Source organism: Dermacentor silvarum, chromosome 3 (assembly GCF_013339745.2).
Source record: "Dermacentor silvarum isolate Dsil-2018 chromosome 3, BIME_Dsil_1.4, whole genome shotgun sequence".
Lineage (NCBI taxonomy): Eukaryota > Metazoa > Arthropoda > Arachnida > Ixodida > Ixodidae > Dermacentor > Dermacentor silvarum.
Window position 1 is genome coordinate 146,849,961 of NC_051156.1, and position 144,179 is coordinate 146,994,139.

The window sequence follows — 144,179 nt, forward strand, 5'->3', positions numbered from 1 at the left end:
CTGCACCTCTGCAATGCCAAAAAGGCCACTCTTACCTGTGAAAGGAGGCCTGGTAAGCCAGAAAAGACTCTAAAGAACAAAACGTGAGTGGCGACACTTCCTTGAAGTTCCTGCACCAGCTTGCCATGACGTGGATTCTGACAGCGTCTGCTAGGGCCTAGCGAACATTTTATCAGTAAAGATGTACTACATTGCATCCTAAAAGAGCCAAAGACTGAACTTGGCAAGCTTTGAAAACGTTTACTGCGCTGCAATGGCCCAAATGCAAGAAAATGTTTGTAAATCCACAATGTTAAAGTGGCATGTTGGTTACTGGGGTTACGGTGCAAAATTTGGAAAACGGAAGTTTGGATTTTCTCTTACAGCAATCAATGCCTTATTGTGAACTTAATGAGCACAAAGTTTTGAAGGAATGCTTTATATAAACTGATTCAGTGCATTTCTCGGTATAGCGTGCACCTAAATAAGTGCCCGAGTGCATCTGCATTTTGCCACTCCCCCCCCCCCCCCCCATCAACATGTTGCCAACGCAGCCGGGGATTGAACCCAAGACCTTGTGTGCACAGTGGCAGAATACCATAGCTGCTGTGACAAGTCGTAAACTTTTGACACTGACAGTACACAGGTTCATTCCACCCCAACTGCAATGTGGCCACTGCAAGCAGGATTTGATACCATGACCTTGTGCTGGGCATCAGAATGGCAAAGACCACTGCTGAATGAAGCAAGAGGAGTAATGCCTCCTGCATGTAAAGGTACTGAACCATAAGAACTGTGTGCCGAACAGGGTGGAATGATTAACAGTGGTCGGACGAGGAATGTCACTGGAGCCCGACAAGGTGACTTGCCTTCGTCAGGGCTAATATGCTTGCTGCTCCGACAAAGACAAGTCCTGTTGTCGAAACATTGGCCCAGCGACGTGTTTTCTTCTAAGTACTGTCGATCACTTCGAGCCTGCATTTTCCAGGGAACTTCTGTGTTGAATGGGGTGAAATGTACGTAGTTCGAATTTGACACTAGTCATTGCTAAAAATATCACATTTTAAACTACTAGTTTTCACGTTCCGCAACTGCACATCGAGTTATCAGAGATGTCATATTGGAAGGCTCGGGATTGATTTTGACCCCCTGTGGTTTCTTAATGTGCACCTCAGGGTGCACGAGTGTTTTTGCATTTCGCCTCAATCGGAACTGGCCGCTGTGGCCAGGACTGAACCCGCGACAACGTGGTCGGCAGCACGCCATAGCGACTGAGCTACTACAGCGAGTCTTGTCAACAAGCAAATCACACAAACATACATATAACATTACAATATGTTTTATAGTCTGTAAAATTTGCAAAACAAGCACTTGCAGATGCAGTAGTGTGGTTCACATGACAGAAACCTCCCCCCCCACACAAAAAAGAAAACAAAACGCCACCTTTGGAGACCAAAAATTTAAAAGGCGCTACAATGCCATAACCTATAGGCTTAAAATGAGAGGTACACACACCTCGACCAATTCCTTCAAGAATTTGTCTATGAAAGCGTAAAACGAGCGCCATCCATATCAGTAAAATTTATCTTTTCACAATCTCTTTAGACTGATTAAGTGCCCAAGCCTGCCCTTTCAGAGTTATTCAGCATGCAGACCTAAAATGTCGCAGGGGCAATCTGCAGTCACAGCGTCGAATCAAAATTATGTCGCCGTATCAAAATTATGTCGCCGCATTGACAGCTTGCCGGTTTGTCTTCACACCTTTGTTGGTACATTGCTGACAATGGGCTTGGGGCGAGACCGAAAGATGACCTTCTTTGTGACAACACCACGGACAAGGTACTCCTTTGTGGTGTTCTTTGGTTCCACTTCTCCGGCAGACTTTTCAATCACGAGAAAGGGTTTCTCCACATCCTGCTCTTTGCCGTACAAGATGTGGTGGCCAACAAGCAGTATCGGAACGCCCTGAAACGTAGAGAACATTTGCATAAATTTCAAAAGGTTTGGCATTCTTACATGCTTGTTACGGTAACAGTTGCAGGAGAGCCTAAATAAGGTACTTTTTATTAAAAAGGCACTGAAACCCTTTTTGGACATGGCAAGAAAGTTTCCGCGATTTGTAACAACGCTGCCGTGAACATGTGAGCTGCATGCAGCAGGGAACCTACAATCTTACATAATATGTAGATTGCTTACTCTCCCTTAATGCTTTTGAACCACTCTTTTTACAGTATAGCTGTTATGGGCCCAGCCACCTAGTTTGGATGTCTGCCAGTGCCACCGGTGTCTCTTGCAGGAACCCCAGAATTTTATAAAGCAGTCTCAAGCCACTCCGAAATAATACTGCACCTGCACAATAACTGTGCCTGACGTCTCAAGTGCTCGTTAAAGCGGTTGGCTGATGCCACACTCTGCAGCTTATCAACAAAACAACGATAAGGCAAAAGAACATAAATGAAGCCAGTGGGCAAGAAGCCAAAGACAGGTTAGGAAAAGGGAGAGAGCCATGTCTCTCCGCTACACCACCAGGGAGTGTCACCTACACAAGTGAAAACAACTCGGACTTGAGGCGTCAATGACTAAAGTCTACTACACTATTTTTTTATTCTCACAAAGAGATTGCTCACGTGCACCTGCAAATGTTTACTCCGACCGATACTGCACCAAACAGTGCAAGATTACTGTACATCCATCTAAACATCCAGCCATCTACCATAAAATTCCGAGCAAGCGCCCCCTCCAAGGTGAAAGATAAAGAATAGTTGGGTGCGGGCCCTTCCTCGGTCGCGGACAAAATTCGAGTTGGCAGCAAAACAGTCGTGACAAAAAACATAAACAAAAAATACAGCACAGCCTTCCTTTGACTCAAAAGCTGTATCTAACTTGCATTCACTGCTTTTATTCTGTGTCATCGCTCTTAAATCCATCGAATGACTCCTCTGAAGTCGACCTAAAAGTTAGGTCCATGCACTCAGCCTCATGGGGCCCATGATCTTCTGGCTGTACAGCACCAACAGCAGTGCACGGCATTGGCGAACCAAGGGAATTCCCTTGGTTCGCCGATGCCACTTCGCAACCTTAAAGGGGTTTTTCTTTCTTTCTTTTTTGATTCTCTAGGAATGCGTAATACCTGGCTGTCACATTTTCGTACATGCTGGTAACACCAAAGCTCCGCTTACCAAATGCACATCGGCAACCGACACCTCTCATAAGCAACGCATCTGACGAAAATGGCGACTGACAAAAGCTGTGCAAAAAGATACCTCGCCATGGTGGGGCCACTATCGGGCCACAGCAGAAGCCTCAGCTAAACAATTAATTACACCGTTTTCTGAAATTTAATAAAAAGTTGAAAATGAAGAAAAAAAAAAAGTCGGCAAGAAGGCGACGTCAACGTAGTAGATGTCGTGCGCTCGGTCGGTTAGATGGGTTACCTGCGCTTGTTGCCTGCCTGCGTTGTGTTCGGGGTGCATATTCCGGGGTATCAGTCTGACTTCGATTTGAGGGATAGTTATCCACGGTAGAGGATTGATGGGAAGAGGTGGGAGACGTGAAGTGTCGTATCCCAACATACGCAGGATGAGGTGCTCAGACAGAGATGCTAAAACTCTTGGTGGGCTTGGACCTTTGCATCCAAGGTGTTGTGCAGGGTTTCGCGTTCAATGTAACAGCTGCAGGCATACCTGGGAACAACCACCTCAATACGGTGACATCTCCGTAAAAAAGCCTCGAGCCGTTTGATCTGGGTGCATGTAAGTGCAATGTATAGCAGGCCATAGAGGACCAAGAGTAAATTGCTGCTTCAGCAAATTTGCGGAGTTTGTGTTCACGCAGGCCTGTGTGGCGCTTGCTGACGTGTCATCATGTGTATGACTTGATTGGCCTGATGAAGAATGCGCCATAGCCATTCCGCACTACGTCCATTCTCTTGCCATAGGAATCCGAGGATGAAAACACATTTACTGCACGGGATAGGTTGGCTGGTCATAGTCAAGGTGATGTGGGCGCGATCAGCCGCTGCTTTGCATGTAGAGGAATTCAGTACGATGACGTACTCCGATTTTTCCGGGGAGCATGTGAGGCCTAGTTGGTGTATGTAGGCGTCGACAATAGAGAGGTTTAGCTTGTCTGGTAATTGGGTAAACAGGGGTGGACCGGGCGTGTTGGCGGAACCATAAACGTGAGCGGCCTGTGTGGTGCTGCCACCTGGTGGCGCAGACCTCAAACAGTCAAAAACAGCTAATATTTCAGTAACCAAGTGTATTATACTTCGCTGCTGGTGTAAATTTTTGGGAGCAACACGATTACGCCACTGCTGAAAATTTACACCAGCAGCGAAGTAGAATACACTTGGTTACTGCAATATTATTTGTTTTTGTTGGTTTAATCTCTGCGCCACTAGTGGCAGCACCATACAAGGCCCCTCACATTTACGGTTCCGCCACCAATGCCCGGTCCGCTAGCGTTTACCCGATTACTGGACAAGCTAAACCTCTCTAATGTCTAAGCCAGTTTGAAGTGTGGCTTCCTGTTCGCCTGGGTTTCCGGTGGCACCCCAAAGTGTGACGTCATCAGCATATACTGCATGGCATTAACCTGCAACGGGGTTGAGCTTTATGGGGAGGTCCTTCATTACCAAGTTGAAGAGAGTCGGTGACAGAATGGACCCTTGTGGCGTGCCTTGGTTTATAGGGAAGCACATGGATGGCTGAGTGACCGGGCCCAACAAGCGTACTTGCCTGCCGTTGAGGAAGCCGCAGATGTAGCGAACCATGCTTTCTCCGGGTTTGGTGGCTGCTAGGTTGTCAATGATGGCTTGGTGCAAGACATTATCGAAGGCACGTTTGATATCCACACCTACAATTGTCCGGAGTTGTGCCAAGCTAGGTTGATCATAGACATCTGTGGTAATTTGCAGGCAGAGGCGTACCAACTATTTCTCGAGTGGGGGGGGGCAAACCGCAGATATGACTCTCCCCATATATATATATATATATATATATATATTACTCTTATAATAAGTGAAAAAGCCTGGAAATGCATCTGTCAGGTATTTTTATTTGTAACAATAAACCTATTTCGCAAACACATGGTGAACCATCGAGGCCCGAAGAATTATTTGAATTTGCATGTATTTCTTGTCGCTATAAAATCTATATGTGATGCAGGGACAAAGGGCATTGAGTGCCCAGAGGTCCTGATCCAACCCAGTAGCAGCAGTGCAGCTTACAAAAAAATGCCCATTTGATGCTGTCAAGTTTACTAATTAAACAAAGAATTTTACTTGGTGTTTAAGTCTACAGCATAAATGTATTGCTAGTTAAGGTAATCGTACTGTCGAGGTTAAAGAGAACGAAGTACAACCAACATAAATTACTCTCAATACTAAAAAGAAAAATACGGCAGAGGTGTGCAACTTGGTGAATTACCACCCGATTTTTAGTGAAGCTGTTGTTTTTTTTTTTTTTTTTTTTGAACAGTTGCACTAAACGTTTCAGTTTCCTGTAATTACATCGTATACTTTGAAAAGTTACCCGTATATTAGTGTTCCGTTTTAAACCTGATCCCCGTGTAATGCTTTGAAGCACTTCTTGCTGGAAATTTTTTTTAAAATGTCGCAGTTTCACCCGAAAGGCGAAGCATCAATTGCGACAACAAATTAGTAGAGAGATATACGGAGCGAGGATAGTAGTTTTATCAGCTGTATAAACTTGGACATGCAGCAGCACCGGCAACGCGCAGAACTGTTGTAGACGCCGTCTGCGTTTTGCCGCGTTTGCACCGAACGCGCGCGGCGTTGGTGACAGTTGCCGGTGCCTCTGGGGGCGGCTCGAAGGTTTTCTACGAGATCAGAATGGGACACTCGTCGAGCTGCGTTGGACATCTTACCCACATTCTCGCCTCGCAACATTTTTATATAAATACGCATTTGGTGCCGCAGCTAAACGTCGCCTCCCCTCCCTCCCGTCCCCCACGGCCTTTCGCACAACGGAAGAAGTCGCGTTTGCTCTCTATATAGGGTGATTGTAAAGGAGGAAACAGACGCTTGATTCTGCAGCCCTTCAGGGAGAACGGCGCCGAACGCACGTTTGCTCTCCGACGTGCGTTTGCTCCCCGTGAAAGCGCGTGTCCATCGCACCCTTTCACTCGCACATACAGCGTCTTGAGCGCGGCAACGATTTCATCGCCTGGTGTCATACGGAACCTCACGGCGACGGCGACGCCGACGGCAGAAATCCGCTTTGGAGTGTCCATATAATTGCTATCGCAATAAAAAGCAGTAATTCATCAATACACATCTTACTTCGTCAGAAAATTTCATTATCCCCAGATATAAACAAGATGCCTAGTTTAGCTCACCGAGGACACCGGAGAAGCAACCTATACGCATCCCGTATGTTGCACGGGAACAAATGGAAAAACGAGGGTTTAGTAATTATCTGCAACACTTGCATTTAAAGCAGGAAAGTGAGATTTTCGCAACGCATTGCGCTTTAAATTCTCCCTATTTTCATGGAATTTCAAGTCCATATCTCATGCAATTGTTTTAGGAGTCGGCGAAAGCGGTGGTATAGCACCCTGGAACACTTCAATATGTAACTTTCTACAAAGGCTTGCAATGAACCTACACAGAAAAAAACATTTATCGCTCGTCACTCAGGATATTGTTTCGTACTTCGAATAAATATTAACACTTTGCCCAGCATAGTTTACTGAGGATACCGGGATCAACAACTAAATGACTAAATGCCGTGTATAAAACATAAAAACTGGGGGAAAGCGAGTATTCAGTAGCGGTTTTTCAAGCATACGTAAGCAACCACCGCAGTTCGAATTTTCGGAACACGTCACAATAAGGTGGTCTTCATTTTTCAAAATATAAAATCTCTGCTGTTCTTGCTCCTGCCGGGGAACAAGTAGTAGGGTAGCGCTTATTCAGAAACGGCCTGAAAATGAAATCAATAAAAGCAGAAGTGACACAGGCCTTTAGAAAAAAATCTGTAAAGTGTTCTATTGGCACTGAAATTGCTCTGCACGTTCGACCGAGGTCACTTTCACGACCATATCACCCCGCAGACCCTGATGTAATGTCCCGTTCTGGGACCTTTGAGGTATCATGAATAAATGAACTTGCATATAAAACCCTAATCCCTCCTGAACTAGAACCACCAGGTTAATATAATTAATTCCCGTGAATCGGTTCAGAACCGTGCTGCCAGGTTCATTCTTTCTGACTACTCCTATAATACAAGTGTCTCAGCCATAAAATCCCGGTTGTGACTTCCCTCGCTCACCTCCCGCCGCAAAAGTGCTCGTCTTTTTTAAATTTTTTAGGTTCTCTTATTCGCTGCCCACGGGAAACCAAATCATCATTCCAGCGTAACGTTTCTCCCGCCATACGCATCCTAATGCTGTGTATCTACCACGCGCCCATTCCACGACTCTTTTTTTCTGCACACAGCCCGAGAATGGAATGCCCTTCCTTCTGACATCGCCCTCATCACCGACATTTCCCTTCTCAAAACTCATATTGAAGGCCATCTTTCAAGTTACGCCACCTAACCTGTCCCGCCATTTATCTACGTGCCCACCCCTCATGTAATCTCCCGTTCTGGGACCTTTGAGGTATCATGAATAAATGAATAAGTAAATAAATATATGATAAGTCGTGGTTACACAAAGAAATTCGGGAGTTAGACCTGTAAGTGGTTCGATTAGATTTTTGATGGTGATAAAATATATATTTATACTTCAACACTACGTAAACTATTTCTGGACGGAGATTCAACAGTTCCAGCATTTGATAATCCAAACATTTCATGCAGTAAGGCACACCCATCGTTGGGCGCGGCTGATTAAAATACTTTATCTGGACCTCTACCCTCGCCCGAAGGTTAAATATATCAAGCCCATTGTTTTGTTTTTTCAAGTATGGTTAGGCGGTAATTTGTAACTGCGGGAACTGTCCAGCGGCAGGACTTTTGCGCAATGCAAGCGTGTATGGAGAATCTCGCGCGTCGCCCGCTACAGCGCGTCACGAGGAGGCACAATACTCGCTGCCCAAACCGGGGATACGTAGTAAAGAAAAGCATTATTAACGTGGTGACTCCATTAAGAAATAAAATTTAGCTTCAGCTGTAGTTTTTGTTGGACTTTCAAGTGTATAGCCAAAAGTGCCCGCTTTCGAAAGTGGGGGGGCAAATGGCATACTTTGCCCCCCCACTTTTGACAGTGGGGGGGCAAGTGCCCCCCCTGCCCCCCCGGTAAATACGCCTATGTTTGCAGGGCCATGTCTTGCACACGTGCCTGCGGAAACTGATGAGTGTGTCTCGGAGATGGCCGTGGCCCTCAAGGTGCCATTCTAGCCTCGTCAGGGCCATCTTTCCCATCAATTTTCCCACGCACGATGTGAGGGATATCGGTAAAAAGTTTTTAAGTGTGTTGGAGGGCTTGCCAAGTTTGGGGAGGAAAATAACTAAAGCTTCTTTCCATCGAAACCAACCGTCGGACCTAAGTTGGTCCCATGGTTGGTTTCGAACCCTGTTACCTCAGCACAGCAGCACGATGTGCTACCCATTCGACCACAGACTACCCAGTGACCCAGGTAGGTGGGAAAACAAACATACACAGATACATAGCTGCCGGAAAATGCAAGAAGCACCCTCACTAAGAAGGCTAATGCATTAACAGGTCACTTAAGTTCCTCCGATACTTAACAGAATTGAACCCACATCACAAGGGTTGCTAAGGACAGCGACCCGACACATTAGCAGGCTGCGCACCCCAAGTGCACTGGATACGTGCAGCTTTTCAAAGAATACTTTCAAGCCATCGCTTTAGTGAGCTGCACCATCAATGCATTTGGTATGTGCCTGCTCTTCAATGAACCTCTCGCCAACTTGAGTCACAGAGTATGTGCCAATGGGTGTGTGGCAAACAAGGGAACCATTCTCAGAGTTCGCAGGCACCAGCGCGCTACGCTTCTCGTTTTAGAGGTCATGCACTGACTTCTCGGCAGTGCCACTAGATTGTGCAGCATGTCCAGAAAGAAGCGCAAGAGGGGAGCCCAGTTGCCACATGATGCGTTTCTCGGCGTTTGCACACACTGGCACCCCAAGCATTTCGGTGGCCAAGCACAGGCTTCGAGGTGGTGGTGCTAGTTGGTGCCGAGTATTTTTAGGATGCTGGAGAAGATGGAATAACAGTAGATTTAATCAAAGATGGAGGAGATATCATGCTTGAAAAGATTGCGGCCCTTTATACGCAATGCCTCACAACTTCATGTGTACCAGAGAGCGGGAAGAATGCCAACATTATTCTAATCCATAAGAAGGGAGACGTTAAAGAACTGAAGAATTATAGACCCATTAGCTTGCTTTCAGTATTGTATAAAATATTCACCAGGATAATTTCCAATAGAATCAGGGCAACACTTGACTTCAGCCAACCAAGAGAACAGGCTGGCTTCAGGAAGGGATATTCTACGATGGATCATATCCATGTCATAAATCAGGTAATCGAGAAATCTGCGAAGTACAATCAACCTCTCTACATGGCTTTCATAGATTATGAAAAGGCATTTGATTCAGTAGAGATACCAGCAGTCATAGAGGCATTGCGGAATCAAGGAATACAGGAGGCATACGTGAATATCTTAGCAAACATCTACAAGGATTATACAGCTACCTTGGTTCTCCACAAGAAAAGTAGAAAGTTACCTATCAAGAAAGGGGTCAGGCAAGGAGACACAATCTCTCCAATGCTATTCACTGCATGCTTAGAAGAAGTATTCAAGCTCTTAGACTGGGAAGGCTTAGGAGTGAGGATCAACGGCGAATATCTCAGCAACCTTTGGTTTGCAGATGACATTGTCCTATTCAGCAACAATGGAGACGAATTACAACAAATGATTGAGGACCTTAATCGAGAAAGTGTAAGAATTGGGTTGAAGATGAATATGCAGAAGACAAAGATAATGTTCAATAGCCTGGCAAGGGAACAAGAATTCAGGATTGCCAGTCAGCCTCTAGAGTCTGTAAAGGAGTACGTTTATCTAGGTCAATTACTCACAGGGGACCCTGATCCTGACAAAGAAATTTACAGAAGAATAAAATTGGGTTGGAGTGCATACGGCAGGCATTACCAAATCCTGACTAGAAGCTTACCACTGTCGTTGAAAAGAAAAGTGTACAATCATTGCATTCTACCGGTGCTAACATATGGGGCAGAAACTTGGAGGTTAACAAAGAAGCTCGAGAACAAGTTAAGGACCGCACAAAGAGCGATGGAACGAAAAATCTTAGGACTCACGTTAAGAGACGGGAAGAGAGCGGTGTGGATCAGAGAACAAACGGGGATAGCCGATATTCTAGTTGACATTAGGCGGAAGAAATGGAGCTGGGCAGGCCATGTAATGCGTAGGATGGATAACCGGTGGACCATTAGGGTTACAGAATGGATACCAAGAGAAGGGAAGCGCAGTCGAGGTCGGCAGAAAACCAGATGGGATGATGAAGTTAGGAAATTTGCAGGCGCAAGTTGGAATACGCTAGCGCAAGACAGGGGTAATTGGAGATCGCAGGGAGAGGCCTTCGTCCTGCAGTGGACAAAATATAGGCTGATGATGATGATGATGATTCTTCGGATATTCCGCCTGCAAGTTGGAATCAGCTAGTGCAAGACAGGGGTAATTGGAGATTGCAGGGAGAGGCCTTCGTCCTGCAGTGGACATAAATACAGGCTGATGATGATGATTCTTAGGGAAGAACAAAACATTCCTGCTGCACTACACGCCTCATACATAACTTGATTAGATGACGGCAATGCGTTGTGTCTCCATATTGATTCAATGCTAACGCATTACTATCGACAGTCATCGTGAGATCAGTTCTGCCGCAGTTTTTTGGCTTTCTCATGTTGACAATGATAATTGTCAACGTGACAATTATGTTGACAACTATGCCACAAACCTACACTTGGTGCCAGGCCACCTCAATGTATGTACGTGAGTGTTTTTGCATTCTACGACAGTCGAAGTACAGCAACAGGAATTTGGAATCAATTATGCAGCATTGCACTCAGCAGCGGAATGCCGCAATCACTCGGCCACTGAAGCGGGGGGCCGCCTAGAATGTCTGGAATCAATAGAATTCACATCGCTGCTTGCCTTACTCTTCTCTGCACTACAGCAAAGCACATACTTTCAAGTCAAAGAAATACTGTTCTGTGAAACTACGAAACATTAAATCATTGTCCTCAATATAAGAAAACACATCCCATACTTGGGTTAGCTGTGCTCACGTATTTTGGATCCACTCGAAAACTCGTGTGGGGAAGAAACATGCCGAGGCCCTATGCTATCCTGTTTTGTCAACCTAGTTTTTGAAATCCCACTCACATGCAGAAGAGTCTATATCAGCCACATGTTCGCATCAATGTGCGAGCATGCACTTATCAGCTGACAGTAAGGAATAAAGCCAAGAGCCATTTACTAACAAATTGCTTATCCCACACATGTAAGCCCGTTCTTTCTATCATTGAAATTTTTAGTAGGAATAACGACATGTTTGCATGTTAATAAATTAAAGTTAGCGATCACAGTTGCACCAACAATATTTCTGTTATACTGCACACCAATGAAAACTTGTTCTTTTTCAATAAAAATACATTGAATAGGCTGTTCTGACAAAGTTTTCATGTCACACATCTGATGATTCGGTCACTATGAGCATAGAGCATTCTGCACACTTTGCCAGTTTCCTTAAATGCGAATATAGTTTAGTTTGCAAGTAGTGCCTCTCCTGTGGGTTTCTGTCCTTTTACGGCTTGGTCTAGGTTTGCATTATTCATTCTTTTGCCAATATCAATCGACTAGCCAAGCAACACATATTACTGAACACGCCATACTGCTTTGGTGTAATGAAGGTCACCAATGTATTCGCCAGGACTCCCTTCGTCATTTGTCATCAAGTCTCCCTGGAGCTCAACAATACGCCATTCCGGAATGTTCGACTTGTTAGCAGCACCAGATGCTCCTGGCCTACATGGATAATGAAGAAGGGTACCATGTTATCATTGTGAAATCGCATTCAGCGCTCATCTCTACAATCAGGGCAAAGCTCTATTCAGCAATGACAAGAACAAAGGACAGGGGCACGGACAATGGAAACGCACAGGTCATTGTGCATTTGTTAGTGTGGCACATTTTCAGAGCAACTGAGTCATTTGGTGTTTACATCACCCCTTGGACAAAACTTAACAAAGGCCTTCAGTTGTGGATCATGTTAACTGGAAAGGCAAAGGATGCGAGTTAGTTTTTCCAGTAAAGTTCTCTCTGGCAAAGTTATTTCAGGTCCTTCCAGAAGGTCAAGAAAATTAGCGCAAGAAAGTGTTCACTTTGATGAATGTCTTAACTCTGTATTGCAGCAAGATTGGTAGTCTAATTGGTTTATGTTCATCACGCGTGAAGGATTTCGACAAGCACAAAAGCTGACACACACAAAGAGGGGTATGAAACAAAAAGGACAGGTCAGTGTTTAATGCTCAATGCATTATTTTTGCTATATTGAGTTCAATGCCTCAAAATTTTGAATTCAGCACGGCAAACTCAATGCATAGTTTATAGTAGCGTTTTTGGTACACTGGAGCGTGTTTTCAGTTGTGAATAGCGTAGCAAGCCTATTACCCATTAATTAGTCTGGTAATTCAGCTTCCACTCAAATAACATTAGCTGGGGCTTTCATCGTTTTTCTTTTGCACGAAAGTACTCTCCATGGCCAGAAATAAAGGTGTTGTTACAAAGTTCTTTGATGTGGAACTAACTGTGTTTGGGCTTCGTGCGGTTAAAGCAAGTCTACGGTGCAACGAAATGCGTAATGTTATCACAATCAATGACTTGTGTAGCTGCCTGGGTCTCTAAAATTCGTGCGAGTCAAAACGGGCGGGTGGGGGGGAGGGTGCTCAAGATAACCGCGTCGTACAAACGTGCTGTGTTTGCAGTAAACGGTAGTACACTGTGGTATGCACTAAAATGTATGTCTGAATGTGTCCGCACGTAAAATTCTGCACGCGATCGCCGAGACCGGTGGGTTGCAGCACTGCTGGATGCGTGTAACCGCACGAATGTCGTACATGATAAGGCGAATGTAAACAGAGCGAACAATTTTTGGCGCTCTATATAGCGGCCAGAACATCGAGATACAATCGTGAGAAACAATAACTCTTTTTTTTTTTTTCGATTGAGAGTAAGAATAAGCACGAAGTACTCACAATTTTACAAACAACTGCACCATAGCGGACGTTCCTGCTATTTAAGCAACCTCTCTCAAACCTTGTATACGAAGAAAGGTGATTATATACGGCATTTGGGCTTGATTACACAGCGTAAAATCGTTACAACGACAACACGAAACGCGGCAAAAAAAGTTTGCCGCGGGAACAGCCTCAGTGCTTCAGCTGGCTTTCATTCGCCCGCCTATTTGCCATGATGATGATAGCAAGTAAAAAAAAAGCTCATTTTAGTTTGTCCTTTAAATCAACCGATTTTATTTTTTTTTTCTGAAATAACTTCTCGCAAATATTTCGCTATCTCATTGTTGTGCATTTTGTCTTTCAAGAACGCGGCACTTTTTTCAAAAAAAAAAGGACGCAATTTTTGTTTTATTCGAATGTAGGCCTCGTCGAAACTGCTTCCTTCTGTTATCACGCATGCCAGCTGCGGACTTGCGCAAAGCAGTCAATCGCAATCGGAGAGCCCGACAGCATTTTGCGCCGTTTCTGAATGATTTAATGCTTCCTTCTGTCTAACGTTACTAGTTCATAGTAATGTCATGTTGGTTCTTTCACTGTCACAGCGAGTTAAACCAAAGTACGACCGCGCTGCACGAAAATAATTGCACACCATATTTGATGCTTATCTTGTCCCCAAACATAAATACATGATGCGCTCAGATGCTCTCCTGCCAGAAACGATGTGTCACGCTGATGCGCGCATGCTTGTGACCTAAAAGTACCGGGAGTGCAGCGTTAAAAAAAAAAAAAAAAAAAAAAAAAAAAAAAAAAAAAGGCCAGAAATCTTACTTCATCTTTTGCAGTCTAAATCACTAGCCCTCTAGAGAATTTGTGAATACTATATACTATATTCATTTCCAAAGCCTTAATTGTTCTGGTGTTCGTTACACACCTCCAGAGATTTTCAATTTGTTCCTTTCCGATGTGCAAGAAAACCTCACTATAACATAAGAAAACAGGCTCCCAACGGAAGATATATTAAACTCGACGCATATGGTAAATTTTCATTTTTCAACAGTCATTCAATATATTACCACAGAACTGTTTATGGCTGCTGGTGCTAATATAATGGTGCCAAACTATGATGTATTTAGATCTTCTGCACTGTTTTAAGAATCACTAGACTTCTTCGTTGAAACAGCTGATGTAATATTGTGTTCAAAACGAGTTGCACTACAGTATGCACCCACCGCTTTTTCTTTCACTAAGAAAAAAAAATTCGCGGGTCCCATGCACATGTGGGAATCAGTAATAAGCATGCAATTGCTTTCTTTGATGTTTACTGAAATTTCCTCACTCCACTTTTCTTTTTTCACTTCTGTGTAGCTCAATACACTTACACTGGTCTGATTTTGTTCGCTTATTATTTTCTTCTCCACGCTCGGCTGTCTTCTGTTGCCAACTTCCTCACTTCTCTGTAGCAGTAGACTATATGTCAATTTTCTGTTACCGACTTGTTCTTCTCTTATTGCCCCTTGTTTTGCTTGTTTTCATGCACCTACCTTGTGGCATTCATTGGCAAAGAATGTTTACATACACATGGCACATGCCCAGTCGCACATAGCCAGTGACCCAAGTTGTCTATTCGGGCACATACCCAGTGAGTGACCCAAGCTGTATACTTGGCAAGACAGCAGCAGCTATCACTCATCAAGTGGGGGAAGAGGTGAAGGAAGCCTTGCTTTAAAATAACAGGTGCAATTTTTTTTTCTTGTATCGGAACATAACTTAGTTCAATTTTAATGTATTTGCATTAGGGTACTTAATGCACTTTTCTGGGGCCATGTATGTATGTGTGTATGTATGATGTATGTACACCCGTTAGCAAAAGTATACGGACCACACGGTCGCTGAAAAAAAACTGAATGTCTTCGTAATTAACAAGCATAAACTGGAATTGACAAGTGCACTGAAAAGTTCGCAATGCCAACTTTGGACTGCAATCCTCAATTTCAAGTTGCGTTCAAAGGCAGAGGGAAAAATCAGCTTTATCGCGCAACCCCTGGTCCGTATACTTTTGCTCACGGGTGTACATATGGTATGTATGTAGTACATATGTATGTATGTTTAACAAAACGTCATTTTATGCATTGAAGCTCAAAAGTAACGTTAACTCCAATGCATTTCTTCACAAAGTTCAGGAATTAATATCTCGAAACTGGTGTCATCCTGAGAATTCGTTCCAAGTGGATCCGCCTTGTGAACTCCACGGCTAGAATTTGTAAATTGCAATATGGGCCATAAGGTAATTAGTTGAAAGCTTAATTAGTGAATTTTGGTCAATTAGTCGATTATGCATATAAATTTTTTGTGCAAGTAATGTCCGCCTCTTCGACTAGACCAGCTCATGAACTCAAATTGTGCTATCTGCCAAAGGCAACTTTAAATATTTTTGAAAGTGCTCGCTGGAACACCCGATTACATATCTTTCTGATGTACTAGATCTTGGCGCTAATTACAGGAGAGTAACTAAAAACCATGCATTGAAGCAATCTTCCAGAAGACATACAAACCATAGAAATCAATGCGATGACACTGCAGCACTTATTGAGTGCCTTGTCAAATTTAGAGACCCCAATAAATAATAATAAATAAATAAGAAAGAAATAAAAACAGACCAGGCTGCATGGGCAGCGCAACAGCATGAACAAAACTATAAAATAATTTATTGGATGATGTGTGCCTGTGCCTATTTATGGTGCGGCAGTTTCGAGCTGCGGTTGCTTGTCCTTTAGTGATTGCAGGTAGCGCATGCGGATCCACACAGACTGGCACATCTTCATCAGTTTGGGATCCCGCAGACCCTCCTTGGATGTGGCAAAATGGTACTGTTGCCTGCATTTATAAAGGAAAGGGAAAGAGGGAAAGGTTTCACTTCAGAAAAGGCAGAGGAGATCAACCTTAAAAGCATTTCTTTCTATCAAAGGGACAGAGCACTTGCTCGCTTGTCTGTTGCGTGTGAGAGGCGGGCTTCGGTGCGTCACCTGGCGGTGGTCACTGCGTGGAAGACAGTGCGCCTAGGAGCGTGCATGGCCTAATAGACATGTAGATCTCTGTGCATTGCTTTTAACAAGCGATAATGATGGTAAGCGCTAACATTCTGTTGGGTGTTTGTGTAGCCTGGAGACCCTGCATCATTGTGCTGCAACACAATGGAATCACGTGCGGGCTGATAGCTTGCAGAATTTGTCGCGAAAGTAGGCATGCCACTTGGTCAAGCGCATATCTGTTTAGACGAAGGCACTTATCAATGTCACCACTCGGAAAACACAATCCACGCAGATCTGCACGTCTATTAGGCTGGACACGCTCCTGAGTGCACTATCTCGAACCCAGCACCTGTTGCCCGCACACACTGAAGTGGGCTGCACGCATGCTCTACGTAGCAGTGAACCACACTATACTAGTACAAGCACTTGTGCTGCCACTTCTGCAGTGCTTCTTGAGCGACAACAGTCCAAGGGGCATTATGGCGATGCAGAGAGCTCTCATTGGAAAGTTCAATAGCCAAGCTGCTTTGTGCTGTGGAAAGAGAAACAGCAAGCAAGAAAGCAAGCAAGCAAAAATACAAATAGAACAATGAGACATTCTGCTTTTGAAAGCGAAAAGGATGTAGCTGAGGGAAGACCACTTTTCCTCTGCTTGTATAGTAGTAGCATTTCAAGATGAGTTTGTCATTTACATCGTGTTGATGCCATATTACGATGTGTAGAGACTGCTCATTCACTGATGTTACCTCTGACGAGTGTTTCAGATTTAGTATTCATCACACGAAGAATGTAGCTACACGCACAAAGCAATGTGTGTCTTCACTGTCGTGCATATCACTCCAGTGGTTGCAATTTTTTCATGCTCTTGTCCCCACAAAGCATGCACAAGGTGATGCATCTTATTATCACATCTGCCTTTCCACTGTGATGCATAGCATTCCAATACTTGCAGCGCTGACCACTAGTAATACTCTGCCAAGAAAGTGCAAAGTGACACATTTAAGTACCTTGTTGCATGTGCAGTGAGCTGCTTTACAAGATCCTGCTATACTGTAATTTCAACAAAACTGCAGTGGTTAGAACACCTGTCTCAAAACCAAAAACACAGGCGTTGAAACACTGCTTAGAGACGAGAATTATTTCATGCTCAGTGTCATTTTGGGATGACAAACAGACTAACCAATGCAGCATTCGAAGGAGGGCACTAACACGAATATTTGTCTGTTCAGGGTGTCTACCAAGTTGACATTTTCAGATTCCCTGAGTTTTCCAGGTTTTCCCTGAGTGATTTTGCTAAATTCCCTGAGTGAAACGAAATTTTCTTTTACATCAAGACGGGCTGACACCATGTTGCCTGATGCTGTCACTCTTTAGTAAGCATGTTAAAATAAATGTCGCAGTTTCACCCGAAAGGCGAAGCATCAATTGCGATAGCAAATTAGTAGAGAGCTATATGGAGTAAGGATAGTAGTTTTATCAGCTGTATAAACTTGGACATGCAGCAGCACCACCAACGCGCAGAACTGTTGTCGATGCCGTTGGCGTTTTGCCCGCATTCGCACCGAACGCGCACGGCGTTGGTGACTGTTGCCGGTGCCTCTGGGGGCGGCTCGGAGGTTTTCGACGAGATCAGAACGGGACACTCGTCGAGCAGCGTCCGAAGTCTTTACCACCTTCTCGCCTCACACCATTTTAATATAAATATGCATTTGGTGCCGCAGCTAAACGTCGCCTCCCCTCCCTCCATTACCGCAACTTTCATTCCCTTTCAATAAAATTACAGCTAATTTTTTAGGGATGGTCGAATAGTGGATTTGAGGTTCGAAGCGAATAGTGATTTGGTGGAATAATTTCGAATCAAATAGTTTGATAGTATATATCACATATTACAGTAAAACCTAGTTATTTCGAATTTCACGGGATTGAAAAAAAAAAATGTCCGAATTATCAGGGTATCCAGAAAACAATAAGCAAATCCTTTCACTATTTTGCACAAAAGCAGTGCACAAGCTGCAATTCTCGTCATCTCGTGACTGATTGGCTCTCACAGCGGCGATCGAGGCCTCGCGACTTCCTTCGCAGCATGGCCGCGGCGTGCGCCATCATTTGCGACAGGCTTTACACTACCGCGCGCACATCCCGATTATTTTTTCGCCAGTAAGCTGACCGCCAACAGATCGCACGTCCATCACGATATAGCCGGTGCTCTTCATCCTCGACAGAGCGCGGCCGCTATCGACATGATTATGAACGGCGACTTTGCGGTGCTTAAGGCACGAGGCCGACTCGTGAAGCGGGTCAGAACGAAACTACCTTTAGCTGCAACAATTGCGGACGAAATCGCGGTCGCTATCCATACGATCATGGATGGTCACTATGCAGCTTTTTAGGCACGCGGCCGACGTGCGTATTGAGTCGAAACGAAACTACTTTTTGCCGAAACCGCTGCGGAAGAAACCGCAGCAGCTATCGACGTGATCATGGATGGCGACTATGAAATCCCGCGGCCAACGCAATAAAGGCACAAATAGGCACTAAGCGTTCCGTCGTTGCTGTCATTCACGTATGATTTCCGCTGCTGACTATGGTGATGCGGACTCTGCCGCTTCGTTTCGGTTGTGCGCTAGCGCCGTTTCTGCTCTTCTGCGTTGCACATTTCAGGCGCTTTAATCCAAAAATGTATAGCCTTCAAGATTTACGGTTGATGTATGGCAGCCATGATGTGAAGCATAGCCTCCGAGATGTGTACCGGCCATCCGTGGCTTTTGGCTGCCTATTCGGGAGCACCGAATAATTCGGAAAATATCGAATACCTGAATTCGAATCGAAGCAAATAACGAATATAGAACTATTCGATCAAATATTCGACAATACCGTATATTTGCCCATCCCTACTAATTTTCCCTGATAGAGGCACAAGTTCCCTGAGTTTTTCCAGAATATTCAAAATCCCTGAGAATTCCCTGTTTTCCCAGTTGGTAGACACCCTGTCTGCTACCGGTTATCAGTATTAAATGAGCAGCATCATCATCAGCCTATATTTATGTCCACTGCAAGACGAAGGCCTCTCCCTGCGATCTCCAATTACCCCTGTCTTGCGCTAGCGTATTCCAACTTGCGCCTGCGAATTTCCTAACCTCATCATCCCACCTGACTTTCTGCCGTCCTCGACTGCGCTTCCCTTCTCTTGGTATCCATTCTGTAACCCTAATGGTCCACCGGTTATCCATCCTACGTATTACATGGCCTGCCCAGCTCCATTTCTTCCGCTTAATGTCAACTAGAATATCGTCTACCCCCGTTTGTTCTCTGATCCACACCGCTCTCTTCCTGTCTCTTAACGTTACTCCTAAGATTTTTCGTTCCATTGCTCTTTGTGCGGTCCTTAACTTGTTCTCGAGCTTCTTTGTTAACCTCCAAGTTTCTGCCCCGTATGTTAGCACCGGTAGAATGCAATGATTGTACACTTTTCTTTTCAACGACAGTGGTAAGCTCCCAGTCAGGATTTGGCAATGCCTGCCGTATGCACTCCAACCCAATTTTATTCTGTAAATTTCTTTCTCATGATCAGGGTCCCCTGTGAGTAATTGACCTAGATAAACATATTCCTTTACAGATTCTAGAGGCTGACGGGCGATCCTGAATTCTTGTTCCCTTGCCAGGCTATTGAACATTATCTTTGTCTTCTGCATATTCATCTTCAACCCAATTCTTGCACTTTCTCGATGAGCAGCATAATTAGTGACAAATGCACAGAGGCAACAGACAAAGCACACATTGAGCATGACTGCACAAAGCTTGGAGGGTAGACCCATGCTTTTTAAGAAGTTGAGTAAAGGCTGATAGCCCCAAAACAAGATTTACAGTCCTTCTGAGTGCCCAGAATAACTATTATGACAATGGGTCATTGTCGATTTGCGTAAGGGCAGCAGCCAGCGTCCACAGTGAGGGCAAGCACATACTATGCATGGCATAATGATTCATAGTTTCAGCAATGTGGTGCAACTAAAAAGATGGGTTGCATCATGCAGAAAAAAAAAAAAGAAGGTATGGACAAGAGGTATTGGGTTCGAACAAAAACCACGTCTATTCTGGCTATGTCAGCAGGTGCCACAAATGTGGCGCATCACGAGTGCCATCCTGCACAAATCAAGCCTGCAGGTTTCTACCACGATGACAAATATAGACGCCGCAACTACTGCGCTGCTGCTACAGAAGAGGAAGCAATATGGAATGACAAGAAAAGGCAGCATGACGTAAGGGTGAAATTTTAGGAACAGCTATTAATGAGAGCCAATCAACCAAACCTGGAGCATAATGAGCATTTCCACAGAAGCCTCACTGTCAATGTGCAACCAACAGCTTGAGAAACAAAGCAATATTAAACAATGCCACAGGAGAGGGATACACAGTAGCAACAGCACTATGTATAGCGACTTCAGCAGCAGCCAGCGTCCACAGTGAGGGCAAGCACATACTATGCATAGCATAATGATTCCTAGTTTCAGCAATGTGGTGCAACTAGTGGTGGTGATTCTTGAGCATCACTTTTGGGGTTGCTATCCCTTTCACAAGATATTGCGTGACTCGGCACCAGACGCGTCGATGCATACGGTCGACAGTGTTCCTGGCACTGTGTAAAGACTGAGAGCATGCCCCGAGTGACGAGTCGCACGAAATTTCGCAGAAGGGATCGCGTAACTGATAGTGATGGCCCGAGAATGCCGTCCCAGATGTGATCATACAACCAGCCCCTTCATCCCATCAACCCTTCTGTGGCGAGTTCTTCAAAGCCTCACCTGATTAGCCTGCGGCAGGAGCGGAAGTAGCCCCTCTGCAGCAAACTCATGGCCAAGTAGATGTGACACCGGCACATGGTCACCGGGTCACCGATACGCAGAGCCAGCTTCAGCTGCTTCACCGAGACCAGTGCCGCTGCCTCAGCCTGCACAAAAGTGGCAGTCAGTGGAACACAGTACCGACAACACAAAAGTCATCCGTTCAAGCTCCAAAACATGGAAATGGCATTGCCGTACCTGCCAACCTGTGAACTTTATAATTTGTAAAATGTACGGGCAGGACACCAAGGAGGAAATACCATGCATTTTTTTAAAGCCGGCCGTGAGCGCACGCCTTATGAGAGATACACACGCTCTATTAATGATGATCTACCTTTGGACGCAGCACGCAGGCAACAGCAAACATGGAACAGCAAATACTGACACGCAACACATTATTTTCAGGCCGCAGTGATTTTTTTGGTGACTTGCTGTTCTTAATTCTGCCAGCTCCAGGAACTTGTCTCTATAAACTTGCTGGAAAGAACTAATACCTTTGTTGCGTGCTTTCACCAAAGGTGAAACTTCCAACTTTGAACAGAAGGTTTAGACACCGACGAGCAAGAGTTTTTCTCACAGAATTTATTTTGTAAAACTTGACAGAACTTTTGTAAAATTGTAAAAAAAGCCTGAATTCGTAAACCTCACAGAAAACTCGGGAGAGCTGGCAGGTAGGCATTGCTGACAGAGCTCTACACACTCACCCAAATGTCTTCATTTAGGTAGCATGTACATTTATAGTGGCATCATGCGCAAGCCACTTGAGATGCAGCTATCATTAGGGCAGGTTTAAAGATGACAGCTGAAAAATTCATATTCATTCTGATAAAATGTTAATGAGAAAAGCTGACACACTGCTCAATGTATCTTTTTATGAAAAATGCCTAGGCCAACTCTCGTGTGATTGTACTTCAGCTCCTTTTCACTATAATAATAAAGGGATGTTGAAAATGCGTTTGAATTTTGATCTTCGTGCATTTCTAATTTCTTTCAAGAGTGCTTTCAGTTCAGCTGTGCTGGCTCCAGGCATTCAATGTGGTGTTACATGCTCCGAATGCACTGATAGTTTCATCGCTCGGGCCCATAGAAATAAATTTTACGCTCTTCCGGCTAATCTGTTGGTTTGCTCATGCTCAAATATACTACATAGAGTGTGGCATATGGCAGCGTGTTTGATACCAAAATCAAGCGCAGCCCTTCGCTTGTTTCAAGCAAGCACAACAGTACATTTCCCCGAGTGGTGACAGTTGCCATCATCCCAGTTAATTCTGGAGCAAACAGGCAGGTGCCACACTAAAACTATTTATCAAGCAATGCAGACTACCAAATACTACAACTGTGCAAACAGTAAGGGCAAGGGTAACAAGCTGGGCTGGTTGGTTGTGGTTCAAACTGAACTCGGATGAGTCAGCAGTAAGGAGAGCCCCTTTATACCTGCCTAGACCCAAGTTCTGCAAAATTCCATGCACTGAAGCGAAGCAATGCCACGCTGCAGCACAGGCCACATCCTCAGGCAAGCACTTTTCAGGGTATCACTTTCCCTGCTCAAGGTTTCCTAATTAGCAAAATGGCCACGATGACAGCAAACATGGCCAGTAAATGCTTTATGTCACGAGCTCCACCTCCTTTTCTTCCTTTTCTGCTGTGCCATGCACTTTCAGTTGCAGATTTGCACACTCTGCGTCGGATGATTTGCCAAAGTCACGTGCCATATTTGGTGACGTTGCAGGCACTGCATCTGACGCAGATGCGTTTATGTGCCCCAACTCTGACTCTTCAGCAAGAAGCAGGGCTAGTTTGAGAGAAAGGGCACATAGGCTTTTTTTTTAAATTTCTTCTGTAGTTGCACCGTGCAATGGTACGATACTTTGCAGACACGATCAGCAGTGCGCAATCTACAAACCACTTTTGTCTGCTTGCAATCACAAAACATGGTGAGTAGCCATTCAAATAGGCTCTCATCCCACTCATGATTATCGTTAGTAAACACAAACTGTGGTTAAAGCATAGAGCTGTGACTGTCTCCGGCAAGTTTTGCAGTTATATTCAGTGCACAGAGCTCAGGTGGGGCGACGTGAAGATGGCCTCCCCTTCTTTTCAAAGAAAGGGCCCCACCTCGTCATTTGTTGAACCGCCGACTGATGTCAGGTGGCAGCTGCCCGTGGATACCAGCCACTGAGCAGCCATTTTCGACCACAAATAAATTGCTCGCATGAGTTCAAGCAATGCATGCCCTTCCAGGTTTTCTATGAAATGGGAAAGTGACAGCGGTTTAATGCTCCTTGCCCATCCTGCCTCTGCTCTTTCATAGCTCTTGAGCAGCGTTGTCAGTGGCCCACCTCAAGATGTCGCCTTGCAGTGCACAGCGGGAGAAGACAAAGAAAGAAAGAAGCGAGGCATTGCTAAAGGCTCTGCACCAGCTAAGGGGAACTGATGAGTTGAGGGAGAAAGTAAACAATGTGCTCTCACTATCTTCGTCATATTAGGCCCTTTTTCTACCATCTATGTAGCAGGCACGGGTGACGACAGTCGGGCGAGCTATCTGATTGGCTGCCCATGTTGTGTCATGAATAATTTTTTCAGCTTTATGGTGAACAAATGTTCATAATAGTTGGAATGTTGGTTAACTTGTTTCCATAAAAAAAAACGAGTAACAGAAAGAGAAGACACAATGACAATTTATCACTACAGTGAAGCACTTCTGGCACACAGCAAGTGTCCTCTACTTGCGTTACAACGTGCTCCATGCTGATGCGAGCTACACATTCGGTGTTGGTTTCAAGGTTTCTTTTTGCAAGGACCATGAATCAGCCTTGTTGCATTGTGGGCTGCAAATCTGGCGTTTGGCGACATGTCGAGCTGCGACATTGTGCCCCTCTGCAAGGCAACAGGCGAGCAGAGTGGCTGTAGCGCATCAGACTGTAGGTATCAGATTGGTGCCAGGATCTACGCATTTGCGGCTGGCACTTTACGCTGGAGGATTACTTCTACAATAGAGGGTTCTAGCGTGTCCACTATTCCAGTAAATGCAGGTGGACTGGCCGTTTTGACAGATGGACGGAGGCGCAAACGTGAGCGGTCTGCAGGGTGCAGCCAGCTAGTGTTGTAGAGCTTAATCTGATAAACATGAAACAAATATACCAGTAGCTGCACCATGCAGGCTACTCAGGTTTACACCTCTGCCCATTCGTCAAAACACCCAGCTTGCCTGCATTTACCAAAACACTGGACACGCCTGGCACTGCGACAGAATGCTCACTGCTTGGATAGCTCTCGCTGGGCATTGACGGCCAAGCAGCTAGCAGAGAGGTTGGAGAGGCTTCGCGTGCTGGTTCCAAGACATCCGAAGTAGATGACATGACGTCACATCATGACGCAGAGCCAGTGAAGGCGGAGCTTAGCCCTGATGGCTCGGCAAACAAGTTGAGGCGGAAAAGCATGGCTAGGGAGGAGGGTAATTTGTAATCGTCTGTAGCTCTCTTAATATGAGACGCTTCACTTAAATTGTGGTGTGAATGTTTTACTGTAGCTGTACCCCATGCATTTGCAACACTGCTCCAAACTGTTTCAGGGCCCCTTAGTTCTTTTGGTGCAGTAGAAAATTTGTACTATCTCCAATTCTTTTATATCACAGTTAAACCTTACAGCGACCTGACAATCCAAACAGGTGATGAAATGAAGTGCGTTTTGTGTGGTCAATAGGTGGTGTCCAAATCAATCATCATCATAACTTATTTACCCTTCAAAACCTATTGTAATGTACATAATTTTGTACATTATAGTGCTACTATAACTGTAATACAGTAGATTTGCATTGATTCGCCTCCGGTTAATTCGATTTTTTCGGTGAATTCGATATAAGCCAAAAGTCCTGGTAGGCGCCCATACACTTCTATGGCCGTTATTTCGATCTCAAAATTACCTATTGCCAGATAATTCAAACTTGACTGGTCAGCTACCACACAATATTACACATCACATCATCACAGTTATCTGATGAAGCATACCAAGAATGGAAAGGGGTGACTGTCACAGCACATAGTACCTGTTTCTTAATTATACAGGCGTGCATGCGCCATCTCCGGTCACAGTGAGAGCACCTAGACGCTAAATAAGCATACTAGCAGTCATTCAGAGCTGTTCCTGACGTTCCTGTGCCAATTTGGGCCCTCGTTTCGCCCACCATGTGCTGTCTCGAATATGAGACTGTTAACGGGGCCTAGTACACGTTCCTTAATTATACGCGCACACACGCACTGTGCACCAAGAAGCGGAGAAAAACCATCTGTGTTTTGGGAAAGCTCGTGAAAAGGAAGGTGGGAAGATGAAAAACTCCGAACGTCGAGGGGATGTTTAGGCCCAACAAAAGAGGGAGGGTCTATCTAAAAGTCTGAAAGCCTACTAGTAAACTTATTAGGCATCTCGGTGCTCACACTGTGACGGTGCATGTGTAAATTAAGGAACACGTGCTATGTCCCGTAACAATGGCACCTTTCCCCCCGCTTGGTATGCTTCACTGCATAACACAGCTGTTTTGTGGCAAAGATAATTTTAAAGAGAAATAATGCCAAGTGAATCAACGCTGTTTTTTCTGTCTTTTGTCTAATTCGACCCACTGGAAAATTCGACCAGTTTCGTCGGTCCCGCCCGGTGGAATTAAAGGAAGTCGGCTGTTATACCCTAATAAACTACAATAATACCCCACAATGTAACATACCATAGTATCGAACATAATATATCACAATACATAAGAGAAATACTGGTGCATAAAAACGAGCCACAAAGCGAGAAGCACGCTTGTACGCAAACAGTTATGAAATGAAATAGGCTGTAACCATGTCTTTGAACTTTTTGGGGCTTTGCACATTGACAACATACTCAGGCAGCCAATTACTTTTGTGAATAATGTGTCAGTAGTGTTTGGTAAGAAGGATTGGTCAAAAGCTTTACTTGATCAACGAAGTTGTCGTAAACTATAACAGTTGAAAAGACGGCTGGAAGTACGACTAGGAGGAAGGAAAAGTCCACAATGAATATCCGGGAAATTGTAGTTTGTAGAAAAGAGAAAAACGATTGATCCTGCATTGCATAAACAGAGATGGAAGACCAAAAAGGATGACCCCCAGCGACTGCTCCCTCGGAGTAACAGGAACCAACGTTGAAGGCCATGCTTTTGTGTATTGCTAAGGTTCACATACACACCATGGACACCATGTTTCGGATACCACCTATGCACGTGGTATGTGTAGGTCATGTTTTCGTATGTGCATCTCTGGCTGGTTTTCGACGAGTGCGACAATCGTGGGCACTATGCGCTGTCCGAAGAATCTAGAAGCTGTTGCTCACTTCCAGGGGAAGACATTGCACACGATGGTTTCTGCTTGAGCACTCACACAGTGGTGGGCATGCAGCCTCTGGACGCGGCATGTGCGTGTTTTCGGAATGTTTTGATGCAGTCAACACAGCGGTGGCACCGCGCTTATTGATGTCACACAAGCCATGCCAAAATGCCGGTCACTGTTGGTGTGAGGGGCTTAGAGGCAGCAATCTAAATTAAAATCTTGCATTAAAATGTGCACTGAGAGCCCAGTTTTTTCTGTGTTTAACCATACTGGTCATCTTACTGCGAGTTAAAATAATAAACTGAGAATTGTTGGACAACCTTGTCATGGCCCCTTAGAGGGTCCCTGAAAAGGTTTGGACAAATTTTGTAGACGCGTAGGGTACAGCTACAGTAAAACATTAGCACCACAATTTAAGTGAAGCGTCTCAAATCAAGAGAGCTACAGACGATTACAAGTTACACTCCTCCTTAGCCATGCTTCTTCTCAACTCGTTCTCCAAGTAATCGGGGCTAAGCTCTGCCTTTACTGGCTCTGCGTCATGATGTGACATTGTGTAGTCTACTTCCGGTTGTCTTGGAGCTAGCACACAAAGCTTCTCAACCTCTTCTCTAGCCGCCTGGCCGCTGATCCACAGCAAGAGCTATCCAAGCAGTGTGCGTTGCGAGCGTTCTGTCGCAGCGCCAAGTGTGTCCGGTATTCCGGTAACCGCAGGCGAGCTGGGCGTTTTGACAGATGGGCGGAGGCGTAAACAAAAGCCCCTCCACTACTACTACCGCAGCCTCACCTACCTGCACGGTCCAGCCACCTGGTGACGCAGAGCTTAACCAGTCAAACAGAGCTAATATTGCAGTAATGAAGTGTAAAACATTTAAAAACAGGTTTTCACGATTGCACTCCTGCCAAAAATTTACACCAGCAGCAAAGTAGAATACACTTGTTTACTGCTATATTAGCTCTCTTATTGCCTGGTTGAGCTCTGTGACACCAGGTGGCCGCCCCGTGCAGGCCGTTCATGTTTGCACCTCCGCTCATACGGTAAAACATTCAGTCTGCTTGCGCTTGCATTTACCCAAATATTGGACATGCTAAAACTCTCTAATATGGTAGTAATCCTCCGGCATGAAGTCATGGCTGCAAACTCATAGATCCTGGTGCCTATCAGATACCGACAATCCGATGCACTGCAGCCACTCTGCTCGTCTGCTGCCTTGCAGAGGGACACGACGTCGCAGTTTGACATAACGGCGATCGCTAAGTTTGCAGCCTTCAACGCAACACGTGGTGATCGTGAAAAGGTCGAGACCAACACTGACCGCGCAGCTCGCATCAACACGGAGCACATTGTTACACAAGCAGATGACACTTGCTGTGTGCCGGAAGTGCTCGAGTGTGGTGATGTAGAAAGTAGAAAGTGGAATGCCTCACAGACCACTACCGTTTTTAAGACTTTTATGTACAACTGATGCAATCAGAAGGAACTGCCTTTTGCCGGCAGGACAAAAGTTTCATGTTACAGTTGAGAGCACTACATTCTTCTGTCATCTTACTAGAACATTGCGTGCGCAGTACGGTTGAACTTCATTATAACAAAGTCACATCCTGCCCGAAAATATCTTCATTATATCCGATACTTGTTAAAAGCATCTATCAGTTGTGTCAGTATTAGCAATGCACATTTTGGATTTACTTCGTTATATCAATGTCCATTATATCAAGGTATGACTGCATGTAAAAGCTGCGTTGATGCCTTTTCTAGGCACAACAAATGGTTTTTCCAACAACTTTTTGACATCAAGGTTAAAAGAATGTATGTATTTATTTACATGACTGAAATCCGGAACAGAAGACACTGACAGCCTGTTTGAACACATCAGGTGAATGTGCTCAGTTGCTTTTATAAAGGTCACTGTGCCTGCAACAAAATGTACAATTACAAGCAAAACAAAACTCACGAATTGGGAGCAGTAATCGCCAAGCGCGGAGAAAGCTCCACCAAGGGTTGACAACCAAGCCATAGTGTTTTCCAGTTCAACCTGTTCCACCACTAGGTGGATGATCTTGGCTTCCCTGAAAAGACGATACATAAAATGATCAGTTAGGGATAATCAATAAAACCCGAGAGCTTGCCTCATTTTTAATTATCTAAGAAGATGGTCGATGTCCTACAGTAGTGGGAGCACTAATGCTATTTCATCGCAGAACCATAATAATTGGGAGGTATAAGGCAGCCCTCCATATTTCAGCAACTGTGGCAACGAGGCAAACCAGATCATCCCACTGACAGCTGTCAATAACAATAATGAATGAATACTTTTACCATGCTCTGTTGCATGTTAAAGAGCCATATATATCTGCAGCATGTGTTGAACGGTTAGCTGCCAAAAACCATTATGCATTAAACTGAGAGTCACTACACATGTAGACTAGTGAAAATAAGCGGCCATTTTATGATGACACTAAAGGGCTCAAGACAAACAAACAAAGTGCTTGAACTACACCAGTGGTGGCCAGAAACTCCATGCGACTCTTCTTGTCTCTCTGAAACGACCCGTGGTTGGCTATCAAGTTCGGCGCTCGCCGTCTGTTCTGATGTAAATACACGTATGTTCTGGTAAGTTTAACCAAAGCAAGAATCTTTCATGAAGGTATGTATATGCTGTTCTAGGAAACTAGACTAATGTTCCTTAGTTAGGAAGACAAGTGCAAATATTATGCACTTAAGCAAGGATTTGAAATGCTTTTTGTGCTGCTTGTTATTAGTAAACAAGCAAAAATTATTTTCTTTGCTGCCCTTGCAATTAAGCCACTGCCATGCCTTTGTAAAAAACTATCCTTTGAAAATGGCTACTGGACTGCTGAAAATACGGACCCGAATACACTGTATCATTAATGTGAGAGCATTCTTACCCCACTTTAGTATCGGTATATTTTTAAAATTTCTAATCTCTATCGACTTGCTGCGAGTGTAGTTCACAGGTGCCCATTTAAATGTCAGACTGATAAAAGTGAGAAAGCACTCTCTTCTAGCTGACAACAAAACCTGAAAAAGACGCCTATGCAATCATGCCATAGTTCATTCAAAGTCAGATATGTTGAACTTTAATTATATGGTGCCAGCAGGGCAAAACTGGCTACAGTTAGGAGGCTGCGTTTAGTGAGAATTCCTTTGTTGCGTCCGAAGGTGCCGACGCTGTGGTCCGTGACAGCGCTTTGGCGTGTGGGTGTATCAACGCGATTAGCATTCCTGGCCTACTTCCATCACAACAGATTGTAAACAAATGTGTACAGAAATGCAATGTGTGGCTAAATGCTAATCACATTTTAACTTTAACAGTCATCATAAAATTGGTTTGACTGAATTTTTTTATTTTGGTGACAGATTAAGAGCACAAGAAAACACACACCCCCACACACACAAACACCCACGAAACAAACCCACACCCACGAAACAAACCCCATTTTCCAAGTGCTCATGTTAAAGGCAGGGCCTTTATTGGCTGTTTTGTGTGTGTGCCGAGAGGGTGAGAGGGAGAGAGTGAAGTTCAGAATATGCCTGTACGTGTGTGTGCTTTCTTGCGCTTTTAAGCTGTTACCAAGGTGGATTAATAACTAGCACAGCTACAAGTTCTTTTACTGAATTATTTATTGGCTTTAGAGCTAGCATTTTTACCAGTGATACCATACCTACTATGATCTCTACCAATCAAGTCTTTCCATCTTTATTTTTATAGACTTCCTGGGTATGACATGAACTGCAAATATTCAGTATGCCATGCACCATTACTTCACTTTTCCACGAATCCTTAATCTTCTGAGCAATAGACTGTGTGAAGCTTTCCCACCACAATGCTGGCAAATAAGTAATAATTGTACTGAAAACAGTGCCACCGTCATTCAGCAGCATAATAACAATGAGTACTGAGCAGATATTTATCAGCCTAAAAAAAAATTGGCAACAAAAAAATACATTGAGAACGAAGTCGAACAGCTGCTTTTGTCGGCTCCAGTTGGAGAAAGCGGGGAAAAAAAAAAAAAAAAAACAGCGCATAGAATGCTGCCGATTTTACCAGACCTCGTGCAATATTTGAGACAAAGTGTACCGTGAAGAACGTGTTTCTGAATAACCTAAACTAACCGCTGGTTTTATCGCACTGAAACAAGGCCGCCGGAGATGTGTTGTTAAGAAAATGATCTCCGACATAGGCTACATTATTTCCCACTTTTAGTTTCGTTATTTCCAGTTATGTTGGCGAAACCAATTTACGTGCATCACTAGCCTAAATTAAATTTACGCTAGAGAAGCGAAACGTTATGAAACGAAATCTAATAAACAAGGCTCATTGGCTTAAATAAAAAAGTACCCACCAAGACATGTCTATCACAGGCTTCCACGGTACAAGTTGCACAACAACACTCAGAGTCACCGGGTAACTTGTCAAACGTTTCGTCCCCCGGCACTTACGACATTCTCTCCGAAATTTGTTAAGGCACAGCCTACGATAATTTTGAGATCTAGAAAGTTCGACGATCATACTCCAGAACAGTCGCTCGTCCAGTGCGGCAGAAACCTGTGCCTCGACGACTGAATCGGGGCTGGTACCAGTCGCTAAGCATGCGGCCGAGTCGGCAGTGTTTTCGCCCAAGCGAAGCGCATCGTCCAGTCTGAGCGACAGCCCGTCAACGGCGACGACCGAGCCTCGAGTAACGAGGAACTTGTCGCCACTCGACGCGAGGGACAACTCGACAGATCCCGGCGATTCGGTTTGGCTGCTCGATTCTTCCATGATCGACTAGAAATCAATTTCTACGTTGACTAGAAGCTGACAGTGCATAATTTTGATGTACTGGTCGCACGGTGACGTCCGCGACCGTGGAGACAAGCCGGCTACATAACCTTCTTCGAATACATGGACGGCGCCATTGCTGTTGTGCCAAGGTTGCCTCATTACTATTTCTTTCGGCCGATACTTCGCAGGAATGATCGTTCTTGCGCTTTTTACCATGCGGTGTCTTTACCATCGACTACGGCGTCTTTGGCATGTCACTATGGCTCGCAGAAGTTCTGTCGGATATATATGAAAATATTGTAAAGCGTGATACAAATCGGTAGTCTCTGATAGTGGGATATAATTATGTTATTTTTGTACAATTAAAAAAAATTAGTGTATATGCCCGGATAATAGGTTGTACATAATAAAAACCTACAAGAGAAATACTAAATAAAAGAAAAGAAAGGACAGCCAAAAACAAAACAAAAATAAATCATATTACCTCTCCCTGGTTGTAACAGCATTTCACTGTCACCTGTCTGACTGCTCGCTCGCATGGTAATCTAGTTATAGCAACATCTGCCTTTTTTTTTTTCTTTTACTTTGCGTTTCTTGTTTTAAAATACGAATTTTCTTTAGCATACCCACTGCCGCCCGATTCTTGGCCTATCCCCTTAGTGGATGCGAGCCATGACAAAGGTTCATCATCATGCACCTTCATCATCATCATCAATGAAATCCTCATCCGCGGGACATGCTAATCATGTCCCAATAATGTGCATCATTTGGAAGAAGAGTAGGATATGCGCCGGACATAGATCCTATGCGTAAGCGCGCCCCCAAAATATTGCATGTGTACCTATTTCGGCCCGCACTTTAATATTATTTTTCTTCCAGAGTATTTGCCTTTGAGTTTGGCCGTTTGAGAGAATTGTGTTTTCTCGTATGTTCAAATATTATAATACCAAGCTATGTAACTCATGACAGGAAGAGAGCGGTGTGGATCAGAGAACAAACGGGGGTAGCCGATATTCTAGCTGACATTAAGCGGAAGAAATGGAGCTGGGCAGGCCATGTAATGCATAGGACGGATAACCGGTGGACCATTAGGGTTAGAGAATGGATACCAAGAGAAGGGAAGCGCAGTCGAGGACGGCAGAAAACCAGGTGGGATGATGAAGTTAGGAAATTTGCAGGTGCAAGTTGGAATACGCTGGCGCAAGACAGGGGTAATTGGAGATCGCAGGGAGAGGCGTTCGTCCTGCAGTGGACATAAATATAGGCTGATGATGATGATGATGATGATGATGATGATGATGATGCAACTCATGCGTACCTCACACTCGCATATTTTTAACGCAGTTTGATTTCAAAATTGCAGTGGCTGAATATATGCAGCTTGTGCCTGGACGAAGGCCTAGAATCATGAGGTGTGTACAGCAGTTCCACTTAAGCGCGAACGTTCGGTCATACGTGTGCATGGGAGTGCGATGTATATGATCTTCCGGGGCAGGCGTTCTGCCCATTGCATTTAGTATGTCACGAAGCATCTAGCTGCACTGGTAAGGAGCAAAAGAAATTGGCAGACACACAATTAAGACTGCTTACGTGTGGGAATGCGAAAGTATCGAGTCCATTTGTTGAAATGTTTCTTTCCGCACGTTCCTTGTCCGCACAAGCTCTCGCCTGCGTTCATAACTGCGGCTCGGTAAAGCCCGTTTCACATGGTGCGATTTTGTAGTGCGTTTTTCACAGCTACGATTTCCGCAAATGCGAAATTCGCAATCTCGTTTCACATGGATCTACGGCAGCTGCGTTTTTCGCATACTCGTTAAGCATTCTGACTGGCGATCACGTATGAGCGAGCCGCCTCCTATTGGTTATCTGTTTCCACTGCTACAGTGGCTACCACCGCATCTGCGTTTTCGCAGAGAAGTTCGGCACGCACCCGCCGGGGTAGCTCAGTCAGCTAAGGCGTTGCGCTGCTGAGCACGAGGTCGCGGGATCGAATCCCGGCCGCGGCGGCCGCATTTCGATGGAGGCGAAATGCAAAAATGCCCGTGTGCTTGCGTTGTAGTGCACGTTAAAGAACCCCAGGTGGTCAAAATTAATCCGGAGCCCTCCACTACGGCGTGCCTCATAATCAGAACTGGTTTTGGCACGTAAAACCCCAGAATGAAGAAGATGAAGAAGTTCGGCACGCCGACCATCGAAAAATCGCACGCACGAAGAGTCCGGCGACCTATTTCCCGCAGCTGCGAATTCGCAAGTGCGAATTCACAGACAAAATCGCACCATGTGAAACGGGCTTTATGGCTAAATCCAAACGCACCATGTGTCTCAGTGTGCTCGCTTGCCCGTTAGTTAACTCGAAGGACCGCTCAGCGGCCTTCAATTGGACATTATTGCTTTTTATTTTATAGACTCAAGACATGGCGCCACCACCTCCCCATTGTCTGCGCCGTCACGTTCCCAATGACGCACACACTAGGCCACACCTCTAGTCAGCCAGATGGCTGCGACGTGACGTGTGCAATGACGCATGCACTAGGCACACCTTCAGTCAACTGTTGCGTCCCGAATCGGCAAGGCGTATTCTTTGGTCGTTTCCATCGAGGCAGCCGCTTTCATCAACGTCGCCCAGACGGCGACAGTGCCCCAACAGCGAACATGACAGGCAAACGGGGCCCCAAATCGCCAGTGCGCATTATTTGGGTGCTTTCCCCGAGGCAACCCCCTTCATCAGCGCCCGCCTACCTGGCGACGCGGCCCGACACCGGCTGTGACGCGATGACAAAGAAGCGCACTTAGAAGCGACCACAACCGCCACCCTTCGTGGAAGCGGGGACCAGCGCGAAGGCCACTCTCCCGACCCTGGCAACATGAGTGTCACGGAGAGCAAGAAACCAAGTCGACGACTGTCGTGGAAGGAATGCGAACTAGAGCTCTGCACGGGCCCGGGCCGGCCCGAAAGCCCGGGCCCGGCCCGGCCCGCGGGCCGGGCCGGGCCGTCCGAAGCGTTTTTTTGGCGGGCGTGGGCCGGGCCTGGGCTTAAAGCCACGGGCCCGGGCCGGGCTCGGGCTTGAGGCCGCGGGCCCGGGCCGGGCTCGGGCTTGAAGCCACGGGCCCGGGCCAGACTCGGGCCCGCTCATTAAAGGACCCAAGTAGGCCTTCGAACACACGCAACCGTTATGCATTCCATGGTTCAATGCATTCTGTGCCAAGCTGAAGTGACACGTGCAAAATGACTGCCATCATCAACATCAGCCTATATTTATGTCCACTGCAGGACGAAGGCCTCTCCCTGCGATTTCCCATTAACCCTGTCTTGCAATAGGTGATTCCAATTTGCGCCTGCGAATTTTCTAAGCCGGCAGTGCAAGCTACGCTATTTTTATTTTCCAGAAATAGAAACATTGTTTCCGCGTAAGAAAAATAAATTATACAAAGAACCACTCCTCAAACATTTCCATGTTACCGCTTTTGCGATTGCACTATTACCAGTGTCGATACTATTGCATTATTTTAGTGCTAAGGCCAGTTACATTTGTGCTTCAATGCATAAAACAGCGTTTTCCTCAAAAAGTTAACTGGAACGCCCATTCATTTCGTCGGACACATTGAAAATTAATATCTCGAAACTGGTTCAGTCCTGAGAATTCATTCCAAGTGGATACGCCTTGCGAACTCAGCGGCTATAATTCATAGATTGAAAGATGTGCCTTAAAATGAATAATTAAAAAGTAAATTAGCGTAATTATGTTAACTATTCAATTAGGCGTTTTGACCATCCATTAGGCCATCCATGTCAGAATTAGCTTGGAACTGCAAAAAACAATTATCCTCCTTAGAGCGTCGTCGCATTAATGCGAACACAAGAAATCCTGAGATATGGTCAATTCCATACTTCAGAACACTGTATAAGCATCAGTCGTTAAGACATAACCTACCATTAACTTTGAACAAATACAAAAATGTCGATAATTTCAGTAAGAAAGAACTCAGCCCATACGTTGGTAGCTTGTAATATATCTGATGGATTATTATTCTGCCTTCGTGTATGGCTCTGAGTATATAATGTACATCGTGTTTCGTTTTCTTAGCAAATGTTAATCTTGTAAAATTCAGTCTCATGCCATGTTGTATAGCTGGTGTTGCGTTGTTTTGTATAGCTAGTATTGCTATTGTATATTTTATATAGGCTGATGATGATGATGATTGCTATTGTAGTGTTGTTTAAAATGCATTCTGTTAAAACTTTTCCCAATTCTCTTAACTCGCGGTGACGGAAATATTCTTTGTCTTCCCGTTCATAGCTATTTCGTCCGTGAGGAATTCCAGCGACAGCTGGAAATATATGTGAATTATTGTACATGTGCGCACACTGTTTGCTGACGTACTATTGCCTTGCCAGGTGTTTTGGGTCACGTCAAGCTACGTATGTAGCTTTTAGTCCAAAATGACCTTCCAGCATGTAAATTGGAGAATAAATTGATTGATTTGATTGATTTCGTCGGACACTTTGAAAATTATTGTCTCGAAACTGGTTCAGTCCTGAAAATTCGTTCCAAGTGGAAACGCCTGCGAACTCAGCGGCTATAATTCGTAGGTTGAAATATGTGCCGTAAAATAATTAATAAAAAAGTTAATTTGCGTAATTATGGTAATTCTTCAATTAGGCGTTATGTTTTTTCGTGGAACTAATGACCGCCTCATCGAGTAGTTTAAATCAAGGATTATTATATAATTGTGCAATCTGCAACAGGCAATTTGTAAAGATTTCGTTCAGTTAAAATGAAACACCCTGTATATTTGCATACTAAATGACATCATAGAACCATATCGTACAAATCAAGGTAAGTGCATGGGCACCAGCGGAAAAATAGCAGCACAGGCAATGGGCCAGATTACTGATGTTCCCATGGGAGAAACAAAGATTTCGGCCTTTTATTGCTTATATACTGCAGCTGATTAAACCTCGAGAACGTGAGGCCGAAAGATACGGTACAATCTGTAAGTAAAAAAAAAAGATTTTTTTTATCTTACAGGCCGGGCCTGGTCATGCACACGCGGGCCCTAGCTAAGCTTAGTAATGAACGGCCGGGCCCGGGCCTGGCCCGGGCTCAATAGCACGGGCCCGGGTCGGGCCCGGGCTGGTCTCGGTCATGTACGCCCGGGCCCGGGCCGGGCTCGGGCTCTGTATTACGGGCCCGGGCTGGGCTCGGGCCTTGTAAAGCGGGCCTGGGCCGGGCTCGGGCCGAAAAATCCGGCCCATGCAGTGCTCTAATGCGAACCCCCTGTTTCCACGTCGCCTCATCCTTGCTTCGAAGGTTGGATATTAGAGGCGGAGTTCTGTGAACAATACGACCCCTCTGATTGGCCGCACCAAGATCATCAGATTCCCTAGTGGGGTCATCTAGGGAAGACTATTGTTTTATAAGCGGACACCTTGGGTGCAGAGGTGTGTCCTGACGTGTGCTGATGTGTGCTGAGGCATGTAGTGAGTCGACAGTCAAAGTGCTCCTACATGAAGTGGGCTTCCATATTTGGAGCCACTGTAAATATGTAGAATAAACCCAATTTCTTTCGCTCCTACTCCCGAACGTACTCATCCCTATGACTGGAGGATCGCCGGCCCAAACGCTACCCCGAGTCTCAACACAACCAAGACCGTGGAGCGCCGTGGCGTCGGCGATGTGTGCTTGTCTCGCACCCCGGAGGCCCATGCTCGATTCCTACCCACACCGAAATTTATGAAATTTGATTATCAAAGCCATTAATTTACTTTGTTTACAGGAACCTCCTTGAGAAATTTGACGTCAACACGATCATTTTTTTTCAGTTGTTTTTACTCTCGGCACCACCGGCCATTTTGGCACCATAATTAAGTCATGCTGCCGACTACGACGGATTTTCGCGTAATGGGGCATATAATGTTTTCGCATTATATTGTCACGTAGTAGTGACGGTAAATAAAACAGTCGCAAAACTGTGTATGACGAAACTGGTTGTTTATTGGGCGAACCTGTGCCCACAAAAGCAAGCTACACTCAAAGCACAACGATAGCGGCGAACACAGTCGGCGATCGTCGAAAATCTGATCAGCGGCAAAACGCGTCTGCTTATATACCTGAGTCATCGAAGGTTCCAGATTAATCCCTGATGCCCGCGGGTCTTCCAGAAAGTTCTAGACAATTCGCGTTGGTCATACAATCAGATAACATAAGCGTCGGTGAAAACAGGCAACGGAAAGAAGCATCGATAACGTTCTAGAAACTTCCTATACAGGCGCGTCCTGTGCCAAGCGATAACGTTTAACATTTGTTAGTCGGTAGAAAGCGGCCGCCGGTGAAAGATAAACATGTATACGTGTCAATACCCTCCCCTTAAAAAGCATCGTCCCGATGCTACGAACACGAAAGCGAAAACAAAACCACGCGTAATAACAAAAAAAAAAAAACAATAACAAAATAACAAAGTACCTAACGTCGTCAGCGGGCGTAGAAAGGCTTAAGACGCACCACATGGATGACTTCAGGTCGTGCCCGGCGCCGCTGTGATTGCGAAATGCCGTCTGGCACCACCTCATAGTCCGGTAATACGTCGGATTATCTTATATGGTCCGAAATAGCGACGCAACAGTTTCTCGCCAAGTCCTCGTCGGCGTATCGGAGTCCAGACCCAAACACGGTCGCCAGGCTGGTACTCGATGTAGCGTCGTCGAAGATTGTAGTGTCGGCTGTGGGTCCTCTGCTGGTTCTTGATGCGCAGGCGGGCGAGCTGTCGACCTTCTTCGGCACGCTGCAAATAAGTGGCAAGGTCGAGATTTTCTTCGTCAGCGACGTCCGGTAGCATGGCGTCAAGCGTCGTTGCGGGTTCCTTCCGTAGACCAGGTTGAACGGCGCCATGTTCGTCGTTTCTTGCACGGCCGTGTTGTATGCGAAGGTCACGTACGGAAGGATGGCATCCCACGTCTTGTGTTCGACGTCGACGTACATTGCAGCATGTCGGCGATGGTTTTATTTAGGCGCTCGGTGAGGCCATTCGTCTGCGGGCGGTAGGCGATGGTGCGGCGATGGCTTGTCTGGCTGCATCGCAGGATGGCTTCAGTTAGTTCTGCCTAAAGGCCGTGCCTCTGTCAGTGATGAGGACTTCTGGGGCACCGTGACGCAGGAGGATGTTCTCAACGAAGAATCGGGCTACCTCAGCGGCACTGCCTTTGCGGCAAGGCTTTTGTTTCGGCGTAGCGGGTGAGGTAGTCCGTAGCGACGACGATCCATTTATTCCCGGACGTCGACGTCGGAAAAGGCCCCAGTAAGTCCATCCCGATCTGCTGGAACGGTCGGCGAGGTGGCTCGATTGGCTGTAGAAGTCCGGCTGGTCTTGTCGGCTGTGTTTTGCGTCGCTGACAGTCTCGGCATGTCCTTACGTAATGGGCGACGTCGGCAGAGAGGCGAGGCCAGTAGTATTTTTCTTGTATCCTCGCGAGAGTGCGGGAAAAACCGAGATGTCCAGCCGTTGGGTCGTCATGGAGAGCTTGCAGAACCTCTGGACGCAATGCTGAGATATGACATGCGGATCCGTGCAATGCACACAGCATGTCCCCATAATGTTCCTCACGCACATGCAAGATACAGAAAGTGCCACCAAACGATTCTGCGAGGGACGCCTACTGAACGAATTGAGAACATGCGTATAACTCAGAAATCCACATTTTTGCAGTGGATTACTGGATGTCAATGTAGTCACACGTACACCCAGAATGACGCCCCACACCTCCCAGAACGACACCCCAATTTCCAGCGTAGTTTTTTTTCTTTTTTAAATGTTAATCTTTTTAGTTCGTCTTTGTGCTTCGTTAAGAAACGGCGTCGAACACGTTTTGTGAATCGCAAGGAACAAGTGGTTTACCGGATACCTCAATATTTCCCGCCGCAAGCAGTATATGTTAGTCAGACGAACCGTTGCATAAATTATAGATTAAGAGAACATTGAATTGTAATGTCAGGAAAGGAACTAGCATTTCCTTGTAGCACGGTGTGGTTACAAGAGAGAGAGTGAACTTTATTGAGAACCAGCAGTTTAGTCAGCAGTTTAGTCGGATTTTCGGCAGGGGCGTAATCGTGTTGCTGCCGAAAATTTACACCAGCAGCGAAGTAGAATACACTTGATTACTGCAATATTAGCTGTTTTTGTCTGCTTGAGCTCTGTGCCACCAGGTGGCAGCATCGTACATGCCGCCGAAAGAAATTAGAAGGGAAAATCTGTACGATAACACAAAGGGCAGTGCCTTGCTATTTGAGGCTCGAGCCGGTTGCCTAAGGACCAAAACATACCGGAGAAAATATTCGGAACTAGATGAGGCATGTGTATGCTGCAGTAAAGATCCAGAGACCACTCAGCACATCCTAATGGAATGCGACGGGATCCACCCAGCGAGAACCGGCTATCGCGGCTCAAAGTAGCGCACGCGAGGGAGAAAGGCAGGCAGGAAGCGCATGGTCTCGCGCGCGCGAGGTACGGGGGCGAGGCGACGGCGAGGGAGAGGAAGTGGGGGGGGGCGTTCTGCTCCGTCGGCTGCTGCTCACAGCGCGGCCGCGCGGGCGCCGCATCTCGTAAGCGATCTGCGGTGCGGGCGAAGTGCGCGCCCGCACGGGCCTCACCTTCAAAGCGATATGCGATGGGGACAAAGTGCATGCGCTGAGTGCCGGTAGCTTCGTATGCGCTGTGTTTTCGACGTTTAGTTCGCGTTGAAGCGAGACAAGAGAGCGCGAAGGCCAATTTGCCCGCTGCTGCTGGCGCGCATTCTCACTCCTGCGTTTTCACAGCGAGTTTCCGTGGTAATCGAGCGAGATGTGTTCATGTTTACCTGGGCACGCGTGACACCGTGCTTGTCTATTTAGATAGTAAGCGAATGTTTACAACTTTGCATGACCAATAAACTACTATCATTGCTTCGTCTAGCTCTCTACGAATTTGCACTTGCAATCGATGCTCCGCCTTTCGGGCGAAACGGCGACATTTTAAACATACTGCACAAAAACTTTTCAGACTTCGTATTCCTGAGCAGGACCTAGTAATCCCGGTCTACAAATGAGCGAATGTTTACATAAACAGTTCAAGTTTGGTCTTCACTTGAACGCCATTGCGCACTGCGTTTCGGGTTATCGCTAACATGGCAAAATTTGTAGCATTCTTTGTTCTGTCAGTTACATGAGTCAGGAACAAGTCCATGACGTACACAATGATGTACACAATAACAACGGGGACTGTAGAAGGAATACTGTGCGTGTACGCTTCAGATAGACTGGAGCTTGGAGGCGAGCATCCAGACAGTCAACATAGCAGTGTCGTAAATGTCGGAACACATGAAGCCTGCTAATACTCTTCCAGACTCGTCTTGGTGATGTAGCACATGTGCTCGTTTCCTAATTCCTCACAGTTTTTATTTCAATCACGATATCAGTTTCATATTTCTTGTGAATTTTGTGATCTAGGAAAGTGAAATTTCAGACCAACTTTATTATTTTTTCGTGGGCAATTCAATGCGGTTGCGTAGTGAGTTTTCTTTTTATTCGCCTGGGTTGCGAAGCAGTGATTGGTTGGAACCCAACTAATGTGAAGGAAAAAAAAACTATTAATCTGGAGCATTTCATAGTTATATTCAGAAGTATTAAATAATCTGCTTCACTGACCTGGTAGTAATGCCATCTTGAACCAAGGATGAATGGGTGGAAGAAATAAAAGGAGGCGTGCTGCTGATTGTTTATTTTGTCTTTTGGAGCATTCTCTCGAGGACTTTGTCATGAGGATGTCTGCGCAGTCATTGATAAATTTCTGTCGGAATCAGGACTATTTTCTTGCTAAATTCTTAAAAGGTTATGCTATTTTGCTATTGTTATAATCCTAATATAATTTCTCATTTGAATTTTTTTTAGATTTCACTGTCTTGTTAACTCATCTGATTGTTGACCAATCCCTCATAGGGGGTGTCAGCCATTCATAAAAACACGACAAACCGGTCGACCGACCAACCAATCTTTCTTTGTGTACTTAAAGGTGTATTATAAGTAAAAAAGGTATTTTATATTTTATGCTATCGTTATTGTGACCATCAATAGCATTTTGTGGACCGCAGTGAAATTATTACGCAAATTTTCTTTTTCGCAATATGGGCGACAATGACAGGGAGGAGTGCTGCTTGCTGGGTTGGCCATTAGGTATTTATAAGGCGTAATTTCAACCAAGAACGAAAAAAAAATAGTTTTCGGATGCTATCTTTAATGTAAAACACTAAAACCATTTTGTGAACTAGAAGAGTCAGCTCATAAGGAAACTTTTCTTCGCCACAAGTTAAATGCAGTTGCGGAGAAGTGGTAGAGCACCCGTTACAGAATTTGGAATTGTTAGTTCAAACCTTCGTAAATTCATGACATATTTTTTACAGCGAAGCTGTTAAGGGCTAGTTCTTCCAGGATCGTGTCCGCGTGTAGAAAAAAAAAACTACCATCATCAGTATTTCGGCTCCATGTGCGTGGTGGTTTGGTTACATGTGCGTGGTGGTTTCTCTCCAGTTGGGCCTTGGCACAGGTGTCAGAACGGATGACTAACATGACTGATAGGTCATGACATCAATTACATCACATGCTCGTCAGTTAAGTCACGATTAACGATAATAAAATCACGTGTGGCGTTTATCTGCATTGGATATGCGGGGATGAGCATGGGATATGCACCTATGCGCCATGTACAAGAAAGAAAGACAGAAAGGAAGGAAATAAATAAATAAATAAATAAAGAAATCACGTGTGGCTCACACCTACATTGAATATGTGGGTATTAGCCGCCGAGAGCAGGAGTGGGAGAGGTCGTCGGCGTCGCGGGCGAAAACAAGACGCCGGTGTCTATGTTTGTTGACGAACATGCCCAAGACGCTCAATATTCGCAACTCAAATGAACCGCAGGGGGCGCTGCGAAAACTGGCAGCGTCTGGCTACACTGTGCAACATGGCGGCTATACGGAGGTCCCCCCGTCGCCGCGACCGCTGTGTTGGATGTGCAGTACACTGTAGTTTGATGATTTTTGTGCAGTGTGATGCCAGTTTGCACTGTTTTGTGGAAGGAAAGCGCGTAGCTTACGCCGACCAAGTCGTTTTAGCCAATCTGAGAGAGGCACAGTGGGTAATGAGGCTGAAATGGTCGCACGGTGTGTGCAAACATCTGGCGTGACAGCGGACCCGCCCGAGATTCTGATGAAAATCACCGATGTATTCTTGAAACCATTGGTAGTGGAACCGAAGTACTCGTGCACGGTCGGAAAAGTACAAGTATACGGTTCTGCTGCTTTGATTCACTGTGAAGGCGCGGATAGATAGTCCGGCGTTTCAAGCGTGCGAGACAGCGGCCGGCGAAGTTGGATACGTCACGCTGGCCTCGCCAGGATTGCCGAAATCTTACAACCTGCTCAGTTTGGCACGTTTAACATGACCCGCAGCAGCGCACCGACTTGCTCGATCAGCTGTTGCCGCTGTACATGCGGATAAATGCGCAGCCGGCGCGCATGCACTTTCTCATTGTTGTTCGTTCGGTGAAGGCGTAAACTCTGCACGCTCTTTTCAGTCGAGAGAGCAAGCGAACCTAAAATCAAGCTTTGAATTTTCTCGCGAGCATGCTCTACGAATCTGTGGCGAACCTTTCCCGCTACTTTTGTGTTCCTGTTATCTATTTTACATTCAAGATTTGCGCAACGTGACTGCTGCTTCGCTTAGCTGTAGTTATTGCAGTAGTTGGCACATTGTTTCTCTCGTAGAGAACAAAACGATGAATAAGAAACCGAAAGATCTGCTTACTACAATAAAAACACATTTGCACACCATGTACAGGTATGGCTTGTGCCGCGTGGCCTGACCCATGACTGATTACTCATCCCCGCTTTCTACGAACATGTCGCTTATGGCTGCTGTGTAAACTAATGAAATAAAACAAATGTTTCTGTGTAAATTAATGTTAACTAAGCTACTGCATTATGAATCTAATTAATTGTCCATGTTATTCTATAATTGACGTATCCTGCACTTTAAGTGGCCAAAACTGTGTTCGCCTCTGAACTGCCAATTTCCTTCATACACTGATAAGGGATACAATTGCTTTGATAATTACTCACTTTCAGATAAGCGCATACTAATTTGCACTAGTTACACGGGTAGCATGTCCACGTCGCAATGAAGGCGTACCGCTATGCCACCCCATAGTTATTTTGCACGCTGGCACGTACATATTGTGCTTACATAGAACGATTTATTGACGTTACCCGGGAGTACCTGAAACTCCGATGTACCGATTTTCGCTGATGTACCATACGCGGTAGTTCCACGTTGTGCGCCGCATGTATCCGATATAAAAGCTTTAATCAAGGAAAGCTTGAGTACCGCGGCGACATTCGCATCATAAACTGCATTACCACGCCGGCTATCACATGAAACTGCATGTTGCAGCACGCATACGCTGAACGTTATCAAGATGGCAGTAACAACCTCACCGCAAACTTCCTGAAGTTCGCTGTAGCTCTTTACTACGAACGTAGTACCAGCAACAGGATCGCGTTCTCTTCACACAAATAACAAACCGACCCCCGCCTGAAAAGAAAAAAAAAGAAAACTTTCTCGAGCAAGATGTTGAGAACACAACTATTGCCGTTGTTGCAGCTTATGCTAAGATTCGAAATCCATGTGGCTCTTCGGCGCCGCAAAACTGCAAAACGCAGCATAATTCCACGGCCGTGCGGAGTTTCGTAGATGGTGGCTCCATCGTATCGTACTAGAAGCGCACCCGATCGCAGTACGAAGGCTACGGACGGAGCGTCTGCTCCGACGCTCCGACCTCCGTGTGAGGTTTCCGGCGCTCGCCGCTAGGTGTCGCATGAATTGCTGGAGTCGCGAATAGTCAATAATGATAAAATATGAATTCACTATAGTAATATTCACTACAGCAGATCCAGCATAGTAACAGCTTCGCTGGCTTCCATCTTCGCAGTATAGTGGAAGGGCTCTGAATTTTTTTTTCTGATTTTCGTTTCCGATGCTTCATGCGTTATGCTACAAGCAGCCCTGATATTAGAAAGAACCTTGATGTTACAACTAGGGTTACCCGGATACAGACTCTTACCTGCTTAGCACAGTAAAAACAATAAGGAGATGCTCTCGGGCGAAGAGTCAGCAATTGACTCTTCAATTCATGGTCATGCAACACATAAAAAGTTCACATTTATGAACAAGGACACTGAGTCCGCCGCAGCTCATTTCATCACAATCTTGACAACCTCGTTTACAGACCTGCTTTGTAAAACGATTACATGTAGGCGCAAGGAATTCACACGCGGACAACGACGACGATGTACAATGGGCATTTTGCGCAAGTTGAGCAATCGAAGAACGGGTATGCTAAGAAAATCCGTTTTGATGGTATATAAAATGTACGTTCGTCCGGTTTTAGAATTTGGCTGTGTTTTATTCTCAGGTGTTCCATCATACAAGCTTCGACCGCTAGTGTTATTAGAATGAGAGGCGCTACGTTTGTGCTTAGGCCTTCCAAAATACGTTGCAAATGCCGTATTATATCTGGAAGCGAGAATCCCACCAATTTTATGCCGATTTCACCTTCTGACCGTTCAGACTTTCTTACGACTATATGAATCACCATTAAGCCGTCGTCAAATAATTTTCATCTCCGATCCACAATTATTTTTTCCCGTTCATTGGCCCAGGTTTCACACACCACAGATTATATTTGTGGAAAAATTACTTGAACCACTAAATGTGCAAATTCGCGACGTGCTTCCTAACAATACACATTCAAATTACCTGGAGATCAGGTTCAATGACACATCCCAAAACACGCGAAACTACTACCTTACGGCATCTTAAACGCCATGTTACAAGACCACCTAAGCACCCTAGGAACAAATATTATCATTGCAACAGATGCATCACAGAGCGAGGAAAAGACTGGCATTGGGTTATTTTGTCCTGCACTCGACTGGTCTTTATCTTTAAGATTGCCCGACTTTGTGCCTATTTTTCTGGCCGAGTTTTTAGCAGTAATCTTAGCTTTACGTAAATTAGACCAAACGACAACAACATCTGCTATTCTTACTGACTCCCTTTCTGTATGCTCTTCCCTTACCGCCACTAATGATTCACCCATGCTAAAACTCCTTCATTTGCTAGTTCCTGACCATGTGCAATGTGTTCATTTGATTTGGGTACCTGGTTTGTTTTTTAATGAAACTGCCGATTCACTGGCAAAGACCTCACTTTCCGGCCCTGTTCTTCCTATTCTACCAGTGACAGCACACATCACGGCGGCTAGATTTCGGATGCGATCAATTAGAAAAGCCTTATCAAACCCAGTTCTGACTGCTTCTCCAAATTATAAGCACCTGACATTTCCCTGGCGTAGCAAATTCTGTAACACAAAGATGCTTGAGGTCTCTCTCACCAAATTACGTTACCGCATTCCCTCCCTAAATTTCTACTTACACAGGTCGGGTTTGGTTCCCTCCCCCTCTGCTCGTTTTGTAATGAGGAAGAGACGATACATCACTTTCTTCTATCTTGTCGCCGCTTTACTGCGGCAAGAAAACAATTGTTGGAAATACCTTTTCGAAGACTTGGCCTGGACTTAACAGAACCTAATATTTCTTCGTACGGGGCGTCCACTTTGGCATTCAGCCACAGGGACGCTTGCTTCGCTGTCCAAACATTTCTTACAGAATCCAAACAAATACCCTGCTAAATTCTATCTTTTTTGTACTTTTAAATTAATAATTACTCATTCGATATGACTTTCCTGATTTTACTTTAACATAAAATTCTACGCTATTCAATTCTAGTTCCATAAATATTTGGAAATTTATCCTCCATATCAATTTGGAATAATCCACCCATTTCTTGGCCAATCCACCACCGCGGGTAGGAGCCACATACGTGATAGGCAACAACAATAACAACAACAACAACACTCGTGGGAATGTTATGCAATGATAGCTACCACGGATTCGCCGTTCAAACTCGACCAGATAAGCACTTTGAATCTCCTGATCAAGCGTTGGCACTAATATCATTTTAGCGTATATCTTATTACAAATAACCCCAACCCCAAAGATGCCTTGAACTCTTTCGATGTTTACCTATCATGTATGTGTGTAGCTTGCAAACTAAGCACTTGACATGACCGGGAAAAATGAAATATAATGAAGTTGTTGGATTTGCCATTCCAAAGCAAGAAAGGTCTCTGTATAGACCCTGTAGGAGAAGGGGGCGGATTCAGATTAACATCCACCACATGTAATTTTTTAACCTAAGCAATTCTAAGCACGGGATTGGTGTTGCAGCAAATCAAGTACACCGGCACATTAGGTGTGTGCAGCAAATGAAAAGATGACGTGGAAAATGTTGGATCACGATGTATTCAAAGGCGTATTTCCCCTGTCGAGTATTTCCAATTATTGCGCCAGTTGCGCTGACAGTAACAAGCACTAAGTGTGCTGAGATGGCCACATTTGATGAACAAGGCCGTATTACAGCATTTGTACATGGTCTTTTGTTTTGACAGAAGACGGGAAGCAGAAAGACAGATAAGATAGCGATTGTATTCCAAAGGCACTAGAAAATGTGTCTGCACCGGAAAGGCTCTCGTAAGTTTCACCTCATATGTTGCCCACCTACGGTTACCAGTAACATAATAGTTTACATTACACCTCTCACTTCAAGAGATGTAAGCAAGCAAAGTCTGCCTTAAACACAGATGAGCATTGTCCTCGCGAAAGAAGATTAGTCCCAATGTAAGTGAGGCACCACAATATAATGACGATATGCGAAACTGTCTCCTAAGCGTCAAGACAAAGCTGGAAGCACCAGGGGCACCAGTGTTCACGTGGCAGATGCACCATGAAGAAGACATCGGTGTGTTTTCACCATCGGGGAATCGTTTGAGCACTTGTATGCCTTTGCGAAGTCTTCATTATACATCAGTGGTGCGTTGATCTGGGCACTCGCTGTTGCAGAGGAACTCCTTGGGCAGCGGTGGTGACTTCCAAAGACGTAAAAAAACTGCGCATCAGAGAGTTTCCACAAGCCCCAGGCGATCTTGGCGGCGTGCCAGCCGGTCGAGTTCAATGCACTCAGAACAGTAGACAACCCTAGTGCACTCAAAAGCGTGTTTTCAGCAACGGAATCGTCCACACCTTCGTTAAGATAAGTTTTCGCGAAGCAGTCTTTGAATTTATCGATGTTTGTTCGTGTTGTTGGTTTCAAGTTTATGTTGTAGAAAGTCATGGCCCATAGGCTTTCGGCCATTAACTGTCCGAGAACCGCCATGTTCGGCAATTTCGAGGTGGACGAGCCGGTATGGATGAAATTGTACATATTGGACAACAGCAAAAGATATCGTTCTTCTACGATCTGTACTTCTCGGTATTTGAACATTTTCTTCGCAGCCAAGATCGATAAACGTGCTCTCCTTAAATCGAGGTTATAACCGCGGCCATTCAGCAGGTTCTCTATGAAGTCTGACGTAGCAATTGGAACCGGTATTGAGGCTTTGTTCATAAATAGAGGTAGCAGCAGGCTCACGTTCTCGAGGACCGTCTTCAATTCATGGGCGTCTTCAGGTTCAAAAAAAGGACTAGTTTTGAATTGTTTGTAGGTGGCATCCTTTATGGTGGAAAATATACTTCTTGCTTGGGCATCTTTTTCGAGGCTGGTTAGAAGTTCCGCCTGAAACAAGCCCCATAGTCCCCCGAGTTTGGTTATGCTGTTCGTGCAGATTTCGAAGACGCGTGATGAGACATCGCCGGTCTGGACGTCGAATGCCCTGAGGCCGCTCACAACGGTGTGCCACAGAAGGTAAGCGGCTTTTGAGCTCGGATGTGCGTCGTCGTTGAAGAACTCGTAAAGGTGGTGAATAGTTCTGGCGCCTCGAACATTGATAAATTTCACACGATCCAACGCGAATCCATACGCATCTGCAGCGGCCTCAAGGCCCTCGATGTTCCAAACTTCGTGGCTGAAAGCTTCGCTGCTCTTGCTGACGTCATACGTTTTAGACAAACCTCTACCGTGATACATTGCGCACAGCGGTCCGGCCGTTCTAGTTACCTGCTCTGTTGTCGCAGCCATGTCTGTATTGCTATTTATAGTCTGCACCGTAGTTACGAGGTCATCCAGGACGCGATGGTCGAGAGGACATATGAGTGACGTTGCTAAAAACAATGTTTCCGCTCCATAGTAGGTGATGCGAAGGATTGATGAAAGAGAATACCTCAGCGACACGGCCGCGATGAACAGCATAGCATTCTGAGAGTCTGGTTTTCTCAGAAGGTCCGTCGTTCGTCGCAATAAAGCTCTCGCCAGGGATGAGGCCAATGACTCGTGCTTCAGAATGGCGTGTACGCACGTCTGGTAGTAGGTGTTGAGGAAGCGTCCTGCCTCGCGCATTGTCCCGCTTCCCGGCATCGCGCCCGTGATCATGGCTTCCCGGAGCTGGGCTCGCACGACGGTTTCCACCGAAACAGCATCGCTGATATCGCTTGAGCAGACGTAGGTGAAGAAATCTTTGCACGGGCTTATGCTTCCGTTGATGTACATGGCAATTTGAAAGGCCTCGTCTGGACAGCAGAACTGTGCGTCAGAAGGCTGCATGGTGTTTCTTCGGCGCTCATTCACGTAGACGACGGTGAAGGTGATTGCCGCAACGACGACCAGCGATACCGGTATGGCACAAGCCACGACGATCACACGCCGGGAAGGGGTAGGTGACGCTGAGCAAGGCACATTTGTCATGCCGGGGGCTTCAGGAGCGCTGGGTCCGGTCAGCGTCGTTGTCACCGGGCGTGGATTGGCGTCGTCCGCCATAGCCTTTCTTCTTCATCTACTTCGTCTCGCCGCGTGCGCTTCGAACGTGCCGGCGCAAGAGCGGTAATTGTGACGGTAGCTAGCGCCACCACTGAAAGACCAGATGGAACCCTAGAGGGCGCACTGAGCCAGAACGGGCTAGAGTCACTGGAAAAATTTTAGAGTATCGCATTTGTGTTCCGCGCGCCGCCGCCTGCCGCGGCCACCGGTTATTGGGGCATTCGTGTCACGTGACCTTTTGCCGCCATATCCCTTCCAAGACTCAACAACGGGCATTCGGCGCTGGGACGTGACAGGAAGAAGCTGCCATGTTGGCTGTCTGTACTGAGACAGCAACTTGGCAGTTACTGACATCTGCAGAAGTATTAGGTTATTAAGACGCCAGGTTACCTCTATTACTGTGTTGTGATGCATCGCCTTATGGCATTGGAGTTGTACTGGCACATCGGCTGCAGTCCGGAGAGGAGAAGCCTGTGGCGTTTGTATCAAGGCGATTGACAGCAGCTGAAAAAAACTACAGCCAGTTGGATAAGGAGGCGCTGGCAGTGGTGTTCGGTGTGCTAAAGTTCCACCAATTTGTGTGGGGGAGATCATTTGAAATTTTCACCAACCCCAAACCGTTACTGGGACTGTTCGGCCATGAGAGCCGCATACCCCTTCAAAGGTCGCCAAGAGTGCTGAGGTAGGCTCTGACATTGACCGGCTACACCTACAGATTACACTACAGACCAAGAGCGAGATTGGAAATGCAGACGCTTTGAGTCGACTGCCGCTTGCTAGGGCACCGCTGGAGGATTCCAGGATTCAGGATGTGTTCATGTTGGAAGGCGCATACCCAGTTGTCCTCTCAGCAGCTGTACTGGAGTCGGCAACCGATCAGGACCCAGTGTTAGCTCCCTTGCGTGTGGCATTGTGGTCTGGAGAACACTTGCCACCAGGGCAAGAGTGGCGGCCTTTTGCAAACCAAATGGAGGAATTCTCGGTGATGGAGGGCTGTGTGCTATGAGGGAGCTGGGTGGTTGTTTCAGTATCACTAAGAGCAGTAGTGTTGGACCTTTTGCATGAGAGCCATCCTGTAGTTGAGAAAATGAAGTTACTGGCCCGAAGTCATGTGTGGTGGCCCGGCATTGATGAGGACATTGCTACGAAGGTGGGCAGGTGCACGGTCTGCCAGGTGTATAGGAAAGCTCCCGAGGCAATACAGCAGGCGCCATGGCCGTTCCCTGAGCGAGCGTGGTCTCGTCTACACGTTGATTTTGGGGGGCCGTTTCAAGGTGTGTACTTCTTAGTACTCGTGGATGCATACTCTAAATAGGCGGAAGTGGTCCGAGTGGCGTCACCGTCGGCGGAGGCAACAATTGCATGCCTCCGCAACATCTTTGCTTGCCATGTATTACCAGACGTCATAGCGAGCGACAATGGACCTGCCTTCACAAGTGCAACCTACAAGTCGTTCTTGACTCGTAATGGGGTGCGTCCTATTTTGATCTCACCATACCATCCGGCATCCAATGGGGCCGCTGAGAGGGTCGTACAAACTGTAAAGGACAAACTCAAGAAGACGCAGCCTGGGGCTTTTGAGTGTCGAGTCGCTAGAATTTTGTTAGCATACAGAAGCACACTCCATGCCCTCACCGGTCGTTCCCCGGCAGAACTATTGATGGGTCGACGGCTCAAGACAGCGTTAGATTTGCTGAAGCCAGACTTGCGCAGCAAGGTACAATTCCGACAATTACAGCAGAAGGTGCGCAGCGATTCTGCAGCCAGAAGAGAACCAGTTCCCCAGGTTGGCGACACTGTCTGGGCAAGAAACTTCAGGCCAGGACCCAGATGGGTGCCTGCAGTCGTCGGAGGAGCCACCAGTTTATCATCAACTGAGGTGCAGCTGGCAGATGGCACAGTGTGGGACCCCCATGCAGACCACCTGCGGCGCCGCCTCGGAGGCACAGAGGAGTTGCCCACATCAGGAAGAGGCATCGACAACGAGCAGCGGACATAAGCGCTCATGCAGCCATTATTGGACGAAAGAGAAGCAACGACGCCAGTGCGTTCTGCCACTCTGGGGGGTGAGGCACAAACAAGCGTGCAACCTTGGCCGGCAAAATCGAGTGACCACGCAATTACCAGTCCTGCTGGCGCTCCAGCTGTTCCCCAGACAACGGTGCTTCGGCGGTCGGTCAGAACGCGCCGACCCGTGCAACGGTATTCACCGTAACTCGAACTTGGGACGGAAAGAGTGTTGTGACGGGTGCTAGCGCCACCACTGAAAGACCAGATGGAACCCCAGGGGGCGCACCGAGCCACAACGGGCTAGAGTTACTGTATATTGAGCATAAACAGTAACTCTACAACGGGCATTCGGCGCTGGGACGTGGCAGGAAAGAGCCGCCATGTTGGCTGTCTGTACTGAGACAATAAACGCCATTGTTTCATCTTAACAGTAATTTGTTATCATAATGCAAGAATGCTCTTTTCCGCGAGAACGCTAGTCAAGAACGAAACGGAGGAACAGAACGTCAGGTGTTGGACGTCGGAAAATTTTCCGACTCTTGGTGAAGAGGGCGTCATAAAGTTTCTTGCGTCCTTTTTAGGTTTGCGAGCGAATAGCGATTTTTGAGGCCGAATCGAATACGAGTTGGATAGTGTCAGAAGCGAATCGAACCGAGTTTAATATCTAATAATTTAGAATAGCTCTCGAATAATTAGCTGCCGTTATCACAATTATATAAAACGATGTTCACATCTTAGTGAAGAATTCTTAAGAACACAGGGTATAGGGGAAAATAAAAGAATTAAATTGTCGATATTTGGTTTTTCACCTTGTTGGAATGCTCAGGCCTTCCTTAACAATATTCGGCACCCCACATGTTTTTCCGCGTTTTCATTTAGCCAAAAGACCAGGTTTTCGAAAGAGAGTGACGAGCGGCTCTTTCCTTAGACTTTTCTACAGAACAGGGTTCAATTGACACAGGAGCCCTTTGTGCACATATAATATTTGCCTGCACCAGTCCTCCATGCCACAAAGCCAATTTTCCAACATCTAGCTCCCCCAGGCCTGCTCAAGAAGGGCTTACACGGAAAGACCCGAAATGCAATAACCATGTAGTCTGGGAGCGGGCACCGAAAAATGTGTTCCTCGGAATGGAGATGCTAAAAACTGCCACCTTTGATGCTGTGCTCACGTTCAACGAGGGCTGCATGGTCCGTGTTAACGTCCTGAAGACATTTGGCAGGTTGCCAGCGCGCAACACTGTGACGTGGTTGGGTAAGATGGACCGTCGCCGACTGTATTTGGCGAAGAGAGAGAAAGAGACATGACAAAACGACCCAGAGAAACAAGAAGACAAGCAAAGACGCGAAAAGTTGACTCTGGCAATGACTATATGGCTGGTGGCTATTAGGCATATGGTTCAGTGCATCTTGTTTATGAAAAAAAAAATGAAGTCAACATGTTTTTTGTCTTTGATCCTCAATATCTCGAAATGATTTCTTTTGTTACATTTGCCCCATTATTATATGAAAACTTGAAATGACAAAAGGCTGACTTTTAGCCAGCATAATATAGGCAGCAATGCACAGCTGCTGCGCAAGAAAGGTACACGTATTCTCAATAGCTAATTTTTCTTGAACTGGTTGTTTAAAAAACAAAAACAAGAAACTGGCTGTGTTGGTAAAAAATCGTGAAACTGTTGATATATGCAAAATAATCTTAGTTTTCCTGCAACTGAAGGAAGGCATAATCTGACATAATCAGCAAGCTTCTGTCATTACATAGTGCGTTATGAAGCGTTGTTTCTTAATAGCATCAATGGAGCATTAGGATTAAACAAGTAGTTTCTTGCATGCATATGACACTTCAGAGAGCTCGAATTATCGCTGTATAGCGTGTACAAATTATGGCTACCTACGCGGCGTAGCCTGCTCCACTATGCAAGTTATGTTTTATGTGTATGCTATTACCGCGGGGGTGAAAATGTACCATATTTTTGCTCCAATTTTATGTTAATTTGGTGCAGCTGACGTTTTGAAGTATTTAAAAAGTATTCGAAAAATATTCACACTTACGAATAGGACACTATTCTTTTCGTTATTCGAAAGTTTCAAATATTCGCACACCCCTAGTCCTTTTTGTAGCGGTTTCTTTTGCTCCAAAATCGTACAAATACTAGCCTACATTGTCACGACCAGTGTATGCTATGTTGCGCCCTGGTTCCGAGCACTGCCTTTCAAGACTTCGAGCGGCTTGTACAGTCTCTTACATGAATATTGTCACGGGTATAAACTATTTACAAAATGTATTTACTGGAGATAGATAAACAGCAGCGGAGAATACAGAGAGGCTGTTTCCACGAACAGCACTTCGTCGTCTTGTCCGTCATCGACATTGTCTGCTTTCCTACCGTCACAATATTATTTGTGCAAATCCCAAGTAAACTGTTAAAAATAACTAGACACCAACACACACAGAACGCTGGGAGAAAGCTTCCGCCCTGTTACAAATGCCTTATTTATGTTGACAATCGTTTGTTATGCAATCTAACGTGTATATATATATATATATATATATATATATATATCCGCGGGAGAAAGTACTTTCAGGTCGCGGGATCGAATCCCGGCCACGGTGGCCGCATTTCGATGGGGGTGAAATGCGAAAACACACGTGTACTTAGATTTAGGTGCACGGTAAAGAACCCCAGGTGGTTGAAATTTTGCGGAGTCCCCCACTACGGCGTGCCTCATAACCAGATAGTGGTTCTGGCACTTAAAACCCCATAAAAAAGTACTTTCAACCAACTTGAACTCAAGCAGAGAACGATGTTCTGTCAAATCTGGTGCAGGTGCAGTATGGTGCAGGTGACGCCTGACAAGTCTGGTGCAGGTGCATATTCCACATACCCGTGACGGAGTATATATGAGCCTCGACGTAAAATTCTGCGAAGCCACTCCCTTCTGCGTGCGCCACGGAAGGTAAGCGGCTTTCGAACTCCAGTGTACCTCGTCAATGAAGAACTCGCAAAGGTAGGGAATAGTACTGGCGCCTCGAACATCGCTACTTGTAGTGCATTCCTAAAAATGTGTTTTGCGCCATTTATTTTCTTTTTTTATAAAGCAGATTTAGACCAACGTGTAGGCTAAGAAATTGTGCCGATAATTTTCTGCCTTATCTGTTGCACTTTTGCGTATTTATACTAAACGCCACAGTGGATGGTAATAGCTTGTTACTGTTGCGCGGATCCACCAGTGAGCCACTAAATGGTGTCCATTAGGGGCACAAAAAAGTGTGCAGATCTCAGGCACTGTGAGTATCGATGTTAAGCGGAGCATTTTGCAGGCATTTGGCTATCTAGCATTGTTTGGGGTTCCAGCAGAGCGATACCAGGTGGAAAAATGTGTTCCTGTGCATACTGAGTAATTCTGTGTGCGGGTCGCGAGCGTACTTGTCTGTGACGACAGCAGCGCAATGACGGCCACGTTGAAGACGATCGTATGGCGGCAACGTCACGATTTCTACGCCGGCCGTTCGATGCGAGCTTACGCCATGATCATTCTCGGTTTCTACATAGGTAGTAGGATGAGCGTAAGCGAGAGAAACAGAAATTGTGACGTCATCAGCGACTACAGGACATGCACTCATGCGCGCGTATGGCTACGTCATGCGGTGTACGTTAAAACGACGATAGCGTTTGCACTCCGGTGAAAAAATATTAAAGCACGATTAGCTTGGGCGGTCGTGAAGTCGGTACAACGTCGCACACGTTCTACGTACGTTAACTGCTACGAGGAAAATATTGGGAAAAGTGGCCTGGTCCCGAAGATAGTTCCGTCACCACGGCGCCTCAGAGTGCGAGTTGTCGCAACGAAAGAAGATGAGTAAGTGGCACGAGGTGCACGCGCCGAGCGTTTCAAATAGCTGGCTGGCTTTTGAACGATATAAGTACTTTGATATGCTTTGTATTATGCCAAACGGCAAGCTTTTGAAATTAAAAAAAAAGTACGCGTGAGATCGTGGCCTTCTTGCTTCATAGCTCCGAGCTCTCCATAGCATCTTGGAGATTGTGGAGTTGAACCATCGCCTTCATCACCGGCCTCCTCCATGATCGGATGAGACTCCTGCTGCTTCTCCTCCTCTTCCCTTCCTATAATCTTTATCTCCCACTTCCCCTTACCCTGACGCTGCGCCGTGCTCCCTATTGGGCAGCAGAAATAAGCGTCATTTTCCTCAATAAAGCACTACTACTACTACAAGAGAGAAGAAGCGATCACGGCTTAATGGTTAGAGCACCGGACTGCTGTACTCGACGGCAGAGGTTAGCTCCCACCGCCAGTTCCACATTATTTTTGTTTTGTTAAAAAACGCAGTGCCAAGAATGAGGCAAAATATTGTTACCAAGCAATGCTCGAGACAATGCTGAGGACAATACAGAAGACGACGACACTCTCTGATGTCGCGCGGACTGATTTTGCATCTTATATGCCTTATTGTATGCCAGTGGGCGCTTTGTATATATACATATTCTGTAAATATAATTTAAACCTCTCTTTCCCCGTAATACGCATTAAATGTACGGATACAATGGACACGTTGGAATCTATCTGAAGCGAACATCTTGTGAAGCAGTTAATGAAATGCTACACATTTACCCATTTCGCTCAGACTGCGTGTTTGGCGCAAAGGAAACTGGAACGCGCATGGGCTCTCTCGCACCGCTGCTACGCAATGTGACAAATCTTATAAAGGCCTATGCATTTCTTATTTATTTCCCGATCCCCCATTGTGGGTATATGTCATAGAATGAAAATCATTATCGTAAACAACATTTGGTGACCGTCTCAAAGAGCTGTTTGGTTTGACACGAAAGAAGCGAGCGTGCGTTGTTGGTGGTTGGATTATCTTTTTTTTTTTTCCCCGTAATGCTACACAACCGTTAATTTGTGAAATGTTGCAGCTGCGATTCGTAAATTACCTTCCAAGCATAGCTCTGTCATCCACCTTCAATGAAATTCCCGGAGATACCTTGGGGTTTCCTCAAGGAAGCTGTCGAAACTTTCCTTTTTCTAACCGTACGTTTCAACATGGAGTATACCTTCAGTGCTTCCCGTAAGGCACTTTCTGCTGCGCTGATATAGTGCCGGTTCCCAGTCGTCAAGAGGGCGTCGAGCGACTGACGAGCTATTAGCTTAGCATTCGTGGGAAAACCATCTACCTTAAAATTGTTAAGAACCCCAAAAGAACTGACACTTTGAATTGATCGTATTTCATTATAACGTTTATTTTAGCTATGATCGTCTGCGCAAACAGAAGCAGAGGAATCTTGAACCACCTAGGCCACATAAAATAGAAATATAGTGCCGGCTGTAGGACTACCTGGTAATTTGTCCCGGGGAAATCATGGTCGTATGCTCTAAGGAAAGTTACCACGCGTTCCTTATGAGCCTGATTAATTACATCTCCTCTGCCCACGACTGGACGAAAATAGAAAAGACAAAACTAAACACACTCATGCGAAAAAGCATCAAACAGGTCTTGGGCATTCCACAAAGAGCAAGTACAGCAAAGGTTGATCAGCTAGGCATGCACAACAACATCGACGAAGTGATCGAGGCTCAGACTATGGGCGCAAATTCTCCGCCTATCCTCGTACAAAGCCGGTAGACTAATCCTAAACGAAGCCATTGTCTCCCCACTCCCTATTATTGCGATAGCAATTATATGGACACTTGAACCGGATTTCTGCCGTCGGCGTCGTCGTCGGCGTCGTCGTCGCCGTCGCCGTCGCCGTCGCCGTCGCCGTGAGGTTCCCTATAGATAAAATCTTCGCCGCGCGCCGTATGCCCGAGAGGAAGCGTGCGGAGACGCGCGCTATCACGGAGAGCGAACGCACTCAATCTCCCACGCGCAAGCAAGGAAGCAGGAAGCCAGCGCCGGAGGGAGCAAGGGGGGGGGGGGGGGCGCACTTCTCTGCCAACAACCGCGCTCGTCGCTCGCTCGCACCGTCTCTTATCTCCACACGGCTCTGACCTTTAAGTGCATTCGCCGCTCAGTTTCCGTTGAAGCGATAGACCCCACGTACCTTCGCCCGCTGCGGCGTGTGCTTGCTGCCAGCGTTTTGGACAGTCGTTGTCTGCTGTCATTCAGTGTGATCTCTTCGTGTTTGTGCGCGCTCACACCACGCTTGTTCATTCAGTTCGTAATAGTCGGGCCACATTTTCCAACGCACGCTATCCTCTTCAAACCGGTAGATTAATCTTAAACGAAGCTATTGTCTCCCCATCTCCCTATCTTGAGCCCGCGGTTACCCTACCGAGCTAATTTAGAGACAGCTACAAAGTCTCACCGTTTCCAAGAAACGTCCACCCACAACACAACGTGAGTCGGCGCTGGGCCCGCGCCGGCGCGATTCTCGACCGCACCGATCCGGATAGGGAAGTCACCGCATTTGTGGACGCAGCCCAGTACGGCAACACATCGAGTTTCGCGATAGCAGTCGTGGACGGCAATGGAACGTTACGATCATCCGCATCGGTTAAAACAACCGCCAGCGCTAAAGGTGAACAGATAGCCGTAGCCATCGCCATGGCAGATCCCACATATTTACCCATGTCCTCACGGACTCGCGTGCCGTGTTTCGGGCTTGCGAAAGCGGCAACGTACCTACAGTAGCAGCGCATATACTACTAGCGAGCTCAAAAAAGAGCAAACGATACCTCTCCTGGTTCCACGCTCACATAGGGAAAGACATTGACCCGCAAAATCCTAACCTCAATGAAACGGCCCACGACCGGGCGCGAGAGCTTGCCAGCCGCGACGGTCCCACGGGTTCCGAGGGGCTGGGCATTCAGTTTAATGACCCGCTACTCACTTATCACAAAATCACCTCACACTATCTAAAAGGCAGAATCAAATACCCGCTCCCGCACGCCAAACTCGAACGCACGCATGTGGCCGAAGCATTTCGAATGCTTCTTCTGTCTGGGGTTTTACGTGCCAAAACCAGTTCTGATTATAAGGCACGCCGTAGTGGAGGGCTCCGGTATAATTTTGACCACCTGGGCTTCTTTAACGTGCACTACAACGCAAGCACACGGGCGTTTTTGCATTTCGCCTCCATCGAAATGCAGCCGCCGGGGCCGGCATTCGATCCCGCGACCTAGTGCTCAGCAGCGCAACGCCTTAGCTGACTGAGCCACCCCGGCGGGGGGCTACAACGGACTACAAACGCTACAAACGGACACATGTCCATCACGAGGTCTACTAAGTCACTATATACAACTCAGACACCCCGGCAAATTGCTCAGACTGCCCAGAACTTTATTGCTCACTCTCGCACATGCTATGGCAATGTACCGCGTTACCAAAGGGCCCTCTCTCCGTAATGTGGAAAGTTGGGCGAGTTGGTGATTAATCATCATAGCGTATTGGCGAAGCAGCGCACTGGAAAGGACAAAGTGGAGAGACACAAGAGTACACGACACAAAGTGGAGAGACACAAGAGTACACGACACTCGCTGCGACTGTCGTGTACTCTTGTGTCTCTCCACTTTGTCCTTGCCAGTGCGCCGCTTCACCAATACGGTATGATGGCCCGCTCTCCAGTGAGCCCGAATGGGAAGAAGCCCTCAAAAGTCCGGACCTCAAACTCCAACTCAAGGCCGTCCAGAGGTCCCGAAAACTGGCGGAGCGTCACCACGTTCCCGTCCCGACTTGGGCGTCGCCTACGGTTTCGGCCAGAGGAGCTCCCCGCGTGGAATCTCCAACGGCTTGAAACTCCTCAGGACCTCAATAAAGTTCTTGACCTGACTGACTGGAACACGTTTGAGCTCTTTCATTTTTTTGCTTGGTTAGCCACGCGGTACACAGGGTTCCCACAAAATGACACGAACCCACGAGAACACCAATGAAATGACTTGATATCGCAAGTAAACTTATTTTATTATGCATCTGGGAGGCACATATGATGGACTAGAGGCTAAAAGAAGAGACGGTCATGAACAGTGACGTTTTAATATTAACGACTACTCGTGTTTCACCTGAGGAAGATGCGACAGTATGGTGCGATTGCCTGCCAGTTATCGCTGATGCTGCATTCCTTGGTATTTCATCGCGCGAGGAATCCTGGCGACTACTGCGATCGGACGGGCGCCTTCACTTTGGCGCGTGACCTCTCAACTCTACTCCGTCGCTCCGGTGGTGACGTTAGGGCTCGCTCCGACTAATCCTGGCGCTCATGTCCCTCTGGCGATGGTCTAGTTTATCCTCCTCCATCTTCTTGGTGCGTCGTTCGTCGATCACATCCATACCGCTGAAGCCTTCTGATGTCACGTAGGATACTACCTCTTTACAATATGCGCCGTGAAAGGAAAACAACGATGAGCGACTCGGGGGCATCATCGCGAAAAAGTTATACCTAAGCGCGCAGTTCAAAGTACGTAAGTGCTTTCGTGCAGATTCGCGACTCGTCGTGAGACGCCTGCGTCAAACACGAGGCATCGCGCGCCGCGTGCTTCAGTTCCTGGATGCACCTATGGCTATACGCGTCCCAGGTTTCAGCTGAGGCTCAAGTTACAGGGCGTTGACGCTTCGTCATCCATGCCGACCACTTCGGTGCTACCTTGTTAGCTGCGGCAGCGTGACAACTTGCACAACGTCAGTGCTACCAGCGCCAACCAGATTAGAGTTGCCCTAGAAGGGAAAGTCAATGAAACGTCTCTCACGTTTTGGCTGATGGCCTAGGTGGAGCAATATATAGCTGTTTGAAATCAGGAGGATGAAGTGATGAACAATTTCTTGATTTTGTCTTTCGTTTGCTTGTTTGGCAGCGTAGTGGCTACGTAGTCTGCGCTTCTGAAACTGTCTACCAATCTGTGTATGAAACAGTCTTACCATGTGCGTGTGTTTACTTCGCCCAGTGTTGTTCCCAGCATGACGAAACTTTGCACTACATACGTTGATGTCCGATGCATTAAAACAAATTCAGCTTCCCCTATAGACAGTTTCCAAAACCAACTAACAATACTTTGACTAAGCAAAATACGTGAGTCAACCATGCTTCATTCAAGACTAGCGAAATTTCGCAAAAAAGGCAATGAAGTTTTGTAGGAGTGCTAATATCTCATATTTATTATTACAATAGTTGACATTTCTACGTGGGAAACCTTACAAACTACAAGATGCGACAAGAGCAGAGTACGGGGCACTGAGCGCAGTTTAGATCTATTTTCACCAGAATTCAATACGATTAACAAGCCCCTGTTTTAACGTTAGCGGCTTACTCTCTCGCGCCATTATCGTGATCGGAATCGTAATCTCGTGGACGTGTACTTGTCAGGACGAGCTATTAGTGTGCAACGCTGGACGCACTGCATATGTATCGTCATCAGTATTAAGAGTATCTGGCACTTTGGAAGACTCACTTTCACATCGGGTTGCTTCACCTTGACTTGTCTTCACATGCACCGCATGCAACAGGCATTGCAGACGTGGAACACGTCGACCAGAATTTGTTTACAACTGCTGCGTGCTGAGCGATCTTTATTGACACGACCGCAAGCCGACCAAATTGAAGTTGGAGCAACGTCCGCCACCGAGCTCACGGTGACGCTCTCCATCAAAATTTTGTTTTTGACGGTAATGAAGAGAGATAAGTTTATTTGCTTGGCACTACACGCATGTGGCAATTCCGTGCCGTCCGCTACAGACATTTCGCGAAAACTGGCGTACAAATCACGTGCATGTGTGGCTGAGCTTAAGGATAGCTTTGGAAGGTCTTTGAAAAACTGCTGCTGGAAGTGGCGTCTTAATTGTTCAGTCGTACGAATGCAAGTAAAAGCTGCCTGCGACGGCATAGAAGGGAGGAGAGGTCGGCCTGGAGAGCGTGCGATGGCAAGCTTTCAAAAGAGAGGCAAGACGGCAAGAGAGATAACTAAGACCAGAAAAAAGCACAGTGATTAAACCAGACCTATGCTCATTTGCATGGTGACGCACTCATATTCACAATTAAAACATATGAAACAATCGGATGAATTATAGATGTAGACGCATTTATTACCGCAGCCGTATTTACGAGACAATTTCACGCTCTGCCAGCTTTATCTCCACTGCAAGTAGAAGAGTGTTTCCCGCTACAATGCACCCGTTACCAAAAGGTTTTTTTTTTCTGGTCGGCGCGTCCATCTATGTTGAGTGAATGAAGCTTTTATGTAAGCACTCGGGTATTAATATCTCGATTAAACAGCAGAACATTCTATATACGCGTAAACTAAAACACATTTCTATTTCAAGAACGACGTGGCGCCTATAACAACTATTTTACACACCTAAATATGTACCCACCAGTTCGCTCTTTAAACAAAGCGCGTATTCGGGAAAGTGATAACTGGACAGAAATTAACGCTGAGTTCAAGGCGATATCCCGACGACTGTGAAGCATATAAGTGAGGCGTTTAATCTCTATCTTCGTCGGGCATTGGTTTGGCAACAAGTGCCTATGGGTTATGACGCCCAACCACATTCAATTCATAAATAAACATCGATGAAAAAAAAAGTCCAGAGTCTTGAAAGAGTTCTTTCAGGCGAAATGAGGCAGCAAAGAGACGAAATAGTTGCGTATCGCCGCCACAGGGGGGCCTCGCCTAACGTGCGTTACAAATAATCTATACACGAAAACAATTTACAGCGCCCCGGAGGAAGGCCTGTCATTGCGCAGGCGCCTGGCCGCCGAGGAATCCGGCCCTCTCCACCACGTTGACGGCCACAATGACCATGCTCATGACCACAATCTTGGCGAACATACCGAGAAGGAACTGAGGAAAAATGAAGAACACACAAAGAATGATTCAATTTACGTTACCATACGGACATTCACGATCTGTACAAATTGCATTTGCGGAGGAAAATTTTGTAAATACGAGCTCCAGGACCCGTATTCGCAAAAACAATCTTACATAAGTGTCTTAAACATGCTCATTGTCGTGACGATTGTGTAGTTATCCCACCGAACATTATCATAAGCCGTGGGTGGCAGAACACTAGCTAATAGTCAGGAAGTTCTGTTACGTAAGATGAATTTTGTGAATACGGGTCTTCGACGGGTTTTCTCAAAGCATTCTTAAACGCTAGACCGATCCGTAAGAACAGACGCCATATGATTCGGGGGAGGTAAATGTTAACGGGAGCAGCTGACCCATCCCAGCCAGTCCTTAGAAACCCTGTGAGTCAGAACGTTGCAATTCGCTGCAAATGATTGCTCTGCAATGTTATGTTTATCGAGACTCTCCCTAAGTATCGGAATTTCAAACACTTGTCATATGATTGTGAAGTGCTGACTACCTTAACTGCCCTTGTTACCCACCAGCTTCCAAAAGGACACCCTCGAAAGGTCGTGCAAAATGGCGAGTGGCACCGATGCAGGCATGATGAAGTTGCTGGAGGCGCCTACTATGACTGGGATAGCGTAGTACGCCGGGTGCATCTGCTTCAGCTCGGACTGCAACGGAAGAAAATTACAGTGGCCCCAGGGTGCACCACGTGGCTGCTTTCAATAGGGAGCCTTCATACACACACGCTCCCGCGCAGCGCAGGGGTGCGTTTGAAGGTTGCCAAGCTTGCAACTAGAGAGTTTGAATAGAATGGAGTGGTACTGACGTTCACACTATTGAACAGAGCGCTTGAGTAGTGCCTAGCGAGGCGAATAAAGCGATACTCTCGCGTTGCTGCTTTGTTTGAAATACTATGCTTGTGAGCAATGGTAGTCATCTGGACTAGAAGTCACGCAGTTTTCAGCAGCCGGTTTTCAATTGGCATAGCTTGTTTTTCCTCAGTTTGCCGGCAGCCGGGTCGATACCGACACAGGCAAGCCATTTACCGGTTTTCCGGCTCTCCCTAAATCGACCCATTATAACCTGCCTCGCAAGCGCTCTCTCCAGCATGCATGCACAGCAGCCAACTCCATTATAGCCAGTGAATTCATCCCCGATTCCGTGAACTTTTCACTGACGTAAAACTGAAATGTTTCCCAGAGCTGCGGAACTAAGCTGTCCATCCTTTCACTATTATTTTTTACTGAGCTTTCTCCTGCGAGTTCGTAGTGAACTCCATCCACGCGCCGCTCTCGACGAAAATGGTTCACTATGAGAAAAGGAAAGGTTAGCGCTTTCTTTTGCAGCCTTTGAGGAAGCACGGCAACCTGAACCGCCAAGGCCGTTGGTTGTTTCCCTCCCTCCCCGCGAGAAACTGAAGCGCGAAAGAATGAGTATCCGGTGAGAGGGAGCGCAGCGAGGAGGCCCTCTGCCGGCGTCCGGGGAGATATCAAAACTCACAGCTCTCAGTCGCTTTAATCTGCGCCCGCACTAGCATCTCAAGAAATCCGTGTTCAACTTCGGCCTCTTTCTAGTTTTGTCTTATCAGCGGCCACCCACCGTCGGCGCATATCGCGGGAGATGTTGATTACCCCCGTCATCTGCTGTAGGCCGGGGCGCTTAAACGTAAAGCTATTCCAATATGTTTCTATTCAATTTTATTCGTTAGCCCTCCGCGATTGGTCAAACATTTTATTGCGACAGCAATTATATGGACACTTCAAGCAGATTTCTGCCGTCGCCGTCGCCGTGAGGTTCCGTATAAAGTCCAAGGGCGATAATATCGTCGCCGCGCACCGTATGTACGAGTGAAAGCGCGCGGGGGACGCGCGCTATCACGGAGAGCGAACGCACGGCGAAACGCCCTAGTGGTTTGGGAGGGAGGGAGGGAGGGAGGAAGGGGGGGGTGTCGACGCTTTGCTGCGGCACCAAATGCGTATCTTGCAACCGGGCGCAAGGAGAACTGGCGACGCAATCTCCCACCCGAAAGGAGCAAAGCGGTAAGGCGGCGCGGGAGAGAGGGGAGGGGGGGGGGGCGGCTTCTACTCTACCAACAAATGCGTTCATGTACTTTGCGCTTTGCGCTTGGTTCTTTATTAAATGTTTGCGCCGGTACGGACTGCCGGTGTTGCCGCGCGCGCCGTATCTTGCAACCGATCTTCACACGGCTCTGACCTTTGTATGCGCTGTGCGTTGAAGCGATAGACCGCACGAAGCTGCGGCGGCTGTGCTTGCTGCCAACATTTTGACAGTGGTTGTCTGCGGTCATCAAGTGTGATCTGCTCATGCGTGCTTGTGCGCGCTGACACCACGCTTGTTAATTCAGTTAGTAAGTGGATGTGTCCAAGTTTATGCAGCCGATAAAACTACTATCCCTACTCAGAATAGCTCTCTACTAATTTGCTATCGCAATTGATGCTTCGGATTTCGGGCGAAACTGCGACATTTTTGGGGCGAAGCCCAATTCGCCAGTCATTCACGAGACGTCACAAAAATCGCGATAAACTCCCCATCTCAAGACGTGTACACACTGGCTGTGCACGACTAAGCCGGAACAGAAACAAAAGTGTCTTTCCTATTTTACGCCGGTACGGACTGCCATCATTATCACCATTAGCCTTCAGCGATTTGTGAAAATACTTTCGGGCCTCCCCTAATTTACCTGCCTATCACGCGACCTCACGAAACTACGGAAAGTCATTATGTCAAAGTGACGTGCACGGAACAAATATCTGTTTTGGTGGCATCTTTTACGCCCCCTTAACCCGACGTCGCGATCGTCGACGAGCCACCGCGAGCTAAGCAAAGGAAAGCAGACCAATCGGAAACGACGGTAGCACTCTCCACACCCTGTTATCTATTTTCACTGCGCTAACTCGGCCCCACCGAAACGCTCTCTTCTGCGTAAGAAAAGAAAAGGTCGGCATATTGAAAATGCATTCTGGTAACGAATTCCATTCTTGTGTGGTACGGGGAAAAACATGTTTTGAAAACACTCATGCGGTAGTCATACTGACGACCCTTCATGACATGGTGTACTAGTCTTGACACGTAAATGCAATATTTGAAGTTTGCTGAATATTGATTCCGGTTATCTTTAAAAAAAAATGTCAAAGTTTCGCCCTAAGGGCGAAGCAATGAATGCGATAGCAACACAGCAATGTCATACGAAGTAAGGTGAGCGGCCTTGGTAGCAATATGAATTGTAGTAAACATGAGCTGATTAAGTAAGCAGGTGTGCTGCGGCGTAAGTAGACCGACATGAAGAGAGACTCGATGACCACGAGAAGGCGCGTGTGAAACGGTGTTGTTGATGAGAAGCGCTTCCCGTGGGCAGCGCGCGTGCGAAGGGACACACCTGTAGCGCTGCACTGCCGATCCGGGCAGCATTGCATGTGTAGCGTGCGTTGGAAAATGTGGCCCGACTATTACTAACTGAATGAGCAAGCGTGGTGTGAGCGCGCACAAACAAACACGAATAGATCACACTGAATGACAGCAGACAACGACTGTCAAAACGCTGGCAGCAAGCATACGCCGCAGCGGGCGAAGGTACGTGCGGTCTATCGCTTCAACGGAAACTGAGCGGCGAATGCCGTGTGGAAAAAATGTATTGTAATTTAATGAAAGCCGCATATACTTTTGTCTTTGAGAGAGCAAGGACCATTTGTGAGCCTTCACTATACACAAGGCGTTCCCTTGTGCGACGTTGGTGGTCGAGGATATCTCGGGCCGTTAAGTGGACTATCTTTGGCAAGGGCTGTAGTTGTGAGTTCTCAAGCTAGGGAGTGCGCCCTCTCATTGCCTGGACATTATGATTCCATGTTCTTATTGGAGTGCGTTGCCTATAATTTTTAGTGGGATCCATGGCAATCTGCCTTGCATGCACATTCTGCATGCGGTTTGAGAGTCGGAGATAACCAGTGCCGATTGCCCTGCGCGGTCGTTGTGTTGGATTGCCATCGCGATTGCTGAGGCTTAGGCAGTGGCCGTGCGTCTTGTATTTATTGAAACCGTTATCTCGGCTATTTTTCGTAGCGTGTTGTGGACTGCTACTATGATGTGTCCTCTGGCAGTCCGAGCGGCGTCCGTGTATTGCACTTCTTGATCGTTCACAAACCTACTGATAAGTTGCTTGGCTCGGGCTTGTCCTCGGCCTTTGTAATATTCGGGATTCATGGTCTATGATATTGGTGTCGCTTGTATTTGCTTTTTGATGTGGCTTGGGATTAGGTGCATTTGGTCACTGCAATATTGTGCTCTCATCTGGTATCTCAGTTCAGTCAGTAGTGGTTTTCCAGATTGTGTGAGGCATAGGCGTTCCATCTAAATTATCAGAACTGTTGCATTAAACTTTTTGAGGGTGTCGTAAACTTCTGTGTCATGTAGTATTTCATTTGTGGTGTTCCCCTACAATCATAGTGCCCCTTTGTATGCACCCCGTATGATCTGCTCCACCATCTGGATTTCGGTGAGATTTGGATTTGGCAGTGGTCGCATTCAATTTGTAACGCACAAATGGACACCGGATACACAGGAACCCTGCGGTGCCCTTCAATCTAGCACGTGGTATCCTTCTTGCACAGTTTATTCTTGCGGTCATTCGAGAACATACGTACATACGTATGTGCTTACATATGCCCAGCATCCGCTTCGAACAGAAATAGGCGCTAAATTCGATAAAGCACCCCGCTTATTTTTTAGTGCAGAAGGTTGCAGTCAACTTACGATGTGTATCACCATGGGCGCCATGATGTCGACGATGACCTGCTTGTCGGTGGTCTCAGCCATGACCGACGCGGCGAATGCCAGCATGGCTTGCACCTCCAGAACGCTGCGCTCCTCCCAGGCCGTCATGGACACCGACTTGAACGCCTCGAATAGAAGACCGTGAGTCTGCGAAGTTATACAAGCAGAAAGGGAAAAGAAAGGTAGGCGGAAGCTGGAACTTTGCTTCCTGATGGCTCGTGGAATTCGAAGAAATAATATGGTTTTCAATGGTATATCTGAACAACCTGCAGAAAAATGAAACGACAGAAAAATTGATCTGTGAATTTGTCACGCAGCATCTTGGGCATTCCACCTGGCAAAATCGAGCATGCCCACAGATTACGGCGACCGACGTGTGACCGCGTTCGTCCGATTGCCGTGAAAATTTAGAATTTTAAGGAGAGGAGCAGCATTTTGAGAAATGCCCACAAGCAGTAAATATTGGTATCACCTGGAGTTTGGATAGAGGAGGACTTTTTTTCAAGAATTCCGATAATAAGAAAGAAACTGCGCGATCTTGCAAAGGTTGAACGAAAACCAGGAGAAAAGTATAAGCTGTTCTTTTATAAGCTTCTCCTCGATGGTAAGCTCTACGGATTTGAAAAATACGGACAACGCCGCTACAGTTCAACTACGAAGGCGTGTACCACGTGCCAGTAATGGATAACACAGAAATGATTCCGCGCGCAAACAGTGCACCATTGTGTCCCATTTTCCAAGTATTGTTAAAAAAGAAGACCAAATTTGCACGTTCATCGAATGCTGTATCGCTGACTTAGTCCTCGGTACAGATATGTGGTTGACCCATTATGTCCTTGATAGTGAGCTCACGCTGTTCACTGATTTCAAGATTTGGAGGAGGAAAAAGATGGATCGGCGTAGCGGCGGCGTCTTGGTTGCCATAAAATGTAGTTTTCAGGCGCAACTTCATCCGGTGAGAGGGAGCGAGACAATTTGATCGTCACGGTTCAAATTGACCAATCGTGGGCGGCTCGATGGAACGGACCGCCTCCGTTCCATTTTGGAACGCGTACAAGATCGCGCCCCAAGACAAGGCGGGGTGACACAAGAATACATGACACTCGCTGCACTCGCAACTACTTTATTTCGGAACAAAACCTCATATTTATATGCTCGCGCACCCTCGGACGTCAAATAAATTCAGAACAAGATTAAAAGCACTTAAAATCATATACCCGCGCACACTCGGGTGTCAAATATAGGCATCATAACTATCACGGTGTGCTCTAATCGTTAAAACCCTAACGTTTATTTTTCATTATTAAACTTATTCTAGTGCCCTTCCAAAAAGGTGACCTCACGATGGCTCAGTAGAACAGATGGTCATCAGCAGCAGCCTATATTTATGTCCATTGCAGGACTAAGGCCTCTCCCTGCGATCTCCAATTACCCCTGTCTTCCGCCAGCCGATTCCATCTTGCGCCTGCGAATTTCCTAACTTCATCACTCCTAGTTTTCTGCCGTCCTCGACTGCGCTTTCCTTCTCTTGGTATCCATTCTTTAACTCTAACGGTGCACCGGTTATCATCCTACGCATTACATGGCCTGCCCAGCTTCGCTTTTTCCGCTTAATGTTAACTAGAATATCGGCTGTCCCAGTTTGTTCTCTGATCCACACCGCTCTCTACCTGTCTCTTGACGTTAGGCCTAACATTTTGTGTTCCATCGCTCTTTGTGCGGTCCTTAACTTGTTCTCGAGCTTCTTTGTTAACCTCCAAGTTTCTGGCCCATATGTTAGCACCGGTAGAATGCAATGATTGTACACTTTTCTTTTCAACGACAGTGGTAATCTCCCAGTCAGGATTTGGCAATGCCTGTCGTATGCACTCCAACCCAATTTTATTCTTCTATAAATTTCTTTCTCATGATCAGGGTCCCCTGTGAGTAACTGACGTAGATAAACGTACTCCTTTACAGACTCTAGAGGCTGACTGGCGATCCTGAATAATTGTTCCCTTGCCCGGCTATTGAACATTATCTTTGTCTTCTGCATATTAATCTTCAACTCCACTCTTGCACTTTCTCAGTTAAGGTCCTCAATCATTTGCTGTAATTCATCCCCATTGTTGCTGAATGGGACAATGTCATCCGAAAACCGAAGGTTGCTGAGATATTCGTCGTTGATTCTCACTCCTAAGCTTTCCAAGTCAAACAGCTTGAATACTTCTAAGCATGCAGTGAATAGCATTGGAGAGATTGTGTCTCCTTGCCTGATCCATTTCTTGATAGGTAACTTTCTACCTTTCTTGTGGAGAACCAAGGTAGCTGTGGAATCCTTGTAGATATTTGCCAAGATATTCACGTATGCCTCCTGTACTCCTTGATTACGCAATGCCTCTATGACTGCTGGTATCTCTACTGAATCAAATGCTTTTTCATAATCTATGAAAGCCATATAGAGAGGTTGATTGTACTCCGCAGATTTCTCTATTACCTGGTTGATGACATGGATATGATGCATCGTAGAATATCCCTTCCTGAAGGCAGCCTGTTCTCTTGGTTGGCTGAAGTTAACTGTTGCCCTGATTCTATTTGAAATTACCTTGGTGAATATTTTATACAATACTGAGAGCAAGTTGATGGGTCTATAGTTCTTTCATTATTTAACGTCTTGCTTCTTATGGCTCAGTATAATGTTGGCGTTCTTCCAGCTTTCTGGTACACTTGAAGTTGTGAGGAATTGCGCATAAAGGGCCGCAAGCTTTTCAAGTATGACATCTCCTGCATCCTTGATGAAATCGACTGTTATTCGAACTTCTCCAGCAGCTTTTCCCCTGGTCATGTCTTTCGAGGCCCTTCTAACTTCATCGCTAGTTATAGAGGGGTGCTCTGTACCCTGTTCATCACTACTTCGAATGAAAGTAGCTTGAGTGCTCTGGGCACTGTACAGGTCAGTATAGAATTCTTCCGCTGCTTTTACTAAGTCATCGAAATGGCTGACGATATTACCCTGCTTATTTTTCAGTGCATACATTTTGCCTTGTCCTATGCCTAGTTTTCTTCTCACTGATTTCATGCTGCGTCCATATTTCACTGCTTACTCAATCTTTTCCACGTTATAATTTTGTATAGCCTTTACTTTGTTCTTGTTGATCAGTTTCCACAGTTCAGCGAATTCTATCTGACCTCTCGAGTTTGACACTTTCATGTTTTGCCGTTTCTTTATTAGGTCCTTTGTTCCTTGGGAGAGCTTACCTACTGGTTGGCTTGGTGCCTTACTTCAATTGCGGCAATTGCACTTCAATTGCTGCTTCTGAGATCAGCCTAGTTACGGTTTCATTCATTACCTCTATGTTGTCTTTATCTTCCCCTTCTAAAGCTGCATATTTGTTTGCGAGCACCAGCCTGAATTGGTCTGCTTTTATCCTTACTGCGTGCGTCTAGGTTGGCCTGTTTCTTCATGACTAACTTTATTCTTTCTCTCTTCAAATTGAGAGAAATCCTAGACCTCACTAACCTATGGTCACTGCACCTTACCCTACCTAACACTTCTACATCCTGCACTATGCTGGGATCGGCAGAGAGTATGGAATCTATTTCATTCCTTCATTTCTCCATTAGGGCTCTTCCAGGTCCACTTCCTGTTGCTGCGCTTCCTGAAGAAGGTAATCATTATTCGGAGCCTATCCCTTTCCGCGAATTTTACCAACGTCTCACCTCTAAGTGTTCCTTGTATCGATGCTGTAGTTGCCAATTGCTTGTTCACCAGCCTGCTTTTCCCCCACTTTTGTATTGAATTTCGCCCATGACTACAGTATACTGAGTTTGCACCTTTCTCAATGCTACTTCAATATCTTCATCAAACAGTTCTATTTTTTCATCATCGTCACTGGAGGTTGGGTCTTAGGCTTGCACTACCTTCATTCTATACCTCCTATCTACTTGATTACGTTGACTACTACCCTCTAAATAATGCTGTAGAATTCATCAATGTTGCCGCTATGTCCGTATGGACTAGAAATCCTCCTCTGAGTTCTCTCTTATCTGAAAGACCTCTGTAGCAGAGGACGTGGCCGCTAGTCAGCACTGTATAAGCCTCACCAGTTCTTCTGACCCCACTAAGGCCAATAACATCCCAGGCAATGCCTGATAATTCCTCAAATAACCCTGCTAAGTTAGCCTCACTCGATAGGGTGCGCGAGTTGAACGTTGCCAGGTTCAGTTTCCATTGGCGGCCTGTCCGGACCAAGAGATGCTAGCACCCTCTGCCGCGTAGCAAGTCTGAACCACCGCCTTGGTCAGGTGCTCCGCAGCCGCTGGGGACTGAGGGCCATGGGTAAATTTTAGGAGTCTTTCGGGAGGTAGCGACCGAATACTGCACCAGGGAGGCCAATTCCTGTGCTGGCGATGGAGCGACTTTGTTGAAGCTTAGTGGGCCTTCCTAATTGATTGCACCTTGACTAGTATAGCCCCACTAGCTCTCGGCGAGTTTTCTTTTTTTTTTTGCCGGTGCCTAGGCCGCTCTCCATGTCCTGAAAATGTAGTGGACTGGAGGAGGATTCGGACTTACGAACTTGAGCTTACCACAAAAAAATCGAACAGAACATTACACGTCTAGGTATACAACACCATTATCCTCCAACTTAACTGCAGGATGACCCTACATAAATGGTCATTGAAATATCATATGCGGCACAAACTCCATGAACTGTATGTTCGTACTCTACATCCGTTATTAACGCATGTAATAGTGCCACTGAGAGCCTCGTTGACTTCACGGATGTACTATATAAGACTCGCTCTCACTTTGCGGTCAAAACTATTGCGTACGACTCACGCAATAAAGAAACAAGAACAAAAAAAAAAAAAAAAAAAACTTGGTTCTAGACTGCAAGAAGATTCGCGCTTATTTATAAGTGCTTCCACGCACTAAATTAAACTCAAATTCTGCCGTCTTCTAAATACACGTGAGAGACACAGCCTTAGACATACCCTTACATAATGCGTCGAAGAGAAAAGAAATCTGTAGAGTATACCATTACTAAAAGCGATCCGCACAGCACGTTTCTAAGGCGCAGTACTCTCTACGTGCGTGTGGGAACAACCATCCAGCGATTTCTAAAATCAGCTGAATTAGAGTGCAGAATAATCAGTATCTTACCTGATACAACGTTACTTTTTTCAAAACTCACGAAATCCGAAAAGAAAGTCTTAGTTTAACGGAAACTCACGCGAACTATCTACATATCTCTGCGAAGGAAAACCACTGACGCTATCCTTTCTCGAGCGTTCAGCTGAAGTTTTCCTGAAAGCCAACAACAAATTAACTCGAAAATTTAACTGCCTCTACCACGATATATATATATATATATATATATATATATATATATATATATATATATATATATATACAGGGAAGTAGACGCGTGTAAGAAGCGATTTATTGACGTTTCTGCCGAAAGATCACTGTGTGAACAGTGTATATACAGTCCTGCCGCGAATATACGCAGAATTTCCCTACGACTGGCCGTTCGAGGCACTTTGCGTGTATTCGCGGGCGTCTTTCACACTCAGAAAAACACATTTATGTAGCACGTATTGAGCAACAGAAAGCTGTATCGGGAGTTTTTCAGGTTGCTCTATAATTTTCTCATTGACACTTTGATAATTAGGACAGTATTGTCGAGTTAGATAATTCATTAGGACTACATAATTAAATCTCGGTAACGAAAAAATTACTGACGGCTACTCCACCATACTGGAAACAATACGCACAAGGTTTGCGTCGCGTAAAGCCGTTCCTCTTTTTTTATAATCGTGCTGCAAGATAGCTGGGACATCCTGTATATACATCTCAAAGAATAAACACGACGTATGTGGGAACACCTTTTTACTGTCAAACGGTAGCCATGTACGATATTATATATACAGAAATAAGAGGAGTGGCTTGGGCCTCTGGACAAACTCTCTTGACATATCCAAGAGCGTCGCTGTAGCCAGCATGAGAGCTCCATTGCGCTGTGTCTCCGTGGAGATTACAGGTTGCAACGCCTGGCTGCAGATTCACACCTGGCTCGGCCCTATCCATGAAGCTGGGGCTGTTTGGTACATACAGGAGCCTTCGTGAACCGCAGCAGCTGCGTCGTCCTGGGGAGCAGGCGTCGCCACATTTACCATGGCGCCGTTAGCGCATGAGCATGGCCCCTGCCCTCCTGTCACCGGCTAGTACGTCGGGCAGCACGGGAGTTCCCAGGATGCTGCCGCGCCGACTTTCTGGGCAGTTCCCACAGTCTGGAGGACTGGCCAGTCCCACGCCGATGCGGGAATGGACACTGGCCCACCTCCTGCGCGAACAGGCGACCAATGACCTCTGCCGCGTCCTCTAGTGATGTACGTGTCTTCTCCCATGCCGACTCTGTTGGCAGCTCCCGGCGTCCGGACGACTGACACGCTCAAGGCCCTCTGTGGGAAAGACGCTATCCCGCCTCTTGGGAGTACAGACGGCGCGGGAGAACCGTCGCCACACCCTCTATCGATATGGTCGCCTTGTCCACGGTCGAATTCGTTTCGAGCTGCTGGCGTCCCGAGGACTGGCGAGCTCCACGACATCTGCGGGAAGGATGCCTGCCTGCCTGCTATGGGCACACGCCGCGAGGGAAGATCGCTGCCACATTCTTTAACGACGTGCTCGCCTGGTCCCTGACAAACTTTCTGGGCCATTCCTGGCGCCTGGAGGACATACGAGGTACTGGCTGTCTGTAGGGGGGACGCCAGTCCGTTTCCTGGTATAACTGGCGATGAGCGAGAAACCTCACCCCGTCCTCTCGAGATGTACTTGCCTTGTCCCATGCTGACTTTTCCGGCCGGTCCAGGTGTCATCAGGTCTGGCTGATGCTCATGGTGTATCTCCTTAAGCTCGATGCAGGCTGCAGGTGTGGCCGTGGTCGTTTTCGGCGCAGCGGTTATGGGTAAGGCGCAGCCAGCCGACTCCGTGCTGCGCACTTTGCCTTGAACCCAGGCTGTCCAGATGTTACGCGACACACTGCTACTCTTCGTCGAGCCGACACGCTGACACGTATTCGATATGCTGGAGTTCGTTGTGGTTTTTGCCTTCTTCACGCTGACACGTATTCGATATGCTGGCGTTCGTTGTGGTTTTTGCCTTCTTCTTCTTTCAAAGTGTAGACTCGCGCGGTGGCTCGCGGCACGTGCTTGTTTTTTCTTACTTGCCCCTTCGACCAAGGCGCTTACACTTTACGGCGATTGGCCAAAAAGGCGGCTATTAAAGGAGGATACGGGGCTAAATCACGATATCCACTTAAAGAAGCATATTTTTAATTTTGTCTTGTTTTGGATTCCTCAACTGATAAAGAATCTTTTTGACAAAGTTTGGTTGTTAGCTGCGGTATATAAAAGAAGAAAAATATGCTTTTCACGTGGTGGAGCGTGCTTGCTGTTGAAGGCATCGGTGAATGGCTGTTGTCAAAGCGCGGCCGCAGAGCAGGACTAAAAAATCGGGGTAGCTTGCACTAGTGGCGCAAGGCTAAAGACACCACGGAGCTGATCGGTTCCTAGCTGGCCCTAGCTATACTAAGTGATGCTATGTTATATGAAGTAATGCCAAGTGATGCTAAGTTATACGAAGTGTATAAGCATTTTCTCGTGGTCCGTGTCATTGGGGAACGCCTCGCGAAGCACTTGCAGTCCGAGCACACGTATGGGAAGTAGGGTGAAAGCTATGCACAGTGTACGGGCGACGCGCAGCAGACGACACACCGGGATGACGTCACAGCGCATGCGCAGTAGCGCGCAGCTGGTGAGAGCTCGGCCGAGCCGCCGCCAGAGGCGCCTGCTGCTGTCACGGACACCGCGAGCGTTCGGCGCTAATGCGGGGAAACGGAGAAGCGCAGATGGCGTCGGCAGCACCTGTGCGCGTTGCCTCGTTGGTGCTGCTACAATTTGTTTTTCTTTCTCTCTCGCTCTCATTTTCTCTTTCTCTCTCCCGAGCATAGCGCGCGACGCTCCGCGAGGTGGTTGCTAGGCAACGCAGTGGCAGGCGGCACACATTACGGCCGGTCTAAACAGCTCCGCTGTTAAAAGTGCATGCAGAATAAATGCTCTCGTTCGACGCGCTGCGGTGGCTTAGCGGCTATGGTGGTGCCTTGCTAAGCATGCGCGAGGTCGCGGGATCGAATCCCGGTCGCAGCGACCGCTTTTCGATGGGAGCAAAATGCAAAGACGTCCGTGTCTCGTGAATTTGGGGCACGTGAAAGATTTCTGATGGTGAAAATTAATCCGGAGTCCCCCATTACAGCGTGCCTCATAGTCAAATCGTCGTTCTAGCACGTAAAAAGCCAGAATTCATTCATGCTCTCGTTCGCAAAAATGTTGTTGACGCTTTTCACTCAGAAGAGGCCGGGCACGCACAAAAAGCGCCAGGAAAAAGTTAACATTTCCGGCTGTAGCGAGCAGGGATTAAGTGGGAAGGAAGTGACTATAGTGAGGGGGCGCTTCGATTTAGCCATACCACCATATTAGGTAATAGCAGCCGATGCAGACCCTGTATAATGGTAGACTGATACAACCCTCTTTTCTTTTGTTAATGTGGAAAGCTTCTACTATTTCCCTGATTAACGGATTCTTATGGTGAGAGAACTGCAGTGCCACTGAAAAGCGGCAAGCACCCACACTGTGAATAATTCCCTTGAATGCGGGAATGAATGTTTCCCGCCAGTGACTTCTTGTGTTCCAAAAGCCTTGTGTAACTAAACCTTACAAACTGGATAACTGGATAACTGGATAACGAATGTTCTTCGTTATCCCAAGTTTAATCCGGGGTACCGCAAGGCTCAGTATACTTGGGCCGAGAATGTTCGTCGTTTACATAACGACGGCCGGCCGTGGTTGCTTAGTGGCTAAGGTGTTGGGCTGTTAAGCATGAGGTCAGGGGATTAAATCCTGGCCACGGCGGCCGCATTTCGATGGGGGCGAAACGTGAAAACACTCGTGTAGTTAGATTTACGTGCACGTTAAAGAAGACTAGGTGGTCCAAATTATTCCGGAGTCCCCACTACGGCGTGCCTCATAACAGTCATATCGTGGCTTTGGCACGTAAAACCCCATAACTTTTTTTACGTTAACGACTTAAGTAAACCTCACATCTACTACTAGCTCATTTGCTGACGACTGTGTGATCTAAGCACATTTTACTAACAGCGAGGACAGCACTGCTTTGCAAGGATACCTTGACAGCAATGTCATTTGGTGTGATGGCAGATGGAAACTAACGCTTTTGAAACCGATGTCGTAACTTTTATGACTGCTGCTAACACCCCCGCAAAGTTATGTCATTATTATGATGCCCTCTCGAGTACGTTTCTTCATTGCACTACTTAGTCGCGCACCTTCCTACCAAACTAACGTGGAATACCCACATTAGCGCAATTGCTACTAAAGCATCCAAGACACTAGGATTCATTAAACGTCACACACATAAAGCTAACCGGCAGACTAAACTTTTGGCATAAGCCTCTCTACTTCACTCAAAAATAGAATGTATATCATTCATTTGGAACCCACAACAAATGCACTTAATAACTAGAGTTTGCTCAAACTGAAGCTGCCTGATTTATAACATCACCATTCCAGCATCACTGATATCAAAGCATCGCCTAACCTTCCATCACTTGAGGAACGAAGGCTGTTGGAATTGTTGTCACTTTCGCAAGCTTTATCCCAATTACTCGTCATTCACGACGTCTTATGACATCCCATGCAGTTCTCAAACACTTCGACCTTGTGGCTCCCACAGAACTGCACACGGATGCTAGCGGTATTGGTGTCGGTGCTGTTCTTATTCAACGCTTCGACACCAAAGAACACGTCGTAGCGTACGCGAGTCGCTCTCTAAGCAAGCCCGAGCGCAATTACACCGTCACGGAACAGGAATGTCTCGCGATGATTTTCGCAGCACAGTACGGACGCCCTTTCACCATCGTCACAGAGCACCAGCTGAGGTTCCGTTATACCGTCCTTCTCCTCCGCCCTCTGTTACCCCGTGTTTCACTACAGCTTGTCGCACATACCCAAATAATACAAGATTTTCACGCTTGCAACAATATTTCACAATTACAAATGATGCTATGGTGTGCCCAGATAACAGAAGAATGTTTCGCACAATAATGTTTCCAACAGTGTGGCGCGGGGCCCACATAACTTTTTGCATGACATCAAAGTTCTGTCGGCCCAATCTTTTTCCTCATGAGCTGCAGTTTTTTAGCAGCCAGTTCCAAGCTGCCACGTAATGTGCTTACGCGTGTGTGATATTTATTTCTCCTAGCGTATACGACTAGTAAGGCTGCGGCGCGCTTGCACCACTGGCTGTTCGAATTTATACCTTCCACGCTACCGAAAATACTCTGCGATTAACGTGCCTGACGATATCGCATGAACGCCATTGCTTAGTCTGGCAGCAGTGCTGACTCGGCACCGTGCCAACTGATAGCTGGGAAGGTTATTTCATCTTATGCAATGCCAACAGTCGCTTTTTCACGCGGATTACACGCGGCTACCTTGGCAGCTGTAATTGAGCTACAGAAGGCTTATAAATTTTTATCTAATATTTGCGCATTCTTTCTTCAACTGCTCAAATGAGGACCCGTGTTGCGTTGAAGAAATAATCCATATTTGCTACACGCCAATTGAAATTTTTGTATAAGGTGCGACAAGCTGTCTCCGTATTTGGTGTGCAGATTTGGCATCTCAGACTTTAATTTATAAATCAGATTTCTCTTGCGGCATTCCTAGATATCTACGCAATGATCTGCCAAGGGATCAGTTGATTAGCTGGAAGATTTCTGCAGTGGCATAAATGAATTTGTACCCTCTGCATGCAATACGCCAATAGTATCCAAGCGTAAAGCTTGGAAAAATGTATGTCTATGAAATTATTCCACGCGAGATCGAGCTATCTCGTCACCTGAGTAGTCCTTCGAGACATAGTTAGTATACCGGGTGTTCAAAATTAAGCTTTACATAATTTTTAGAAATCACCTGTGGCAGGTAGCATAATTCTTATCATTGAGCTGGGTCATTCTAAGAGGCGGACATGAGTTGTGCGAAAAATCGAAACACATATTCAACCAATTAAAAATTGACGAACGAACTTCTTAGTTAATCACTTTACGACACATATTGCAATTTACGAATTGTAGCCGGTGAGTTTGCAAGACGCATCCAGTTGAAGTAAATTTCCAGGATGACACCAGTTTCGAGATATTTCCCAAAGTGTGGGATAGGCGTTCCAGTTAGTTTTGTGCTTCAATGTATGAAACAGCATTTTAGTAAAAAAGTAAGTGGTACAACAGTGCATTTTTACGGCGAGTTTGATGGCGCATATCTCCAAACTGGTGTCATTCTGGAAATTAATTCCAAGTGGATACGCCTGACAAGCTCACCGGCTACAATTCGTAAATTGCAATATGTGTCGTAGAGTAATTAACTAAGAAGTGAATTAGTAATTTTTTGAATATGTGTTTACATTTCTCGTGCTACTAATGTCCGCCTTATCGAATAAACCAGCTCAACGATAAGAATTGCGCTACCTGCCAGAGGCGATCTTTAAAAACTCCGTAACACTTAATTTTGAACACCTGGTATATTGCACCTCACGTCGTCGGCTAGCCTGTAGTTCCCCACGAACGTATATATTGTGAAGTCTATTTGTTCCGCGGTTGTAGCTCACCCATCCTAGTGTTTCTCTTTCGAAGATAACGAGAAGCATAGGGCTGTCTTCCTTGCGCTGTAATAAGATCAGTCATTGTTCTTGATGAAAGCTACGTGCATTATACATCACACCCGTCGTTGGCAACAGAATTTAAAGCTTTTTAGCTGCTCACTGGTTCAAGCAAATAATGCAAGCCGTTTCATAACGTTCTAAACGAATGAAGCGGTTACCTCAGGATGTTTATGAAGTGCGTAAGTTACGGAACTCCAATAAGACGGTGGGAAAATTGTTCACCATATATCAAAATAATTAGGCTTCTACACTTATCGTGCAATACAAGCGAAGTTAGCCGTATAATTACATAACTGTCACTGAGGAATATGGTTATGATGAGACAGCGGATTATGTATTTTGTCTTTCTTAACGTAATTACCTGCAGAATATAATGCTGAAATGCACAAAAAGTACTCAAAACGACTTCCAGAACAGAAATTGTGCGGGTAATTTAGTGTCAGTTCTCCGCTGCCTGATAGTACGCGTTCCTTTCCCGTGTAGCTTGTTGGTTCTGCGCTTTTCGTGTAAAATATCTGCTGATGGAAGGCAGCATGTATTTCTACTGCACCGCATTCAAAGCATTTCATTGCTCGAAAATTGGCACACATTAATGAGAGTGAAGCACCGCCGCGAACGTTGCTTTGTGCTATAAGTAGGCCACATATCCAGACTGATGCACCGATATACCTTAAGTTCGATCTCACGGCAAACAACTCCGAACGAAACATTGGGTATTCTGAGTAGCAGGGTTGTTCGGAGCAAACAGTTGCTCGTAACAGAATAGACATCATTTGGCACAATAAAATACTAATAGAATGCCGGAGAGCCATAGGTGTCACTCTATACCTGTGAACTGCCACGTACAACGTACCTGTAGCAGCTTCGAGGCCACCTGAGTCGCTCCTAGTAGGAGCAGGATTCCCCAGGGCAGGATCTGCCAGACGTGGCGCAGGAACTCGAATGCGGCTCGAATGCACGATGTCAGGACACTCGTCGCTATCATCATGGAAGCCAGTGCGCCCACCACGGCCATCCTGGGCACGAAAACACGTCGTTGTCCCAAAAGTACGAGGACATTTTTGTCCGGCACGTTGTTTGCCGTGAATTCAGCTGTTCACGCATGTTGTATCATTGACAAACCGAATGTTTAACCAAGGCATCGGCTGATGAAAACCGCGTGCGTGCAGCGCTTGCAATTTGCGTCCACAAATTACGGAATGTGGACAGCTCCTTGTCAGCTGCGACCTCGCAAGCTTGATGCTTAAAATAAATAAATAAATAAATAAATAAATAAATAAATAAATAAATAAATAAATAAATAAATAAATAAATAAATAAATAAATAAATAAATAAATAAATAAGATTGGAACAGCTTGCGGCGCCACATGTTAATGTGAATAAATAAAAAGGCTGGCGTCATGCTAAAAATGTAGCAGTGGCTTATAGAGCTCATCTTACATGAGTAAACGAGCTAATTGTCCATGTCCGCGCTCACGAGGACGAGACCCATGAAGATTGCTGGTGTCTCGTTCAAGTCCTCAAAAGGAATCCAAAGGAACGACTTTTAGTATTAACTCCCTAAGTGTTTAATTTTTTTAAATTTCTTAACTCAAAGTGCCTATTTTTTTATTGCTGATTTCGAATCACGTTGCACTAAAAAGCAACTGCTTGATGTTGAAAAATACTTCCACCATATAGGTACTCAGTGAAATTTCAGCTTTTCAGCCGCGTTGCGATTGGTTTTATAGACCACTAGTGTACAGTTTATCCTCAAGAAACTGCTGTATGTACTCTAGGCGGTCATCTGGCGATATAAAAGTGAAAGTCTTGCACTGGAACGGCCAAAATTGGAAGCCGAGGAGGCTTCTCGCCGTGATTGTTGACATCAAGCTGAACCCGCTGACGAGCACTCGCAATGTTCGCTTCAGACATGTTATCATCTTATCACCACCAAAAGAAGTGTTTAATTCAGCGTCATCGCTGCCTTCTTCACTTCCGCACACAGAATCAACATCGGTATCCGAATCATCTTCATTGGAAGAAGATGACGAAGATGAAAAGCTTCGTTTTTTGGGTTGACGGGCAAGCAATGCATGTGTTGCCGCCACCGACCGCCATGTTCTAAAAAAAAAAAAAAAAAAAAAAAAGCAGCACTCCTGTAGCAGGAGAAACAGCAATCGTCAAGTCAGTACTTCCGTCTGGTGGGTGACGCGCGATCTAAGCCATAGATGAGCGCTTCTCGTCCTCAACACTCAAGAGCCATAGGTCCTCAACACTCAAGAGCCCTTTTCTTTTTGGACGAGCGCTCTCGTCCAAAACAGAGCTCGTCCAAGACAGTTTGGGGACGCTTTGGCGAGGACGAGTTCTGCTCGCCCGAAACACTTAAGGGGTTAAAAATTTGCAGTAGGTGGACGGGAATGTTATAATTTTGAATAAAGCGTGAAAGTTTTCCGTCATAAAGGACCACACCGAGTTTCGTCCGAGCTTTGGTACTAAACGCACGTTTCTTAATAACCATAAAACTGGCACGAAGGTTGTTACTATATATAGTGTTGCACTCTTTTGAATGTGCGTGTGAAATCCACATCGACGCTTTCTCGGCATGCGTAAAACATAAAACAAGGTGAGGTTGCCTGAGAGAAATCCTTGGCGGTACGAGATGGGGTCACTGAATGATCAGTGATCTCGCATAATATCAAAATCTTCGACCTTGGGCCATGATAAGGTGTTGTAGTAACAAAGCTTTAGTTGGTAATTTTATGAGTAACCTTGTTTGTCATTCACTTCAGTTGTACTTCTCAGTTTCATTAAACTTTCTTTAATAATAATTATTGTCCCGCATGCATTGTTCCACTTTTCTCCAGTCAGAATCTTTTGCCAGATTATCACTATTGTCAAGGTATTACTCGGCACAGAAGCGCCTACTGTTTTTGGTAGTTCTTGAACGTTGTCGCTGATTCTAGCGCGAAAAATCTTGTCTAATCGGTGAAGCCGCGCACAGTCAATAGTGCCGCTCACCATTCCCGAGTGATCGCTGGTCCATGGCGTACATTCGAGAATGTATGAGAATGTCACGCGCGCCATCCGATTAGGCAACATTTTTTCGTCAACATCGGCCACATTTAAATAACTTTCAAATGCAGTATATACACATTTTGTGCTCATGATGGCTTCATAATGGTGACCATTAGTGGAAATAGTCACAAGTAAAAAAGACAACGATGTACTCGTGAAAACCTTAAGAGGGGATGGTAGGCAATTCCCTTTCGAGAAAAGTGTGTGCAATTTTGGTACCAAAAATACCTTCCATATTAAAGAGCATATCCTATAAATTTCATACCCGAAACGAGCACTAGAAGTGTTTCACACGTGGCGCCAAAGTTACCTCCCCCCTCTAGTAATTGGCTTGGCTTCATAGCGATGCGACACAGCTACTGCGTCAGAAGAGCTCGAAACACGCAAAAAGCTGTCTTTTTTTCTTTTACAATTGAAACTTGTGGCTTTATAACTGATTCTAGCTCTTCAGAGTGTCGAACATTCACTGAAAATGCTATTGCTGACCATTGGCGGCGGCGCGCTTACTTGCGCATAGGCGATCTTGTTCATCGTAGTTGAAGTTCTCTAAACTTTGTAATACAAACACAGTGGTCGTGTTCACATTCAATACTCAGAAGACAGGGATGCCTCGTTGTTTCACATGAAATCTAAACAGGTAAGCTATATACCTGTAATGTGGAAAGTTGGGCGAGTTGGTGATTAAGCTTCACACCGTGTTGGGCAGCGCACTAACCAGGGCAAGGTGGAGACACACAAGAATACACGACACTCGCTGCTATTCTTGTGTCTTCTTGTGTCTCTCCGCCTTGTGCTGGTCAGTGCGCTGCTTCACCAACACGGTATGCCGTATTCCCTGCGTCAACAACTTGGCCAATCCGCGCTCACGACGGTGAGCCACGAAGATTGCTAATGTCTCCTTCAAGTCCTCACAAGGAATCCAAAGGAATGACTGGTAAATGACGTAGAAAATTATGTCCCTGATGACTTCTGGGCTTGGTGGTTCACTATCGAATGGTTAGACGGGATTTCTGTTGAACAGTGTTTTTTTTCTGAGAAAAGGAACATTATGTCTGCAACTAAGAAAATATTTGTCTGCAACTTAGAAAATATAAGAAAGTTTGTCCAATTTTCTTAAGTTGTCTATTTCATCTACTGAACCAAAACAATTGTTACCTTATGTTGACATTTTTAAATAAAAAAAAATCCTTGCCAAATTGTTCATATATTGGAACATCAACGTTGAAAAACGTATGTTGAAGGAAATTAAATGTGAATGTTATTCTTTTAGCAGCGAAAAGCCCAATTTGTGAACAACACTCGACGGAAGTCGGAACGTATTAACTGCATTAGGTACTTTTTAAATGTTCCTTGACCAAAGTACTCAAATAGATAGGTATAAAGGCTTACAATTACCACGCTTCTTAATATTTTTAGATAAAACTTTGATACGCCTAACGAGGAATGCTTTTACTAAGCATTTGCAAATTAAAAAAAAATTAATTTCTAGGAACTTAATAAAATTACAAAATTATCTAACCATATGATACTGCCATCCCCCCTTGATTGATGATGGTTAGGAGCGTAAGCCCCTTTGAAACGGGGCGGTGGCTTGCCTCACCACACTCTAGTGTACTGTTTAAGTGTTGATTTTAATGTCAAATGTTTCTAATTTCTACCTTTTTCTGTATATAATTGTTCTATTCTGCAGTTACATATTTATATTCCACATCCCTCTCTCTACTTATGTTCCATCAGTCCTTCAATCGTCTCTTACGTTTACAGCACCAATGTTTATCCCTTCGGTATCGTATTTAAACCGCAGGGCTTCCTGAAGAGTGACCCGATTTCTATTTACTATTGGACTATTTACTAATGGTTTCCGAAGTTTTTCCGCGTTCCACACACAAGTAATTTTCTTGGGTAAATATCCTGTTATAACTACGCGTTCTCAGACAGCCCGACCTATCCTCAAAAAAAAAGTGCACTGCCCCCTTGAGCTATCATAAAACATTTCCTTCATGATATCTTTCTTCTTTTGTTAAAAGCATGAAATTGATTTCTTTTCTTCTATCCTCTCTAGCCAATGCTCGCACTTCGACTGTCTAATACTAATACTGTAACCTGTACACTTTCCCGCCAGTTACCTGGTTCTATTTCGCCACTAGGAGTCTACATTTTGTCTATCGAAGTACTTAAAACTCTAGTTGGCCATCAACTGTCCTCCATGTGTCTCAGTCTTTCCTTATAAGATATTTTGCATTGTGCGTCCCTCACCTCAACAGTTGCCTATCCCATGTCACCCTGTACTGCTATATTTGTAGTTTTTCCATGAGCTCCCAATGCCAATCTGCCTACTGTTTTTTGCTTTACTACCAGCCTGGACTGTCTTTGTGATCTTAAATGTAGCATTGCATTTCCAAATGCAAGTCCCGGCACCATTACGCTCTTCCGCAATCCTCTGACCACCTCATATCTGTTACTCCCACATAACGCTCTACGCTTTATGATAGCCGCATTTTTTATGCCTTTTGCTTTAAGTGCATCTTCGCGGGTACTTGGATTGCTTCCTTGTTTATACACAATCCCAGACATCTGTATTTATTTTTACTTTGGGTAGTTGAGGGTCCTGTACCGACATTCACTGATGTGTATTGTTATTGAAAACTATGAGGCCACATTTTTTCTACGCTGAATGTGAACCCCAGTCTTTCTCCCTTCTGTCCTATTTCCAAGCGGTTGGATATCTCCCTGGTTATCTGCTAATAAGACTATATGCCATCTGCGTATATTAAGCGTGCTAAGCATTGTTCTACGGGAAGCACTCCGCAACACATGCGTTGCTTAGGGTTTTCCATAGGCACAATAAGCACAATCTGCACAAAGTAAATTCAGGCACCGCTAGTGAAAACTTTAAACCAATAACGTAAATGTTACTGGTTGTATCATGTCCCATTATTAGCTCATAAATAGATCTGTAGTTATTACATGTTTTTTAAAGCAAGAGTGGAGACAACCAAGTTAGGAGAGGATCGTAGCTTACCTCTGTTCCAGGCCGAGTACGAGTGAAGGTGCGTACGACAGTGTAAAGATAGCCAGGTACGTGGCGCATGCGAACTCCACACCTCTGCAAACACAACAGCGGTACAGGTTAGACGCCAAGAAAAGGTCCTAGCGTGAACATTCATGCCACTATGACGTCAGGGTTCACGCCAGCAAGAATGAAATCTTGAGCAGCTACGCCATCAAAGCAAAACTTCAACACGTGTGTCTTACCAGTTTTGCGGGAAAGTGGTTAACACAACAAACAAACACACAACAAACACACACACACACACACACACACACACACACACACACACATACGCACGCACGCACGCACGCACGCACGCACGCACGCACGCACGCACGCACGCACACGCACACGCACACACCCACACCCACACCCACACCCACACACACACACACACACACACCACACACCACACACACACACACACACACACACACACACCCTCTCACCAAATTGCTCCCACTAGAAAGCAAGCTTTGGTGCATTTTGAAAACAACAGAACCACAGTGACAAGAAAAAGCACAGTGACAATTTTTAATCTTATGCCTGGCCGCTTTCGGAATAGTTGGTAGCGAGCGCTACTGGCCAGCGATGCGTACACGTTAGAGCGTAACATTCATCCATAAGGCATACAAAGTGCAGAATTTAATACATTTAAACATCCGACAAGAACTGAAAACTCAAGCAAACCAGTACTAAGTATGACAATCAGAAAAACGTACAAAAGCCAGCTTAAGAACAGCACAAGTGTTACGGTTGCAGTTGGCTGCAGGCAAGTGACTGCTGCACATAGAAATCCACAAGTCATCAGTTGGGAGTTCAGAACCATGAACTTTCGCATTCTTACCTTGGCCTTCCCCTGACTGCGCTCCTCTCTTGAGCAGCTCTTATGACCGCCACGTTCTCGTGCGACAAGGGTGCTGGTTCACTGCAAAAAAGCATGCTCACGAATTACTCAGCAATCTGAGTAATACTCAGATTACTCGCGAGTAATACCCACTACTAGTAATTCGCGATGATTCAAGTCCCGAACTCCCCTGGTTTTGAAATCGTGGTTAAGATTTCGCTTAACCTTCTGTGGTATTCTGTCACGTAGCACTTCCCAAAAGTATCACCGCAGAACATTGCCAACGCTAAAGGCTGGTGACAATGCACCTGCGTACTACTGACGAACAACTGCACCAAAGGAACCAAAATACTGAGCATCGAGCTCTAGCCTACCTGGGTAAACGCTCCAGTTAGGGTCCACACGTCTCTCCATGAAAGATATGAGATTTACTCAAGCTGCAAATTCCTATTCGTTCATTCCTATTCCACAGCAAGTGGCTTGGCACATGAACACAAACGTTTTTTTTTTTAGATCAGCAGCTCAATTTATTCGGGTAACATTCGATGATGAGGTAAGAAAAACAGTTAGACCTCACTGAGGCTCTCTTTCTTAGGATGGCGGAGTGAAATATCGAGCCGAACCAAGTTGGCGGCCGCAGGCGGTGGTACATTTACGACAACATATATGCAGAGTGCCATGGCATTCGCGAGCCATTACTGGCGTCCTTATGTGACCGGCAACCGTACGGAACGTATTTCTGCCGTGTTGTCGGCGTGGTGTTTCCTCATACTAGCATGTCCATGTGACGCTGTGCTGCGGCTACGCTGTTATAATGGCTGAAATTAGACATCTTTTAAATGGAGTGCACGAGCGAACATAAATGCTCAAAGTAAAGACACATGTCAGGTGTCAACACCTAACCCGATGATTAATGTTTACCGAAGATTCCAAGCGCCGGATGAGTGTTACGTCACTCATCTTCGCCTGTGACTTTTCTCTAAGTGAGCTGTGCTCAAATCACAACCGCCCCATCTCGTTGCGGCACCATCAAACTCGTCAGCAAGTGCACTGTGGGCCGCGGGCGTTGCTCTCTGTGTGAGCCCTTTTGTTCTCAGCAACCCTTGCTGTATCGTTTCATCGTTCTTGGCTCACAATCAACTAAACCAGTCAAGTTTGCCCCTTGCTCCTGGTCGTTCATCGGGTGCAACAATCTTCGCAAGTGGCCACGCTACAACTCAGCTAGCCCAACGCAATCACCCCCCCCCCCCCCCGCCCCTCTCACCTCCGGCCGTCGTAACACCGGGCAATCGCTTGACTCCATCACCTTCCAGATAGACTACTGCTCTACACCTCCTCTCAAGCCCGGTGAATGAGTTAACTTAGATTAGAAACAATAAGTGTTCTCTGATGTATAAAATATCTAGACGTCCGGTGATGACAATTGCGCAGAAGATGTGGTGCGCTTCGGACATTGTTCACAATGTGAACGTTATGCGACACCGACCAACCTCGCTCGGCAGCGTTCGGTTCGCGCGACAACAGCCAAAGAAGCTGAGTGAATTTCGTAGCTTGCTCGCAGCCGTACGCCGCTTCAAGAATTCCAGTCACTTTTCTCGTAACCATGCACGGTGGTTGAGCGCAACTCTCAACCAGATTGTTTGCAAGACATTGATTGTAAGCGGCTCAAATTACTCATGAAACGCTATCGACGGCTTACACAAACAGTCCGCTTCTAAGATTGCAATTGTACAAATCTAATGAAACCCCTAGTACATTGGCTTGGTGTATATCTGTGTCACCATTGTAATCTATGCTGTTTAAAAGTTCATGGAATACAAACACCATGTTTTTTATGGCACCAGTAATGCGTGCCTCAGTTGAGACACAACGTGATCCAGTATTTTTGCTGCTTCCCCAGCACGAGTAATCGTGCGGTCGAGCGACATGCATTTTCAAACACGAAGCTCGCCATTACGGCTCGTGATAATACACGGAAAGTATTCGAGAACCATATTTTTGTTTGAAGCCCTAAAGCTTTTTCTAAAGAATGGAGAGCAAGTTTGCAAAAGATCGATAAGTTCGTCCCTCCTGCTCCCATGAAGGCCATACAAACTGCACTCGAAGGCACCGAACAAGCCACCACCTCAGGATACGCTGACATTTGACGAGAAAAACACGAACATCTGTGTTCCTCCCGGGTCGGCATCATGCGGAAAAGCTGGTGATCGTCCTGTACATGAAAGCAAACAAGTACCACAAAGAGGCAATGTGGCCCGGGAAAGACTTCCTCGTATATGACCGCGCACCTGAAAAAGATGTGGCCAACCAAATCTGCGTTCAGCGTCTACATCAAGTGAACGACAACCGAAACCGCCTGTTTCTAATCAAAAGTCGATGATATTATAGCGCGCCAACATGTACAATTTTGTGGACACCGAGACGACGGAACAGTTCTTGAGCGGTCAAATGAGACCTTATTGACTTCGAATGAGGACAATTTCCGCTAGATGCTGCACTTTTGAGTATCAAGCGGGGACACTGAACTTCAGAAGCACCTTGTCAGCACATCATCCCGAGCCATGTATATCAGCAAGACGACCCAGAGCAAACTGATCAAGTGCTGTGGAGACGAGGTTATTGTAACAGTTTTTCAGTGGGTGCAAGAGTCGGGCATCTACCGCATCATGTTCGATAAACAACCGATGTATCTCACACGTCGCAGCTGAAAGTCTTTTTATGTGGTACGTAGACAAGAAAATGGTACGAGAACACCTCTTCCAATTTGTGGACCCGCGCAATGACAGCGATGCTGTCAACGCCAACGTTACTGAGCCAATCGTGACAGAGAAAGTACTCGGTGAACGGTTCTAAAAATGATGAAGGGCCTAGAACTTCACCTCGACAGGTGCGCTGGCATAGCGACAGATGGCTGCAGCCAGCGTCATGGTGTCAAAAGTATGTGGTGCCGTTTCCGAAATTAAGCGGTGTGCCTCAAACGCAGTTCGCTCCCGGTGCTTTAACCGCGAGCGAAACTTGTATTTATCCATGTCATCGCGCTTTCAAGCCGTCAGGAACACAGTAGGGATTATATGAAGGTGATAACTTGCTGCTTCACCACGTCACCAAAACGAAATATTCTACTGAAAAACCACTTCGCCACCAACTTAAAGGCGTCTGTGAAACGAGCTGGGTCGAACGACACGACAGTGTTAAAAAAAATTAAATTATGGGGTTTTACGTGCCAAAACCAGTTCTGATTATGAGGCACGCCGTAGTGGGGGACTCCGGAAATTTGGACCACCTGGGGTTCTTTAACGTGCACCTAAATCTAAGTACACGGGTGTTTTCGCATTTCGCCCCCATCGAAATGCGGCCGCCGTGGCCGGGATTCGATCCCGCGACCTCGTGCTCAGCAGCCCAACACCATAGCCACTGAGCAACCACGGCGGGTAACACGACAGTGTCATCTAGTTTCGATACTCATTTGAAACTCAACTGATACCAACTAGAAATAACTGCAACGCGCTGAAAAAAAAAAAAAGTTGTCGCAGTTTTACCTGAAAGGCGAAGCATCAATTGCGATAGCAAATTTGTAGAGAGCTATACGGAGTAATGATAGTAGCTTTATCAGCTGTATAATCTTGGACATGCAGCAGCACCGGCAACGCGCAGAACTGTTGTCGACGCCGTCGGCGTTTTGCCCACGTTCGCACGAAATGCGTGCGGCGTTGGTGACTGTTGCCGGATGATAAGTGGTTCTTGAGGGAAAGGGAAAGGTTGGCGCTATCTTCTTCTGACATAAATAGGTACTTGGTGCCGCAGCTAAACGTCCCCTCCCTTCCCTCCCCCTCCCCCCCCCCCCCCCCACGGCCTTTCGTGCGTCAGAAGAAGACGCGTTTGCTCTACATATATGGTGATTGTAAAGGAGGAAAGAGACGCCTACTTCTGCAGCCCTTAAGGGAGCACGGCACAGAACGCGCGTTTGTTATCCGCCGTGCGTTCACTCCCCGTGAAAGCGCGCGTCCCTCACGCCCTTTCACTCGCACATACAGCGTTCGGCGGCGCGCGGCGACGATTTCATCTCCATTGACGTCATACGGAACCTCACGGCGACGGCGACGGCAACGGCGACGGCGACGCCGACGGCAGAAATCTGCTTTGGAGTGTCCATATAATTGCTATCGCAATAAAACCGCATATCCACGGGGTGAATGATGATGAGTGGGCGAAGCTCCGGAGGGAATCATCGGTAAACCGTGAATCTTCCGTGTAATTCGCCCAGTCTCGCCGCACTAAATCGAACGATTGACTTCCACCAATGACACACGCCATATGTGACGTCATTCCTATTTTATAACAGCGCCCTTCATTATAATTGCACCATCTCCCGCTTAAGGGGACGATAGCACAAACGCGTTAGAAACGGGCAGTACTCTCTAGTAAGCGGGAGAGGCCATATCGTCTTACGCAGCCGTTTACACATGCCGGAACGTGCACCGCGTTTGCCGACGCCATCACTTGACTGCTGAGAGAGTATAACCCCCGTATTCATAAACGCTCCTCGACTTGAACTTGACTTGCCACCACCTTCAACGCGTTTCGAACGCGCTGCCCAAGGCGGTGGCAAGTCAAGTTCAAGTCGAGGAGCGTTTATGAATACTGGGGTAAGGCGGAGAGGCCACAGCGTCTTACACCAGCTTCTTACACGGGCCGTAACGCGCTAGCACAAACGCGTTAGAAACGCGCAGTCTTTCGTTAATGTTGGGTATTAATTGTCATCGTGGTGCGTGTGTCCATGTGCGCTTCGTGGCGTAGTGGTTAGCGCCGCGCGTTCGGAAGCGAGGGGTCCCTGGTTCGATTCCGCGCTACGGACACAACTTTCGGAATTTAGTTTTTAGGGGCGAAGCTCCTTAAAGCGGCACCCGTTCGTCCCTCGTCGTAGTCGTAGTGCGTAACCAGTCTGAGAAAAATGAGAAAAAAAATTCCGAAGTTGTGTCCGTAGCGCGGAATCGAACCAGGGACCCCTCGCTTCCGAGCGCGCGGCGTTAGCCCACTACGCCACGAAGCGGACATGGACACACGCACCATGATGGCAATAAATACCCAACATTAACGAAAGGCCGCGTTTGTGCTAGCGCGTTACGGCCCGTGTAAGAAGCTGGTGTAAGACGATGTGGCCTCTCCGCCTTACCTTCAACGCGTTTCGAACGCGCTGCCCAAGGCGGTGGCAAGTCAAGTTCAAGTCGAGGAGCGTTTATGAAAACGGGGGGTATGCTCTCTCGGCAGTCATGTGATGGCGTCGGCAAACGCGGTGCACGTTCCGGCATGTGTAAATGGCTACGTAAGACGCTGTGGCCGCTCCCCCTTACTAGAGAGTACTGCACGTTTCTAACGCGTTTGTGCTAGCGTCCCCTTAAGCGGGAGATCCGATGATTCCCTCCGGAGCTTCGCCCACTCATCATCATTCACCCCGTGGATATGCTGTGAATTTTTTTCATAAAAGTAGACGTGGCTACCTACTACGACGACGACTACTACTACTACATACTACAGAGGAGGGACAGACCCACACCCATAAGGAGCGTCGCCCCTAAAACAAGGACGCTCCGCGTTGCTGTTGACAATCGCGAGTTTATTATCGCGATAGTTTGCCTCTCGGACCTACAGGCGCACACGCTCCCAATGAGTCCCCTGTACCAGAAGGAGTGCGTCGTTGTGCGCACAGCAAGGAACGCGTTCACAGACACCGTAGCTGTTCTAACTGTTCAGAGCAAAAAAAAAATCTGCGAAGAGGTAGGTATTCACGCCTCTCTACGACCAAGCCATCGCGCTGGCGGATGAGCTTGAAATAGACCTGCGGCTCCGTCACATCACGTAGAGACAGACCCACAGGTCTAACACCCCAGCTATCGATCCAGAGAGCTTCTACAGGATGTCGGTATACATCCCACTACTGGATAATGTGTTGGTAGATCTGAAATCAAGATTCAACGAAGTTTCTTTTGGAGTCTTCGAGGTCTTCGTTTTCATGCCGTCTCAGCTGTATGTCATCACAACAGAAGACGAAGCAACAGTGTTAACGGAGATTGCGCAGCGGCATGGCTCATTCATGTATAGTCGCGCCCCGATAACTGCAAGTGTATTGAAGCCGAACTGTCGCTAAGAAGGAGCAGACATACCTTCGACTGCTGTTGAAACGGTCTACATGTGGGCGGTGCCAGCTTTCCTTGGATCAAAACAGTTCTGAAAATACTGGACACTCTCACTGTCAGCGTTGCCAGCGCCGAAAGGTCTTTCTCCACACTCCATCGCTTAAAAAAACATGGCTGTGGTCACAGATGAGTGAAACCCACTGGCCGGCCTGGCCTTGCTGCATACTCACATAGACATATCTCTGTTGCTTGTGAATAGTTATCAATCGCTTCACCAACCGAAATTGTGTACGACGGTGGTTGAAATTCGTGGTGCAACGCTAGCTTGCCATTCGCCACTTGAAAGGGACTTTTTAATAGAACTGCTTAAATATAGCAAGCTGACATGCTAGTTCTCTGGTCATGAATTTTGCTTCAGTATTGTTTTTATATCTTTATTTCCATTAAAGCTGCGTTGTCCAAGTATTTTCTCATGCTCTCTATGATTGTCAATTTTGAGGAAGGGCACGTATATATCTTTTGGGCGTGCGTCAACGAAGATTTGCATTGTTCTCGAGATCATCATGTACCCTTTAAATTTCAGTCAAATTCCACATACATATCGAATTGCTTCTGTAGAGTGGGGTGGCGCAGCAATAATTACACGCGCGTTTCCTTCCCCGGGCTGCAGTTAGTGAGATGTATAATCACTATTTTATTTGTGCTCTCGAGTTTTGGGGGCTCTTTGCGCTGCCATGGTGGTGATTCTGTAGTGTTTATAGCGCATGCTAAAGTGGATGAATGTTCTATAAATATGTCACTGCTACATGCTGTACTTCGAATTTGAGACTTTGAACTGACCTTTTGTTTGCAACTTTTTACTGCGATAGCAATTATATGGACACTCCAAAGCGGATTTCGGCCGTTGGCGTCGCCGTCACCGTCGTCGTCACCGTGATGTTCCGCATGACATCAACGGCGATGAAATCGTCGCTGCGCTCCGGACGCTGTATGTGCGAGTGAAAGGGCGCGAGGGACGCACGCTTTCATGGGGAGCGAACGCACGTCGGAGAGCAAACGCGCATTCTGCGCCGTGCTCCCTGAAGGGCTGCAGAATTAAGCGTCTCTTTCCTCCTTTACAATCACCATATATAGAGAGCAAACGCGACTTCTTCCGTCGCGCGAAAGGTCGTAGGGGGACGGGAGGGAGGGAGGGCAGGTGACATTAAGCAGCGGCACCAAATGCATATTTATATAAAAACGTTGCGAGGCGAGAAGGTGGGTAAGATTTCCGACGCTGCTCGACGAGTGTCCCATTCTGATCTCGTCGAAAACCTCCGAGCCGCCCCCAGAGGTACCGGCGACAGTCACAAACGCTTCGCGCGTTCGATGCTAACGCGGGCAAAACACCGACGGCGTCGACAACAGTTCTGCGCGTTGCTGGTGCTGCTGCATGCCCAAGTTTATACAGCTGATAAAACTACTATCCTTACAGCGTATAGCTCTCTACGAATTTGATATCGCAATTGATGCTTCGCCTTTCGGGTGAAACTGCGACAGATTTTTTTGTATAAAAATGTTACCATGGTTTTGTTGAGAGCACTAGTCTTCGTTCAACGGGCATGATTTTATTAGTGTTATTTTGCAACTGTAAAATTATACAAGTGGTAGCAAAGTTGCTGTGCTTTCTTTCGTCTTCAGGTTTTAGGCTTATATACTTCTATTTACGAGTAACTTTTCGAGTGAGTTTTATGTCGTACTGTTACAGTAAATGTGCAATAATGATTATTTGAAACAAGCTGCGTGAACTTCATTTATTGTGCACAAATAAAATAATATTCATAACTGCAACACTGGATGTCTGTTATGTAATAATATCGCACTCCACCCAGCGCAATTATCAGTCTAAAATCGCATCTAGTAATTAAGGCACCAATATGATTACTTACTCATTCCAACAGTGGCATTGTGTTTGTTTTCCCCATAATACGTCGAGAACGAATCTTCGCGATTTAGAGACTTTTAGCGCAGTAAATTATGGAGAGATCTGAAGCGTGGTCACTCGTAAAATTTGAATTCCTAGAATTCTTTACGAGCGGGAATACCAATTGGAACAAATGAGTGGGATGACTGATAACAAACATTAACAGTATTTATATTGTGGCAGGAGTCTTGTTATAACAGTAACTCCTTAACACAAGAAAGAGACTGCAGGTCCCCTCCTCCGGTCCCGCTTCGAGCAACTTCCCTCCCCCTATAAATTGAGTGGCTGGTCTCGCCACTGGTCCGGAGCAGACCGTCAGTGGCGCTTATATATACATACAACTCCACAATATTTTAATGCAAAGTGAACGCCTCAAAAACATCTTCGATGAACCACCTAAATCAGTGTATCGTAAAGCTAGAAATATTCGAGATATACTATCATCATCATCTGAGACTGACTGCCCTGATGCCATCGGATGCCATCCTTGCTGAAAGCCGCGATGTAAAGTATGCCTCTACATGTGCACATCGCCACAGGTGACTAGTACGGCTTCAAATTTTCGTTTAAAAATCAAAGGCAATTTCGACTGTGATACCAAAAACGTAATATATATGCTTGAATGTACGGCGTGCAAAAAACGGTACATCGGACAAACCGAAGGGCCTTTTAGATTGCGCTTTAACAATCGTAAATCCCACGCTAACACGTTGCCCAACCTGCCCATCTCAAGACACGTGCGCCTCCCTGACCACTCATTCGATAAACTGAAAGTCACGTTGCTTGAATCTGGATTTCGTTCAAATTATGATAGAGAAGCCCGTGAACCCTTCCTTATCTATAAGTTTGATACTGTCGCGTGTGGTGTGAATGAAAGTGTAGGAAAATTGAGTTGCCTGTCATCGTAGCCCGTCACTTGTTCCTCCTTTCTACTAGTACGTCACTAATCCCTCCCCCCCCCCCTCCTTTTCTTTGTCTGTTTGCTTGACAACATAGCCCATATTGTGTGACGTATTTTGTTGTCACCTGACGATTGGTTTTTGCACTTAATTTCTGTGCATTTTTATGCTTTGTATATTTAGATGATGTGTCTGCAAACACCATCTGTGTATACACGTATCAGCTGTCCTTTGAACGATTGACATGCATTTTTTTCGCCCATTTTTATCGTTTCTCATGTAAACAAATCCATTCGGTTGATATGCACATGTATATAAACTGTACTGACGTCATGTATTCTGATGAAGGCCGGACCCCGGCCGAAACGTCAATAAACCGCTTCATACGAGCGTCTACTTCACTGTATATATATATTATATCGGAATTTTATAATGTCTGGTATACCACCCCGCCGCCACGAGGTTGACGTACGCAAGTACTGTCGCGGTTGCGGCTGTTTCCGTTTCAGGTTAGGGTTCGGCGTACGCAAGAGGTACACTTACTGAGGCCTTACGTAGAGCAGCCAAATGACGGTGGTGCACGTTACAAGCGCCAGAACTGCTCCAGGCAGAGTCACTATCGCCCACATGAAGGTGTTCACTGGCGGCTGGGCAGTCCCTTCCACCCTGCAGAGCGCATTCGTATGAGTTTATGCACCAATGAGCGGCCTTGTGAGTCGCGAACGCGTTTCGTATCAGCCATACCGTTTACGTCAACCACACGCAAGGGATAACCTATTAGATTCCTTTTTTTTTGCTTGGACGGGGGCGAGGTGCTTGTAGGTAACCATATGAACCGAATGCATTCACTGCAATTTCTGATTGTTGGTGGAAGAAAAGAAAGTTTTAATTTTAAGCACATTTTTTCAAGCGAATATGACATTTATAATCTTGAAGTGCTTACACTGCGTGTTTGCCCCAACCAGCCAGCCAGACAGCCAGACAGTTATACTTTCACGGTGGCAAACGCTTAGGAACCATTGCAGTGAAACTACGTGGCGCTGACACACACAAAAAAATGTTATCTGAGCTAAACTGGGGTATCAAACTTCAAGTAATAAGAAATATAATTATTGTTCAAATGTTCTGCAATAAAAGCGCATCTTTTGTGAAGCTGACGTTCTCCTCCATGTTCGTTTTCATGGAGGCTTGAATATTGCTTGTTGAAAGTGCAACTTTGTTGGCACTTAGATGACAACGAGTTTCGATGGCTCCACTGTATTCGTTCCCACGAGGTGCCTCTTACCTATACACGAAGACATTCCGTATCGACGTGCCTTCCAGGTGGCTGAAAGGCAGTATCCACCCTCAGCTTTACTATCGCCACTACACCTCGGTAACCCTCCTCGACAATTATTAGGCTATAACTTCGTAATCGGAACGTTTCAGCATCTACTAGAAGCTGTCGGAGTGAATGAGTATTCAGTAGAAGAATATGACTCTCGTCCAATCGATTCCGCTGAAGATTTTGAGTAGTGGGACCAAAAGGAAACGAAAAAACAACAACAAAGTAACACTGGTGAGCTGTTTGAGATCTACGCAGAAAGAAGCACAAAATGAGAACCAGCTTTGTTGAAAAAATGACCCAGAACACGTGGTATGTTTCGGTTAACTTTTGAAAGACAGCCGACGCCATTTTAACCACTATACGGGAGCAAGAACCGCGGCAGTCACCGATGATAGCAGTGCTAGCTTCCATTTTGCTAACCAAACAGGACCACAACGGTACAGTGCTTCTCATCCCTGGCGAGAGTTGGTGATCGAAGTGACTGCTTCAGTCGTCGCAACATCGATGTCTGGCCAACGGGAATGACTCACGACCGCTTCAATTGCGACAGTAGGCCGGAGAACTTATAAAAGTGACCTGCCGCAAACGAATTCGCTTACAGTAGGCTGTGCTGATTCCTTCGAAGACTATCATTTCAATCAAACTGCACGCGTCTGTAAATACAACTCACACGTGACAGGCGACTTTTAGAGCCCTCTTGTTGCTGCCCTCGTGGAAACTGCAGATGTTACCCAGCACGGTCATGAGCGACGGGCCTAGCAGGAAGGCGTTGTGAACGTCCGTGCGGACGCTGCGAATGCCAGTGTCAACTGCTTAAAACTTATAGGTTTGAACGAATGGAAATGTCTTGAATTTCTGTTTACGTTTGCGTACAACTATAATAGCGCTAGTGAAAATCCTGGAGCAACTTAGCAAGCACTTCCAATGACCAATCATCGCAAGTTCTTGACCCTGGCACCCGAATATAAAAAAGAAAACAAAGAAAGCAAGCAAGGACATGGGTATTTGCCGCACTGTGACATAAATAAAAACTTTCGAGCAGACCTGTTATCATAGAATTCTATAATTTAAGCTTGAAATTCTTATTTCATATTTTCATCGATTGTTTATGAAAGTATTTCTGTATTTCACATGCAATACAATAGGGTAGGCAAGGGACAAAAGCATCTTTTAAGACGTGGCACTTGCTTTTTTATCTCAGATGGATAGAGATTGAGAGAATGAAAAAAAAAAAGAAAATGCGCTTGTTTCTTGGTAAATCTCTTCACGCAGCAGTATATGTTTCCAATCTTGTGAACAAGGCTCCCGGGCGGGCGCCGAAATGTCATTTCTAATTTTTATCATCGGCATCCAACTTTTCATTACTGACAAGGATACAATGACTATTGATTGACCTTGCAAGGCCCTGTTCTTAAAGTCGGTATTACTCCATGGTACGCTCGCCATTTCGTCAACTCAGAAGCAGTGCTTGGAGCTCTTTCGCATATGTGCGCTTACAGTAGCGTAGTGCATCCTGCTACAGAGGCCTGGCGATTCATGTAGTGAGTGATTGCCCAACATTGGGAGGAAGCAAGTAAAAGAAGTCAGGGGATTATAGCGAGTTAACTTGCGTTGCAGACTATTGGAATGAATGACTAGCAGATGTCAGGCTGAGGGAGCTACGCTTCACGTAATATTGAACTATAAACCAATCACAATTTAACATGCAAAGCAAGCTCTCACCTCCTGACTTTCGTCTTTCGAACCGTAGTCATGAACTGCGTTCCTATCTGGCTCCCTGAAAAAGGAAGCAGAAAAGATGACAGAAAGCAGGCATTTAAACCAATGGTGACAAACTAAGTTATTCTTTAATAAACATTATGTAAAGGATGCTTGTGTTAAAATATTGATTTATATACGAATCCTTCAACGGACAAGTTTAAATGTTCAACTGAAGTGCAATATTAAAGCGATTTGTCGCAGATGCATAAAAATAGCTGTTAGGGGTTTAATTTACCGGAGGTCTAAAAAATTCCGCCAGTTTTGAGAAAAATTTCACGTCACTAGGCACTTGCGAGGAGGGACATTTATGGCTTTATAAATATTGGAATAAACGATCGGTGCTTTATGCAGGCTGAACCTAATGCTATGGATGTAAAATACTATGGGGGCAAATAAGCAATTCCTATGATTAGTAGATGCGAGAGCATTTACCCATCTTAAGCTCTGCCTTTCGCGTTGTCGGGGACTTGTGGGGGAGGGGGGAGGTGGGGGGGGGCACGTTGCCTCACTGAAGCAGCTCGCTTAGCTCGTTTCGCAGCATTGCGATGGTTTCGTTAACTGGTGCCTCCGACCATGCTTTGCAGTCTCGCCCGAGGATGTAGACGCGAGCGATTCTACATCGGACGATGAAGATTCCGTAGCGCCGACGGTGGCGCCACTCCTATCATGCGCCATCTAGTGAATCGCCCGCCATGCAGAGCCCTACCACGTTTCGAAGATATTCCTCACTGTCGCCCGTTGCAGCGGTTGCGCAATGCAACCGTGACGCAGTGGTTAGCGCGCTCGGCCACGGAGCGGTTAACGGTGGCGGTGGGGCAGAGGATCGAAGTCCTGTTCTTGGTCTCTTCGTTGATTCAGTTAGATGAAGATGTCGTAGTTTGTGTGCAGCTTTTCTGCCACGACTTCCTGATGACGGCGGGGTCGCACAGTGAGCCTCGTAATGCTCTCGCATTAAAATCTGGGTTCTCAGGCGACGGCCTTGACGGTCATCCCCGATGCATCACCATCCGCCGCTACAGCTCCCTCGCGCTTTGTCCTGTCTGTCATCAGCAGATAGGCCAACGCACCAAGAAATATTGTTATGCGCTTTTAATGCTAAGCGTTCTTCGCCTCATTCCATGCACTCAGCAGTAGGCAGGTTCTTGCATCACCTCGTTTCGAACCATTTCAATAAAAAATACCAAGCACGGTGCCAGGTGCCGCTCAGGCAAACGTAAATAGGCCTCACTCGATGACCACGAACACTCTCTGTCACAACGCTGGCGCGATGCTTCAATGCATCTCCTAAACTTGAGATTACGCAACCTCCAACACTATAGGCGCGCGGGAGCACAGCGCGCACAAAGCCAGCACCCGTATCTCGGCTCGCCCTATCTTGCTAACCAGTGACGTAGCCAGAAATTTTGTTCGGGGGGGGGGGGGGGGGGGCTCACCTTCTAGCGCGGCCTCATCCTTACAGAATTTGTCGAGGGATCAAATATATGAATAATAAGTGCATTGCCATTGCCAATGTAATTGTATATTAGATGCTGCAAACGAATTATTGAACGCTACGCACTGTCATGACAAGTAAAATGTGTATTTTTTCATAAAAGAATATATCCCTATGCCCCAAAAATTGTGACTGAAATAGTTGATATTAATGCTTTCGCGTTTTCGTGTCTAATAAGTAAAGAACATATCACGCGAACTTTAAGCCTATATCAGTTCGCAACCAGCAAATCAGTGCGCGCAGCTGATGTGAAAAACGCAAAGGCCATGAAATTAACAAGTTGAGGGAAAATATTTTGATGAATCTATGTCATTCAAGAACCTTGTTTACATTTTTGTACATGTGCAGCGGCCAATGATGCTGTCCTTCGTTGCAATGGATTGCGCAGGATCAGCTGTTACCGGTCGTGTATTGTGAGTAATGAAACTGAAATTAAAGTCGCAACAGTGAGTACATATAAAAAGAAGGAGTGATGCAAAATATACATTAGAAATGCGAAGATAGAATGGAGTATACAAATGCGAAGGTACAACTTGATAAAGGGCAAGGAAACTGTCACTGGAAACAAAGTTCACAGCTTGTATACACAAAATCTCGCAACAAGATACTTAAATATACGCATAAGTCTCCAATAAATCTGCGTATCTAAGCAAACGTCACTGTATATAATGCTTCAAACAAGGCAAATAAACATGTTGCGCAGTCACGGATAGTAAACGTAACGCATAGAAAGATAGACGATCCAGGCAAGAACAAAACTATGATCGCAGAAATCGTGATATGTATTTGGACCATCCTGCTCTATATGGGTAGAATAATAAAGGAAGATGCAGAAATCAGTACGAAAATGTATATTTTAACTGCTTCCACCGCGGCAATAGTTATTCTGCGGCCAAAATTAACGAAGCGTATTGCTTCGTTTCAAAAAAGAAGTAAAAGCAGGTAGCTAAAAAGGAAAGATAAGGACGAGTGAAAGCCACGCATCATGCGGCAAGTTGAACTACTCAATATCCGAGTGTGTTTGTTGGGAACGCTGCGTTGGCCGGGCTTTCAATGGGCAAGGTCGGTCAAAATCGGTTATTAATGTCCTCGTAATTTTCGTATACGCATGGTAATTTTAATCATGATGCTAACTGCTACAATAAACGGCGAAAATTTCTGTGGTTTTCAAAGCTAATGCATAATTACGAGCTTATAGACCTGAAGGAACAGAGCATTTTACTTGCATTGATTTTTGCTGCTTCGCGATCTAAAGGACGAACTTCACTCGGCGGGGAAGTTTAGCGAAGCGGTCAATGACTTCGGACACGTTGATGCCGACGTCTCTGTGGGCGTATACAAGCGCCAGCATAACCATGCGTTCCTCAGATATTGTAGAGCGCAAGTAGTTTTTTAGTATTCTCGCGTTAAAAAAATATTCTCTCTGCTGGCAGTGGTCGCTGGAAGAGTGACTAGAATGTGCAGCCGTTTGTACGTGTTTACATAGAACCTGCAGTCGCGAAGAGAGAGGGCATCTATTCCGGTTCTAAAAGCTAAAATAATTTCTTCGATGTCATTGGCATCCTTGTTTAGGTACCTGTTCGATTCCAGCAATATACGTCGTTTTGTCAACAAGTACGAAGAAGCAGCCTGCAGTGTTTACTTTTGCATCTAGGCTTTCTGTGATAATTTCACCACCACAAATTTCTATAATTTGATTTTGTACATGTGGATTTAAATACGAGGCATTACAGGGGCAACTTTCCAAATCGGTCTTCAGATATGTATCTCCACAATCAGGTCGCATGCGAAAAAGCGCTCTGAATATACCGGTATTTTCAGCGGGGGCTTTGCTTGAATTCATAGGACCACTGTCGCTATGTACATGGAGAGGCAGAGCAAGTCGCCCCCCCCCCCCCCCCCAAAAAAAAAAAAAAGAATTGTCTCAATAATAGGCCGTTAACTTTCTTCTGTTTTCTCTTATTTTACTTTGCATGCCCTGACCCAACTGAATCGATCACATTGGGCGCGCTTCCTGAAAATGTTTGGAGAAAATTATCAGCTGCTAGCTGACAGTCACGGCTGATATTTAGTATTTTCGTGTGTGTGGAAGATTGCGAGCGCGTGCTTCCATTTCTGCATGGAACGGCTTGAACACGAGGGCTCCAGTGCGCGCATGTTGGGCCAAGTTTATAAGAACATTAAAACCGATAAAGTTCCAGAATATTTAAAATATAAAGTACGCCTTTGGAAATGTCAGCGCACCTTTCGAGTCAAGACTTATGAGAACTTGAAACCCATAAAGTTTCGGAATTGAAATCCATGCCCTCCATAGATTCCGCGACCGCTGCGAGATACCGCCACGCGCCCGCTCGCTATCAAAAAGCCCTTGAAACTTTGTGCTCGGATGGGGCTCCTTGAGTTATGTGACTCCAGGTGCATGGGCGTTTCCACGAAATCCAGCCAGAGTTTGCAATGCTCGTGCCGAAATGTCTTTTCGAGCATGAAAAAGACATTGTAGACTACAACCAGAATGATTACTGGCGCCAGTGCTTGTTTTGGTCGGCGGTGTATGACAGCAGGACAAAATTTCGGGGGGGGGGGGGGGGGAGCTGGGCTGAAGCCCCATCAGCCCCCCCCCCCCCCCCCCCCCCCTGGCTACGCCCCTGTTTCTAACCACGGCAGATGGCCTTCAAAATAAGACGCTCACCCCGTATGCGCTCGGCTACGCGGGAAGCTAGTCGCAACCATGGTTGGGCTAGCGGAGGAGACGCACGCTCACAGACTGTTGCCAGAATGGGTTATTTATAACGAAATTAGGCTACCACTTTTTGAAGCGAAGCTTTATTTCAAACCCCCATTCGCCTTTCTTGCTGACCGTGGCTGCCACCTGCTGCTGCTGTCTCGCCCTACAGCTCATACCCGGGTGTGGGACGGCCCGCACTTCGCTACGTGAGTGAGCTAATTCGCCCGCTTCACCCGCAGCGGTGGGAAGTAGAGTGGGCAAGCGGGCCTGCGCATGGGGATCGTTGGTCGCTAGTGGAGAGGGCGAGGGTGCCGCGAAGCGGAGAGCTGTGATGTGACGGGAGAGAGGGCACCGGAGGAGATGGTTTCACGTTGCGCATACGTTGCACTGCCTCGCAACCGCGTGGACGGTCGCTTCTGCGCCTCCAAGGGAGGTCGGGTAGCCCAAACAAATGGCGCAGAAAGCCAGCTGGCCTCTTTCAACCCTATAACGCTGGTTGCGTTGAAAGATACATTGCATCGCAGAGCTCCTCGTTCGGTGCATCCTTGAGCTAGATGAGGTGTGCGTGAACACTGCCTCATAAGCTTCGCTGTATATAGATTCTAACAAGGAATGTTGGATCTGTTGCATTTTTTTTGTTGGCTGTGTCTCAGCTGATTTGGCTATGAGTCTATTTTTGGGCTACACATTAGAAAAAAATGTGAATATAAAAAAACTGTTTCGAAAGCTGCGCCGCATTCGGCCAGCTGTTGATGCAGCATTTTTCTGCTTGTTTCTGTATTTGTGTGTAGTATATATTTTCGAATTCACCATCTTCTCAGCTCTGATTGGTCCAGACGGGTGATGCGCAGTGCGCGACAGCGTGAAATCTCAAATAGTGCAGGCTTTTTCCTCACTTGTCAGTGCTGTGTCTGCACTACTTTACTTGCCAGATACCTCAGTAGAGAGGGTGTTCAGACTGGTCGCCATTATTTTATGGGATTTTACGTGCAACAAAACCTCGATTTGAATGCGAGACACGCCGTAGAAAGGGACACCGGAATAATTTTGACCACCTGGGGTTCTGTAACGTGCATTCAATGCATGGTACACGGTGGTTTTTTGCGCTTCACCTCCATCGAAATGCGGCCACCGCGGTCGGAATTAGATCCCGCGTACTCGGGCTTACTAGCGTGCGATAAAGATGCTCTCTGTCTGCGATAAAGACGCTTCTTGAAAAGCTCAGGTGGACGACTAGCTCGACAATGCCCTAGAAACGCAATGTCAAGGCGATCCTTTTTCACTTGAGCGTAATTTGGTAGACCGTTCTGTAGGCCAATAAGGAGATTGCGTCGTTACCGATCATCGACGGACGGTAGTCCGCGCTGCGGGAGGTGGTCTCCTCGCCACCTAAGCTGCGTAGGCGGCTTGTGCGTCGCAGTGTGAAAGTCTGCCGGCTCTGTTCACGCACGTCAGTGTCAAGTATCGTCGCCAAGCTGCCCGTCGAGCGCCGAGAAGTGCGGCTGCAAGTGCTTTGAAGGCGTGACTGCGCAACACCGGGATAGGGGTCCACGGGTCTGCGAATGGACAAGAGACAATTTCACAGCGTTAACATTCTTATGGTACTTTTCGCGCTTTCCGGTGGCCAACCATCTATCTATGTTTCTATCTATCTATGCATGTTTGTGTCTAACCGTTTTCCCGCCTACCTGGGTCACTGGGTAGTCCGTAGTCGAATGGGTAGCGCATTGCACTGCTATGCTGAGGGAAGGCTTCGAAAGCCAACCGTGAGACCAACTTGAGTCATTGAGTATGTTGTAATGCGTACATATGTGCCACTGTTAAACGAGTTACTTTCCCTGCAGACAAGGGTCAATGTAGATGCGGTACTGGTAATGTATCCCTCTTTAATGAACCACTTTGACATCTACTGCGTAGGTATGTGCCAATTCGGTCTGTAATGGGCTTCAACGAACCTCTTTGTTGCCAACTTGGTTCACTGTGTATGTTAGAGTAGGTTTGTGCCGCTCTTCAAGGAACGTCTTTGACACCGACTCGGGTGGGTGCCTACTTATCTGTCACTGGGAATCTGCCGCTCTACAATGAAGAATAAGAGTATCAGCCTTGGAACCGTCAGGATAAAATTTTCAAAAGTGCTCTGCACAGGTTATGGAGGCAAAGCAAGCGAAAGAGAAATCAAAGATAAAAAAAGGTCTCAAATCCAAGTGATGTTCGTCGATGCTAAGTGTAAGCCGCCAGGAACTCGACAATGAGCGAAAGAAAGAAAAAGCATAAGTCAGCACTTTTGGCACAGACGTAGAAATACATTTGTCAAGAGACTCTGCACCTTCTCTCGCGATCACCGGTTGAAGATACCACGAAAGACTAGTGGTCGTAGATTCGAGAGGATACTCTGACCTTGAAGTTCACTGGCCGACTTTTTATGCGGCGCCCAGCATCTTTCCACCACCTAAACCACCACCTAAATGTGTTTAGTCGCAAGCGCCCTCTGCTGAGGTGGCACCGATCGTAGAAACACCGTTGGAGGTTTAAATAGTGAACAACGCTGTTGTGAAAGTAACAGGATATCCGACTTTGGACTTTATCTAATGAACCCCTTTCAACCACCCTAAATGCAATCAACGCCTGCATTGTCGCTGCCAGGAGGATGTCTAATATTGTTCCGAAAAAGAAGACGACGAATCTTCCTCCAGCCGCTGCCATCGTCATACCATATCATTCGATGAAAAGAAGTGACCGTTCGCGCTGTGCTGGGGGAACCGTTTTCATAACCAATCGTCGGACCAACTTGGGTGACTGCGCATCACTCTAGGTATGTGGTGCTCTTTAATGAATCTCGTTGACGTCAACTTGTGTTCCTGAGAATGAACCGCTCTTCAGTGACTCTCTTACACGCAAACTTGGGTATGTGCCACTCTTGAACAAACGTTTTTGATGTCATCTAAGGTCATTGGTTGTGTGCCATCTTTCATAATAATCATTAACCAAACCATATCGATAATTACTCACAAGCGATAAGAAATGTTGTTAATAGCATCAGAGTCATCACTCATCTATAAAGGAGGCATGCAGCGCCATTTTATTTTGTTCTAGAGCCACGTATACTGATCACAGCGTCGCTTATTATTTAACGTCTCTGGACAGGAAACAGTGTATTGCCTGATTCGGTGATAAATGAGTGGAGTGTGAGCGTTGTAGGTGAATTTCTCACGTTGTCCACAGCGTGGCCCAGCCTAGCAACAGTCTGCAAATTTTGAAAGCAGCAGAAGACCCGGCGCATTCACGCAATTCATAGGAGCCTTGAATTACCTTAGTAATTACTTTAGTAATAGTGTCGTGGCACCAAGCGAACAAACCTGATGGCAGCGTTTCGTGTGTCACCAAAGTCAGCTGAGGATGACCGTCGTAGTACAGCCATAGAGCTGGAAGTCCTCGGGATGGTCGACCGGCGCCTCTTCCGCGAGCCTGTAGCAGTCATTTCCTTTAGATGCGCCAAGGCCATGGGCTGTGAAAAAAAAAAGATGCATATATTACATGCAATGCCATTGCATTAGCCAAACTTGTAAAGAAGTCGCCTACCGCTTCTGGGAGAGACTGCAGTAGCTCTGCTTCCAGCCTCAGTTCCTTCACATCGGCACCGAAAGACACGACAGATTGCTTCCGCCTGGCTGATTGCGTGCTCGCTACCGACTTGCTTCTAGCTCTACGCGCCGAAGGACCGCTGGTGCTAGGCGCGGGATGCGGTTTCTGGCTTGATGGTACTCTGCTCTGCGCAGATGGGGAATCCCGAATGGGGCCGATGTCCTTGGTAGTGGCTTGCTTCTCAGGCTCAGTCAAATTGTAAGCTTCAGGTACTTTCGCATCTTCGCGCGCTGTCCCGTTCACGTGGGCCTTCGAGGCTTCAGGTTGCTGCAACACTTGCCCCGAGTGTGTTTTTGCCAGCTTGATACGCGTGTCTTCCTGAGGCGGTCGCTTTCCGGCTTGCTTTTCCTTGTCACTGCCATCGATCGAGGCAAGCTTCTTAATTTTCGTAGCCCGTTCTGTGGCTGCTGGTATACTTGAGCCATGGTGGCTTCCGACGTCAGGCTTTGACTTGCGTTTCTCGTGACGGCATTTGGATCGTGAAAAAGACTCGCGCTTTGACTTGATATGCGACGTTACCGCCTTTTCTGTCTTTCTGGCGTCCGTTTGCGTTGGGGGTTCCTTGTTCACAAGATCGGCGTCGGATATGGTAAGGCGAGCGTCGTTGCTTCCGCCGTCGCCAAGCTGTTGCTTGGTTTCAGCTGCCACAGCACAGGGAGGACGATCGAGACCATTGACACCGATCTGGTGGTCCTTCTCGGTAAGCATGGTTTCGAGAGTTTGGATACCGTGACCCCTCACTTTGTTCGTGGACCGGTCGCAACCTGAGCGTTTCTTTTGAGGCCTTTCTTCGCACCATGGAACAATAATACTTTGCGATCCTTGTTCCCACGCTGGCTCAGATGGACTTGCTGCAGAGTCCTTGCTTTTTTTTCGAGACAATTTGCGTTTCTTTCGGACAGTGGAGTTGTCCATATATGAATGCTCTCTGGACTCAATTTTCTTGTCCACTGATTCGGCACCACGGGTCTTATTCTTGTGGCGCTTTGCGGCGTCTTCCTGTGTGTTAGCGGCGATAACGGTAGCAACCATGTCACTCTCCTTGCGACGCTCCCTACTCGATCTCTCGTAAATCGGCTTTTCATGTGGTTGGTCCGCCATCTCGTCCACTTTCTTGACGGGGCGCATATCTACGTCCATATTTGGCCTTAAGAAGGCCAGCGCTGGATAATTTCTTTCGGCGCACCGGCGTGTGACAATGTGAAGATCGCTCCTGGCCAACGAGCTTGGTTGGACGGACGGAAGCCGACTCGTACGACGGGACCAACGCATCGTGCTCACCCAGGTTCGAAGACGTAATTGCGACAGCAGCACTCGAAGGAAGGTCTGATAAGTTGCTACCTGTGGCAATGACGGTGGGTACAATCGCAGTGGAACTGCCGGTGGAGACGGTATTCTCTGTAGAAGCAGCGGCAAGGTAATTTTGTGAAACAGCTGGGTATTTCTGCATGGAACGGACCACGGGTACAGGGTTAAGTGGTGTTTCTGTGCTAGTAGAGGGTGAACCTGGGACAAGGACTCGTTTCGCAAGGCCAGCGTCTTCGTCGCCCTGCTTCTGTTGCACCGTAGAGATTCGCCTTACGGTCAGCCTGCTGGCGATGAGCCCCAGGTTGCGAAATAGCCTAGAAGAGATGCTGTTCGGTGAAGGGGTGTCGCTCACTTCTTCACCCTTGCTGCTCCTGCGTAAACGGGAGCGGCGCCTCCAGAACGGGAAGCTAAAAGTGCCTCGTCGTCTCATCAGTCCTTGGCCCTTATTGGGAGAGCCCTCTGCCTGCGATACCGAGGCATCTTGCTTTTTGACTTCGCATTGAGATATCCGTACCGAGGAAGCATGGCGCTGTGAGGCCTCTGATTTCTGGTCTATGGGATGTCCAAGCGGCTCACCCTCATTGACAATCGTGAACGGTGTAATCGGGTTGGTGGATTCTGTAAAAAATATAATAAGAAAAAAATATGACGGGATTGTTATCTCAAACGTGATGGTCAGGACTATGGACACGGGAAAGGGATTCTTATACATTTCGCAATGCTGTCTCGGTCTATTAAAGTGCAGCCTTGAAATAATAATATCTATGAGGCGTCATCCTGAGTGCTTAGGATAGTCTAAGCGGGCATATATTATGATTCCCGCTTGTTTACAGCTTCGTAAAGCTTTCGACGCCGAACTTTTTGCAACCATAAACGCCGAAGTATAAGATGGTGGCGTCATTTACAGAGTGTGGCTCGCACAGCATATCGAATCCAACAGTTTCCTTGCGCATACAAGTGGGATCTTTCACTGCTGGTATGATAGGTCCGCGTGCCAACTGTCGGCTTGCCCACAAAATAACGGGTCAAGAAGGTCGAGTTGCCATAAAGGCAATGCATGTCAATTGCAGCCGTACGCAAGGAGACGTGGAAAAGAACTTTATAGTTAAGCTAGAGTGGCAGAGTAGATTCGTGGAAGAGGGAAATCATCAGTCTTGCACCATATACGACCGCTTGGATGGCAAAAAAAAAAAATATGCTCACATGAAAGGCGGGTAGGAACGCTACACTAAGTGTTCCGCAAAAGGTCGCTATGAAGTAGTGGCTTTGAAAGCGCCAGCTGGAGGCGAGCTAGGAGTCAAGTATTCTTGAATGATACTGCACGGCTTTAATAGGTAAGTGGAGACTGTACTTCGCAACGTTTGGGGCTTTCAGTGGTATTTATGAAGCGTCCAAATGCCTTAGAATATAAGGCTATTTATAATAAGTCGTATACTCTGTCAGAGAGTAAATTAGAGAAGGGGAGTTTGGTTTTGTTTTCATGCGATAATAGCCAACCTTCTACCAAATAAGTGAACGTGATATTTGAATAAATGCTGTGGAGATGGGTATGAGAATGGGTCCCGGTTACGTGCTACGCCGGGAATGAGAAGCACGGTTTGCGCGAGAAAGTAGCTCTGGCGCGTTAAGCTTCGTCGCAATGTTGTCGCTGGGGCGGTCGTTCCCAGAGAACGTGCATGACAAATGGCCATCACCGCACTCGAAGATGGGGGTTGAGGCACGGAAAGGCACCTGTAAGGCAAAACTGTAAGGCATTCGTGACCCGAATGCCTCACAGTTTTTCCTAAGTGAACGATCAACTTTGTTCTGTAAGGAGCGTGACATTAAAACAAAACGTGAAGCATACAATGTCAGTGCTCACCCTTTTCAATAATACCTTATTATGGATTTTACTACTGAGACATATTTTTGAACATGTTATCTTTGTTGCTTTTTTTTAGTTTCGAAAACTATGAACATGTTAAAAGAACCTTTACGTGCCTGAATTTTCCTGCATACATGAACAAGTCCGTGGCTATAGTCGCAGTGCTTGGTTATACAACGTGTGGGAGAAAACTTCCCGCAACGGAATTGCCCGTCACAGTAACGGTTTGTCAAGGCCGACACGCCTACAACGATATGAAGGCAACGTTGCAATGCGCTCTTCAAGTCGGGCCAATAGTCTGATCATGGCAAACGTCGGCATATCATGAAGACATGCTCGGGCTCTAACGTGGAAAACGTGGCAATGTAGAAAAATACAAGAGGCATACCTCCCTCGTCCGCAATCTCCACTCGAACAAGGCCAGGATCACAAGGTAGTTGAGAGGCTTGGACGAAGAAAGCCGGACTGTCATGTTTTGCCGAAGACGGCCTAGATTTCGGAGTAGTCGCTCCAACTGGCCAGACGGAACCCTCTGCACGACTGTGCTCCCCGGTTGGCTGGATTTCACTGGTCCTTCCCGGAACGGTCGTCAGCACTGGCATGTGCTCCTGCGTTGAAGGCGTTGACTGCACCATTGTCTGTACTGGAGTGCGCGCGTTTGTCGCTCGCCGTGTCTTGTCTTTTGCGCCGTTCGGATTCAAAGAAGTTAAACTTTCTCCACACATCAGCCCGAGACATTGCTACCATATACCAGGATTGTGAGCTCGCTGTCATGCACTGTTAGGAGACTCAAAGACATTGAGGATAACGCCCATATACTGCTTTCGAACACTTGCTAAATGAATGTTTTCCGAAGGTTGTTAATTATCCTTCCCATGTACATTGGAGGTAATGTTCCCAATATTTTCGTTAGATTTGATTTCACTGATAATTAAAGCTTTCCCAAGGCAGCAGGCTGAATTCTTCGCAATCCTTAAAACACACTCGCAGCGCTCTTGAGCGCTTGCTTACAAAGTACTTTACTGCAAATGTTGTAATGAACTTTGAAGTTGTGTACCCATTGACCAAAGCCCGTCCCCTGTTTTCGCTGAATATCAAAAATGTGACTTGCTTAGTTCACCACAAACGCCGTAGGCGCCTGGTATGCGCATGAAAATAGGTAGGAAACGAGAGTTGAGAAATTATTCGCCAAGCTCCTAGAATAATTCAGAATGTTAGTTTTGTCACGCACTACACTTCACCTTTTGTTTCTTGTTTTAAGTTTTTTGCTACATGCAAAGGCTGTAGTTACCCTACACACTTCAAGTTGTCTGTGCTGGTCGCCAATAACATGACCACTGTGCTTACTGCAATCGTTGGTTCATTCAGGTCCACGAAGAAAAAGTTATCGCATTTCATATAAAAGGGCCTCTAAGCAGGCAGAAAACGAGACATTTACAATCTTCATTTAGCGCTTAAACAATCCAGACACTCCAGAACTTGCCTAACATGCCCCACATTTCCTAAAAATATAATTTCAGCGAACGCCCAATTTTTTTCAGGACATCTTAAAAACACGCATATAAAGTTTTCGAGCACTTCTAGTGGCACTAACTTCGCTGTAAAAATGCGTCTGTCACCTAACCGGTAGAGCGTCGGGCTGTTCTGCTTGGGGACAATGGCTCGATCCTGTCTTCGTACAGGTTCATTTTGTAGCGTGAACTACACTGGCCGAGGTTGAGCAGTTTCGCGTGGCTCCTGGAGAGCCGTGCTGCGCATGCGCGAGGAGCAGTGACGTCACACGGCGCACAGCTGGCGCGCCGGGTGTTTGCCAGGCGTTTTCGCTGTGCCCGGCGTTTGCGCTGGGCGTTTGCCAGTGCGATATAGCCATGGAGGAGAGAGAAATTGCTGCTCAGCGGCACAGAAGAGCGGAGAAGCTTAACTCATCGGATCCCGAAGTAGTCGCCTGGCAATTAGCGGTTGAGCGTAGGAAGAACGAACAGAAGAAGGCTAAACGTGCTGCGGAGACATCGGAGCAAAGGGAGGAACGTCTAGCAAAGTGGCGTCGCCAGGAGGCTGAGCGATGTGCCCGACCATCTCAGCAGCAGTAACAACAAGACGCCGTCGATGACGTCAAGGCTTGCCGATTGACTGACTATACGGTGAAACTTAGCGAAAGTGCCAGTGCTACTCGGACCTTCGAGACGGACTTCGTAAACAAACCGTTTGGATATGTGTGAGACGTGTGTGAAAGACTGTGGCACTTGAAAGACTGGACGCCTGTAAGTAGCGCCATGCGTGAAACGTTGAGTTTAGTGGCGCCGCATGAGTGGGGTGAAACCATAGGGCGGGTTTGTACAACGTACAAGAACTTTCTCGTTAAGCAGAAGATGCCACGCCTTAGCGTTACCAATGGGTATCGTTACCCGCCCATGTCATCAGGTCTACCGGTTCTGAACGATGTGGCCGAACGTTTACTTTCGCCACGGATTCCCCTAGTTCAGATCCGTCGTCTAATGAACTAGGAGAAATGGTCAGTTTGGCATTAAGGGACCCGTGGTGAACGTGCCGACAGACACGGACGAGATGCTAAAGCAGTTGCCTCGCAGCTTGATAAGTGCGTAGTGTGAACATAAAGAGGAGAATGTTTGCCAAGACTACTTATCTGTCGAACAGGGTTTCTCGCGATGGGCTTTGGCCATGGGCTGAGGTACTGAGAGACTCACCGCTGTATAAACACTACGGCATAAACATTGACGAGGGATGTTTGGAGAGGCTGGTGACTTCGATCGTGCTCCAGACTCTCTAGGTATTCCTTTGAAGGACACGTTTAACCTGGACTTAGCCAGTGTTCCAAGTGTATACAGACGACCCAATGGGGAACCACCATTGATCTTGGGTATCACAGACAGACAATCAATTCAAAATACTGCGTTGGCGCCATAGAGACTGCAGCGTGTTACTACACTGACCACCGAGCCGTCTTTGTGGCAATAGAGAAGCAACCAGGCGTTGAGCAAAAAAATAAAAATACACATGTGTCACATAATGCGTATACCGTGCGTGTGTCATTGAAGCAGCAGAAAGCATGATAATCAAGCTAATCCTAGACATCCAGGAATGCCAAGAATAACCAGCTGAACCTTCGCTCACGCTACGTATATCCAGGCATAGCCGAGCTAAGCCACTGCTATTTTCTTTCTATTGCCGGACGCGACGATCGAAAGGTGAGCCCTTAACAGCTTCGCTGCAAAAACAAAAAAAAAATTATTCGCGACAATTTCTGTCCTGCTTTTCCGTGTAATATAGCGGGTTTTTCCACAAAGATTTTGAGTAATATTTAAATATAACCGTTTTCGAATAAATTGATGGTTCCTTCGGAAAAATTTTGTCGGTGGCGGCAACCACGAGGTGACGGGTGATACGTGGTAATTAGTAATTAAAGAAAATTATTAATTACTTCTTAAACCTTTATTTCAGTGGGCTCATCATAATTGGGGAAATGAAACCAGCTCTCTGTACAAGCCATGTCAACTTTCAGATCTGGAAAAATGCGATTTTATGCCCGCAGAACTGTGGCACGACAAACTGTGGCTATATAAGAGTGCGCGAGACCAAAATTGGGATGACATATTTTTCAGCGCATTTGACAACGACAACAAAGAGGACATACACACACAGCGGACACAGTTTTCTTTCTTGTCTCTGTCCAATACGTCAAAAAATACCTAAATCATGCAGAAGCAACTAGGCCAACTATCAACGTTGGTCGAAACAGGGAGGCTGCTGCAGCGAGTGAAAAACCACGCCCTTCGAGATGACGTTCTGCTTACGTCACCCATCAGCGGGCAGCCGACGCGCTGTGACAGCGAGGAGCAATGTAGCTAAAACACATATAACAGCTAATGACAGCAGAATACTGAATGACCTAGTGGCGGTTGAATCATATCATCCATTCCGACCAGCAACCTACTCGCAGACGCTTGTAACGGCGCGCCACAAGAGCGCTGCTCCGAATCTTCGCTATAATGTCATTCTACAATATCGTGCACAATGCGCCTGTTGCGCATCATATCACCAAATTAAAGCAGCATACAACTGGGCCAGGCCTGGACAGGAAGACCGGTTGAGATCAGCAAGCGCTCACTACTGCTCTTCTCGAAGGAAAAGTGTGAGGTCTAAGCTTCTAGCGAGAAAGTTACGGCATCCGTATACGAGTAAGTGACCTTCGACCAATCCGGAACCTTAGCAAACGCTCTCTTTGCGCTAAATATGAGCTAGCTCTGTTCTTCCCTCCGCATTTTGGTTGCTCATGCGCTTTCCTTTAGCAAAATCGTGAGACAAGGATGACAGTGCAAGAAGTCGCATTTACACGAACGCGGACATCATAGCGCTTCACGCCAATCGCCTCGCATTGGGGTAGGCTAGCAAGATGAATCGTCTCAATGCCCAAGCCGGAAGTGAATTATGTCGGTGAAGTCCGCCTCTCGTGAATTCATTTAAACTGCTAGCTGATCGCATCAGTCAAAGAGCAAAATAGAAAATCCTCTCGTTCGCTCTCTACTCACGGGCAAGACACCTTTGCAAAAAAAACGGGCACGGGCACGTTTTGGATACGGTCACTAGAGTACGGTTATGTCCTTTACATGAACGTTGGAGCATTGCATTATGGTGATGCGCGAGGAAATAAGGTATACTAGCGCCGCGTTCATGCCAAGGCGGCTACGGTCTACCTCGTCTCTGCTGCACCGTCTCATTTCAATGAACGTTGGCCTGGTTCGCGCTCGTAACTATGTCACAGGAATTGCAGCAGCACCTAATAGCCCAGCTCTCTTCGTTAAGTCACATTTCAAGTTCTGCTGACAGAGAGAAATTGATATTTTACTTGAAGGGAATCCAACGGCGTAAAAGACAGGAAGTGTAGTGCGGACGACAGTTAGCACTGCGCAATAAACGTCCCGTCTCTTTGCGTCGTTCGATTCCCTTGCAAGTGCACCAAGCAGCCCATGCAGTTCTGAACAGTTCTGCAAGTGTACTCGTGTGGAACATGCCTATCGCGTACGCTCCAGAAAGCAATTCCCTTGCTCACTGAACAGGACTTAAGTTATTCTACTTTTCATGCTTGTGGTCAAAAAGGAAAGGAGATTCTATTAATCGCTCGCCGGAAAGCCAGCCGGTGCCGCATGATGATGCAACATCTGTGATGGCGGCAATATTGTAACGTGGAGTATTCGTATCTGTGAAAACGCGTAGCCGAGACTTGATATGTGTATGGCAAGATATAAGTGGAGAGACTGGTATCAGCAAGCATGGCGAGCGCGCGTGCGTCCCCTCCAGGGCAGGTATTCTGTAAGAGTCCACCTAGTGGACTCTTACATTTCGTCTGCTGCGGAAGTGCTCATTGACTGTGGCACGTGGCGCGTGCTAAAGCGCACCACAGCCTAGCCAATCAGAACTTCAACAGCAGACGAAATCGACATGTCCACTAGGTGGACTCTTACAGAATTCATGGCTACCAAGGTCGATCGAAATGGTCGCGAAGCTTCGGGCGAAAAGCGGTTCAGAACGAATTGTCACCGACATCAGCAAGGGTGGTTATGGGAGCAGCAATTGAAGCGCGACTATGTTTGGAGGGAACAAACATTGCGAAAGAAAAAAGCGTTTTTTAATTAAAGCGATATACAGTTAGATTCATTCAACGAAAATAAAATTCCTAATCAATTTTATATACGCATGGAGAGAAAAGAACAACTATATTTTACTTGATCATTATCAATAAATACCTTTTTTCAGGGCCCACTGTAAGAGCACCCACTGTTAGCGGCGGGCGTTGACGCCGCTATCACTTGCAAGGCAATGCAGCTCTTGAAGTGGGCAGAAAGGGGCACTGGTAAAGTTCACCTGTTACAATAGGAGGGAACACTGTTACAGTGTTCCCTCCTCACACAGATGGCGCTAAGCCCCATGAGCCGCCGATGAACCGCCATGTTTTGAACGTATGGGCTTCTATGAAAGCTTCGCTACCAGGTGTATTTACCTTGTGGCTACGGCCAATCGGCCGATACTCTGCGATGGTTCCCGGTGACCGTAGGCAACTGTATTCAGTGTTGTGGATCCAAAAAATTTCTGGTATTTAACGTCCGTAAAACTGCTATTCCTTACTCGTATGCTCTACTAGTTAATTTGCTATCCCAATTGATGCCTCTCCTTTCGGGCGAAACTGCGACTTTTTTGATGACATGATAAGTCCCAAAGGGTGGTTAAGGGTAGTTAATACCTGCGAGACTGCGCTCGACTTTCTGGACCATATCTGGACGCCACAGGCTGAAACGGCGCCTCGCCGCAGGTTTTTCCTGGACCTGGGGCGCGTCTTCCGTCCCTGGTGCGGCGCTGCTCCCTTGTCCGGTCTGGAGAAGGCGGGCGAAGAGATGAGGTCAACACAGGTGGGTACAAAGGGTCGGTTTAATTATTCTCTACAGACACCAACACAGTGAAACACACCTGAAAAATTGTGAAATACTTCATCTACTTTCATATGATGGCTTTTTCAACGCGTAAGATATTTTGCATCCTTGTCAGAATGTATTTCGGAATTAAAATTTGTGCAGTGTAACGCAAATACGCTGCTCATTCGTTACTTTTCTTCTAATCTTGATAACGTGGAGATTGACCAAATTTCTTTCTCACCTTTTCCCAAACAAATCTATAAAGTTTCTCATCAACGTGAGCAGCGAAGCTTTCCAACTTTAGTGTATTTTCATCCCAACGTCACCCAAGTGATTAAATAATTGCCGAAAAGCGCAATGAGCTCGTATTCGTTAATGCTCACTGATTAGTGTTCCAATCATCTTATTAAAGCCTTTCCTAAGCATTCGCTGTCGGCCCTCTTCGTATACTGATATGCATTTAACGATTTACCACTTCACGTGTCCTTTGCTGACTGCGTTTTCTCACTCAAGGTTAAAAAAATGTTAAATACCGGAAATATGATTTCTTGAATTAGTTACACTAAGGCCGTGAAAGAATCGACAAACCAGGTTCTGGTAGTCAAATCACAGGCCTCGGTAGCGCAGTTGCGCAGCACTGCTGAGCTTGAGGTCGTCGGTTCAATTTCAGCCTCGACAGCCGCATTTCGATGAGGCCGAAATGCCTAAACGCTTCTTCACTTCGGGATTAGGTGCGCTTCAATAATTCTAACGTGTTCACCCTCTACAGAAGAGTTCATCGTGTCCATCACTTTTAAGGCGCCGTAACCGCGTGTTGTGAAAATCACGAAATGGGCTTTATGACTCGGAATGCGGAGAGTAATGCGGCGAAATTTCAAGCGGATGGCAAATTGTAAGCAAGGAAAGTAAGAAATTAAGTTTAGATAAAAACTTTTTCAAGTCGGAAATGGAGCAACATGGTCAGATTAGTTACCCTTTTCGTGGAGCAGTTTGCTCTGGAGCTACGAGATGGCGCTTTCGGTGGCACGCCGCTAAAAGCCCTCTAACTTCGTGAACGCTTAGCGACACGCTTTGAAGAATGCCGCCTCCTCCTCGCACGCCCTGTCCGAGGCCGACGCCGCGTTGCTATTGGCCTAATGGCATCACGTGGGCCGTCGCGCCGACGGGCCAACACCACCTGTAGAAAGCACCACGTAGGTGCTATCTAGGTGGTGTTGGCTGGGCGCTGGCTTCGATTCTTTACACTCGGGCTCCATCGCCATTTTCGCCCGAGAAGCGTCTGCTGACTTGCGAGGAGCACATGTTGTCGCCGTTGCTCTTCCGTGTTGTTTTGGTTTGCGAACGTCTTGAACTAAGTTTTGCGGCATGTGCGACGTCGCTTCACGGCATTTTCCATCACCATGAGCTGTTGCACCTTCCGATGACAAAATAGTTTCAGCAAAGGCAAGAAGCTTAATCGTTTTCTACGCCAACAGGCTCGAATTCGCGGGCACGCGAAGCTGCGTGTGAAAACGTGATTGCGAAACTTTTACGATTCAGCTCAATCCTTTAGACATTTGAGGCTCGAGCATGAAAAAAGCAACTCTGCCTTTTGTAGGTACTTACTAACTTTCTTTAGAGCGAATAACTTTGTTTGCCTCTTTTGTTCTTGTTCGTCGTTGGCGCCGGCCGGTGGACTTGCGATACAAAGGCACCGCTGAAAAGCGTGCGTGCTCTCTCGAAAACCGAGTTACGGGGTGCGTTCGTCGTCGAACGACAGCATCATAGGTCTTTGACACGCACGTGCTAATTCGCGTGAGCTTTAAAGTGTGTGAAGTTTACGATACGGCGGTGGAGCACTCGCAAAGAAAACGTGCGGTCGCTCGCTTGTTCACTCGCTGGTTTAGTCTTAGTTCATTTAGTCGTTTGCTCGTTCGTTTAGTCATTCGCTGCTTGTTCGTTCAACTATTAGTTCGTACGGCCACTATGTCTCTGAGACGCACTTGCTGTAGGACACTAAGGCTGGTGCGGCTGTGCCCTCTGCCAGCCTTTGAGCGTCATAGCTTACACGCGCCGCGAATTCAAGTGGCAAGGACGGCGCGGATTGTTTAGGTTACTGAGGGTTTTCTGGAGGCCAGGATGTTGGCCTTTGATCGTAAATGTGTTATTTACAACCATTCGCAACAAGGTCACGCCCTTGACAAATGTAGTGCATGCGATACATGTATGACGTTAGCGCTATTTTAGAAACTTATAAAAATGGTTATCAAACCAGGAAAAAAAAAACGCTGCAGTCACTGAATATATGTATATAACCCTCCGTGTAGAAATTATATGCTATACACTAAGTTACTCGGAGCTAGAACGCCAACGCGAACGCTTAAAGCGCACCGCATTGCTATGTGTGCATTCACTCTGCGAAAGGTCTGCTACGCTCAAGCGTTGCAGGCGGCGCCATGCTCGAGGAGGGAGCGTGAAAGAGGAGAAACGAGGAGGAGTGAAGGCGGAGGAAGAGAGTGTGGCTATTTTACGAAGTTTAAGGGGTTTTACGCGCCGCACGTTGACTCAGCGAAAGCGCGCGAATACGAAACCATAAACTCTTCTGGTGTGCTACTGTGCGATCAGCTGTCGGAAATTAAACTGGGTGTCGGAAACCAGCTTGCTTGCTCGCTCGCTCGCTCGCTCGCTCGCTCACTCACTCACTCACTCACTCACTCACTCACTCACTCACTCACTCACTCACTCACTCACTCACTCACTCACTCACTCACTCACTCACTCACTCACTCACTCACTCACTCACTCACTCACTCACTCACTCACTCACTCACTCACTCACTCACTCACTCACTCACTCACTCACTCACTCACTCACTCACTCACTCACTCACTCACTCACTCACTCACTCACTCACTCACTCACTCACTCACTCACTCACTCACTCACTCACTCACTCACTCACTCACTCACTCACTCACTCACTCACTCACTCACTCACTCACTCACTCACTCACTCACTCACTCACTCTCAAGTCCTTTTCGATGCTTTCAATATTCCAGCGAACAGTCGGAAAATCACGAATACTGACGAAGCGAGAGGGACAAAGCGTATCTTTCTATGCGCGCTGCCTCCTTTACCATCATTCATTTAATTGTGTACTGGTGTACTGAGCGTATGGGTTACCCAATAACTCCCACTCCACACTTTACAAAGTTACGCTCTCGATGGTACTGTGACAACTGACGTGCGCTAACCTCTGGCCCAGAAGCCGCGGTCACTGCGGTCCCCGTCTTCTCGCCATTGCCTCCGGCCTTCTTCTGTTTCCTGGAGAAGCGACCTTTCTTGTTCTCTGGCTTCTTCATGGTGAGCACGACCTGCGTGAGCCGGTCGAAGAGCACCTGGTCCGAAGCGATCACGGAGCGCATGGAGCTCGAATCCTGCTGCGAGCCCAGCTGCGAGCCGCCGCGGAACAGCTCTGGGGGCCGGTCCATGTTCTGCTTGAAGATGGCGGACAGCACACGGTCCAAGAGGTAGAGCAGCGTGGTCGACACCACTGTGCCGGAAAACAGCGACGCGCACACGAAGCTGCACAGGCAGGCGACCACGAACAGCGTGCTGCGGCGCAGTCCGAATCGCTCGCAGGTGCCGTGCGCCAGGCACAGCGCCAGCTCGCTCCAGCGATCGACAATCACTACCAGGAAAAACACCAGAGCCAGGATGAGGATGTCGACCTGTGAAGGAGTGGTGAGAAGACAGTCTGCACGTGCTTCCTGTCCCTCGGGGGAAAGGTGCTGGATTTCAAAGGACGTCAGGAGCTATGGATTTTTGTAGCTTATACACTACGGTTTGCCCCACTCAAACACCACGCGGCAGCGCCGTGGCGTTTACGACTCTAAATTCCAATGAGGACGTTATGGCTGTGACGTATGTCTGATCTGCGAATTTACGGATGACGCGGCAAATAACGAATGAACACGCTGCACGCCACAGTCGAGATATACTTAACTTATTACGTTCATGTGACCGCATATTGCTTTTCATTTCGAATAATCAAAACTATCCTGCTTTAAAACCAGCATTCACCACCACCAACACGTTGACACCTGATGTGATTCTGCTCTGAAGTAGCCTGAAGTAGCTTCTGTAACTACTAAACTTGCGCGCTCATAGTTTTCAACTTTCAACGGGCTTTCATACATGTGGCTCAGAACCCTTATTTAGGCTTAAGCTGCGTATGACACCTTAAGTGTTTTGCGTGTAGCTTAGCAGCACGCCATTTATCACACCAGAAAGCTTCTGGGTGGGTAACCAGTAGCCCGTCTGCGTTGTTCGCTCCAGTAAAGGTACCATTGACTGGTAGATGCATGTGATATTCAGGTAGTACAGATAGGAAACCTTTTTTTTTTCAAGATGAACCAGATCCACAAGCCGAAACTATGTGAGATGTGCTCTAATGACAAGAAAAAATGGGTAACCTTCCTCTAGAAAAACAATCGCAATTAAATGGGTAGGATAAGCCAAGCTGACCATGTGCTATGATCATATTTTGAATCACTGATGAGTCAGATCCTCCTGGTGTACGGATCAAAATGAGCCGAATCCGCTCTCCCAATAGGAGAGCGCTTTCCAGACAATGTGATAAAGGCAATATGGTAGTCTCATTGCAAGTTATGTTGCTTATTTTGTTACAGCCTTCAATGCTACTCAAAAAGATCCAATGTGATCGAGGCAATAAGGTAGTGTCATTGCAAATTGTGTTCCTCATTTTGTTACAGCCTTTAATGCTGCCCAAAAATATCTTGCGAGAGATTACAAAGCAGGCTCCATATGCTTTCTAGCAGACGAATTTGCTGTGTTCAAATATTATTCTCAGTGTTAATGATGCATAGTACTGTCCCTAACCGCCAATATTTTAATGGCTTTTCTACTGAAATCATATACAAATGTTCAAGTAGTTTTCAACAAGCTTGCGCTCCGAAATCGCACCAAATAAAGTGTTTCAAATCGAAACGCGTCAAATGCCAACTCTACATCATATTATTGGTCGAATACGTTGCATATTTTTTCATTGTTTGTTGTTTTAAGGTTGCTTTAGCTGGCATGTCAAACAGCATACAGTTGCTTGGACAGCGTTAAATTTCGGAACGATAACACATTTTTGCCTTCTTTCTCAAATTCTGTTTAAGCAGATTTGATTCATCTCGAAAAAAAAGCTCCTCAATGATCTGTAGCCCGACCCAAGCTCTGACAAGGCTTAGTACTCACGGTCAGGTATTGGTGGGCAACCTGCTCCGCTTCCATGAGTCCCATCAGTGGCACGGTGACCAGATGAACCAGCGCCGCACCAGGCTTGGGGAGCGAGTTGAAGGCCCACAGCAGCAGCGGAAGAAACAGGCAGTAGAGGCTGCCGCCAATCTACATTAAGAGTGCAATGTAGCGGGTGTGAGTCGCGCAAGCAATTGACAAATCTAGATCAATAAGTGAACAACTGTTCGGTTATTGCGTGTACGCGAAATTATGGGCATCAACACATAGGCTCCAGCGGCACTTCACAACAGAACCATGATGAAGTACCTGCATGACATGGGTTTGAATCCATTTATATGCTATTTTCTGATATGCCCTAAGGCAGTCGAACTTGAAATCAATAAATGCTTAACGTGATAGTATTAGTTTGTTGTATCAAACTGATCCCATAATTTTAAATCGTCCTGCAGTTGACGCAACCTCGAATACTGCAGAACAGCATCAGGAATGATGGGTACCCAACCTCCAGAGGGAGGTCGGATAACCCACACAAATGGCGTAGAAAGCCAGCGTGCCTCTTTCAACCCCTATAACGCTGGTTGCGTGCGTTCAAAGGTGCATTGCATTGCAGAGCTCCTCAATCGGGGCATCCTTGAGCCAGATGAGAAGGTGCGCATGAACACTGCCTCGTAAGCTTCGCTGTATATGGATTCCAGCAGGGCACGTTGGATCTGCTGCAATATTTTTAAGGCAAAAACTTTAGGTGTCTAGCAATGTAAAAAGTCTCTCCACTTTGTCCTTGTCCGTGCGCTGCTTCACCAATACGGTTTAGGTGTCTACGCTGGCGGGGACCTTTGGGTGACCTTGGCGAAACTTTACCGTGGTGAAAAATGGCCGGCGCCGCAAAAAGTAAACACACCTCTAAAAATGCCCGAATTGACCTCGCATTTCTCTGGGAGATTCCTGTATACAAAGTGAATTAGTGGCTTGGTGAATTTCGGTCTGAGTGGGAATCGAACCCGGGACTCCGCAGTGTGAGACGAGCACGCTCCCCTGAAGCCACAGTTGCTCCACGGTTGTGGCTTACAAAATGTGTGCCGAGTGCGTGTCTCATTGCACACGTTACGTGGTCACAGAGACGCGCTCGGGCCACTTCTCGCGCGTTCATCGTCGTCTTCTACAGCTGGCTCCGATGCTGCTGATCATGCCAACGTTCCCATACTGCCCCTCGCGCTCGTGCCACTACGCACGCGTTCGTCGCCGTCTTCTGCCACAGCTGGCAGGCTTAAGCCTTCACGTTTTACAAACGTGTAACGCTTGCTTACTTTTAAAAAGGAATTTTAACTTGATGAGCACTCTGTTCTCAGTGCATTGGCTTTATACGAGTCGAAGAAAGTGCATATCGATGGCGATACAAATCAAAGCACGTTCTAATGACGACTGCGGCGTAACCGTGTGAATGGTTATAGAGAACACTTTCGCGTAGCGGTTACTCTCGTGGCGTGAGTTTGTTCCAAAGTCATCTCTCGCTTACTGATTCAGTCATATTAACGTGCAGTATTGAGCATAAAGTCTTCGAGAAGCCTTCCTTCGCGAGGAGAAAAACGGCTTTGCATGTTCACGTAATCACAGCTCGACATCGTTCTGTTCACTGCGCTATACTGTTATATAAAGGACAAAAAAAGAGACTGACACATATGTGCGCACATGTGTGTCAGCCTATTTTTTTTTCCTTTGTATGAGAGAATAGCGCAATTGAGCACATGTGTGTAAGTCATTTTTTTTTTACCTTTATATAACAGTATGGCGCAGTAAACGGAACGATGTCTTACCAACAAGTATTACCATGAACATTTAAAGCAGCACTGGTTTAAGTGCGTATTGTGTGCAATAAACTATGGTTAGCGTCGGGCGTGTCTGAGCGGTGTTAGAGCGCCAGAAGTTCACGTTCTGTGAGGAGTTTTTTGACAAAAACGTTCCGAGTACGCAGTTTGGTGTACAACTGCAAATGCTCGCTAGACATGAAGAACACTTAGCGCAAACGTTAAAGTACGTACGTTTTCACTAAACCCACTCCCACTGATGTGGGATATGCATAGCTCATCATCTTAGAGTTCGCGTGGCACTGCAGCGCGGCGAATTCAAGCAGTTTTGTTATAACGCGTTATAATGGAACTGCTATGTCCCCGTAATCGCGGGTGGTGCAATGTACCTTGGTTCCCAGGAAAAGCAGTGGAATCAGGTAGATCGGCATCAGGATGCCCAGGTGCGACAGGCTCCGGCACTCCTGGTAGTCGTCGAGCGCGGTGCTGAATGAGCGAAGCTGAGTACAACGACGACTGCCGATGCGGAGATTCGGTAGGCGCGGGGGCTTCTACGCCTGCAATCACGAGGTGTACGTGAGGGCTCTGTGCACCTTGCTTAAGCGCTTTTCAAAACTGAGGCCGGCGAGCCCTGCACAGAGATGCTCAAAATGCTTGTAAAGGCCTCGTAGATTTACCTTCCTCCTGGCTCTGCGTGCACTTCGAGTCGACGTTGGGCATTCCTGCTGGGTCAAGTGAGGTTACGAGATTCATACTTGACTCAGCGCGGTCAGATACGAGGAAAGCGGGCAGCACTGGAGACAAACGAACCAAGGCTAAGCTGGCCGGAAAGCATATCACGAGAGCGCGCGCTGGTGTTGTTCGTCTTCTTTGAACGCAACACTCTTGCGCACGGGCTAGGTGATGCGTGAGACATTGGGGGAAATACAATAGCATGGCGTTATGGTATACTTTTGTTTAAACCTTGCTAGTGAGTGAGTGAGTGAGTGAGTGAGTGATTGAAACAACTTTATTCGGGCTACAATAGACGCGAGTAAACTCAACGTCACCTGGCTATAGTCCCACTCGGGGAACATCAGGTCAAGCCTGACGGCCATCTCGCGGGCCCTCTGGACTGCCAGGATTTGAGAGGTCTGGTCCTGGGCCTTAATAAGCTTTATCATTTCCTCTTGGGTGAAAGGGGGGCCGACAGAGGCGCAGCCCCGCAGGACATGCTCGAAGTCCGCATAACCACCACACAGGGGGCAGTCCGGGCTTGGGAACCGTTCGGGGTACATCGTGTGCAGTGCCGCAGGGCTCGGGTAAGTGCTTGTTTGTGGAAGTCTGAGAGTGAGTGCCTGGGCCTTGCACTGCGTGATTGTATATACAATGTCAACGTTTCTAACAATAATACTCTTATAAAAAAAAAACAGAGACTTGTGGTCGTGACTAAGTCGAAAGTTATTTGGCGTGTCGAATCCCATGACCTTTCCTTGTTCGTAATGCCATTGTGAACAATGAATTGGCATTGTGAAGATGTGAGCCATCCGCGTGGGTTCCGAAACGTCAAATAACTTTCGACTTGTCCAGTGACCAGAAGCCTCCGCGTTTTTTTTTTCTATTTGCTACCTGACCAGACGAGTTTTCATCGAGCCTTTGACAATGTTAGCACTGTGATATAGTAATCGGTACTTGGAGTATGGGCTGCCTAAAACAGCATTCATCCATGTATGACAGTTTTCTGCATCCGCCGACCGCCGCAAGAGGCTGCGCGAGACGATTCCTCGAAAGAAACATCCGTTATCGAAAGTCCTGCCGAGAGGTGCACAAATGCTCGTTCACAACGCCCGGAACGACTTCGCGCTCAATGAAAGCCTATATGATCGAGAAGTGACGGGCTTACGTTCTTGTGGCGAAGCACAAATCGGCGCAACTCAATCGCAACAACTCAGGGGCAAGAGCTCGACAGGCCGAGAGGGCCCGACCCTCGCCCGCTGTTCGCCAGATGCTCTGGGACTTCCCACGCCTCTAAAATGCCCGTAACCACCATCGTGGCGCTGCGATAACTCTGGGGGAGTGCTTGCAGCGCCAAACCTTGCCCCCGCCCGCGGTCGTGGACAAGTTTGCCCTACAGTCCCTGTAGGCCTTTGCTATGGATACTGGTGTGGCAAACCGGATCTAGGTCTTCACAGCTGGGATGGATGAGGGGTTCCAGCCGTCGATAGAAGTCCTTCGGAGCGTCTCGTCTTCTGTTGCAGCTGTAGGGTTAATGCTATTTGCACGTCTTATTTTTCCCACCTTCCCGCACCCCAGCACCAACTACGTTGCCATCCCTTCTTAAATATTTTTTTAGTTCATGTATTGCAATGCATTCTGCTTCAGCGCTTTGCTCAGGACGCCAGTGTAACTTCAGCATGAAGTTCTAACAGCGCGCGCCGAGGTGTCAACAGAAGCGACTGCAAGGGAATGCGCTTTAAGGCAAATTGATACGGAACAGCCGCCACTGTGTGGCTGTTCTGGCTGACCTACGTGTACATATATTGTAAATAGCCTTATGCATGAGCTACACATAACAATATCTAAGCCTAACTGACTTCAAATGATGGGAGAGAGAAAAAGATCACCGCCCAAGCACTCCGTACAGTTGGTTAACCAGAGAAACTGAAACGTGCGGCTCCGGTGTTTATCACTGGGTTAATCCCGACGGTACATTAAAGTTTTTCTCAATTATTGGTTACGTCTTTGTGTTTCTTAATGAGGTTATACACAGGTTCGGCTGCGACGGAGAAAACGACGTCACTGACGAAATACCCGCTGTCCGCCGTTGTCGCACTGCCGCTTGTCATTCTTCAAAATTAAATTTGTCTGTCACGTAAGACACTGAATGGTTCATACGCCCTTAAACAATGGCTCATACACCCGTGAACGAGGCCTCCCCATTACGACGACAAAAGAGAAGTGAAATTTTACGCTAGAATGATCAGCGGCAACAGAGCCAGCTGCGGAAGATGACAACGACGCTCGAGCCATTTCTGATGATGATGATGATGATGATGATGATGATGATAGTTTCTGCGTACAGGCGACAGGCGGACGAATCGGCTAGTCATATAAAGCTTCACTGTATATATAATAAACATCCTGATTTACCTTTAAGCCTGAGATGAGGACCAGAGCCTGACGTGAGGACACGAGATTGTCGTGAATTCCAGCGCGGAATGCTGTCTGCTTCAAAAATTAATCTCGTAATGGAAGCGTCGGCAGAAGGCTGTTCTTATTTCCTCGTGGCATTAGCAAAAAAAAAATGCGGTTAAGTGGACAGTTTTTTTTCAATGCTACAGCAAATATGAGGTTGCTCCAATAATGGCTGCACTGTCTCCAGCGGCGCCGACCTGATGTCCCGGATGCGTCGGTACATTCTCAGCTCGCGCGGCCGAGCGAAGGCGAGATAGCGCGTCGTTTCTGTTTTATTGCGATAGCAATTATATGCACACTTCTAGCGGAGTTCTACAGTCGTCGTCGCCGTGAGGTTCCATATAAAGTCCAAGGGCGATAAAATCGTAGCCGCGCGCCGTATATACATGTATAAAGTGCAGCTCTATATACCAGAAATACGACTTGCGCATTGCCCACATCCCGAACAGCAAGCACCGGAACCAACTAATGAATGTGAAAGACAGGTTACCTGTTGAATCATTCCCAGGAGTGGTGTATATATATATTTATATATATAACTTGCGCTGATTGCCACCAAATATATATTGGCGAAACAGGGAAGTTCTCCAGACGCCTCAAGGACCATAAACGTGACGTAAGAAACAACAGTCGCACGACGAACGCCATTGCCGAGCATGCGCAAGAACGTGATCACAAGATTGACTGGGACAATGTCACTGTTGTCGCCAAAGACAAGAACATGTGATCCCAGCGGCTGCTAGAATCGCTAATCATTCAATCAACGCCAGCTACGATGAACCGGACAGCAGGGACTATGCCTGCCATTTACGCACGTTTGTTACGTCACGTGTTGGCTACATAAGTGATGACGATTTCCTGTCCGAGGGTGCTATGCCCAGGATGCGCCGAGTTTCTCGTTCGCACGAGTTTTACCCGAGTTTTCTCTATGGCAGTTAGTGAACGGAGATAACAAGGAACGTGCAAAAACAGCAGCAAAAAGAAATGTTGAGATAATGCCGCGTATGACAACATGAGCACACCCTGCGCGGCACAATGCTTCCACGCCTCCAACACAGAAGACTGCGCAACAAAACGCGCCAGCGCCGCGTATTTTCAACATATTATCCGCGGTTTCTCAACATCTTATTGCAGTTTAGCAATACCGTCACTGTCCCGCTGCCTATCTGCACACTTGCCGCGAGCCGCTTGCCACGCCTTTCTCGGGCGCATCAAGGGCTTGCCTCCTCTTTCTGGCATTATCTTTCTATCCTCTGTCAAATGCGAACAGGGCACATGCGTTGCATTCTTGCACCATACTTTCCCTCAATCGAATACCTTAAAATACAACTGTACTGAAGGCACTGGGCCACGGTGCTGATGAAGGAAGAAGACAAGAAACGCTTGCTCGCACACTCCGCCATAGCTCCCATTAGAGTGTACTAGATTGGGAGAGTGGGTCCAACGAGGGCTCTGCGCTGAGGCATTTTTTATGGAAAATCTAGGTGGCGCTACCGTCACTTTCTTCCGAATGAGCGGCCCCGCTCGCCGGCCGGACGCTTGTCGCGTCGGAGACCCTACCGCAGCTGCATGGAGCTTTGACAGGCGGATACTCGATGGCGGTAACACTGATATTCTTCCCCACCGATCTATTGTAAATAAAATGGAAAAAGAGCGGCGGAAAGAACGCAAACGACGCCACAACCATGGTGCGTCGACAAGACGACAGCTACTCAGCCCGCGAGCTCGCCTCAGCCAATGAGCGCTGCCGAAACAGCTGGAGCCAACGTTTATTGACCGAAGATTCAGAAGAAGGTGACGGCAGCGCCGCCACATTTTCCATGTTTTTTGCTTCACCATCGCCGCTTGCTAAGGCGTCCGCTGGACCCACTCCCCCATTCTAGTACACTCTAGCTCCCATTAACTTGTTTCGCTCTATACCGTTGAAACGCTAGATCGAGTGCTGCTTTATATCGACAAACATCCCCATCGCACAACAAATAAAATAGCGAACAATTTATTCCTTAAGGTATCGGTTTTTTGTTTTGAATGTAATAACTTTGTGATGACTAAAGATTGAACGAATGATTAAAATTTGCACTTTTTTTGCCGCGAGTGGCCACTGTGAGGCGAAAGCTTACAAGTGGATACATTCTAGAGGGTCACACGCACGAGGTAGGTCATACGGTTAGCAGTCGCCAGGGGCACTGCAGTGCTATGTTCGATAAAGTGACTCATGCAATGATCTGTCCATTTCCTGTGTATTAGGGGAATGGAAACGCAGCGCTGCGGCATGGCTGTTCACCGCAGGTGCTTTACTTAGGCGGCTATTAAGGCCGCTGCTTTACCAACTGAAACGACACTCTATCCATAGAGACGGGAGGAACGGCTGTCGCTACAAAATGGCTGTGCGGTATTGTAGGGTCCGAAGTGACGTAGCACAGTGAAAATGCACGAGTTTGTCCGCGTGCGCAAAGCCTCCGCGATGCATTTCGAAGAACAGCGTGCTGCCCAGCTATACAATTCATCGCTTGTCATCGCAGGCCCAGTGAAGGTGCCTCCGTTTTTGCCTTGCGCTAAAGGCGGCTCAGAAAGGTGGCCGTGCGATGAGGACCATGCCAGCAACGTTGCAGGTGTTGCATCTCGGTGGTGCATGAGACCGAAGATAAACCGTCAGCGTTGGCTGCAGCGTGCCAAGGAAGGATTGCATAAATTTAGCTCGACGTTCATCATGATGCGGTGTGCACAGAGCTGCTCAGGCCAGCAGTGGAAGTCATAACGCTGCCAGGAGAAACCGATTGCGCGGAGCGTCACGGTGTCTTCGCTTGGCTTCGTGGCTTATGGCACCCAACGTAGTTCGTGTCTCTCGAGGCCTAATCGTCCAGGTGCGGGCCACGCATGCGTCGTCGATAGCACAACAGCACGACAATGCCCGTGCCAACGGCGACATCACAAATGTGTCTCTCGAGCGTCCGTGTACTTGCTATAGCAATGAAAAATTGTCGCAGTTTCACCCGAAAGGCGAAGCATCAATTGCGATGGCAAATCAGTAGAGAGCTACACGGAGTAAGGATAGTAGTTTTATCAGGTGTATAAACTTGCACATGCACTAGCACCAACAACGCGCAGAACTGTTGTCGACGCCGTCCGCATTTTGCCCGCGTTCGCACCGAACGCGCGCGGTGTTGGTGACTGTTGCCGGTGCCTTTGAGGGTGGCTCGGAGGTTTTCGACGAGATCAGAACGGGACACTCATCGAGCAGCGTCGGAAGTCTTTACTACCTTCTCGCCTCGCAACGTTTTTATATAAATATGCATTTGGTGCAGCAGCTAAACGTCGCATCCCCTCCCTCCCCTCCCGTCCCCCCACGGCCTTTCGCGCGACGGAAGAAGTCGCGTTTGCTCTCTCTCTATATATATGGTGATTGTAAAGGAGGAAAGAGACGCTTAATTCTGCAGCCCTTCAGGGAGCATTGCGCAGAACGCGCGTTTGCTCTCCGCCGTGCGTTCGCTCCCGGTGAAAACGCGCGCCCCTCGCGCGCATACAGCATACGGCGCGCGGCGAAGATTTCATCGCCGTTGACGTCATACGGAACCTCACGGCGACGGCGACGCGGACGGCAGAAATCCGCTTCGGAGTGTCCATATAATTGCTATCGCAATAAAAATTAAGCAAGTGTTATACGTTTGTAAAACGTTAAGGCGAAAGCCCGAAGGCACTCTTGGCACACGTTTTGTCAAGCTTAAGATACGTTTATGAAGAAGTGTGGCAACTGTGCGCCAATTGTACCAATCAGGCTTTCAGCCTTCCCGTTTAACAAACATAACACTCACGTAACACAGCAAGGAACAAGGACGACCGCAGTCCTGCGCCCGTCCTTGTTCCTTGCTGTCTCTGTGGTCCTGCGGTCATCCTTGTTCCTTGCTGTCTCTGTGGTCCGTTTGTTCGCGCAGTTAAACAATGTTCGCTAAAATGCACCAACTCGGCCAACAACAAGTTCTTCTAAGCGCATACGTAGCAGCACATACTTAGTGGCCCCAGAGGCACATCGTCCCACAAATTTAGCCTGCCGCATATCCGGGATCGGTCGACAAAAACGGACGTTAACCGGCTAGATATCCGTTACCGAAAACTGGGTTAAACTAGGCAAGAATGCCTCGCGCTAAAAAATTCTTCAGTGATGTATGCGATTCTCACGACTGAGAATGAATGATAGCGAAGCTGTATAAGCAACGTCTCACACCTTTCGGAAGTATTAGGCGCCTGTTGCCTGGCTGACAACTTCATTCAAACGCAGCAGCAGTTGCAACGAAGCAGCAGTTGCTGCTGCATTGGATCATGGTAGCATGACCAAGTGTTGCTAGGCTGGCACGCGAGCGCACGTCTGCTACTTTAGCCCGGCCGTGGCTGCATGCACATGACTGTCCTCGCTGCTGAGCGCATACGCGGCCCGTGTGCCCTATTTTGGAGGCAATCGCAGGCTAGTGCAAAATTTGATTTGAGAGATAAGCGGCAATAAGTTTTCACTCTCAGAGGCCGGTTCTCTGCATCACGCTTGCGTTGTGATAGCAACTGTACGCGGTGATCGGGTGATGTCTGCTCATGTTTGCCTGTGCGCCTGTGACACTATGTTTGTTAATTTATTTAGTAAGTGAATTATTACCGCAATTCACCCTGCCGATAAACCTACTTTACTTCCTGTAGTTGTGCAATAGCTTGTTACCACTATTAATGATTCGCCTTTCAGGTGAAACTGGCAATTTTTATTTTACAGAGTTTGATCATTATATTTCGAAGAAAGGGGCTCTAGCGGAAGTTTTTTGGCATTTACATTTCATATCGGCTTCGCCCTCGCACGCTATAGAGTTGATCGTCACGCGAGAATCACGGCGAAACTGCTCCTTAACAGCTCCGCTGTAGAAGACGACAGTTGAGAAAAATTGGGCAGTTTCGCCCGAAGTGATAGTAAGGTTTAACGCAACGCTGGCTCTCCTCGGACGGTGTTCCACAATTCACAGGGGCGTGGCGTTCGCGTTGGCGTAGCACATGACGCAACCGCACATGACGCAACCGCCGCTGACGCAACCGCTGCAACCGCAAACACGTTGGCGTGGCGTAGCACATGACGCAACCGTTGCTGCGTAGCAGAAACTGTCCTAGCAGCTACGAGGCGCTTCACACAGCTGGTCTGATGAGGATCGCCGCCAGCGGCGTCACAGCGTCGCACCTTGGTGATGTACATGACAAGACCGAAGGAAAAAAAAACTGTAGGCGTTAATAGCTGGAAGTCTACTGTCCGTTCCGCTCAGATCACTCATGATATGGAGAGGTTCAATGATCATGAAGGCTCCTTTAGAAGGAATATTGGTAGCTCATTTGCCAACAGTGTGACTGTGGTCCGGATTTTAAGCGTACTAGGATTCTTTTAGGCGCCTTCACCCATAAGCCACCCCTGCTGGCTTTTATTGGTTCTTTATATCCTCCAGAGACCACTCATCATTGTTCGGACAAATTCTTTTTTTTCTGTACTGGGATATAGAAACAATAAAAAAAATAAAAGGCGCAACAAAGAAAAACAAATTGACAGTTTTCCGCTCTGCCCATCGTTTACGCGTCGCTTGGCTGCTGCTGTTGCTGCTATCGCGGTGCGGGCATCGGACTCTCGTGTCGACGTCAACGCCTGCAACGCCGCTTAACATGCGACGACCGCTTCACGAGACACTGCATTGAATTCCGTCGCGGGTAATGTATTGCATAAATGTGCCGGCACGTATACGAACGAGGATAACGAGCAAGCAACAAACAGCTCTACCAGTGTGTTCCGCTAAAGCAGCGGGCTGAAGTCAGGTCACGGCTCAAGCACCGTCTGCACAGTGACCGCCCTTGAATGCGGCGAAACGCGCAATGCACGCGCCACTGAATTGGCATGCATTCTACACATCGCTCTACGTAAATGATCAGCGGATGTATAATGTATCTGTTCACGCGTGGCGCAGTCTTTACAGTTTGCATCGCTTGCTATGCTTATATTGCGTGCGACGGACGCCGAATCTCCCGCGCAATTAATAAATTATATATGAATGAATGAATGAATGAATGAATGAATGAATGAATGAATGAATCTTCATTTTCAATCGAGAGGAAGAAGCCAGAGCACGAACAGGCAAGACCCCTTCCCTGAGCTGAAGAGCCGCAGCCGCAGTCGGGAGAGATCAACTGCTAAGCCAGCAATAAACAACAAGAACGCCTGGAGCAACGGACCACCCACAAACGCGGCCTGGACCATCGACGTTTCAGGGCAAACCCGCAAGGAAGCAACTACTCAGCCCGCACACAACACAATGCCGGCCAGGCCTCAAGACATTCAGATGAGGGAACTAGCAGAGCTGGTTAAATCGTTACAAGAACAGTTGGCTTCAGCCAGCGAGCACATTAGGCAATTGGAAAACAATTACAATTCGACCACTACCCCACCCGCAGCTGAGGAACAATGGCCTGTGCTCAGAGTGAGGTAACTGACATGGAAACTGACGCAATTAGAGGAGAAAAGCGCAAAGCTTCGAGCACAGAGCCAGAAACTGCCACAGAGGAAAAAAGAGAAAAAGTAAAAAACTCGACACTCAGAATAGCCAAGCTAGAAACCGCAATCAACGCGCGCTTTAAGGAGCTAGAAGCCAAACAGCTCGCCACTAATTATAGTAGGCGACTTCAATGCTCACCACTCGGCATGGGGCTGTCAGTCTTGTGACAAGAAAGGGCCTATGGACAACCTCTCTAGAGCTTGGTTTAACTCTCCTCACAGACCCAGAACTCCCAACCCGAGTAGGTAACAGCGTCTGTCGAAACACATCGCCCGACCTAACATTAATTAAAAACATAGAATTCGCCAAATGGGAAAACACAGAAACTAATGCAGGCAGCGAACATTACATCATAGCCACCACATTTCCGCTCAGTAAAATCAATAAAGAAAAATTCAAGGTGAATCATACTAAATGGGACACCTTTAGAGACATTATTAAAAAAGATGGCTGACTAATGGAGTAGCACACGAGGAATAAGGATTATAAACAGGGATAAAAGTGCCTCAGAAAGGCTGGCCAACGTTTTGATAGGAGGACCTATCTTCGTCAAGGTGGCCTCGTCATCCTCGGCGGGTTAGTTTTAAAGGGTTAGTGGAGTGACGTCACGTCGATGTCCGCTGTGGCTGGCTGTAAAGGGAGAGACTGAAAAGAAAATGAGCGCCTGCGCTTGACTGGCTAGGCGCGGTTTCTAAGACGAGGGGACAAGAGCGGGAGAGCGAGAAAGTGGCAAAAAAAATTATTAAAAAAAAAAAAAAACGTCAGAGGGGGTTGGGGGAGCTGAAAGGCGAGTGAGCGTTCGGAGGAGTCGTGGTCGGCGTGCGTTTGGGGTCCCTGAAGAGCCGGTCAGTGTGCAGGTCACAATACGAGTTGAAAGCATGACTTGAGTAGCGTAGCATCAAGGCATCGGGTAATTTTGTGGTTGACAGGGAGCAGCTTGGTCCGTCAAGGGACGTTAGCCTCACTAGTTCGCCCTAGGCGTCGTCGCGGCGGTATACAGAATTGGCGAGACCTTGTGTGGTCAAGGCGCCGAAAAAGGTATCCTGGCGTCTGGGATTTTGGACTGTCTCGGTGTGGATCTTGTGTGGAGAAAAAAAAAAAAAAGCCGGCGCAGGAGGGTGACAGTGTAGAAAAAATATAATTAGAAGTTTAAACATGGGGGGGGGGGGGGGGGGGGGTACAACTGGAGACAGGTACACCTGTCTCCAGTTGCTTCTGGAGACAGGTGTACCTGGAAAAGCGCTCGTATGGTTGATCAATGCGTAAAAGCATGGAGGACGATAATAAATTGAGTGGTAGGGGAGATGCAGGGAACTGGAAACGGAAGAATAGGTGAGGTTGAGGGGAAAAAGAGAGAAAAAAAAGGAAAAGAAGAAAAAACGGCACAGGAGGGTGACAGTGGAAGAAATATAATTTGAAACATGAACACTGAGGGGACAGGTGTACCTGGAAAAGCGTTCGTATGGTTTATGAATGAGTAAAAGCATGGAGGAGGATAATAAATTGAGTGGTAGGGGAGATGCAGTGAAGAACTGGAAATGGAAGAATAGGTGAGGTTGAGCATCGGGATTAGTTGGAGGTTTAACTTGTTTTGCGCCTTTGTTAATGGTATAACAATTTAAGGTTTATATTACTGCTTTTAGCGATTCTAAGTTGCCACGCGATAAATTCATCCCCGTGGGGTGCAGGCATTTAAACTTGTGTATGAGGTATGATTCTGTATATTTTCTCTCGCGAGGTGAACGAAAATTTGTTTGTAGTATATAGAGTCTTGCTTCATCAAATATATGGCCGTGCTCATTGAAGTGGCTGGCTACTGCTTTAGGTAAATTGTGTTTTGTATCCGCGCGATGGCCGTTAAGTGTCGTGTGCATTTCTTGTCCAGTCTCACCTATGTATTGCTTGTTACAAGCGGCACATTCTAGACAGTAGACTACGTTGCTTGATGTGCAGGTGAAATTCGAAGTTACCTTGTGAATGTAATCTTACGCTGTACTTTTTACTGTAGTAGTAGATTGAATATGTTTGCATGTGGAACACCTGGAGCGGCCACAGGGACCGGATGTTGGCTTCGTCTTTGTCCTTAGTTTGGCGTGTACAAGAATGTCCTTGAAATTACTGTTCCGTCTGTAGGCTACTCTGGGCGGGTCGGGAAAGATCTTATTAAGTTTCTGGTTGCTGGTGAGAATTGGGTGGTATTTCCTGAGGATATTGTTCACGTTGGGGAGTGCGTTTGAGAATTTAGTAGTAAGAAGAGGCGTTGTTGTCCTTGTGATCTTAGGGCGGGGTTTGAGGACCTTGGCTCGATCAAGCTTGGTTGCAGCGGTGTAGGCTTTCTGAAGGACAGTGTTCGGGTAGTTCCTGCTTGATAGGGTTTCCTTAGAAACGAGAGGGAACACATCGTAATCACAAACTTGGAAGAGTGGACATCCACCCTAATTGAGGACGCGAGCAAGGCCACCACCGAAGCCGAGATCGAGGAGGATCACCCATCCCCTGACTCACGGCTTATACACTTGTGGGAGGCTAGGGAAAGTATCCAGAAGAGATGGATGTCACAAAATAACAACAAGTCCTTACGTAGGAAGATAGCTCAAATCGACAAAGAAATCGAGAAACACACGCAAACATTGAGCAGAGAACACTGGAACCAAATGTGTGACCGGCTCAATGGTCAATTAACTAACAAGAACTCTTGGTTTCTACTCAGACGTCTAATAGACTCCAAACAAACCAAATCAATCACAAGTACGAAGCGCTTACAGAAGCGTTTACAGTGCAATGTGGATCCTATGTTTTCGCTGTTTTGTATCGACCACCTGATGGTAATAGTGAAAGCTTTCTAGTCTTTTTAGAACAATTACTATGTTATGCTTACCAGAATAGACTGTGCATAAATATAGGCGGTGACTGCAATATAAACTTACTGCAATCGAATACAGTTTCCCGCAATCGGATCTTACTCCTTGATTCCTTTGGTTGTGCGAACGTGATAGAAACACCCACTCGAGTCACATGCCTTTCTGAATCCCTTATCGACTTATTTATTACGAACAGCCCAATGCAAGATATCAATGCTGGTATCATTGTTGCTGATCTAGGTGATCACTTACCGATATACATGTTCTCTAAACGAAATAATACACTTAAAGCGAGACGAAACCATTGTAAATCTTTCGTCATGCAGGAAATAAATCCAAGAAGAATGAATGATTTTGGAAACCAACTTCGATGTGTCGACTGGACGCCCGTATTTGAATGTAACGACGCTGATACGGTCTACGATACGCTTATGCGTATAATAAAAAATACGTACACTAGTTGTTTTAAATAAAAAAGGTAAAAACATCTAGATAGATACGCAAACCTTGGTTAACAAATGAGTGTTCAAAGTAAATTCGTAAAAAAAACCAATTATACTCTCACTTTGTGCAGTCAAGAAGCCCTGTTGACCTTTTGGCATTTAAGAAATACCGAAGCTTTGTAACTAAGTTTATTTGAGATACAAAGAAAGACTATCTGGAAAAACTGTTTAGTGATGCAGATACTAAAGGCGACCTAGTTTGGCGTGCGCTTAATAAGCTCCTAAATCGCGACAGAAGTCGTTATGAAGAGCTCGAGATTACAGAGAATGGAAGCAGCTAAAGGGTATAGAATTAGCAAATCGTCTAAATGAACACTTTACAAATTTAGTGATAAGCGCTCACAATATAGATGCTCTCAATTTTTTGGGTGCGCCCAGTGTAAATACAGCGTTTTTTAAGCCTACGACACCTGACGAGGTTTACTCTGCTTTTATATCCTTAAATAACAGTAAGGCACGTGACATTGATGGTCTCCAGATTAAACCAATTAAATTTGCAATAGACTTGTTAGTGCCCGCTTTCACCCACGTATTCAATGTTTGCTTGTCTACTGGCGTCTTCCCTACAAAAATGCAACAGGCAAAGGTTAGTGCTGTGTTCGAATCAGGGGACAGAAATGACATGTCAAACTATCGGCCGGTATCAATGCTTCCTGTCATATCAAAAGGCTTAGAGAAGGTTATCTGTAAAAGGGTTGTGTCGTTTTGTGAAAAATATCAATTATTATCGCCGCATCAATTTGGGTTTCGTAGGGGCCGATCGACTGAATTAGCTCTATTAACACAGAAGGATTTAATCTTGAACGGCTATGAAGAAAAAAAATTTACATTAGGCGTATTTATTGATTTTTCCAAAGCCTTTGACAGGATCAATCATATCACTCTACTAAAAAAACTCGAACATTACGGATTCCGTGGATTACCCCTGGACATTCTAAGGTCGTACTTAACCCATAGGAAACAATGCGTTTGCATCTCGGGCGAATACTCAGACTCCCTGAATTTAGAAGCTGGTGTTCCCCAAGGGAGCATATTAGGGCCTATACTTTTCAACCTCTATGTAAATGATTTAACAAACATCAGTAACCTTATCACACTATATAATATACGCAGATGATACCAGTTTTTTCTTCCAATCATGTAATGTTGATAACTTATCACAACTAGCAAACACTGTCCTTGATAAACTATATTGGTGGAGTAAAGCAAATTCTTTACAGATTAACTCTAAAAAAAAACCAAAGCTGTCCTTTTTGCACCCGCCCAAAGACATGTAAATCGTAATCTAAACATATTCTATCGATCAGAACGAATTGACGTCACCGCGGACGTGAAAACACTTGGAGTGATTTTTGATCAGCATTTAAGCTGGGACAAACACGTAGAACGCGTGGCAACAAGTATGGCAAAAGCATGCGGTGCGCTTTGTAGGCTTCGAGATGTCCTTCCGTTAAAATTACGGCTATTGATGTATAACACAATACTTTATTTCTCATGCAAATTATTGTAGTCTTGTATGGGGGACAACGTCACAAAAAACATTCAGACGTTATCTCTTGTACCAAAAAAAAAAAAAAAAAACATTGCGCCATGTTGCTTGTATTTCTTACGACAGTCATACAAGGACCTTGTTTTCTAAGTTTAATGTTCTCACATTTCATTACAATATCAGTTTAATCTTGCTATGAAATATAAAGAAAGCGTAAAACGAGGCCACACGGGATTTACTGATCTTTGTAATCTAAGCAAACCTCATCGCATCAAATACGACATTCCGGAGCGAGAAACTTGGGTCGTGCCTTTTTCACGAACTAATCATGGAAAGGACAGACTATCGTGCCGAATATCGGTATTACTGAACAGTCTTGAAAAAGAAAACGTGGATCTTAGGACTGTTTCACGTCGAATTCTGAAAGAATACTTCATTAGCCGTGCGATTGCATGTGAATAGTGTATGTTGTTATTTGCGTTTCCTTTTCTTGCTTGGAATAATTTCGTATTCGTCTTGTATGTGAAAATACTTTTATGTATTCTTATGTACCTGAAAAAATGTAATGCTTCATGACGTTACATAAATCTCTATTTTCTGCTAGGAAAAGGCGTGTATTGTTGGTAAAAAATGGTTATAGTGTATGTATTTCAAAATGTAGTTTATGTATTGTTGCGTGAAAAAAGTTCACAAAATGTCTGCTGCCAAATACTGTAGGGGCAGGGGCCTTTGTCAAGCCGCTTAAAATAGCGGCTTTTTGCTCCTGTCCTAGCATTTGTACATTCAAAGATGAATGCTGAAATAAAGGAATGGAATGGAAAAGTAAGAACATGCAGAAACTCATTCATTCTTATCCTGGGGAGGAGAATGACCTAATACAGGAACTGCAGAGCAAATACTTCAACACCAGCAAGGACATACCCACTCCAGCTAAGTATGAAGGAGAAAGCAATCCAGCTTTAGATAGGGATATAGACGTAGCAGAAGTTAGAGCCGTCCTCAGCCAGATTAAAACCACTGCCGCTGCCGGGGAAGACAGCATAACAAAAAAAAATGCTCCGAAATTTAGATGATCGCTCGATCAGCGAAATCACTAAACTCTTTAACACCCACTGGACCGAAGGAAAAGTTCCACCTAGCTGGAAACATGCCAAGGTCATATTCATACCGAAACCAGGCAAGAGGTTAGAACTGGTAAACCTTAGACCAATTTCTCTCGCCTCCTGCTTAGGCAAGGTCATGGAGCATGTAATATTAAACAGGATAAACCATTACATTGAGACAGAACACCTACTACCTGACACGCTTCAGAGCGTGTCTATCAACACAAGACATTATGCTTCAACTGCAACAAGACATTCTAGATCCACGCCCAATAAGAGCCACTCGTACCATACTGGGCCCGGACGTCTGTAAAGCATTTGATAATGTAGCCCATCAGGCCATCTTAAATGGCCTATCCCAGCTGAATGTAGGCGAAAGAACTTTCGCCTACATTTCCGACTTTCTCAAAAAAAAGAACGGCAACCATCCAACTGGGTGAAGTGCGTGGTCAAAAGCTTACTCTAGGGACAAGAGACACCCCTCAAGGTGCCGTCCTCTCACCCCTACTCTTCAATATCACCATGATGAACCTACCACAACAACTAAACAGGATACCACACATAAAACATGTCATATACGCGGACGATCTTACCATCTGCACAAACAGCGGCTCGGATGGTGCGATAAATGACGCGTTACAGGAGGCAGCAAATGTTGTGCAAGAGTATGTCAGACACAATGGGCTAACATGCTCCCCCACGAAATCCGAACTCCTAATCATTAGAAGTAAAGCCAAAAAGACGCCAGACACTGACACCCAACAACAGGCACCAATCAAAATTGTCTTGGAAAGCGGCCCGGTTCCTCCGGTTCTGACCATTAGAGTGCTGGGCATGCTTATTCAACACAACACGCAGAATTCCGCGGCCCTCAGAAAACTGCAGAACACCGCCAAACAAATTTGTGGACTGCTCAGGCGAAGTGGCCAACAGACACAGAGGAAGGAAGGAGATGGACTTGTGTAGGTTGATTCAGGCATTCCTAATCAGCCGCATAGTCTACTCCTTCCCCTATTATCCTCTCAGGAAATCAGACAAAGCTAAAATAGAAGTTATAATTCGACAAGCGTACAAATGGGCACTAGGTTTGCCTGTTTATACCAGCACCGAGAAGCTCCTCCAACTTGGAATGCACAACACTCTAGAGGAGCTAATTGAAGCACACAAAACAGCACAAATAATACGGCTATCAGACACGATGACGGGACTACACATCCTGAGTAGACTGAACATTAAACCCATTTACACCACGGGAGGCAGAGCACCACTACCTCCCGCAATCAGACATTACCTAATAATCAAGCCAATACCCCAAAACACCCTGGCAGGCAGGCACGACGGCAGGAGAAAAGCCAGGGCAGATAAACTACGCGGAAAGCACGAGCAAGACCAATCCGCGGTCTTTGTTGATGCCGCCAACCAGGGACACAACACATACACCCTGAGTGCCGTGGACGGAAAATCTAGAATCGTAAATGTGGCCTCAACTAGAGCCGCATCAATCAAAGAGGCCGAAGAAGTGGCCATAGCGCTGGCCATCATGAACCCAACTACCCATACTGTCTTGAGCGACTCTAAGAGCGCTATTCTCAGCTTTATGAGGGGCAGTGTGGGACTAAATACAGCCAAGATCTTGAAAAACTTTAATCAGGACGACAGAACAAAAATCAATCTTGTCTGGGTCCCGCTCACTCGGGAAATCCCGGTAACGAGGAAGCGCATAAAGTGGCCCGAGGGTTAACAAACCGGGTCGCGCTCTCCTTGGAACCGGACTCCCCGATGGGAGAGGTAGTGACTTCCTACAACGAACTTACCATGCTATATAAGAGAACAGGAGAATATACCCAATACTACACAGCAACCTTACGAGAGCGCAGGCCGCTATCCTCCGCCGAATTCAAACTAACAGCCTTATCACTCCTCATCGCTTAGTGATCTTCGCAGATGGGGAGGTTGACCCAATATGCCAAAACTGCGATAAAAATGCCATAGCAAACCAGACACATCCTCTGGGAATGCGAGGGTCTTCCCCCACCCAGAGAGCTTCTGCCAGCTCCCTCTGAAACGACATGGGAGACCCTAATACGGTCTCCTGAAGAAAAGCTACAAAAAGGAATCGTTGCCTGTGCGGAAGAGGTCGCCGCAGACAAGCGGCCACCTACAACGCCCTGAAAAATTTTTAAATAAAGTTGTTTCCTCCTCCTCCTCATTTTCAATGTTTCATTGGTTCAATACCATCTTCAATGGTTCATCGAGAGGCCAACTTGGGTCACAGAGTAAGCGCCACTGGGTGTATCGCAAGCGAAGGAACAATTCTCAGCGTTCACACCCAGTGGCACGCCACGCTTCTCCTCTCGGAGGCCACGCGTGCGCTTCTCGGCAGCGCCACTAGATGGCATAGTGTGTCCTGACAAAAAACAAAGCGCGCGAGAGGAGCTCGCGCGCTTTTCAGCGTTCGCGCACATTAGCGCGCCACGAATTTTTGGAGGCCACGTGCAGACTTCGCGCCGGTGCCGCTAGATGGCGTCGAGTGTTCTTAGGGAAGTGCGAAAGAGGAGTATCCATGCAGTACACGTTTCATACATAACTCGTTTCGATGGTAGCAATGCGTCGTGTCGCCATATCGTTTCAATGCCAGCACATTGCCGTCGACCGTCATTGTGAGATGGGCTCTGCCGAATTTTCATAAACGACGTTACTCGCGGAATAGAAACTAAAATTCGGGGTTTTGCTGATGATTGTGTAATCTGATGATTGTGCAATGACATTTATCAGTGGTGTGAAAAGTGTACCACGTCTCTCAATATCATCGAAATGCCAATATGTATCATTTACGCGCTAGCTTTCTGCACTTACAGTTACGTGCATCTTAGATGAAATGCGACTTACGAGAGTTTCGGTTTATAATTATCTCGGTGTGTATTTTTTTATGAAAAGTGGTACATTACCCGTGACCCAAGTGATCTTGGACACATCTCTGTATATACATGTATTACAATACATATATTGTATACATTATATGCGTTACAACGTATATGCAATTCATTAGAATATATGCTCACAATATATGTATGTATTAGCGAAAGCATCCGGCGACAGGCGAAGAGCACTTCCGAAGAAAAACCTTTGCGAATTCGGCTCGTGGTTAGCAGCCTTATTCCAAGTCGAATGTTTGACGAAAAGTGGTGAGGCACACGGTAAAAATAAAACGCGTTAAAACTAAAATGCGGTCAAAAGACATGGTCATAATAAAACGAGCACTTGTCTAAGGTTGGCAGTTTGTCTCCTTGATTCTTTCTAACTCGAGGCGAGTCCTCGTTTTATTTTGAGCACTGCTAATCTTACGTGGTTGAACTGGCATACAATTTTCGAGAATGGTAAATGAACCTACAGGTAGAAGTGAGATTACATTTTGATCGAGACACATTCTTGGCTTCATGCTGTGAGATGGAGAAAAGCAGACTATCTACAACGCCCCGCGGCTACAGCTTTGTGATCCTGAGTTCTAGTAAGGTTGCGGGTCGAATTACGCTGAAACGTATACTGACGTTTGAGTACAGCTTGTAGAACCGCAGGCTCTAGAGTACGCCTGCATTAAGGTCGCTTTTCTGTAAGGTACAAAACAACATAAATCATGTAAAGTCGCACTCATACATCTCTTCATCTGGCTTCCTCGGTGCCAAATGTATCTGCTGATATAACCGACAGGAAAGATCTAAACAAAGTTCCACAAGCAAGCTCGTAAACCGAAGGAAGCAGTGTTACAGAGATGCTAATATCGCGAAAAAAAAATAATAACTAACTAGCGTCATTTTCTGAGTCACTAAAGGAACGAAATGGATGCTTAGCTAACACTCAACTTGCATTAAATCTAAAAAAAATTATTTGGAGGTTTCTGTATTTTTTCTCCAGACATACCGTAGACAGATGTCCGCTGCGATCACTTGTACAATTTGGCTAATTAGCTGGAGCTATTTAATAGACCGAATTAAATGTTTGCCTCCTGTGATACGCCTAAGTCAATACCAGAACATTCTTTTAAATGACCGCTGCACGCTTCGCTATATTCCAAACAGCTCGTACTCTTACTGAAAGTGCTATACCGTATAAAATAGCAAACGTGCGACATGGCCGTGAACGTCTGAGCAAACATTGCCGAAATCAAATTGGCAGCTTCAGCGTGTGTTCAGGTTGCTAATGATTGAGGAAAAACTGCCTTTCTCTACGGGCACTGGGTGCGTCATACATTTAATTGCGAGCAGTGATGCAGTATACAAAAATTATGCTTTCCTCAGACCGTCCACATTATGCAATTTCATTTCTAGCCTGCTCTGAGACGCAGACCTTGGGACGCCGTCTGCGAGAGCAATACGAGAGGTGTTCGTGAAGTTCGCTTTATAGGTACCAGTAAGCTTGGAACAGGCGTCCACAATAGGCATCAAATGACTCTGCGTCTCTCTATTTCCCGTGGAATATAGAACATCACCCATAGGACATCAAAATACAAATGGAGTCCATCGGGCAAGTTGGTTGAAGCACAAACAGTGATCCACTTTCTTCATTTCAAAGAACCTAATGGCAAGAAGATTCATGTCGACTTCACGTAAAATCGAACAGGGAATTTAAATGTGTTCGAACAAGCCTGCACTCCTAGGAATGCAGCGGACGATTGTCGCTCGATGGCGAACCACAAATTGATGCCTAAGTGGAGACATAAATTTGCTTGCTGACCGACTGATAACTGTTGAACAGACAGTGCCGCAGGTTAAAGTGAGTACGAGCTGAGATTAAACTCTCACCGTGTTTCATCGCTCACTGTCTCGTCTTTCATCGCATTAATACGACCTTCATGAACGCCCCCTGCAATAGCCGACGTAACGATGATGCAAAGAGTATAGATGGAGGTACAAACGTACGAGATGAGCAGGTTGTGAGCGTGAGTCACCAAGCTGTTTTATTTATAGCACCCGCACTCCCAGAGCTCTCACTCACATTAAAGGGTGACCCCGTAATTACTCGTGTAAGACCCTCTGTCAGGTAAAGCCCACACCCCAATATTGGAATGCGATAATTTGGAAAACAATTTGGAAGGCGATTCACCTCTAGTTGACGTCCGTGAAAGAGAAAACCTTCATGAATGAGTTGGGTGTGACAGAGGGGTGTATAACTCACATTTAGATCTACCGCATAAGCCCAGTTGCTATGGTGAATGAAATACGGCCGCGGCGGCCGTATTTGGATGGGGCCGAAGTGCAAAAACGCCCATGTACTTTTCTTTAAGTGCACGTTAAAGAAGCCAAGGTAGTCAAAGTTAATCTGGTGTCCGCCACAACGGCATGCCTCAGCATCATATCATGGATTTGGCTCGTCAAACGCCAGAATTAACGTTTCTAAATATTTAGACTACACTATCTTTGGGGTCGGCCCATGAAAGAGGTTAGAAACACACATGCATACCCCATGCGGAAAAAGTGAGGGTAACCCTCCAATGGCGCAAGCAGGAAGATCAGCCGGCTAGCGCTTCTTTTCTTAATTCCGAATAAAGTTGTTACGTCCTCCTCTTCACCGAGGAAGAGTATTTGAAAAGTTTCACTAATCATCACGCACAAACACGCGTGCTGGTAAATGTCGGCAAGCCGCTACTAGATGGCACTAGTGGTCCTACCTATGACGGCAGTATCATCAACGCTATGTTTCCGCAGTTCGCATAAATGTCTGCACTAGAAGACTACATTGGACTAGACTGACGACCACGTGCGTGAAGCAGATGTCGGGTCTACGGGGGGTCAGCCGGCAACTACCGCGAACACCTGCCAAGTTCGTGTGTGCGCTTACTAGACGGAATAGTGTAAGCTCGCGTGTTGGAATGAAGGCAATAAAACTAGAAACTGGTTTTGTGCAGCACAGTCTAAAGTGACAGTGTCTTGGGGTGAAGATCGCGTGTGCGCATGACGGTGAACCTCGACGCACGTGGCCGGCCTCGGCCATCCCCAAATTTTAAGTAAACTCTGTTTCAATGAAGCAGAACACTGAACAAAAGCGCGTAAACAAAACAGCCGTATTACTTTGCCATAAAATCGTGTTTTCTTTCGGACTGCCTACGTATTCGGATCTTTTTGAGGCATTGTCTGTGTCCGAAAAATCCGTCAACTACTGTAAATTTGCTCATAGTCGACCACCAGTGGTTGCGTTATTATGACGTAGCGATCTGACCAGAGTCTAAGGTTTATAGTGAGTCGCCATGAGCCTGTCGCGTGTGAGGCTCGCACCAAGAAAAAAAAACTATACGTTATGATTTACCGGAAGATGTCGTTGGGCAAAGAGGTAATTTCAATCGAAAATGAGAATACGACATGGCCATCAGATGGCTGCAAGGATGAAATTGCTCACGGAGTCTTGAAATTATGGCTACCTGAGAATATCAGTGAAAAA

At 46.5% G+C, this 144,179-nt stretch overlaps 3 protein-coding genes across 5 annotated transcripts; all 3 read right to left on the bottom strand.

Annotated features, from left to right (window-relative positions):
• Nucleotides 1-1,310: 1,310 nt before the first annotated feature.
• Nucleotides 1,311-31,401, bottom strand: LOC119445885 (uncharacterized). Of its 2 annotated transcripts, XM_037710188.2 has the most exons (5): nucleotides 30,808-31,401; nucleotides 28,395-28,509; nucleotides 21,059-21,204; nucleotides 11,887-12,019; nucleotides 1,311-1,944 (listed from the first exon to the last, which is right to left on the bottom strand). In XM_037710188.2, exons 1-5 carry the CDS (start codon nucleotides 31,224-31,226, stop codon nucleotides 1,735-1,737), a joined length of 1,023 nt encoding a protein of 340 aa, XP_037566116.1. In that variant the 5' UTR covers nucleotides 31,227-31,401; the 3' UTR covers nucleotides 1,311-1,734. The 2 variants fall into 2 exon arrangements, with proteins under 2 accessions (XP_037566116.1, XP_037566115.1); XM_037710187.2 differs by lacking the exons at nucleotides 1,311-1,944; nucleotides 11,887-12,019 and adding an exon at nucleotides 15,916-16,104 and having other exon boundaries at nucleotides 30,808-31,394.
• A 30,391-nt stretch (nucleotides 31,402-61,792) lies between these two features.
• On the bottom strand, nucleotides 61,793-109,195 carry LOC119444874 (serine/arginine repetitive matrix protein 2-like). 2 transcript variants are annotated; one of them, XM_049663709.1, is made up of 13 exons: nucleotides 108,970-109,195; nucleotides 105,347-107,335; nucleotides 105,124-105,272; nucleotides 103,106-103,323; nucleotides 97,512-97,566; nucleotides 96,460-96,579; nucleotides 95,006-95,128; nucleotides 85,467-85,547; nucleotides 84,590-84,673; nucleotides 79,363-79,525; nucleotides 66,710-66,877; nucleotides 62,476-62,610; nucleotides 61,793-61,927 (listed from the first exon to the last, which is right to left on the bottom strand). In XM_049663709.1, exons 2-13 carry the CDS (start codon nucleotides 106,679-106,681, stop codon nucleotides 61,820-61,822), a joined length of 2,739 nt encoding a protein of 912 aa, XP_049519666.1. In that variant the 5' UTR covers nucleotides 106,682-107,335; nucleotides 108,970-109,195; the 3' UTR covers nucleotides 61,793-61,819. The 2 variants fall into 2 exon arrangements, with proteins under 2 accessions (XP_049519666.1, XP_049519667.1); XM_049663710.1 differs by lacking the exon at nucleotides 95,006-95,128.
• A 5,625-nt stretch (nucleotides 109,196-114,820) lies between these two features.
• Nucleotides 114,821-122,618, bottom strand: LOC125944373 (uncharacterized). Its single transcript, XM_049664783.1, has 4 exons — nucleotides 122,447-122,618; nucleotides 120,253-120,402; nucleotides 118,242-118,718; nucleotides 114,821-114,967 (listed from the first exon to the last, which is right to left on the bottom strand). Exons 1-4 carry the CDS (start codon nucleotides 122,486-122,488, stop codon nucleotides 114,821-114,823), a joined length of 816 nt encoding a protein of 271 aa, XP_049520740.1. The 5' UTR covers nucleotides 122,489-122,618.
• Nucleotides 122,619-144,179: the final 21,561 nt, after the last annotated feature.

Bases quoted from the DNA above. Each gene is read 5' to 3' on its own strand.
- LOC119445885 (XM_037710188.2), bottom strand. From the start codon at position 31,226: ATGGAAGAATCGAGCAGCCAAACCGAATCGCCGGGATCTGTCGAGTTG. The intron at 28,510-30,807 runs GTGGGTACTTTT...TCGTCTTTTCAG, and splicing joins CCTGTGATAGACATGTCTTG to GGAAGCCAAGATCATCCACC. The intron at 21,205-28,394 runs GTGAGTTTTGTT...ACTTTTGTGCAG, and splicing joins GCGATTACTGCTCCCAATTC to GCTGAGGCAGCGGCACTGGT.
- LOC119444874 (XM_049663709.1), bottom strand. From the start codon at position 106,681: ATGCGTTGGTCCCGTCGTACGAGTCGGCTTCCGTCCGTCCAACCAAGC. The intron at 85,548-95,005 runs GTAAGTGTACCT...GCTTTTTTGCAG, and splicing joins CTGCTCTACGTAAGGCCTCA to TGAACCAGCACCCTTGTCGC. The intron at 61,928-62,475 runs GTGGGTAACAAG...ATTTTTCCTCAG, and splicing joins GGGTGTCCTTTTGGAAGCTG to TTCCTTCTCGGTATGTTCGC.
- LOC125944373 (XM_049664783.1), bottom strand. From the start codon at position 122,488: ATGCCGATCTACCTGATTCCACTGCTTTTCCTGGGAACCAAG. The intron at 120,403-122,446 runs GTACATTGCACC...CTCTTAATGTAG, and splicing joins TGCTTTTCCTGGGAACCAAG to ATTGGCGGCAGCCTCTACTG. The intron at 114,968-118,241 runs GTTAGCGCACGT...CGCCTTCTCCAG, and splicing joins CCGCGGCTTCTGGGCCAGAG to ACCGGACAAGGGAGCAGCGC.